Genomic DNA, 139,958 nt, shown 5'->3' on the forward strand with positions numbered 1-139,958 from the left:
AATTTAGCTAGAAAGAAATTACTATATGTTAAGAGAAAAAGGAAAACCCTATGTTGCATGGACAGATTTATTTAGTAATGTAATAGTAGTTGCCAGAGCCTTATCAAGGACTAACTATTGGCTAGAAATTTTATACAGAAACATTGCAGGTATAATCTCTCATCTATAACTCTACAAATAAGATACAGTCACCTATTTACAGACGAGGAAACCAAAACTCCTGCCACTAAAATAAACTTTCCCAGTTCTCAAAAGTGGTAAATGGCAGAGGACAGATCTTAGATGCAGGCCATGTTTTGTTTGTTTGTTTGTTTGTTTTTTCCTTTGACCACTGCTGAGGCAATATTATACCAGGAAAATCCTTCATTATATAGAAAGAGTGGCTGGGGACAAGCTATGGAAAAGCTATAATAATTCAGCTTCTTTTCAAGTTCTGAGACTCAGGAGGGTTTGGGGTATTTTTTTTCTTATTTCCTTTTTAAAGAAACTTTTCAAAAGCATCTCTTAAATGTTTGGGATTTGGGTGAGGAATCCAAAACATGCTTGTTCCCTTGAGAATGTTCTTCTCTATTAAAATCTGTGTATAATTTCAGGCGAAATTTAATCCATATGTTTCTGATTCTCTTCTCCAAATTTATCGGCATGCTTTGGAGGGCCCATGTAAAGTCCATGACTTTAGGGGTCACTCTGAGCTACTTGTCTTTAAAGCAGGAAGTTACATTTCCCATGAGGGCAGAAACATTGGCCCTCAGAGGGAAGAGAATGTGTTCCAAGCCCCAAGGTACACGTTTCTAATCCTGACTGGTGTCTGCCTCTCCACCCCTCTCTTGGAAGTCTTGGCCAGTGATACTTCGCTCGCTGCCCAGAATCAGACTCTGTTTCATCTCCTCTTTCCTCCAATACTCTGTTCAAAATTCAATATAGCATTTGAATCTAATATTTCTCTCCCTGAATTATTTTTAACCGCACCAGACTTTACTGCATGAACAACAGAAATCCTTTAAAAAAAAAAAAAAGAAAGATAAAGAATAGACTACATTAAAAAGTAAACCACTGTTATTTTTTCCAAGTTTCCTTCCAATTCTTTTTACGCACATTCACAAATTTTTACACAGCTGTAATCAAAGTGGAGATACGATTTTATATCATGCAAATTTTACTTCATTATGGCAAATTAAACTCCTAACCAACTTACCATCCTGCAAACAACAACTATAAACTCTAGAAAACATGTTTTAAAATAACTATGAGAAGGCTCCACAGAATGAATGAAAGCAGGCATATTTTGGAAGATAATTAAAACTTGGAAAAAGAGACGAATGCATAGAGAGTTTCCAGTTTTTATAGCTTTACCGTTAGGTGAGACGTAAGTAGTGGTGAAACAGGGAGTAGCTAAAACTCCAAAGAAAATTCACCATCTTTCTAGCCTAAAGAACCAGAGGAGTTTAATTTGACATAACAAAATGGAACTCTGGAACTTTGAATGCATTAACTTTATATATATATCAAATTATTTGAAAGAATAAAAAAATTCTGAACCTATGTCCCATTGGACATCAAATTAATGGCATAGTGTGTAGGCATTAAAAAACAAGACCAAGTAGCGACCTAGAAACATATTTATAATTATGTGATTCCATGGTCTCCTCTATAATATTAGGGCCAATAATAGTATCTACTTCATAGAGTTGCTGTGAAAACTTTAAAAAGATAGTAAAAATAAGGCACTTAGGACAATGACCTGGATAGAGTAAATGCACCATAAATGGTGCATACCTCTGTTCTTTTATGCTTCACAACATTACAAAGTAGGTATTATTATTGTTATTATTCTTATTTTCCAGAGAAGAAAGTAGAGGCACAGAGAGGTTAGGTCGCTTGCCCAGTGCCACATACCTAGGGAGTGACAAAGATAGGATTCCTAGAGAGGTGTCTAACTCAGGCATTTTTGTGGCTGCCTAAGCAAATGTTCTCACTGTCCATAATGACACACCAGATAATCTAAGTGAATTCTTGATCAAAAGAAAAAAGAATTACAATGCTAGAAAAGAAAGAGAGGTGACAAGTACCTGACTTCTCCTTACATGATAAATTGTTGCAAAAAGGAAACACAAACCTTCAAACACAAGTTCTGGGAACTGGAGAGACTCCCAGAAGCCATCTGCTCCTACCTCCTGCTCAAAGACAAGCATGGCACACAGCCTGACAGATTATGAACCAAACTCAGCTCCTCTCTCTTGGGTCATCACCCAAACCCTACAGAGAGATATGATGGAGTGCTAGCCAGTGGAGGGTGAGTGTAAGGGACATGTCCCCCTTCCAAGCATGGCCTATGCATCACCTCTTTCCTTCTAACTGCATGAGGTCATTGAGCATGATGACCTAAAAATCCACATGGGGAAGATGATCGAGCCACAAGATGAAAGGGGCCTGAGTCCCTGAGCTCACCCCCTAGGAAAGAGCTGCTTGCCCATCAGAAACAGCCAGCTGAGACTTTACATAAGCAAAAGTAACTCTCTTTTATAATTGAACCGTTATATAGTTTGGGTCTATTTGTCACAGCAGCTGGCATAACTGACCAATGCAAGGAAGAGGAGGAAGGTGGGGCACTCAACCTCTGCTTAAATCCCTCCAGTGGTGAGGAATTCATTTCCTCCTAAAGTATTCACTCACTCTTCAATCATTCAATCAACCACTGTTTATTGAGTTCCTACAATATGCCAGGCCCCATGCTAGGCACTGAAGAAGCAAGGATGAACAAGGCTTAAGCACATACTGCAGGTATTCAAAACAGCAAGTAGCTGGCAGCAAGGATCCAGGTAAATGAGGGGGTCCCAGAGACCCCCATGAGAGACCCTCCACCTTCATGAAGTTTATCTCTCAAACTGGTAGACAGAAACCACACTAGCGAGCAGGCAGTAGGCATGATGTTTATTGACTTTGATGAGTAAGTTGAAGGAAATAAACAGCTTGATGGCACAGAATAACTGGGGGGGGGGGATCAAATTTAGATGGGAGAAAAGGGGAGCAGTTCACGGAAGCCTTCCCTGATGAAGTCATGAGACCAGACACAACAATTGGCGGACATCTACGATTGTTAAAAAAAAGTTGGGTTTGTTGTTGATGTTGTTGTTGTGCTTATAATTAACAGAAAAATGTATCTGCTTTAGCTCCACCTTTGGTCCTAATTATACATTCTGGGGTCCCCGAGAAGTCTACTTTTCTCCTTCCCAATTGACAGCTTTTCCAACATCCTCCACTTGCAGACAGCTATGGTTTCTCCCCTACCCACCAGAGTCCCTCCTGCTGCCTGGCTCTCTCAAGCAACCCCACAGGCTTTGGAAGCCGAGGTATGTGCTGCAGGCATGTATTCAAAACAGCAGGTAGCTGGCAGCAGGCACCCAGGTAACTGAGCGGGTCCCAGAGACCCCCATGCAGATGCTATGTGGACCCTCTCAACATCTTGGGGATAATTGGTCCCCTCCTCATGATTGCTTATTCATTTCCCGAGGGCTACTTGCTAACTGCTGGCTCCCGTCAGGCATTGATTCTCTGACATTGTGAGGGAGTAAGCAGGGTCATAGTGCTCAAGGGCTCCCACTGGAAGCCTCCTCTCTCTCTCTCTCTCTCTCTCTCTCTCTCTCTCTCTCTCTCTCTCTCCCTCCCTCCCTCCCTCTCCCTCTCTTAAACAATTTATTTTTTCAATGTTAAAACCATGTCCCTTCCCCTAGTTTGAACACCAAAACAAACCCAGCTGTCCCCAAAGCTGGGCCCAAACCACAGGCATTTGGCCGGGAAGCCAATAGGCAGCAGGAAGAGCTTCACAGTCTTGCTCCTCCAGGTTCCTGCTAAGCCCCACTCAGGAGGCAGGGAGGCTGTTCCACAAAGGCCCAGCCTCCCCCTTATCATAATTCACCAGGAGGTGCCTCAAGGGCAACAAGCTTGTGCTACCCGGGAGGGGGCTCACAGGAGGCAGAGACCTGTGCAAGCTCCGGGGGCCTCTGGGTTAGCTGACACCACCTGCCCCACCCGCCAGCTCCAGGGCTACACGGAGGCTTTACACCCCCTTACAGTGTTGACAACTGTTTTCCTTGCTTGGTTTGGAGATAAAAACAATTGCTGCTCCTTGCTTTCTCATACTTCCCACTGAGTCAAGGCTTCCAGAAGGTGTGGCAATATTGAGAAAGCAAACAGTGGTGCTATAAGCACAGGACACACTGCCAACTCCTTGCATGTCAGAGGAATCAAAGTAAAATCATTCCGCCTGTAAAACTGGCCTTCTGTGGCCTTCACACACTTTGTCCGCTCCCTGGGGTCTTCTCCACTCAGCCTGACCTGTAGAAATGGTTCCCCTGACTCAGATCTGGCCCTCCTTCCTCCCCTGCACACCCCCACACTCAGGTGAGGGACTAAGCACTTAGGGTACAAAATTTGAGGAGGTTTTCACTCCTCAGGTCATGCAAGTTCAGGGTCAGCCGAGAGTGAACGCCTTGTTCAATTTTGCACCCTAGCCGCCCCACGGACCTCACCTTACTCTAGGTCCTGCACTTGCCACCCAAACTTGGCCATCCATGCGGTTCCCTGAGGAAGCATTTTATTTGTTTGATCTCTCTCATCCTCCATCCATTGGAAAGAATCGAGAGATGGATGGCTTCACGCTTCTATGTAAAAGATCAAATCCAGCTTGGAGAGGGAGAAGTGTCTTTGTTTTTTAATTTTTTGGGTCAGATAGTACTGTAATATTTTTGTTATTGTTGTTGCCAATGCTTAAAATTCAGAAGAGTTCAAATGAAAAAAAAAAAAAAAGGCATTTCTGGCTTCTCTCGAAAACACAAAAGATAGGAGTGGAGCCACAGCTGGAGGGGAGCCACAGCTGGAACGGAGCCACAGCTGGAGTGGAGCCACAGCTGCCCATTTAGGCCCTATGGATATGGCCTGTGCTTGCCGGATCCCCACAGCCCCACATGTACCTGCTCTCCATTTATATTACCTGCTCAGCCCCCAGAGGCATTTGAAGTTGCAACCTTTGGTCTAAAGACAGACTGTCCAGATATAAAGTAGCTTGTCTCTTATGGTACGCTCTGTGGCAGCAGTGACTGGCCAGGGAGAAAAAGGGGGAGATTTCCTGATGTCCTTGAAATCAGGCCATGGAGGCTGGTCCCCATTCCACCAGCCAGGGTGCATGAAGAATTGACACCCGCAGCTTGAGGGGAAAAAACACACGTATGTGACAGCATCAGAAGAGCTGCTGGGACAAAGGGATGAAAATAGCACTGACCAAGGGTCAGGAGGCCTTCCTGGGCAGCTGGCCCACATCTGCCCCGACTTCTGGGTGACAGTAAATACAACGCCTCCCAAAGTTTCAGATTCCTCATCAATTATTAAGGAGACTTGAGCTGGATTGTTTCTAAGGTCCCTTCTATTTCTAACTCTCTTGAATTTAATGCTTTCTATTCTTAGATGGAATCATTCTAGTAAAAGAGTCTCAGAACATTGTTTGGTCCAAGCTTAGGAGAGCAATTGAGAAAAGATCAGAAAGTACATTTCACTGATAGCATGGAATTTTGTAATTTTCACAGCTCTCTACTTATCCTGTCATGGCTTCTCTGATTCTGCTGAGACTATACACTTAGAGAAGCTCAAACAATAGCCTGACCCCATGGTCTCTTGTCTTAACAATCGCTTGTCTGCATGAGAATTCGCTAGGTGTGAAAAATAGTTTGCTAAAGACTGTGTCCCCACCTTAAAGATTCCCAAGGAGAAGAAAGCTTCCGGTCCACACCTGGGGCGATCATCAAAGTGGAATTGAATGCAACAGGCATGGACAAGTACGTAGGCAGCACTCTGCAGCAGTGTGGACTGTGGGAGGCGGCCAGCAAATGCAATCAGAGTAAATCCCAGTCGTGGTCCTCAAGGAGATTACAGCAGGACAGGGAGGTTAGCACCACGTCCCCAGAATCCAAATACACCGACAGATGAAGATGAAAGTCCATCAGAATTATAAAGTGTCAGAGGAGTCAAGAAAGGAAGGCGTTCCATAGGCCTAAGGAGGTAAAGTTTAGACCAGTAGTGAAAGACAATAGATGAGGATGAGCAGAAAGGAACGCAGGTTGCAATCATTCCTTCACCCACCAAGGATGAAAGTTTCCCACTGCCCGCCATTGCCCAGGGCACTGGGATGCAGGAGTTAACAAGACACGTGCAAGGGCTACTTCCATAGCACTTAACTTCCTAGTGGGGGACATACATGAGTACACAAACACATAAGATCCTTTCAGATATCGTTGAATGCTGTGAAGAATATTCAATGAAGTGCTTATCACAGATAGTGACTGTACAATCGACAGGGAAGGCCTCTCTGAGGGGGCCCCATTTAACCTTTCATGAGATGCTCTGGAGAAGAGCACCCCAAGTCATCTCCAGACATTGCACATTGCCAAATACCCCTGGAGGGCAAAATGCCCCCCATTGAGAACTGATATAGACCCTGCAATAGCTAGCACCATAAGGCTACTAGGGCTAATGGATCTTTCTTAACCCAAGAATCCTACATCCAAAATGGTTTTAGCCACCAAATCAGGGGCAGCAGGAATTGGTCTCCTACAGAGAAAAGACAAATGCCTTCTTGCAAAATGTTCTTTCACCTCCATATTCTCTGGCATGCCAGGCTTCTTCTGTAGCCCCCCGCCACTACCACCCCCACCTGAGTGAGTAATGCGGAGTGAGGGGCAAAGAGTGATGGAGTCGAGTAGTGGGTGGTACATTCCACCCCAGGGTTATTCGTCACCAGACAAACCTCAGGACAATGGTTCCAATTTGCTCTTTTTAATGCTAGGACCGGCCTCCTGCAATCCTGACTTGAGATGCACAGGGCTAAATCAGGAATTTATTCAAGCATCCCTGCTGTGTAAAGCACAGTCTCCATAGCTATTTTTGTCTGTGTCTTTATTGTAGTTTTTAAACATGACAAGGGGGAAAAATAAAACAGGATTTGATTCAACAGATACATATCGAGCACCCACCATGTCTCCGTTATACTGATCTTTCCCATGGGCACAAGCAAAGATACGGTATCTTTGAGGAAGTTCAAATCCTGGGTATGGCTGGAGTGTGGGTTCATGTGGGATCCAACAAGGGACAGGCTGCAGAGGAAGACAGAGGCCAGATCCAGTCTCAAATGTCAGGCTAAGGAACTTTACTTCGTCTCATAAGATATAGACATTAGGGAACCATTAGGAAGACTCTTGAGCAGGAGTGTCACTTATTCAACACCTGAGGTTAATATTCACCAGAGAGCAGACCCCTGGCCCCTCCATTGTATCCTGTTTCTTCACTGTTTGGTGCAGCTCAGTGTGAGGGGCACAGAGGTGGGAGCCAAGAGGAACCTCCCTGGGAAAACAAGTGTGGTCCATCAGTTGCTACATTGCTTAGGATGGATTCTGGCCCCAAAGGGTCACAGCGACTTGCTGCTGAAGAGAGAGGGCAATGGAGCTGCTTTGAAGAGGCTCAGAAAACAGATCCAGGCTCGACAGCACTTGAGAGCGTTTTTGGAAACTTCTTACCATGTTTTGTTTTGTTTTGTTTTGTTCTTAGGCCCTTAGAGTGAGCTGCAGAAACAGCCTCTGCAGGCTTAGATCCCCTCATCGCTCCCCAGCTCCCACAAGCTGCCCAGCGCCTTTCCTGACCTGTAGTTACCTTCAACCCCTCATCAGTGTGGTCGTCTTCTTTCCAAAATTGAGCCCACCTACCACAGAGGAAGCAGCGTTCACCAGGTCAGCTCCAGGCAAAGGTGCAGAGTGAATAACAACCACCACAGTCACACCTGTGACACGCTCAGCGATTCCCATGGAGCCGGCCACCAAGTGAATATGTGTATCCTGTCATCTAATGGTCAGAACAGCCAATGCAGTAGGTACAACTCTTTTCTTTGTTCAATAGATAAACTAAGGCACAGAGAGCAGCTAGCCCAGTCATGCAGCTAGTGTTTGGCAGAAGCTGGGTTCAAACCTAGTTCTGACTCCAAAGCTGGGGTCCTTGGCCCCCCCAATTTCCCATTTCTCACCGTTTCCCTTAGGCAGCTGCCCCTTCCTCTGCCTGCCAGGTACCTACTGTCTTGCACCTCTACTTTCTTAGGTCAACATCCAGTTCTTCCATAGGAAGCTCCTTTCTTAGGAGAGTGTAAGCCCTACCATAAATTAATTCTATGACCTTGGGGAAATTCCCTTCATCCATTTGGCCCTCAATTTTCTCATCAGTAAAACGAGGGGGCGAGGGCTGCCTATTTTATAGTCAATATGGGAATTAAATCAGTTTGTGCGCCCCTAACCACTCAGTAACCTGTGCTGGGCACGTAGTTGGAAGGTCTTACCATGGTAATGCAGGAGTGACACATATCAGAGGCTGGAGCCCTGCCTGGGGACAGTGATCATCCAGGAGGTAGGTATCCACAAATATATTTCGGCAAGAGGTATCTGCACCGGGGGCAGCTGGGTACCTGCCAACTCCGCTGGCAAAGCTCGCTCTTGGCTCTTTCCACAGAGAGAGGTCACATTCCATGGCCCAGCAGCCCAGCACAAGAGAAAAATGAACACTAAAGGTGCTCTGTTTGTTTATAAAAAGGTTTAGGAGCCTCCAAGTTCTCTTGTTTGTTGCCGAGGCACGAAGATGGGGGAGGAGGGAGATAGGGTCCAAGGGAAGCATGGAGACTCTCCTGCTCTCAGCTCTTAAACAGAAGCACTGCTTCCCCATGGCTGAGGCCAACGGCTTTCCCTACCTGCCGGCTGTGCAATGTTCAGAGCTCACACTTGGGTCTGACCAAACTCAATTCACCATGGAACCCTGGCATTTGGGTAAACCCTGGTAACCCTCTCTTCACCACTAATCCAACGAGACTAACCCCTCTAGTTCATTAGAAAACCAGGATTTAGACTTTGATCACCTCCTGCATAATCTCCGCTTTCAAATCCTTGTTCCCCAGAATGAAAACAGCTTTACTTCTATCTAAAGCGTTTTTTAAATTATTTTTAATACTATAGACTCAATTTTCAAACAACACAGAAAAGAGTAAGGAATATAAGTAAATCTCACCTTGAATCTTCCCACCCAAAAGTAACCTGCTACCATAAGGTGTTTATTACTTCTGCCAACCTTTGATGGCACGAGGAGGTGATGGGGCTTGGGAAAAGGCTGGGAGCTGGACCCAGAATCAGGGAGCTCAGAAGCGTGTCCTCGTGTTAGTTCTTGCTCAAATTTGATGCAAGTCCCCTGGTCTCCTTGTGCCTCGGCTTCCTCCTACCCCCTTAGGGAAAAATGTGTCTTTCGATCGCAGAGCCTAAAGATGGGTAATATGAATGGCTACCATTTATTGGGTGCCTGCTATGTACACACACTATTATATGTTACCATCATCCCAGAAATTAACTTACCCATCACGTCCACCCAAGGAGGCAGAATAGATCACTGAGGCTTTGGGAGTTTAAGTGACTTGCCTAAGGTCTTACAGCTGGTAGCAGCAACGGAGCTGAATTCCTATAAACTTTGATTCCCAAAAGAACAACTCAATGAAAGAGATTTTGCTGGCAAGAATGGTGGCAAGAGAAAATATTTTAACATTGCTATGAAAATAGTTTTGACCTTAGAAATCTCTTGAAAAGATCTCAGGAACCCTCAGAGGTCCCCAGACTGCAGTTTGAGAACCACTGCTCTAATCTCTAAATCTTTTCATACGTTATAGCCTAAGTTGCACATCCAAGGTACAGCTGATTCACATGACAAGTCACTTTTACATCCTGTCAGCCTAATAATGTGGTCCTATCCTTCAGAATTATTCTATTCACTGGTCCATAATCTCTCTGCCTTAAGGAATAAATAATTATTAAAAGCTCTGCTCAAAAAAGTCAGGAAGCCTGGTTCTGCCACTAACTACTGTGTTTCCCCGAAAATACGATCTAGCTGGACCATCAGCTCTAATGCATCTTTTGGAGCAAAAATTAATATAAGACCTGGTCTTATTTTTATATTAAAATAAGACCAGGTATAATATAATATAATATAATATAATATAATATAATACTGGATCTTATATTAATTTTTGCTCCAAAAGATGCATTAGAGCTGATGGTCTGGCTAGGTTTTATTTTTGGGGAAACACGGTAGCTGTGGATAGACCAGTTGTCCCTTCTGGGATTTAGTTTATTCACTTGCCAAATAGATACTCATTTGCTTCATAAGACTGCTTAAAGATTACATCAGATAATAGGCATGGAAATACTTTCAACAAATCCATGTGATAGAATATTATACCATTATTTTAAATGATTGTATTATTTAGGATGCTTTGGGTTGTCAGTAACAGATAACTTATTGACTCGTTCAACTGAGATGTCTAGAGGTGGCATGAGCCTCGGGCATGGTTTGATCCAGAGGTCCCTGGTGGAGTCCAGGCTCTGATTTCCTCTTCGTGCCGTACCCCCAACTCTGCTCTGTATAGCTTCAATCCCAGCGAGTCCCCCACCTCACCTGTTAGTAGCAATGACCACCGGACTTCTAATTTCACCTTCTTATGCCACACCACCTGAGGTAAGAGAGAGTATCAATTCCAGAAGCTTCCATGAAAGAGAGAAAAGCTTTCTGACCCAAAGAGCCTCAGCTGATGTCTCTTCTTGAGTCAAGCACCCATCCCTGAACCAATAACCGAGATCTGGGGAATAAGAGAAGCTGATGGGCTCCATCTAATCCAAGTCCACTCCGGAGCTGGGGATAGGATGACTCACCCAAACCATTTAGCCTAGAAATTCTGCATTCTGTCAAGAACTGAGAAGGAGTGTTTCAAAAACAATCAATGGATGTCCAATACAACATCACAGACCTATATCTATTGACCAAGGAAGATGGTCACAATGTATTATATAGTCAAAAATTAGATTAAAAATAATATGTCTACTAAAAGCCCCATCTTACAAAATACATATATATACATAAATGTATGTATAAATATTTATCCTTAGTAGTAGTGACTGAGGGATGGGATTATGAATGACTATGCACTTTTGTTTGTTCATTGGTTTGTTTTCTGGTAATCTAGCTTTTACATAATAGAATGTGTAGTACTTTATGTAAAAAATTCCATACAGGAACACGTCTAAGATCCTATAAAGACACGACGCGGCATCACCAACCATCCCATTCTCTACTCCTAGCACCTGCTAATCTTCTGACCTAGGACCTAAGGCTGACCTTAGCTACCATCCCTCATGTCACCATGTCACCCAGTGGAATGCTAAGCAAAGGGTTGGGCCAGCACAAGAAACGTCCATCTGTGTGCATTCGCTTCAACACCCCTAAAGAACGACAAAACTGGCATCTCTTGCTCAGAATAGAAAGAAGTCTTTTTTCATTCATACGCAATTCTAATTTTCACTGGTTTCCTTCCTCTCTCCTCACCCGCTCTCCAAGCTCTCTATCAGCTCCCATGACCTCATCATGATATTTAGAATGATAGTCTTTTCCCACAGATCATCAGCTTCTAAAATAAATACGTTTCCATCAATGGAAGCTGCAGAGTCACTGAAATTATTATACCTCGGTTCAGAGTCACAAGCTCGTTAAAGACTGATTATTGTGCTTTTCCAAACAAGAATGGCAGCGGAAGAAGCAGGATGATTCTTTTATATTTAAGTAGGGAAAGAGATGCATAGGCAGATTGACGTAAAAGGCAGCCTTTGGAGGAGGTAACTGAGATAACTACAGTAACAGGTAAGAAAGTGAGGGAACAACAGCAAAAAAAAAATATCACGAAAGTCTGATAAGCATTTCATTGGCCTCTGAATTCCCTGGATGACACCAGCCGCAGGGAGGCAGCTTGGTCAAAGGGAAGAAAACTCAAGAACAGAAGTCAGGATTTCTAGATTCCATACTGCACCTTATTCCACACAGGACATTGTCCACCTCTCTGGGCCTTGGAAGTTGGGTAAAATCAGAGACGGCAAATGACTCCCCTTCTTCTTCTTCCTGGCAGCCATCACTAATCCACCCCAGAATCCTTTCCCAGTGAGCCCAGATGCGGCCTGAGAACCGGCACCATCCTCCCAGCAGCCACTCTCCACTTATCAAGGAGGCTGCCTATGTCCTCTGAGCTAACGATTTCTGAAATGCCCGTACAATTCTGACACTCTGATTTCCTTCTGCTGACCCAGGCTTACCTCATTTGCCAAATGGTCACAGCTGGCATTTAAGAATCAGTCATCAAAAAAAAAAAAAAAAAAAAAAAAGAATCAGTCATCACGTTATTCATAAAAACAACTGAGAGATACTGAGTTATTGAGAGGAGATTGAAACAATGGCAACACATCTGACTATGCACGTCAGAACTGTCATGTGCAAGAGGCAGCGAGTATAATCTGTGTGACCCCAAAAGATAGGACTGACGCCACTGAGTGCATGATTAATGGTGGTATTTCAAGTCCATGGGCTGGCCCCTATGAGAGCATTTCTCTGTCATCTCTGGAAGTATTTCAGGCAAAGTGGGCTCAGCCGCATCCCAGGGAGGCTGTAGAACACGGGCCACAAGGCCAAACACCTACAAGGGCCAGGCAGGCAATGTAATTACGTGAGGCAAACCCAGTGTAACTGACACAGGGTATGGTGAGACCACTGGCGACCAGAGAGCAGATGTCTGGTCTGCAGAGGACAGCCACCAGGCTGCTACAAACAAATGCAGCCCTGCGTTTATCTCCTCCCTGCACACCCCCAGCCTTCAACTGTCTTTCCTCCATCTTGTCATCTCCCTACTGACAACTAGCAGTGTCTGCTAGATTCAGGTGTAAATAATGTGAAGGGGGTGGTGTAAGTGGCAGAAACGAGGTGCCCTAGGAACACAGAACAAAGAGAGATGGATTTGGTGTGATGCAGTTGATGGAGACCTCCTGCAGAAGATGCCATTGGCTCTGGACACTGAGGGGGATTGGAGTCCAACATGCAGAGATGCAAAGGAAGGCCCTCCAAGGAAAACAGCATGAGCAAAGGCACTGGGGTGAGGAAATGTTGGAGCAGAGGGAACATGAAGAAGGAAGAGACAAAGCTGGAAACAGGTCCCGGGCAGATCACAGAGCTACTCGGATGCTCCGCCAGGAACTTGGGCTTTATGATGCAGTCTAGGGGGGTTACATTGTTCCCCATGCCTCAGCTTTCCCAGAGCAATCCTTCTGGCCTCTTGCCTCACTCCTTGCTCACGCCTCCTCTGGAGGGAAATGGGAAAGAACCACAACTCATCTGATTCTGCCACCTGCTACTTAACTTAATTCTAACTGGTACAGAAGGGATATGAGCCAAAATGTATTTTAATCACATCATCCCCTGTCTTACGAATATTCAAATTATGCAATCAACAAATTGAGGATGTGTCATGTGCCAGGTACTGGGGAACAAATTATGGGCAAAGCAAACTAAGTCCTGCCCTCTTATTTCTTACAATCTCTTGGTGGATATAGATGATGATTAAGTAAATAAATAATAAAATCATTACCAACTGTAACAAAAAACAAGAAAGAAAACAATTATGGGGCTGAGAAAAGGAATGGGGGAAGTGGCAGTGACCAGAAGACCTACAATAGACATGATAGTCAGAGAAGCCTATCTGAGGAGGTGATATTTAAACAGAGGCGGGAAGAATGAAGAGGCACCAGCCATGTGAAATTGGGGTGGAGGGAGGCGATTTGCAGATAGAGAACATGGCATATGCAAAGGTCCTGGGGCAGGAAAGCCCCTGGCCTGAAAAAGAAACTCAAAGCAGCCCAGGGTAGCCAGGTCACCAATGGAGCAACAATGGTGTTTCTCCTCACAACTGGCATTGACCCACTGACAAGAGGAACAAATGTATTTGAACATGTACCCTGCTGGTCCTCATTTGATTCTACATCTTATGTGAAATAACTTTCTGAGTATAACAGATACCTCTGTGAAGCCAAATGGTATGCTTTTGTGGCTAAAAGGGAGGGGCAAACAAGCTTACATATATTGTGGAGCTGAGAGTGATGGTGGAAAAAACAGATGGTTTTCCTGTTGGGAAATAAACTTTGAAGGAGAGAAGAATATGTCCTTTGAGTTTATTCATGAGTCTACAAAGCTCTGCTTTCTTAGCCAAACACACCACACCCCAGGAACCGCCAGATACCAAATATTAGCATCTTTCAGGAATTTGCACTGGATGGGCATTGCTCAGTGGTAGCTTTTCAGGAGGAAAGGGAAATTTAAACGAAAAGAAAAAGAAAGAAGAGTTTCAGTGCCGATGAGAAGGAAGAATGGTGGAAGAATCAGAGTTTCCTGGCAGTTTCTCCAAACCAGGTAGCTAATAGGACCTAGGGCGGAGGATTAAGTGACGTTTCCTTGTAAAAGTAAATTGACACTCCAGAGGCACGGGTTCTCAACCCTCGCAAGGCTGGGAGCCCGGGGGCCCTTGCTTCATATGTAGCCACTGGGCCCACTCCCAAAGATTTGGGTGCGGTTAGTCTGCCATAGGGCCCATGAGAAAACCTGCCCTTTTAACCATCACCAGGTGTTTCTGACGTCCCTGAGGAACGCCGCCCCACGTGGGCTGGAAAAGTGGGCAGTTAGAGTAAGAAGGGAACAGGGCCAGAAAGTCAGAGGCGCAGAGACTCCGCGGGGAGGTCGGCACGACTCTGAGCTGCATTCATATGGGGTCACACCTCACGTCCTGCTTGCGCTCCTGTGATCACTGTTGTTGCCCCCTGCAGACACCCTCCACTCCTCGCGGGACTCCCATTCTGTTGGAGCCACCTGGCAAAACCCCAACCCTGAATATGTGTACATCCAACCATCTGCCATGCCCAGCTGTTCATTGTGGCTTGAAAAGAAGACACAGACAGGCTTTCCGGCCACAAATCCAAGTCCCCACTGACGCTCAGACCAAGGACAATGCCTCCATCTGTGCAGGGAGCCCCACTGCTTCTCTCCTGCTCAGGAAGTCTGTCCCTGTGCTCTCCTAGGTGACAGCCGGGCCTTCTTCACTGGATCGTCCTTAGGCCTACAGACTCGCTGGAGTATCTCCCATCACCTTGAACCCACAGCCCCTCCAGCAACTCCCCCCATTTCTCTGTCTCCCTGAGAGCAATCCCCGTTGAAAAAGTTCTCTCTCCTGGTCCTCGTCAGTCCCTCTCCATGCATCGTCTTTGTCATCGTCCTCAACCAGGCTTTCGACCCTCCACTCTACAGAAAGATCTCCATCAAAGATCCCAGGCCACCTCCTAATACCACTGCACTGGGGGTTAGGATTTTAACATATGAATTTGCGGGGGACACAAACATTGAGTCCATAATACATGGGAATTTAAGAATCCAGCGGGAGCTGCAGCCCCATCTTAAAACAGGCAGACTTTGTTTGGCAGTTTTCAGTTCGGTCATCATCATGTACCCACCGTGGACCTCTCAGTGTGGCAGGTACTGGGTGCTCAGGTGGAGGTCAGACCCAGGCCCCCGCCCCATGACCAGACTTAGAGCCTCATCGACTGTTCCCGTAGTGTGATTTGAGAAGACCTCTCTTGAACGTTGTCTTTTTTTAAAAGGTGGATGCCTTGGGTCCTATTTTCCTCCTCCTCAAGGATTACGAGGTTAGCTTCATAAACCTCTGCAAGTCCTAGGGTAGAAAAACCTGCTCTGCTTTGCTTAAGCCAGGGTTTCCCCAGTTTATGTGACCGTGGAATTCCCATTTTGAAGAAAACCTATTTGCATCCTGCAAATGTGTGTTCCATGGTACAGCCTAATATAAATAATACCCTACCCTGCTGCTTATACCTCACCCCAATCATGCCAGTCGTAAGGGGCAGGGGGCCACCTCCAAGACTCCCCCTTCCAAAATTGGCTAGGTCTGGAGTCCTCTGTGCGTCGGGTCTCCTTTCATTTTCTCTCGTGTCATTACTTCGTCTGGGCTCATGGGATCCAGGAGGAGAATAATTGATATAGAAGCAGCACCAGCCCTGGGTGAGTGGATTTCTCATTTACCAGGAGGGAGCCTCCCTGAGCAGGCCAGGCGATGGGGCTATTTTGGTGCAGGCAGGCGATAAATCTCAGCCCGAGACAGCGGCCCACTCCTCCCACTGCCAGGCGAGATGTTCTCACTCTCTGTCATCCTGCTGCTGCTCTTCTAGAATGTCACCCAACTCCGTAATGTTGAAATAGAGCTGGGGTTACACAACTTGCCTGCATAATGTATGCTGCCTCCCCTCTTCTTTGTACTTACTTTCTGGCCGGAGTCACAAGAATCCAGAAGGAGAAGGAATGCGTGTCTAGAGTTCATCTGGACCCTCATTGTATAGATGAGAAAACTGAGGCCCAGAAAAAGCCCACAGTCAGCCTTTAGGAGCAGTCGCCCAAGCTTGGGGGCCCCGAGTCCAGGACGTTTTCCTTTCTATAACGAAGCGTCAGTAATAGCAACGGGCAGGACACCAGCTGGGCCTGCACGACCTTCTATGGTGTGACTGTATAGACAGATCCATGTACATTCTTTGAAAAATTACAAATAGAATCATACTCATGTTTGTGCAACTTGCTTTTGTTTTTGTTTTTCACTCACTCGTGTGTTAAGCATCTTCCTTCCCCATGATTCCAGTTAGATCTACCTCCTTGCACAGCCCTGCTCTGCCTGCCTTGGCTCTCGCCTGCTCATCCTCTTTGCAGAACACAGCAGGCAGAATAAGCTTTTCAAAATGTAAATCGGATCCTGTTACTTTCAGGCTTAAAAACGTTCAATGGCCTCTCATTCTTCTGAAGACGAAAGACAACTACCTGCCCCGTCTGATCTCTGAGGCCTTAGGGGACTGATCTCCGCACACTCTTCCTGGACTCACCCTGGCAGGCACATCGGCTTCTTTCAGTTCCTTAAAGCCAGCCTCCTCCCCCTCCTCCCACTCAGGACCTTCTAGAATGTTCTTCCCTCTCATTGAAATACCTCCATACATGCACATACATGCACACGTGTGTGTATGCATGTTCACATTTGCACACACACACACACACACACACACACACACACACCCCTCATGTAATCTTGAAAGCTCAGCTCAAACGTGACTTCCTGTTTTTCCTGACACCCCTCCCCTCCCGACCCTACACCAGGCTACATCAGATCTGTGACTACTCACCCGTGTAGCAGCATCTGTTTTCCTTTAGGTCTTTATCCAGGTGTATGTATGCATATTAAGTATTTGTAGAATTACATGATGAATACATGTCTCCCCGTGAGACTGGAAGTTCCATGTGAGGCAGGAGCTGACTTTGTACATCATTGTAAGCTCCACCCTTAACCCAGTAGCTCACAAAGAGTAGGCCCTCAATTAATATTTATGGAATAAATTAGTAAATGGAAATGCCAAAGGAACAGAGAATAGATGCGAGTTGTAAAGAAAATATTGTCAAAGGAAAAGTTGAGTCTGCACACTCGAATCAAAAAGGCAAGCGCAAACTGCGGGCCTTAAATGCAAGTTTGATAGGAATATCACCTTCCTTACTTTTTAAAATCAGTTTATTTCCTACTCTGAGCCCTCAATCTGCCGGACTGGGCATGGAGGAGTAAAGTCTTTGTTGGAGGGCCCCTGTCCCCTCCCAGCCATGAATAAGAACACAGCACATTGATGTGATGCTGCAGAAACAGAAACAGATAGGCTGTAACCCCCAGCCTGTCATGCAAACCACTATAACTTCGAGCCCCACCCCTACAGTGATCCAAAGGTGACAGCCCTACTCGCTGTCCATGCCCTGCAGGGACACAGAACTCCACTGTGACACAGGTCCCCAGTCTCAGGGTCCTGCCTTCCTGGGGACACCAAGCAGCCATCCCCACCAGGTCTCCTTATCTCCTGAGGGAGCTGCCACGGGACCCACACAGAGCAGTAGTGTTGCATGTGCCCAGCGGACACGCCCCAACTCGCTACCCCAGTCTGCCCCTGCCCCAGACATCTCCTTTTGTTGCAGAAGACACTCACTGCCTTCCCTTTCCCCTCCCCCAGGGACACCGAAAGGCACCACGTCACAAGCTGCAGATGAGCTGTGGGCTGCAGGCCACTTCTGCTGACAGGAATCCCTGAGGTAAGAAGTCCAAAGGGGCCACGCTGCTTGCTTCCAATGAGGACGGAGAAGAGAACTGAGGAAGCTCAAAAACAAATTCATCATCTTGCCTCACAAATCTCTTTGATGCCTGACACACCCCCACTTCCTGCCTGAGCTGCAGCCAAGTGTCATTTGCAGGAAGGTTCTGATCACTGGGATTCAGGCCTTCTGTGGGGAGGGGTGTGTCCCAAGGGAGGAGGTAAGGAGCTGAGGAAAGAAAGGAATTTGAAGAGGCACTGGGGGAACTAAAAATATCGAGAGGCAGGCAGGAGGGGTATCCGGTGGGACAGCTCCCAGAAGACTACACTAGGATATCCTTCCCCCTCCCATGGTCCCACACCCTTCTGTGTACCCCTCTGCTGCGCTAAGGCGCTCTTCTGAGGCCTTCACAGTAGAACCACTTACGCCTCCATGGGAATTCAGCTGGGTTTAGTCTGAGGAAGACAAGAATAGCAGGACTCAGGAAGAGGAGTCTGGCAAAGGGTGGGTGGTAGGGGGTGGGCGGAACTAGCCCTGCCACCCACCCTGTTTCCCCGAAAATAAGACCTAGCCAGACAATCAGCTCTAATGCGTCTTTTGGAGCAAAAATTAGTATAAGACCCGGTCTTATTTTACTATAATATAAGACCGGATCTTATAATATAATGTAATGTAATGTAATGTAATGTAATGTAATGTAATATAATATAATATAATATAATATAATATAATATAATATAATATAATATATAATATATATTATAATACCGGGTATTATATTACTTTTTGCTCCAAAAGACGCATTAGAGCTGATTGTCTGGCTAGGTCTTATTTTGGGGGAAACACGGTAGTACTGGACTGCGAGACAGAACACAACACACGCCAGCTCCTTCACAACTAATCAACCAGAAGGATGTTCTCACCCCATGGAACAGAAAAGAGGGCCCCTGCTCACCCAAATTACATAAATGTACCCAATGGGGAGATTCTTTTGAGTGAGCTATGGCCTCTCAGCAGTTAGAAGACATACCAAGGGGTGGACTGTGAGAACATGTCCTGAAGATAAAAATGTCACATACCCTCAAGCCTGGCGTCCTACCCAGAAAGCTTTCACCTGAGCTCAGCTGTTATCTGCAGCAGCTCCCAACCCTCCTCGGAAGAGCTCCCCAGCTCCGACTCTGGCGCCAGCTCTTAAGGGAACCACTGGAGGCCAGGATGACTTTTGTCTCAGCTAATCTGCAGCAGCCACTCAGTTGGCTCATGCCTCAAAGGCAGAAATTCCTCCTGTAGTTGGTTCCTCAGCCCTGGCTTCTGCCACGGGGCTGGGAAGGAGAGAGGCTCTGGCCTCCTCCAGGTCCCTGCCTGGCGCGTGAGCCCAGACTCATGACCAATGGAGCCACTGATCACACGGGACCTCAGGCTCAGTCCAAGGTACCCTCTGAAGTAGAGTGTCTCCTGACCACAGGCCTTCCTTGGCCGGCAATCTCTACGTGGACCCTGGTGGTGATAAGCGAAGTGATTATAAAAGGGCTTTACCTTCCCTTGTCCTAGGCAGAGGTAAGAACCCCGGAGGACTAAATACCAGTGTCAGCCCTCAATGCATGCTCCCTGAGTGAATGAATAACTGAGAGGACACGTGGCTCTCTATCAATAAATATTAATGATCTACACGATTCCAGAACATTTGTGTGCTGTGGGGATACAAAAGTGGTTTTGGATACTCTTCGTATAGGATTACAGCCTAGGGGAAGAAACCAAACTCATGCAATGAGCGGTGTTCATTCAGTAAACATTTACTGAGCTCCTACCCTGTCCTGCTCACTGCTGGACAACATCTGTGATGAAGAAGACATGGCCCCGGCCTCCATGGAGCTCATACGCTCATGAGGATGACAAGACATTAAATAATTTACAATGGAGTATGGTGGATATTTCTGATGGCTGTGAAATGCATAACGAAGACAACGTCACTGGAACATGCTGTTCAAGAAAAGCCTTCCTGGGGAAGGCAGACGAAGGGGAGAGAAGACGGGCCCATGCTACAAAGGCTTGGAAAACACACCATGGTGGGCAGACTGGCTCAGAAGCTAGTGCAGAGATTGAGGCATGGCCAGGCGGTCACATTCAAATCCCAGCTCCACCACTTGCTCTCGCTCGATCTTAGACAACTTTTTCACTTGGAGCCTCAGTTTCATCCTCTGTGATAATAATGGTTCCTATCTCATCAGGTGGCTGGGAGGATTAGAAGAGTTAAGTAACACAAGGAAAGACCTTAGCAGAACAAGTGTCAATATGCAATCACTAATTTTGTTGTTATTATTATCACAATATCTTAGCTGCCGCTGGAACCAGGGAAATTACGACAATAGGCTGAATCCACATCATCCAGGTGGAATGAAGTCATGGGACTTGGTGACAGGCTGTGTCTAGGTAGCCAAGAAAGAAAAAGAATCAGCAATGATTCTCTCATCGTGGGTGAACAATGTGGAAACTGCAATGAACCTGGAATTCAGATGTCAGAAGACCTGGGCTCTGACATTTTGTAGCCGGGTAACTCTGGAAAATCAGTTAAGGCCGTGAGCCTCAGTTTTCACATCTCGAAAACATTGGCTGCTCTGTGTCTGTCACAAGGTTGTACTACAGAGCAAGCAAAAACTAGGTGTGAAGACCCGTTAGTCAAATTGTACAGTGCCACCTACCTGTGAATTATTATTATCTTGAAGGTTTGAGCTTGGGAAACCAAAGTACCTGTCTTGAACTGAATCTCCAACAAAGAGAGGAAGATTCTAGATTTTTTTAAATTTGCTTTTAACAGCTCTAGAGCTGTGCATCTCAAACTTAACTATCTCTGCAAATCACTTGGGAAGCTTGGTAATCCAGAGTCGGTTCAGCAGGTCTAGGGTAGGGCCTGAGATTCTGCATTTCAAACAAGCTCACAGGTGATACTTCTGCTGGTCTGTGGCCCACACATTGACTAGAGGACCATGCAAAGTGGTCACATTCCTCAGGGTGAGCTGACAGCATAGTCTAAGGGGGGAGATGGGACGCTGCAAGAATGTTTAGGATTCATAGCTGTGAGGGTCCAACCAGCTGCCCCTGCATGGTGACAGTCACTCTATAGTGCTCACTCAGTGTCCAGAACTACTCTAAACGCTTGGCAAAAATTTACCCATTTAATCCCCATAATATCCCTATTTTTGCCCCTATTTTACAGATAAGGAAACTAAGACTCAGAAAGATTAAATTATTTGCCCAAAGACACACAGCATGAAGTCCTTATACCTCTAACTCCAGAGCTGTGTCTAGAGCAGAGAGTAATAAAACAGCACATTCTGTGATCAGCTGTCCTCCAACCTCAGAGGAGAGAAGCAGCTGTTGATACATCATCCACTGCTGAAGGGTGGTTAAAGCTGAGTCATTCAATAACAGGGGTTGAAAGAAATAGGCCCAGATCTGCCCTGGGTCCCACCCCTCCCGGTGTTCCTCTCCCTTCCATCCTGTGAGCTGCATAGGAGAGGTCCAGTAAACCCTTTCCTTTTGCACATCACAGGGCTTAAAATCTTTGGCTCTCACGCCAGACTGTCTTCAAATCGTGACTTCGCCACTTTCTAGTTACTTCACTGCTCCAAGGCTCGGTTTTCTCCTCTGTAGCATGGAGATAATAATAGTATCGACGCTGTAGAGTTGTTGAGAGGACTAAAGGTGATCGTGCCTGCTGAGCATAGCCCAGGGTCAGGTCCACGGCATGGGCTCCACGACTGTTCTTGGTATGATTATTAAGGCAAAAGTAAGAACAGGCCAGCCTGCAGCCTCTGTACTGTGCATTCAGCCCGCAAACACCTGACCCCCTTCCTCAGGTGCTGGGAGAAGCCACCCAGGGTGCGAGGGCTCGGGCAGTGTGAACAACTTTTACTTCTGGCAGGAAGTCCCAGGCCATTGCACCTGCCTGCCAGCAGTATTCGACACTGCCTCTCAGAAAATGGGGACCGTGTCACACTTATGGGGGCCCTTTAATCACACATCACGTAAGCCCTTTGCACAAATGTTTGGGTCAACTCCTTCCTGACGCTGGCCCCAGGCCCCCTGTGAGTCAGCCTTGCAGTTCCACTCAGCGCCCCACTCCTCCAGAGATGGACCTGAGGTGACAGTCTCCATCCCTGCCTGCTTCCCACTCCCTTCCCTCCCCTCCTACCTGCTGTCACCAGCCACCACCCTGAACCCCCCAAGAACCCAGGATGAAAGACAAGGCTGTTGAGTCATGTGAATGACAATTGCCCAGGAACCACACTGGCCCTCCAGGGTTTGTTAACTGCCATTAAAAGATACTCCAAGTCATTATTGTGACATTATGGAGACTTAGCTGATTTGCAGCTAATCTCTGACTCCCTTTGTGTTCTTAATAGAAGGGAACACCCCCCTGCGAGAAAATCCCATTTTGTGTCTTTCTTCCAAAATTTAGTTTAAGAGAAATAACTAGAGGAAAATGTGATATTCATTCATTGAAAATGAGTAAGATAAGGGCTTAGATACAAAGCCAGGGAACCAGGGAATAGAACTGTTTTCAGTCAGGTGGACCTTAGAGACAACAGACACACAGGATGAGTTAAGGAGTAGATGACACCGAATCACTTGGTGAGCAAATCGTCCTCTTTTTATTCCCTTCTATGTCTTCTGATTACATCAGTGACAAACTCTCCTTCAGAGCGAGTGTGTCTTTAACACCCTCTGACACAAGCTAATCTCCCTTTTTAACAGAGACAGCTGGCCCACACCAACAGGCAAAAAAGCTCATATTTTACAGATAAGGAAATTAAGGCCCAGCGAGGTTAAATTATTTGCCCAAGAACACACAGCACAGAGTCCTTATACCTCCAACTCCAGAGCTGTGTCTAGAGCAGAGAGTGATAATACATCACATTCTGTGATCAGCTGCCCTCCCAACCACAGAACAGAAAAGCAGCTGTTAAAATCCTAGCTAAGGCACACACTGACGCCGGAACCTTGAGCAAATGAATCAACCTCTCTGTGACTCAGTTTCTTCATCTGTAAAATGGGGATAATAACAGTCCCTCTTTTACAGAGTTACCAGGGGGATTGAATGAATAACTTCATAGGAAGCAGCTTTGGCACAGAGCACTCTGCCAATATGAGCTACAATTATTTGGCAGCCAGCACAATCTGAATGGGCCGTGATAGCTTTATTCTCACTGTACTTACGTTTAAGGTTCTAGTCTACATGGGGGAACACGATATTTGCTTTCCATTTTTAATAGCAATATAAAATGTATTTGTAAAAGAGAGGTACTTAAAAACTCAGCCAAAAATAGTACATGAACAATAAAACAGGTAATATTAGGTTGTGAGGAAATCACTAAAAGTGACACTTGAACAACAGAGTTTTGGGAAGCCTGATCTGGCCGAGTGTATCATTTTACAAGTGAAGACCTGAAGCCCAGAGAGGGAAAGCGACTTCTGTGAGGTCACATAGCAAGCTAGCAGCAGAGTGCTTCTAGGATAGAACTGTAACTGCCAGCCCAGGGATTTGCCCAATGTAATATTTTCAGGTCACTGAGCTGATGGAATCTTAAGCAAGAACAAGTTAAAAGGCACCTTTGAAGTGAGTAGCCACTCCCTTCAAAGACCTAGAACCCGGGGTGTTATTACGGAAGGCTCCAGCTACAATGAGACATTTTGCTTATGAAAAAGAAAGAAAGAAAAGAAAAGAAAGCATATCATTTTCAGGGTTTTCAAAAAATTCAAGCAAGACATAAAAACAACTCAGAATCCAGGAGACTGTTTTCATTGGATCATGAGCAAGATACGGTTCCTAATTTTTTTTTTTTTTCTCATAAAAGCATATTCAGGCTGAAAGAGAAAATACTGTAGTGATTTTATATATATATATATGAAAGCAAAAAGGGCAAGCAAGAGGGTATCTATCTCGTTGGAGAACAAAGGCGGAATTTACGTGGTCCAGTGTAACCACAACATAACAAGATTACATCGCAGGGGGTGAGGGGTCAGTCCAGCGGCGGCTGGAGAGCAAAAAACAAATTGCTCCTCAGTGCTGGTCTGGGGGCTAACTGGCTCCAAAACTGAGCATTGAACTCTCAACCCTCTTTCTCCTTTCTCTTCTGTAGTCAGGTCAGGGAGGGGAGGATCTTCTCAATTCCAATTTTCCTGCACTGATTACTTGCAAATGCTTTCGAGCCCAGTGAACGGGCTTCATTCTCTTAGCCGCACTGAATAACCACCTCCACCCACACCCACTGCAGGAATCAGAGGGCTGGGTCTCTCCTTCCTTCCCTTTAGGAAGATTGATCTCACGTCTTATGAATAAAATCTGGAGCAATGAGGAAGAGTGTGATGTGAAACTAGAAGAAGCGATCTCCCTGGGAGTCCATTATCCGACGACCATGCGTGTCGCAAACTCAGAAGTTTGGAAATGAGAGGAGCAGGCCCTCGGGGACAACATGTGTGCCAGTCTAAAAGGGCGGCAGCAACTCAGGTCTATTTGCCTTGCAAGGTGAGCCCAGTATTGCCAGACCTTTCCGTCATTCAAGAGAAGCCAGGAATCTAGATTTTATATAAATTTTTTTTCTGATTTTTAAATGGTGATGACTAATTTGCTGCTTTTCAAAAATTCAGTGTAGGCTCAACACAAGCCTCTAAGCCGCAAATCTAGCCTTTGGGCGACTCTGCTTTGTACTCTCTCCCTGGGTAGTCTCTTTCCTCTCTGAGCTGCAGGCACAAAGCATGAGCGATGACTCCCCAGGCCTCACTCCAGCCTGGCCCTCTCCAGCGTTCTAGATCTGCTCTTCTCAGCTCCAGCCTTTCTCCTGGTTTTGTTGTTGTTGTTTAGTTTGGACCAACATTAAGGGCATGGATGGAGAAAGAGGCAATGAAGGCGAGATAGATGGAGAACCTAGTCAATGGCATCCCACATGCCAGAGAGGTTGCGATGGTCTCTTGTTCTTGCTGTAGCCTCAATCCTGAACACAGTGCCGGGTACACAGTGGGCGCTTCATAAATGTTTGTGACTGGATGACAAAATGAAGGGCTGAACCAGAAGACAAATGGAGTCACCGTGTTGTTCATAAAGAATTGTGACCTGAAGCAGACAGTACCAACCACTGTCATGGACTCAGGGATGAAAAGACTGGAGCTGATGATATCAGAGGTCAAACTCGGGGAGAACAAGAAAGGTAGAGAATTTTAAATCCCATAGCCTGAGTCAAAGTTGGGATATATCATCTGGAGAAAGCAAGCTTGGACTTGAGTCATTGCTCTGCTCATTAGGAGCCATGAAATATGGAGCAAGTCATGCAACCCCACGGGGCCTTGGTTTCACATCTGGAAACTGGAGGCAGGATTATCTAGCTCCAAGAGATGCCTTGGGGATCAAGTAAGACCACGGATTTTTTAAATGCTCTGTAAATGAAAAACACCTCCGAAGTGGGAGATGGGGGCAGGAGAGTCAAGTCACGTAGTTGATGATGAGTCAGAAGTGCAGAGATGTCGACATGTTTCCTGGGCTGTCTGCATCATTTAATGTGTCAAGACAGCTGCTGGCGTAGCCCTGGGCTTGAGTCATTCTGATTAACAGGTGCCTTGCCAGCCAGGAGTTTGACTTCAAGCCGATTGGATGACTGAATTGGGAGGAGCCCCGAACCTTGGCCAGTGACTGGAGAAAGCTAAGATGGCGGCCAAAGGAGAAAACAGCCTTTCGTGTCCAGCCCAAGGACGACTGGTCATCAGTGAAACTCATCCTACAGTCTTTCTCCAAGGGCACACGTGTAACAATTCTTCCAGGGTCTCCGTGGTGGTGAAGAGGGCACTCCAACAAACGAGCTCATCAGGCTGTGAATTATTTATGTTCATAACATGCAAGTTTACACAGATCCATTAACAATAATTACATCTGGCAACCACTTCTAAACAATTTCAGTGGCTGTGGTTTTAAGTAGTGGCTGAGATAATAGAACAGGCATCCTCGAGCCTACAAAGTATCTCTCCTTGACCTCAGCAGCTGGAAGCTAGATAAATGGTTAAGAACATGGGCTCTGGAGACAGACCTGCTTCCTCCTAGCTCTGTCACCTTGGGCCACTTACTTAACCGCTCAGTTTCTCCAACTGTAAAATGGGAATAATAACAGTAGCTGCTTGTGAAAGAGTTTGTTAGGATTAAAGAAGATGCCCTTTGCAAGACATTAAGCAAAATGCTTCCCTCAGGGAAAGCAGTCCAAAAACGGTAGATAGCATGGCTACTTCCACAGCCACTTCAGAATTCCATCTTAGATCAAGCCCCTTTCTCACTGGGATCTGCAGGATTCTAGACTGTTGAAGGTGGAAGCACCATTTAACTAAGACTGTTGAGGACAGGGTGTTGGTTTTTCCTTCGAGCCAGAGGGTATCTTGATGGTTCACAAGAAGCTCTTTTGGGAAACAAAGGGGACCACAGATTAGAAAAGCTCTAGGTCACCCATGAGCTCTTCACCCAAAATGGATCCCTTTTGATCTGATTGTTTATATGGGAGCTCGGGGTAGGGTTTTGCTTGATAAAAAGTTGTCACTAGTAAGTAATTCAACCTCTTCACTGTACAAAGAGAGAAGCAGAGACCCAGAGAGAAGTGGCTTATCCAAGCCTATCTTGAAAATACGTAACAGACACAGGACTAGCTTTTACATCTCCAAACGTCTGTTAAGCTTAATAGTCTGCATTATTAGTCTAAATTATTAATTATTAGACAACTAATATCCCCAAGGCAACTATTCTGTCCTTAATCAGATCAGTTACGCTCAGTCCAATATACTCCTTCTCCTTGGAGACATGGGCTAAAAAGGCATCATCTCAGGTCCAGAGAGATGGGGAATCTCACTTAGGCACCTCTACCATCTGCAGTACGACCTACCTGTTGCTTTCCTTTAGCTGTTATTGTCATGCTGGTGGAAGAGCAAACCAAGCCAAATTGAAAGAACGAGGAAATAAGGAGGGAGGGAGAAAAAAGAGTGCATGAAATCTCAAACTGGAAGAGTTCTGGACGTAGATCTACATCTAGAGTGTCTGGCCCCCAGGAATGCCATTAAGTTGTTACCGCCCTGTCCTCACGTGCTTCCTCAGAGCTGGCTGTTGTTCAGTGTGTATCTGAGCCAGGCCCTGTGCCAAGCACGTTGCACAGGTTTCCTCATTTAAATCCCTCCAAAACCCTACGAGGTCAGTATTAGCATTCCCATTTTACAGATGAGGAAAGAAATACAGAGATAGTAAATAAATGGCACAAGATCACAACAGAGGGCCATAGACAAAATCAGTCACGTCACTGTGACTCCAACACTCTTGCTTTTAACCATGGTATACGATGGACTCATATACCCTACAGCCGCGTATGTAGATTGCACTAGATGTGTTCAAACCAGCGAGGAAGCAAAACAACAAAGAAAGAGAGAAATAAATAACCCAATGTTGTAGGTGGTTCCAACTGTCCTTCTAACCATTGACCATGGACTCCAAGGCGAGTGTCAGATAGAATATGTCAGTTTGCAGCCACCTTCTGTTGTATTATTACTACTACAGCGGGAGAGTGACTCTAGACACATTTTTCCATTTCACCTAAATGTACCCCAGCTATGTTATCTCTGAGGCTCCAAGAGGCAGCAGTGGTCTGGTCCAACACTGGGAGAAAAATGGCTGTGTTTTGACTCCTGCCGTCTCCAACAAGGACACGTCCTTCTGAGGGATGTTTGAGGGAAATTCCGACCACACCCCATTTTTCCCCTGTGTGCTCATTTTAGAACCCAGTCTCCTCAGAAATTATGTCTCCTGTTTCTGGACCGACAGGGAGCCTGATGGAAGGCAGAAGAGCCAGCTGCTGGTCTCACGGTGCCATCAACCTCCCAGATGGGAGACGCCTCCTCACTGTCTGCCAAATGAGGAGTTGGCCTAAGCTGGTCACTGCGGAGCCAAATGATGAAGAATCCTGCCCTGGGTATTTGAATCTCATCTCTGAAGGCTGCGGGAACTGGGTTAAACCACATTGAGCTGTGTGCCCTCGCAGGAGATTCCAGGTGTCACACGGTGGGCACCATGTTGTTTAGTGGTCGGGGCTCTCCCTGGGTCTGTGGGGAAATGAAAGGGCACAGCTTCCTGGCCGGGAGGCACAGTTGCATCGGGGCTGGGCCTCGGACTTAGACATGCGGCTGCAGAGCCTCTCTCCATCCAAATCAGCCCCCTCCCTACCCCGGCAACTGACCACTTGATAATTCATAATCTCGATGACAGAAGAGAGGGGGGGAGCCAAGACAAGAAACGAGATCCTTTCCAGCCAACTAGGATCTGAGCTGTCGAATCCAGAGGTTTATTTTATTAAAAATTAAAAGGGAGAGAGGAAAAAAAACTGAGCCAGGGTGATTATAGTCTCAGACCGCCCATGGCTGCGCCGCCCGGTGAAAGACGAGGGCTTCCTCCTCCAGCCAGTGGTTTTGTCTTCATCCTGCCAAACAACCAGCCATGTTGGTTTTGTTTTCTCTAAACGAATTGACCCGTTTTATTCGAACAAATAGACCAATTGTTTGAGTGCCAGGCAACGTAGCCTTCGTATTCTCCAGCAACTTAGCAAAGTTTCTCACATAACAGTTTTGCATGCCCGCCCAGGCTGATGAAACAACAACTAAATCATCTAGGGCCCCGAGCCAAGGTGACTGCTGGAGGAGACAAACACAAAAGTCTATGTGCAATGAAGGTTCAAGCCCCTGTGGAACTCAGTAGAAAGCAGTGTTCCTTGGGGATGGACACTATTAAGGGGTTAGGGCCTCCCCCAGTGAAGGTTCAATTGTAAAGAGCCCAGAAACAGGCAGTTCTAGACTGAACCATTCTGCTGCTGATACTTCACTTTGTAACGCAGTACCCCCTGCCTCCTGTGGTCTCCCCCTTGAAGTGGGTCCCTCTGCCCCTGACCAGACGTGCTCTGCAGGCCAGCCTGCTTACGGAGCCAAGCTCCTCTCTGCCTCCAAAGGCTAAGGCAGGTACACATTTTCTCTCCAGTTTTAGGAAGGTGTGTGTGTGTGTGTGTGTGTATGTGTGTGTGTGTATACATACATACATATATATATAATATTAATATGAATGCTACATCTGTCTTGTACCTGCGAATTGTAATACAACCCAGGAAGCTTTATCTCCTGTTGCCTTGCTTTTATTCTCAAACTAGTTTTTGGAAGAAGTCTTTCCTTATCTTTCCAGGCTAGAAATATCTCTCATTTCCCTAAACCAAGAGAAGTCCAGTGGATCTTAGCGGAGGGCTCTTAAAGGTCCACTATCCCATCCCATGTTTGGCTCCCTCTCCCAGAGCCCAGTGCAGGACTGGCTCACAGTTGGCACTCGGTACACATTTGGCAACTTAATCAGGAGGTTGGTTAAAAGGCTGACTGGGGCTGTCCCCAGTCAAAGACAGCTTCAGGCCCTTGGCTCTGCTTCCTTGACTAGAGTACAGATACGGGAACCTTCCTCATCCTCTAATAAACACACACACACACACACACACACACACACACGTGTAAACTCCACAAGGACAAGTTGGGATACCCCGTTCCCAGGGCAGCCAAGGACGCAAGGGCAAGTGGTTCATTTGGGAGGTGATCCCAGGAAGCACCCTCAGGGGGCTGGGGAAGTCAGATGTAAGGGAAGGCAGCCAAGACTGGATGTGCCAATGAGCAACTGAGCCATATTCCCAATGGGGGCCTCTGGGAGAAGCTGGAGGGCATGCGCCAGAGTTGCCCCCATGAAGGGATATTTTCTACGAACTCTTCTCTGTGAATTGAAGTCTCCTCCTGCAGTTGCCAGCCCCCAGACTGCACTGCTCATGGGCTGAGCATGGTACTGCCACCCAAGAAGCCCTGAGGCAGAGTGGGAGAAGCTAGCGAGCAAGGAAAGGATGCGTCCTGCGGGAGAGGAGCAGGGCACTGACAGCGGCGGCTACAGCTGGAATCCCCGGGGCCTAGAGCAGTGCCTGGCATAGAGCTGGTGCTCAAAAACAAAGTTGCACAAATGCACGCATTTACTCTATTGCTTTTATAAAACTTTTTTTTGTATTTTTTTTTTTAAAGGAGGATGCTTTCTTCCAAGGAAACCTTATGAGAAAAGTTCAGAATGTGGAAGAAATTAAAGAGGAGTTGCCTGATTGAAGGACCAGAGTCCCATCTCCTCCCCCCACCTTACACACACCACTGTGAGGAACAGCCTGGGTACCTGGGAATGAAGGGCAGGAAGCCCTGATTTAAGTCACCCCGCTCATTTTATAGATGGAATAACGGAGGTGCTGTGTCTCTGCTGACACCATGAACTAGTGCTGGAAGCCAAAGGCAGCCCAGGAGAGTGGGGCGATGGCACCAGCACTGGCTCAATCTCCAGAGGAGCCTCTCCTGAAAGCACCTGGGAATCCCTTGCTGAGCCCTGGATGCACTTCCCCCAAGACTGACAGAGGTAAAGAAAACCATTGTGCAAAGTCATGACACCTCAATCATCTCCAAGGACACATGTGATTACGTGCGCTGTCATTCTCATCCCACGGCTCCAGAACCAAATGTGAGCAGCCAATGGGAATGTCAGCGCCTTCCATTGTCACCATCACTGAATCTGCTTTCCACAGTTGCCAGAAGGGCCATCATCTTGGACAGGCAGACTACATCTCATGCAGAATTGGGTCCCCTCTCCACTGGAAGGCATGCCAGACACATCTTGAGGGGGTGGCTGGAAGCAAAAATCCTGAAGAACTTAAAAACACAAGGTTGTGCTAGAAAGCCAAGTCTGGGGCCACTAAACTGGAGTGAACTCACAGTTTGGACAGAGAGAACAAGACAGATGTGGAAGGAAGGATTTCAACGTTGATTTCCAGGAGCTCTTGGATTTTCTGTGGCAAAGTTTGGATCCCTGCATGGCGGCCACCGCTCTGAGTCTAGGTCTCTTGCAACCAAGACCAAAACCTCCCAGCTCAGCCAGCTTCCTGCCAGCCTTCACATCAGTCTGAAAACCAGATGAGGCAGCCGAGGCTACCTGCCAGTTTTACCGATGCAAGCGGGACATCTGTCTTCCTTTGTCTCTCTGGAGCACCTCGGCCTTCCCTCCGCTGACCAAAAAGAGAAAAGAAATAATAAGGAATCATTCAGTGTGAACCCTGGTGGAAATTACTTCTCTGTCCCGGTCTATTCTCCAAAGAGGAACACGCAATGGATCATTCCAACCGTTGCCCAAACTTCTCATTTTCACAGATGAAAATCTGAAGCCCAGAGAGGGGTAAGTAATTTGCCTAAGATCTCATAGTCATTTAATAGAACATCTACAACTAAAGTATCACTGTATTTTTCTAATTCCTGGTCCAGTTCCTTTTCTTTTTATACTAATTTTAATGTAAGCGGGCATTTTCCCGCCAAATCGCGTCGTAACGCGGGGCTTTTTTGACATTTTCTCGCCAAAATTAGACTTTCCGTAAAATATTCATATCTTTCGATCTATTTGATATTTTTCTATGAAACTTTCAGTGTTTTAGTTTAAAAAGAGGTCTCTATTTATTTACTTTGCAAAATTTTTGCCGGTTCCAGCTAGAGGAGATATGACGAGTTTACTCGTTTCCCACAAACAATGTGTTAAGTAAAATTCAACTTTTTACCTTTAGTTCTGCTTTTTCTCTTCTGTTGTTATTCTTTTCTTTGTTTCTTTGTACTTATTTAATTTTTAACTCTGAGCCTGGCACATAAACTTTCATCAAATATTTGTTGAAAGATCATATATGTACGTTGAAGGGTTGTATATGAATGAATCTCCCCTCTGAGGGAAAGCTTGGGACTGTTCTTAAAAGCCTATTTTTTGACCTTCCGCGATCTTCCAAATGGTACGAGCATCCATGTGTTAGACCGACTGCATTCTCGCGAGGAGTTGAGGTTGCTACATGGAGGGTGACGCAGTTCAGAGTTCAAAATTAGAAGGAGTGATGGAGAGTAAGCAGCATTTGGCAGCAGTTGAGGAAACCACAGAGCAGCCCTTCCTCAGAGGGTTTGTAGAACCCTCCCCATGTCTCAAGGCAGGGAGTTCATCCAGAGCTTGTCTCGTGGCAAGGTCGAAATTATTTCCAGTTCCAAAATTCTATAATCCAGTACACCAGTTAACTCAAAACTGGGGTATCTCTGCCGCTGGCCATGATCACATCTACATGCTCAAAACACTTAGCCTGATATGATTTTGGAGCAGGGGACAGGGAGTTACTTTGATTCAAAACAGCCACAGTGATTTCCACCTAACAGAGAAGTCTCCAGGCATCAATCTGTCTCTGTTGCAGCCTGAGCTTATCTTTCTTTGGCTTTCCCTACTTATCATTAGCACTAGAGCACTGAAGCAAGCGGTACGCTTTATCTCTGTCTAAGTTCAGCTATTTACTAGCCATTCTTTTCTTTTCAATGAAACAGGCTCACTGCAAACACGGTTCTTTTCAAACAACACGAATACTGACAATGAAGAAAATAAAAATCACCATCAACATTTTTTATGAGCATCTTTCCTTTCACTGTTCTCAATCCCTCATTCAACACTTTAATCTCATCCTGGTGCTTCAGTCCCCTGGAACTTTTAAGTGTTTGGGGCTAAGCAGCCCTCATTTATTTCTCCCAACATTCCCATAAGGTGGCCATTATGATCCCCATTTTATAGATTGAAAACTGAGTCTCAGAGAAGTCGTGACCTGCCGAAGGGCACACAGCACATGACAGAGCAGGGTTTCAAATCCAGGTTTACCTTATGCCAAAGATCAAGTCTGAAAAAATATATAGTAATCATTTTTTGTACCTTTACTATCTAAATGCCTTATATGTATCATCTCAAACCTTTACAGCAAATTGATAAAGTAGCTTTTATTCTATTGTTCAGAAATCTAAAGCATAGAGCGGTTAAGTGACTTACCCAGAATCACACAGCTGGCAAAAGACAGAGCCAAAAAGCAAAGTTAGGGTCTCTAACTCCTAAGGCTATGCTCTTAACCAGGAAACAATATGATACCCTCTATTCCACCAGGTGAGACAGATTTATACATATATGGAGTCGTACAGCATACACTGTTCAGTAACGTGTTTGTTTTTCTCTCAGGGAAGGGTAATGGGTTTTTAATCCTCGCCTTTAAACTTCAAATGACATGACCCAGTGCTGGGGTCAACAGTTGACCCCGGCCCCATCTGGTGGCCCCACTGCTCGATCACAGCCCACACCCTAACCACCCCTCTCAACCGTCTTGCCCTCTGTCACTCCCGACTCCTCACTTTGCTTTCACCTACCCCTCAAACCAGGTGCTGCATACAGGCCCCCTGACCGAGACCTCAGGAGTCAAACAAGCCCCCATCCTTGTGATCGAGCCACATCTGACCACTCTGGTGAGTCACCTGACTCCTCCAGCCTGCTCCCCAGCATTTGAACCCTTAACACAAGCCCCTGCCTTGCAAGCACTCGCCTACCACCTTCCCGAGATAGGCTCTGGCTGAATAAACACGTCAGCAACAGAAATTCCAACTGATAACCACCAAATTCCCTGTAGTTGAAAAACAATATCCAACATGACCACCTCCACGTAAATAAAGAGATGAATACATGGGCCACACAACCCTGAGGTTGAATTGTACCCGGCACTGCGCTTGAGGTCATCTCACTGTGTGGCGTGGGGGACCTCGCTTCAGCTCTGCTGTCTTCAGTTTCTCTATCTGTCAAACAACAGGTATAAATTGATGGTCCCCGGCCCTGGCAAACTCTGACATTCTATTATCCTATGATTAAAGAAATGACAAGCCTTGTAGATGTTACTCCCCTCGGTGGTTTTGTCCAATCATTAACCAAACTAATGAGACTGTTTATGCAATCCAACTGCAAAGTTCACTTTGGGAGACAAGGGGAGGAATCAGAGCAGTTGGACATTCCAGAACATCGCTGGGGGCCAAACGTTAAGTTGATGGTAGTGTGCTGGCAACAGGGAAAAGAATCAGGGGGATCCTTGCAGAAACGGGGTGCACTTTGGAATGAGGGAGCACTCTCGGTAAGTGGAAAACTGTTACTTGACTACAACCAAGGTAAAATCTACTTTTGAAAATGTGTTGTGGGTTTTTTGTTTTGTTTTTTAAGTTTGGCTCAATCATTTGTTTTTCACTGTTCCTTATGTAATCTTGTGGGATGCGGCGTCAAAAAGTCATAAATCATTCATGGTGCTTTGGAAAAAAAAATCACTTGTGCAAGGCAGATACAACTTAAAATGAAATGGGAGAAGATTTTGCATGAAGCCCAAAGAAAAACGGAACTCACGTGGTTCCTAGCCCGTGCTCATCGCTAATTCCCACAATCGCTATGTGGCTTGGTCATTTGTTTCTGGCTTCCTGATGTGCTTCATTTTTAATGGAGACTGAGTTAAACATATAGCCTGTCACAGCTGTGCTGCATTTTTCCAAGAGTCACAGAAAAGAGGCTCTAGTCGTGGCATTTGCAGGGATGACTGAAGTTGGCAGATTTTATTTCTCACTTGAAGAAACCAAGAAAGCCCCCTCTTTGTCCAAAAATCCCTTTGTCGATATGCCTGTGACTGCTGTCCATAATTCCATGGGTTAATTACATTCCCTTTGTATATGTAAATCCTCTTGCCCAAAACCCTTTAAAAAAAGCAAGTAGCCCCCAGCCGAGGTAACCCATACAGCTAGCTCTCAAAGAGGAATGCCTTAAATAAATCAGTTTGGCTTTATAATTTCTAACGTGGCAGCTAGCTGATGAGGTTTCTAATACACAAGAAAGTTATGGGTTTTTTAAATTTTCTTTTATATTAATTAACTCATTCGAGTTTCACAGACGTAGCAAGGACAGGTGTGTGTTCATTCATTAATCCATTCCTACAACAAACTTTATTGGCTGTCAAGCACTATGCTAGGGTCCCAGTGGTACAGAAAGGTAGCGCTGCTTGCCCTTAGCCAGTCACAGTATATGGGGAAACTCATCAGAGTTGTATGGGAGGGACTGAAAACTACAAGTAGCCACAGCTGGGAGTACCACGGCCGTGGATTTCAGCTTCGTGTAAGGAAGAGCATCCCAGTGGTTCAAGTTCCCTGGTTAGAAAAGATAGTGAGTCTGCATTGCCGGAAGAGTTTCAGAAGGATCTGGAGAACTAACACTCAGCGTAGCTGCAGGAGGCATTGCTGCATGGTCAAGCGGTGAGCTCAGAAGATACACACGTGTCCCCCCAGTTCTGAGTCCCAAAGTCTCTCTGTATTTATCAGGATTCATTCATTTATCCAACAAATATTTTGTGACTGGGGCTGACTTTGGGACCATCTTGGCTGGGTTTCAATCTCAACTCTGCCCCTTTCTCGCTGTGAGACTTTGGGCAAGTTAATTTCTCTGTGTCTCCATTTCACTTCTTTCTGTATCTCTGTTTCCTCATCTGTGAGATGGAAATGATCATCGTTCCTGCTCACAGAGTTGCTATGAAGGCGAAAGGAAATGACTTATGTAAAGCACTTTTGAATAGTGTCTGACACTTAACACACAGTTGATTAATATTAGATATTGGTAGCAATGCTGTATGTATCAGGCACTGAGCTACATACTAGGTCACCGGGGTTAAGAAAACAGACCTGAACCCTCCTTGCCTTGAGTTTAAAGTCAGCCAGGAGGTGGGAGAATATAAAGGATATTAAACTAAAAGTCACAAAAATACAAATATAGCTTCAAGCTATGACAATTGCTATGAAGGGAAAAGAGGACAGCATGGTAACGTATGATGGAGGGGAGGGAGACCCATTTAGACGGGGAGGTGCAGGGAAGAGTTCTTGGAGGAAATGACAGTTAAGCTGAGTTGCAATACAGATGTATCCCAGCTCCCAGTGTTTAAAGAGGTGCCCGGATGCCTGGCCTTATTATAAGTCAACAGAGGAAAGAAGCCAGCTATCTGCGCAGAGTAGGACGTCATCTGTCAATCTGACCTCCAACCTGTGCATCAAGACTCACATTAGGCAACGTAAGTGTAAAGAGGCTCTCTTTGCTTTAGCTATTAGTTTCCACTTGATTTTTCTCTTAAATTGGTAAACTGATGAGTTCATCCATCCATCTATTCATCCACCCAAATAAGGTCACATGCGTAGGTACCTGGAATTAGAACTTGGACATATCTTTTGGGGGCCACCATTCAACCCACTGTCAGGTTCATGAAAGAGAGTAATAAAAATGGGTGGAAGCTCTATTTTGACGGGCTCTGAGTGCCAGTTTCAGTCATCTTTGAGAGTCTCATTCTTTGCAGAGTGGTGATGCTGGCGACCTTGATTTGCACTGTTATTTAGATACCTTATACTGGAGAGTCTCCTCCTCTGCGTCACTGTCTCCATCTGACTCCCTGAAGCCCCCCCGCCACTTGCATTACTCATCAGGGCCCCTGCAGCACAAATAGGACAACATAATTTAACATCTGCTTTTCCATGTTCTAATCAAAATTCCCATCTCATATCCCACCTTCTACACGAGTGATGGTTCATCAACTAAAATAATCTTTATTAAGGCACTGGCTTGTCAACTTTGTCAAAACCTGTACACATAGCCCTTAAAGTGTGATCTTGTTAGTACCGTCTCCCCACTGCTGCCGGAGACACCACCTGAAGCTGATGGGGAGAAGCAAAATGCCCCCAGCTAGCCCCTTCTTCTTGCCCCCAGATCTCCCACTATTGGCCAAACCCAGCTAGAAGCCAGCTGACGCAGGAGCCTGGGAACAGCAGCCGGAGCAATCCGCTCCCTGTGACACACAGCAGGGGAGGGAAGGAAAGGCGTGGATCCAAGGACAGGTAGACGCTGGACCAGCACATGCTGTGATCCCCATTTTACAGAGGAGGACATGAAGCTCAGAGAAGGTGATTAATGGCCCAGAGTCACACAGCTAATATGTATTAGTGTGGACTTTGAATCCAGGTCTGAATCTAAATCTAAAGCCTAAGTCATTGCTCTGCTCTGCTCCCACTGCCCGCACAGACATTTGAGTGGCGTTGTCTAACTACGTTGGCCAGGGAGATAGCTTTGGGTTCTGAGAGGCTGTCTCATGGCAATCACATCAGCAAGAGGACCTTCTCTGGGTTTGAGATTTGGGTTTTGTGAAGGATACAGAGATACTCCAGTGAGATCTCCCTTCAAAGAAGAACTCTCCATGCCTGCTGCTTTGTGTGCTGAGCTCCAGCAGGGCTATCTCAGCTGCAGAGGCCCACCCCGCCCAGGACTTTCCCTGGCAGCCCATGTCCAATAACTGATAAAGGCTCAGTATTTTTGGCTCACTGCTGGATAACGTGACTGAGCATTGCGGTTCTACTTCTCCCACTGCTCAGTCCTTTCCAGAGGTCTGATCCCTATCTCCAAACCCTTCTCCACACCTGCTTTTAGAGAACTCCACCGATGACAGGCTTTGTTCTTATTAATGTTCTCATCTTGGCCCATAACCTCTTAATCTACACATCCTTGTAGATGATGAGTTAACATCCACCATAGTGGGAAGCAGTAGGGCTGGTATCACCTCCATTGCTCTTAGTCTAAACCTGACTTCACTGAGATTTTTCTGGCTAATTTAGATAAGCAAGTGAAGATAATACTATCAGATGGTGAGGCATTTGGTCATGTTCTTGATGACCATCCCTGATGGTCCACCCCGGAATAAGTCACTGGCAAAGTATTTGATCAGGAGGTTTATGGAAACACCAGCTCTTTAACCTCACCTCTGTTTCTTGCACAGAGGCCAGGAAATGTCTTCGGAACCACTTACTATCGGTGGCAGGGACCGAAATGCATCCTAACATTCCTTGGCCCTTCTGGAATACTGGGTCTGCCTAGACGTGGCCAAGGGTGGACTCTGCCTTTCTGCAGAATGTTCCTTCTGAGGGGCCTAGAATGCTTGGAGAAGGGTTCAAATTCATTGATTTCTGACTCTCTGCCCCCTCAGCCGTGGTAAAACCTGGAGATTAAATGGCTTCTGGAAGCCATAAAGTCCACTGCTCTGCCCTTCACGAAGGACCCCTCTCTCTGAAACACCCACATTGTTTTCTTTTAAAAAAGGAAGAAAGAAAGAATTGCCCTATTTTCTTGGCTATCCGATCATCAGATGGCAATGAGCTACAGAATCTCCGTAGGACTGTAGCTGGCCTCCCCCACATACTGTTTTCTTCCCTGCCAACTAATCCTGCCCTTAACCTTCTTAGGTGGCAGTACAGCACCTATTATTCATGACTTCACTGACATTTCTTCTCAATCCCTGAAGCCGATGGTGACTCAGCCTCTCTTTTCATCAAGGGGCAGCAGTGGGCTGTTCCCATACCCTGCATGAGGTTCTCGTTAGCTCTTCTCTGATGCCTTTCACAAAGGCTCTCTGAAAACTTTCTAATTCGAAGACTTAGAGGCAAACATGATTTCCAATTTTACAGCCTGTGGACTGAAGTTAAGCAACCTACCTAGGCCATGCAGGCACCAGGACTCTGGACTGGCCCTTGGGGAGCAGAGCCCCCAGGTTCATGGAAAGTCAGTATAACAAAGGTCTTCCCTAGTTGGAACTTATGCACCCACCACAATGCTCTTAGCACAGAAGGGGATTGATACTGCCGTGCAGGCCTCTTTCTGCAGTGTCCTTGGATTTTCCGCGAGATATTTTTATTTGGCTGAAAAGAACTGGGCCCTTATTGGGCTAAAGGGGACGGAGAAGTCTTGCTCCCAGACAAAACATGTGTCTCCACAGACGAGTGAAGTCATACCAGATATCAGATGGCACTTTCCTAGGTCATGGCTGTTTGATGGAATAGATTCTCCTCATCCCCGTTCTTAGAGCCTGAACCATAGTGATGCTTAGAGAAGAGAAGGGGCCTCCAGTAATGGAACTTAGTGGAGGAAATCACCATGAGCCTTTTAGTAAATTCACACACAGGACCTATGTGAAGAGAAGGTTTATCCTGCAGGGTACAAGTTTGTTGTCCTACAGATGTTCCACCTTCATGGCAGGCGCAGTTATAGCCTCTGTCCTCCCTTTCCCCATTCTCCAGCTCCCATTTCTATTTTACCCGAAGCCACAGCCACAGCCCCACCCAACAGCAAAATCTGAAAGAAGTCACTGACAGCCCACACTTGAGATTGAACCCAGGAAGTGATGGAAGTCTGGGATGAAAGCCAGGTCACAAATGTGTGCCCTCTGGACTCTACTGGTTTGGTCCATACAGTATGTTTGTTTAAAATTTAAGTGCACATATAAAATTAAGAGATTCCACATAAAAACACAGTTGTTTTTTTTTTTATTTATCTTTAAAAATAAAAATATTTGGCCATGCCCTGCTAGCACTCCTGCATGGCGACCACCAGTCAGAGCTGAGTAGCCAACACCAACCCTCACTCTCCAATTTGCTTCTCTTCCACTGGGCCAGTTTCACCTTTCTGTATTACTGCCCTGGCCCCTGCAGCCATCCACATTTGAGTCCCTAGGGTTAAAGGAGGGAAGGGAGAAGAAAGAGAGAAGGTCAAATTAGGAGAAATTTCCCTTATGGATTGCTTTGAATGCTTTGGGATACAAGTGACAGAATATCTGACTAAAAGTTGCATAAACCATAAGGATTTTAATACTTGAACGGAAAGTCTGCAAGTTGGCTGTTAGATGCAGGGTTAGATCAGTGGCTCCGCAATTTCCAGTCTCTGGGTCAGCTTCTCTGCAGTGTTCTTGGCTTTCTCCTCATGGTGGCAAGATGGCTGCCACAGCTCCATGCACCACATCCTCACCCAATGACATACAAAAGAAAGAGAAAAGGGACCAGAGTTTCTCATGTCACCTCTTATCAAAGAGTAAAATATTCCCAGAAGACTTTGCCTCAGGTCCCATTGGCTAAAGCTAGACCACAGGACCATCCCTAGACTAATCACTGCTAAATGGGGATGGAATTACCATGTTTGAATAAGACCCAACATGGTTCATCCCTGGATGCAGCAAAGAGGTCCACCTTAGCACACGGCTACCCACACAGATCTGCTAAAAAAAAAAAAAGAAGATGGACAGAATAGTAGGGGCTTGTAACACCTAACACCTGTGAAAGGTGTAGCCACACAGGGCACCCCAAGATTCTCCTATAGTGGCCCCATATCAACTAGGATGCTGGGGGAAGAACTGAAATGTGGCTGAGCAGAATCAGCCACTGTGATGTCTGTAGGGGTTGATAGATAAGGCTAGAACACAAAGTAAAAGACTCTTTGTTCCTTCTTCTGAACTCTCTGTGTGCCCAGCTGACTGTCAGAACATTTTGTTATGAACTCTACCACCCCTCCCCACATTAGGGTCCTGGTATTTGTGTTTCGGGAATTCACGGGCCAGTAGGAAGGCAGTTCCTCATCCTCACCCAGTCTCAGAATTTGCTCTCAGGGTTTTCCTCCCCTTAAGGGGTTCATTAAAAGGGGTTGCCCCGAGACTCAGTCCCGCAGCTGGAGGGCAGTTCATCTGGTGGAAGCTCTTTCCCAAAGGGACTGACAGTGTGGCTTTTGGAATGGGAGTCTCGGGTCACAATCAGGGCTTGTTGCCTGGTCCCTTCTCACCTCACCTGTGGCTCCCTCAGTCCCAAGCAGCCTCAGAGCCACAGACTCTGGGAAACAGCAAATCAAGCGTTAGCTACTGGTCTGATGTGCCTTACTCAATTATAAACTACTCCTCTAAACCGGAAGGACTGGGCCACACTGATGGCCTCAGAAGGCCCTGGGGCAGAGGCAGACCCCGTTAAACCCCCTTATTCCCACTGTACCAGAAAGAAATGTCATCCAGGAACCAGGTCTGAGAGGGTCCATCACTCCCTCTGTCAGCCAGGCACTCAATCCATGGCCAACAGCACATCGGTTGGCAAGTTGTAAAAACGAAGAAATAACATAATTATTTTAATGTTCTATGTTGACGTCATGCTCTCCAGCCTTCTCTTAAACACGTTGAAATCCCTTATCTCATTGGATCCTCCTGATGACCCTGAACAGCCACTAGGATGGGGTCACAAGAACGACTCTGTCATCATTGCCACCCATTTATTGACTGCCTACTGCGCGCCAGGCACCGTCCGAAGCACTTTACATCCATCATCTCATTTAATGCTTTCAGCAGCCCCATGAGGCAGGGACTGTTACTGACCCCATTTTATAAGTGAAAACCCAAATCTCAGAAAGATGGTACAACTCTCCCAAAGCCACATGGCAGTAAGCAACAGAGCCAGGCTTCAAGTTCAAGTTCAGGTCTGTCTGGTTCAAAGGCCCAGGTTTTTAATAACCACTACAGCAGAGTGCTCTCTCAGTCTAAGGAGTGGTGTTTTAACGGTGGCTGGAATGACTACGACTGTCCTCCACTTCCTGTTTCTTCCTTCTCTCCGCAGCCTCACTTCCTGCTTTCCCTTGCCCTCTGACCTCCCCCAGAAATAACTTCAAACTCAAGTACTGGATTTAGTGCTCTGCATTCTAGAATAGCAGGTTCAAGTAGTTTCATCTTGGTCCCATCAAGACTCCAGGGCCCAAGAGTCAGAGGTGGAAATTGACAAGCAGGACCAAAGGGCAGGCCCGTCTCAGGCAACCCTGACATGTTGGGAAGGTCAGGCCCAGCAGGCCCAGAATGACCCACTTGAATCAACAGAGTTCAAAGACAAGCAGCAGCTGTTACCTAAGCCGTGTTCAGGGCCTGGAGCCAAGGTGAGGTTCAAGGGCCAAGAGGAAGAGTGTGTGAGGGCAGAGCATAGCGTCTGCACTGACAGATGGGATCCAGTCCAAGCGGTCTCCCTCAGCCTAGAACAAAGGTCCAGGTGCACATATGTGCCAACTGAGAGCAGTGGGCACTGAGAGAACCCATACTTAGAGAAATAAAGAGCCAGGTGAACAGTCCCAAGCAGTCTTGTGGGTCCCTGTTTCCTACCAGGTGCTATCTGATCAATTAACACAATTAACGTGTCATTGGCTGATAATAACTTCATATCCATGCTTCCCAGGTGACACATGTCGTAGTGAAGTAACACACTTGTGCCATCTCTAATCTTTGGCACAGCCCCCAAAACACAGTAGGTATCAGTGAGTCCCCATTGTATAGATGAGGAAACTGAGGCTTGGAGAGATTAGGTGACCTGCCCAAGAGCTTCTAGAGGAAGAGGCAGGATTGGAGCCGCAGTCTTCCTGGCTCCCTAGAAAATGTTCTTTCCTCTCTAACATGCATCATATCCAAGAACTGTAACTGTGTCCTCCTACACTGGGAAATTAAAGTTTGTGCGTGTACCCAGTTATCAACATCTGGGCACTTCCTCTATGCCAGGCAGTGTGCTGGGTGGTAGGGATGCACTAGTAGATGAGACACAGAGTCCGCCCTCAACTCCCCCCAATACCACACCCCCACACACACACCAGATTTTGCTGGTGTTCCTCAAAGGCCAGCACAGAGCCAGCTGCCTCTTCCCACCCTGGTCCTCAGGGAGGCAGGTTGGGGCCAGGGCCAGTTTCTTCATGCCATTTGCTCTGCTCATTACAGAAACCACACTGTTGACAGACTGTTGGGCCAGCGGATTCAACTGTATCATTTTGAATCTAAACTGCTTCCTCTGTGATCAGTGGCCGTTGTTGGCCCAAAGAGGTTTCTTTTTGTTGGGAGCTGGGAGGGATTTGCTGGGATTAGCATAGAGATTGCCTGTGCACCGGGGAAAGGGTCCAGCCGGCTGCTGAGGGACCAGCTGGAATGTGGTCAGTTCCTCTTCTCCCCATGGGCCGCCGTCCTGGAGAGCCACAGTGCATCGCAGGCTCCGGCTGCAACAGGAGCCTGCCTCTACAGCAGAATGACGGTGGGAGTGCCACGTCGTGGTTACCTTATCACTCTCCATCACTGAAGCTCCTTAGGAATGATTTCAACCCCTTCTCCAGCAGCTGGGGCTATAAATAAAGACTCCCTGGGGATGCTGAATCCTGCCTTTCAACCCGGCCACTTGTGACTCATCCCACAGGCAAATTCTTCTTCCATCTTCTTGATTACGAGGACAGGGCAGTGCAAGGCTTCCTGTGGGTGTCCGTGGGTGTGCGTAGCCATGCTTATCTGCATGCGATGTGCATTTAGTTGGGTGTTGTCGGTGTGCATGCATGTGTGTGTGTGTGTGTGTGTGTGTGTGTGTGTGTGTAATTCTGCATGTACATGTGTGTCTAGTGGTGGCTCTGTGTTTCATTTTAAAGGGTAGAGGAGAAATGTGTGCTCATACAAGCTTTGGCGTGGGCATGGTAAGCCAAAACTCCATATTAAATCTCACCTACGAGTATCTATGAAGGTCCTTCTTTGTGCACCACCCTGTGTTAAGCAAGGAGAACAAGACAGAAGCCATGGCATCTTCACCGGAGACAGCTGCATAAAGCCAATAGCATCCTCAAAGCGGCAGCAGCAGTTGAGATAGCAGCAGCCTTTCACGAAAAGAAAAGCCTGACTTGGAGCAGAGAAAAATCGAGAACACACTCACTTACTGAGCTCCTCCTCTGTGCCAGGCACTTCCTATGTACCGTACAACTTACTCCTTACAGCAACACAACACAAGGGATTCTCATCCCAGTTTTCACAGGTGAGAAAACAGCCCCCGAGAAGTTAGATCGTTCACATGGACCATGAAGGTCCAAGGTAAAATTAGAACCCCGGGCTTTGGGGCAGAATCTCAGAGTTCATCTCATCTACGAGGTCAGACAATTAAGTTCACGAACTTGTGGCAACGCTGTTGCTAACCTTTTCTGATATCGGAGGTTTATTCATTATGAATTTGTACCAACTGGACAGTTAACCAAGGTTACTATTTGGAAGTGCTGAACAGGCTGCATGAAAAAGTTAGACGACCTGAGCTTTTCGCCAACAATTCATGGCTCTTGCATCACAACAGTGCACCAGCTCCCAGGGTACTGTCTGTGAGGGAGTTTTTAGCCAATAAACAAATAACTGTATTGGAACATCTGATCTGGCCCCAATGACTTCTTTCTTTACCCAAAGATAAAGGAAATATTGAAAGGAAAACATTTTGATGACATTCAGGACATCAAGGGTAATACGACGACAGTTCAGATGGCAATTCCAGAAAAAGAGTTCCAAAAAAGCTTTGAAGATGGACTAGGTACTGGTGTCGGTGCATAGCTTTCCAAGGAGAGTACTTCCAAGGTGACTGTAGTGATATTCAGCAATGAGGTACATAGCACTTTTTCTAGGGTGAGTTTGCAAACTTAATTGTCCGACCTCATAAATCTTCTACTGTTTGCATCTACCCTACAAAATCTCTGATAACTGGTCATTCGGCCCCTTGGTGGGAGAAACTGACCTCTCAAGACAAACTGTTCCATCTTTAGACAGTACCAAATTGCTGGAAAGCTCTCTCCTACATTGAGTTCCTCTTCTCATTTCTGCCCATCAACTCCCTCATTCCCTCTGGGACTAACAATGAAAGTTGAATTCCTCTTCCTGTTACTTCCCTTCAAATAAAGAATGACAGCCATCGTCATGCTCTTTCCTCACCTACCCAGGCCCTCCAGCCATTCCACATTTGAAATAATCTTGAATTCTTAAATATTTTTACGTCACTGTATCCCTCCCGCTGGTATGCACAGTGCTGGTGCATTCAAGTTAAGTAAATATCAGTTGAGTGAATAAAGAGCTGAATGAGCCCTTGCAGGGTAAATGGAGCCATGACTTGTTTCATTAAGTATTTTGTCTTAATTAAGGACTGTCTGGTTGCCAGGAACCAAGCCTATTCTGGCTAGTCCAAGTGAAAATTCAGGTTTGATGGAAGGATCCAAGGGACCGTCTAAAGAAAGCTAACTAACTGTAGAAAAATTAAAAGGCCTGTAGAATGAGAACACTATCAGAAAGCTCTCTCTCTCTCTCTCTCTCTCTCTCTCTCTCTCTCTCTCTCTCTTCCTGTCTTTTCTACTCTCTACCTTTTTTTTCATGTGTCTTCCATGGTCTCTTGGCATACTGGCTTCCTCTATTGCTCATGGCCAACATGGCAGCTGTTCCAGAGCTACATTCCCATTTAGCTCCGTGTCCATCATCATCTAAATGACAGGAACTCTGTGGCTCCATGTTCCAGTAGAGAGGAATTTGTTGGTCACATTTGGTCAAATGGTCACTTCTAGACCAATCAGTGATAACTGGCAGGCAAAGGGAGAGATCACTTCCTAAAAATATGTGTCCTTCAGTACCTCTTTCGCAAGGATTCAAAGGGTTTGTTAGAGGGGAGACAAGATTCTTTGGGGAAATGGTATGGGTGAATAGAAATGCTGGCATCTCTTGTATACCTTTAAGTACCAGTATTATAAATTGATCTGAAAAGCCCAGGATGCTGTCAGAGAAGCATTTTATCCTTAGGGTGTCCTAGGGACTAGGGGCCATCAGAACTTCTTGTGCTTCTGTAATTCAGCTTCAGGCAGCCATGGAGCCCTGAAAAGCCTGGCCAGTGACCTATATGTGATCTGGAAAGTGCTCAAGCTTCCCTTCTGCGGGAGGGTGTTCTACCGAAATTATTAGTGACTCCTCAGCATGTTGTCAGTGGTCCTGGCCGTCTCCAGAAATACAGAAGAGTCAATCACAAGTACTAAACACATAAAAAGCCCATTTCCTTCTTCCCTGTATTCATAAAGAATGTATGTGTGTATGCAGTAATCAGGGAATGGTTAGAGAAAGGCTGGAAAAGGGGGGAATATTACCATTTGGCAAAAGAAATTAATTGGGTAGTAGACTGGAAAGCCCCGCAGAGATCATCTACCCCTGTGGCCATCAAACTGTGTTCCTCAGACATCTAGGGTTCCCCACAAGTACCTCAAGAACCAAAAGAGGGGGTAACAGGGAAGACTGTATAGGCAGATTTCCACCCACTACCACCACTACCTGGCCCACCAGTATCCCCCGTATCCTTCCAGCAACCAGAGCAATTCTGCTTTTCTTAACATTATATGTTGGGTTGCAGTGTGTTGCTCTTTTATGGGTGAGGAAACTTACCTATTTACTCCTTTATAGGTGAGGAAACGGGTAGAGGGACTTGCTCAGGGTCACACAGCTAGCTAGAACCTGAGCTTTGCTGGTTGCCAAGTCTGCTGATTCCCAGAGCCCTCCTTCTGCCGGCGCAGGTCATATTGGAACAAGAAAGAGCACAGTGATTTTTGACAAGGATAAGTATGATGACAGCTAACCATCTGTGTCTTCCACCTGCAGCAAAGCATCAAGCGTTCACGACTGACACATTTCCATTGCCCAAAAGCTCAAGCATACAGCTGTGCACGGCAGGGTACAAGCTGCAGGACAGTGATGAACTGGTAGCTTCAGGGTTCAAGCCCCCTAAATTGTCAAACTTACTGCTTAGATGTCGTCTATTTTGTAATTAGCTAAATCGTAAAGGGACCCTATAGCAGTTAGGGTAATTTCATTGCAATCAACAGAACCCAACTCTAACTAGCCTGAAAGAGAAACTGAAAGAATGTTGAGGAGGTCTCCAAGTTGACAAAGTCAAGGCTTCATGGTTGGAATGAACAAAGGTCAACCAATCTTCCCAAGATGTAAGGTCCTCAAAGAGGGGGACCAATGGATGAGTTCAGTTTACATGACCACCTGCTTAGTGGCCACTGAAGTTTTCTTGTCCAGCTGCTGTTCCAGGCCCTCCAGGTCACCATATTTACTGTTCCCCTTGAGCTAAGTCCTGAGTAGCATGGCTGTAGCAGTCACAGTAGGATAGGCTGCCATCCTACTATCTAGCTCACAAGTGATCTTGCTCCTTCTCCCCTCTTCTGGTTCTTGTCGTGCCTCCACCACGCCAAGAATCATGAGACCACACTCTTATCAGTCATCAGTCTCCCAGAGTTTCCTTCTGTTCTTAGTATCTTGCAGCCGGGTATTATGATCATTTCATTTGACTCACACATACAATTTATTACCATGCCCTTTATTCTAGGAACTTGGGAGAGGTTTATTTGGGAGTGGAATAGAGGACAAGATGCAAAAAGTCAGCATCCAAAATTATCCCCCTTTTTTCACAGGCCATCCAAGAACTGTACTCAAACTCAGAGTCAGTTCAATTCAAAAGTTAAGGGGCAAGTCTTGTTCCCATCTTGGTTCAAGAATGTTAGCCCAGAGTAAACAGTCAGCTTCAATACATTCCCTCACTGGTTCTCCTAGAAGGTCTATGGGGACTTTGTACAAACCAAACCTCTCTGTCAGAGTCTTTGGCAGACACGAATTAGCCCCACACCCGTGGACTTTGCTGCAAAAAAAAAATGTAAACACATAACCTCCAAAGTCACTTCCAGCTCTAAGGGTCCATGATCCTCTCTCATGAAGCAAAGGGAATTTATTTATAAGAAGGAGGTGATGACCATCTTATTCAATGAATCATAATTCACTCTGCCAGATTCTGGAAACTTCCTGGCTGATCACTGAGAGCACGCCTGTGGTGCTGAATTTCTGCCATTTGCTTGGGAGTTTATGACATCAGAGAGCAGGGTCTGACCTGACCCTTGGAGGAAAAATGTTATCTACACTATGAGGCAGTAGACCCAGGTCTGTCCTCAGAACCAAACACATCACTTTCTGGTTGACTCAGGCCAGTGGAGCAGTTGCGGAGGGTTGATTCAACGGACCATTTGCAACAGAAAGGAGACGCGGTCTGTGCCATCTGCTCAACAAACAGCCTTCACTGTGGCCAATTCAATTAAACATGAGAAACTAAGCTATGTTTTGAGGTGGGAGAGCTAAAAAAAATGTGGCAGTCCCATGTAACGAAGGAATATTTTCCCAGCTCCCAAATGGCACGCCATTATGTTTTTAGGTTGTTTCTTCAAAATGGGAATTTTTTTTCACCAAACCATCCATACTAGTCCTTCTTTTAAAAAGAAAAATTGTTAGCCACATACTCTGTGACCACAAAACACAGAGGATCTATCTCAGTAAGTCAAGTGTTCAAATCTACAACCCTTCAATCCAAAACACTATTTGAGATGGGTTTGCCTTCTTGGGTAGAGGATTCCCAGGTCAGTTCCTAAAGTAGAAGAAAGCAGATGCTTTAGTACATAATCAACTGTATCCTCAGCTCAGTTACACAGCTCACTGTTGTAAGTGACAGATGCTGGAATCTTGAAATCAGTTTCTTTTGGCTGGTTCTTAGCAGCTTGGCTGGAGGTATTTCTGAGAGGGGAATGAAAGTTGGAAGCGTACATTTTAGTTGCCCTCTCATCAGCAGAGGCAGGGACCAAACTTAGCCCAGTACACACTGAGAATGCTAAGTAAGATTGGAGTCATGACTCTCAGAACAGGAAAGGGACTGGGCAAGCAAGTGGTCCAAAGCACAAACTGATGACAGAAACTGTAATAATAAAAATGATAATAGTGAATTTTATTGATGGTAGAGATTTCAGTCGTATGCCTAGCCAGCATTCGTATCTCCTTTCTTCTTTCCTAACAGAATCAGTTTTGTGCAGGCACCCAATTTCCCTTCATGTAGCCTCAGGTGAAGCTGACTGTACCCCTCAAGTCCAGGGTGAGTCCCATTGGTCAAATGCTTCTGACAAGTAGTGGGTCCGAACAGGCTTATGACCCAATTCTGGCCAATGAGATATAAGCGGAAGTTTGTTTATAGGATGGAAAAAAGTAAGTTTCTTTGCTTCACACAGAGAGTCTCAGGCGATACAGCCTTCTTCCCCAGGACACTGGCACATGTAGATATGGTACCTGGGAATGTGGCAGCCATCCTGATAACCAGTCTAAGAGTGGAGCCAACACTCAGGATCGCAAAACAGAAAATTGGAAATAACCAAGTTCTTGATGACATCACTGAGGAACTAATTTAACCAACTTAGAATACATCCTCTCCTTGCACTTCTGGTTACCCGAGCGATTACACTTCCTTTTAAAAGCCGCTCTGAGCTGGAGGTTCAATCAGTTGCAGCCAAAAGCATCTTAAGTTAGAGAATGTTTACCATGTGCCAAGAATGCTTGGTACCCTACACGCATTATCTTCCTTAATCCTTGCGGCAACCCTATGAGATGAATATTATTTTTATCCCATTCTACATTGGAGGAAACTACGTCTTGAGGAGATTAAGTAATTTGCTCAGAATCAGTTAAAATGGGTAGAGACTAGATTCAAAATTTAAGCAGTTCCACTCCAGGGCCTGCGCTTTTAACCTCCATGCTGTATAATCCAGAAAAGGGAAAGACTTGCTCCCAAAAGCACCATAAGTCAGTATCATTCAGGGATTGAAACTGAGGCCCAGTGTTCTTTCAATGCTCATGTGGATGGTGTTGATTTTAGAGCTCAGCGGCCAAGGTGGCCTCTTCTCCACCCTTCCACCAAAGGAGCCCTTCTCATGGGACTCATAGTCTGGCTTCAACGACTGGTTGTTCTCTCTCATCATTGGCTATATTGCCTGGCTCTCTATGTTCATCTCTGGTCCACCTCCTTCATTTCTGTCTGTTTAGCTCATTAATTGACTGTTTGCAGCCATTGAAGAGAGACATGTCATTCTCCCAGAAAAATCCCCCAGAGCAGGGGCAAGATCATTGCCAGTGAGGAGTTCTCAGCAGCAAAGAAAATGGGCTACCTGCTGGGAGCGTGGAGGGTGAGTTGGCATGTTTCCCATGCTAATTGGTTCCAGTCTTGATTCAGTGGGTCTCCCAAGCCAGGTGACAGCTCAGTAGTCCCTGGCAGATCCAGAGATGGGAAGAAGGCAAACACTTGGAGCTGCTTCAGGCAGAGGCTGAGTCACCTAGAGCTCCACCATCAGAGCCTCACAGCCTTGGATTGTCTGTGCATGAGACGACTGGCCTTATCGTGCTAATAAGACGAACAGGACTGAGGAGCCCGCCCTTGCGTGGTGGGGTTCTGAAAATGGGAAGGCAGTAGGATGCTATGGTTAGGAGCATGGTTTTATAACTAAGCAAATGTGGATTTGCCTCCCAGTTCAGTTACTTGCTAGCTGATGAATGGAGAAGAATGAGTACGAACACTTCTCTGAACCCGAGTGTCCTCCTCTGTAAAACCAACAAGGGTCAGAGGGTTTGGGGGATTAGATGTGATGAGCGTTACGCCTAGCACATCGTAAATGTTCCATGCCTTGGAAGATAATGGTACTGGCTGCAAAGACGGTGACAATAGTGATGAAAAATTGAGTGACTAGAGAATGGGTGTTAATGGTCAAAGCTTCTCCTTCTGAATAACAACTTCAGACAGATCTCAGCCTTATTCGAAGAGACTCTCTGCTTCTGTTTTGCTCCTTGCTCCCATATTTCTCCCCTCCTTCAGGAAAGCACAATTCAGTGCACTTGAACTTTATCCAAACAATCAACCGGCTCTTCTTTGACTGGCTACAAAGATGATTTCCTATTGTATTGAGCTGTGTTCATGGTAGACACCTACCTCAGCTCAGGAGAGCCAATTAGTCAGGTTACATACAAAATTGGAAACGGTGACCCAACGCAGATATGGTTAGTTTCCAGAGGGAAACTAACTAAGCCTCCGTACTCAAAGCTGTTAGAATGATCTTATCAGGTTCATGGTGAAAAGACTTCTTCAAATATCTCGCCAAGATTCCATTTACATCTGCCGGTGAACAGAGTGTGGTTATCCAGTTGGCTAAATTATACATGCCTTATTTGACATGGTTTCCGAGAAGATTTACACCCCGGTTTCTAAATGTATTGGTTGTAATGAGGCTATATGCAAACTATCATTCGAGCAATGCATGGGCGTCATAGTTACTTGGCTCACCTACTTGTTGTTCCTGTATGTATAAAGCTGACATACAGAGAAGAGGTGATCTAGTGCAGGGTTTTATTTGCTCCATGGGGTCCTGCAGATGTGGGGGAGGTGACTGGGGGAGCACCAGAGTTCGTAGAACTCTGGAACTCCCACCCCAGCTTCAACCAGAGCGTCTATTACTGGTTTCCAGATGGGACGTCCACATAATTTTACACACAACTTCAAAAAAAGGTTTGGAAATCACCCTTCTGGTTGAACCCACTCATTTTCCAGGAGAGGAAACTGCAGCCCAGAGAGGTCAACTGACTTGCCCAAGGTTGCACAGCTAGCTACTAAGGGAGTCTGGACTGAAATTCCAGACATCGAGATCAGCACACTTGCCTAAGAATAACTACTAAAGCATCCTCCTGCAAATATACACTTCTAATCTTCATGGCTGTCACTATAAACATCAGCAAATGCTACTGTCACACACCAACCTGTGAGTGGGTGGGATTGTATTTAGCACCTTTGGGCTTAGCGGGGCATAGTGCGGGACAAGCGTCAAGAAGGCTTTGGGAGAACTAATGCCTGAAATAAGTTTTAAATAATGCATATGAGTCTACCAATGAAAAGAAATTGGGGCATTCCAAACATTAAGTCTCTTTGATTGAGAACCATGTTATAAATGTAAGGCATATTGTTTTTACCAAATTGCCATGTGTAGCAGAGTCCAGTCAGGAAACAGTAATCATATTAGTATTTCAATTAGCATTTCGGGCTTATATTATAGTAAAATAAGATTGGGTCGTATATTAATTTTTGCTCCAAAAGACACATTAGAGCTGATTGTATTGAGGTCTTATTGAGGCTAGGTCTTATTTTCAGGGAACACGGTAGTTATAAAGTATTGAAACTGCTAAAAGAACATAAAGCTAATGGTGAGGTAAGCCAGGGACTAGGCAAAGGCAGAAAGCAGCTAGTTCTCCGAGGGCTGGAACAGAGGTGAGAACGAGTTATCCAAGCACAGGATGCAGTTATGACTGTGCCGCTGGGGGAGCCAGAGAGTATGATGGAACCCCGAGAAGGGACCACCGGCTCAGTACTAGGACCAACAGAACACGGAGGGCCATCCAAGGCCGGTGCTAAGCTATTGTGGCTGAATTTGGAATTGTCAGAGATGCAGTCCCTCCTGTAGATCATACAAGAAACAGCAAACCTACCAGCGCTTCCCCTTGGCTGAACCTACCAAGGGGCCTGGCGTCTGTGGTTTGCTGGTGTCCAGGCCCTGTGATGCAGGGCAGGGCATGGAAGGGCAAGAATGGTGCTGAGAATAAGCAGGAAATACCTCGCGTCTCATATTTTCTAAATGTAGTGTTCTTCCCAGAAATTTCCCCAGGGTCTGTGCTACCTCTGCTCCACACACACACGTATTGACACACTGACACACCCCTAATAGTAGAAACTCAAGAACAACCCAGTAATGGACATTTGTAATTTTTTTTGTCTGCCCAGTACCTGAAGCCTCTTCCTATTTGGGGAGAATCCCCTGTTATACAAAGATGAACTCTAGAGCCTCGATTTCCCAGCTCCCCTTGTAGCGAGGAAATGGCACATGACCAAAACTTGACCAATCAGATGCATCTGTTCTAAACTTGGAATTAGGAGCTAATGACACAAAGAAGTAGAGACATGGAAGTTCCACCATGATGGAGAAGTAGCCACATCCAGGTTCCGAGGGCTGTGTCAACTATGCCTTTACTAAGCTGCTTATGTCATGTGATTTGGCCCTTAATCGCTAGCCTTCCTAGGATTTTGAGAACAATCCAACTCTTTCCAATAGTTTCATTGTCAGCTTAACTCATCTGGAATAATTGTCTGTTGCTTGCAACAAAAAACCTCTACTAGCATAAACTTCTTCCTTTTTTGTGACCAGAGGTCTTGTATCTTGAGTCTAGCACTTATGATTACCCATAGGTTTTAGGGAGCTTCATCGCCTAGAAAATCCAAGAGAAATAGATAATGGATAAGTAGGCCTTGGCATAGAACCCTCCAGAAGTCCCGAGGGCCTGGGGTATGCTGCCAGCCTCTAACATCCAGAGGTGTGAAAGCATGCTATCTCCAGCCATGACCATGGCAAAGAGTCATTTACCTCGAGGGCTACGTTCAAAACCCAGTGGCAGAGACTGAGTCATCTTCTTGCCTCTCCCACAAAGATTCACTCCATCTACTAAGCACTGGGCTTAGTTGCATCTTCTGGCTCCCCCAGGCCAAGCACTGTCAGAAAATTTTGACCTCTACTCCCTTACCATTTCAGGACCTCTAGCGTCCTTGCAATGCCAGCCAAGGATCTCCAAGAGGTAGGATACTTGCCCTGCTCTTCTTATTCCAAATTGTCATTTATTAAATTAGTCATCTACTACTGTATAACAAATCATCTCAAAACTTAGTGGCTTAAAACAATAATAGTCATTTATTACCTCTCATGGTTTCTGGGGGTCAGAAATTCAGTCAGGGCACAGTAAGAATGGCTTATCTCTGCTCCACAGTGTTTGGGGGGCCTCAGCTAGAAAACCCAAAGGCTGACAGTTCCGCTCATAGATGTGGCAGCTGATGCTGGCTGTCAGCTGGGGGCCCAGCTGGCGTGATCAACTGAAACACCTTCCACGCATGGCCTCTCCCTGACTTGTGCTTTCTTACAAATTGAAGGCTGAGTTCCAAGAGCCACCTGTATTCCAATACAGCAGAAACTGGATTGCCTTCTGTGATCTAACCTTGGAAGTCACATGGCATCCCTTCCACCACATTCTGTTGGTCAAGACAGTTACTAAGATTCACCCATTTCAAGGGGAAGAAACAGAAACACTCCCCACTCCCACATTTCATTGGAGGAGTGTCAGTGTCATGTTGTAAGACAAGCCTGTAGAATGCAAGATACATTGACGCAGCCATCTTGGGAACATACTTTCTGCCACAGTCACCTCCAGTAATTCCCAGGTTAATAAGGCCTCTTTGGACTCATTGTCCTAGTGACTCACTCTGCATCCACCCTTCTAAGTAAACCCACCCTCCGTGAGTCTAGGACACCCTACCCCACCCACCTTCTAAGAAGGGGACTGTGCTCAGTAAGTCCCAAACTGTCTTCTGGATCCTTCTTCTGGAAAAAAAGCAAATAAATGCAAATGTCATCTCCATAGCACTCCCTGCTGCCCACAGGAACCCAAATAAACTAATTTCAATAACCCCTCAGAGCTACACACTGCTTTATAGTTCACACTGTGCTTTTGCTTATATAGGCTCATTTAATCAGTAAAGTCCAAGATGACTTTTCTGACAAGAAAAAAAAAAAAGTAAATAAGTAAAACGACACAGTGTTAGGAACAAACGTGGCTCGAAAATCGCTCATGCTATACTTTCCCAGCTTATCTTCTGCCACCTTGAATTACAGTCATGAAGACCCGGCCCCTCACAGCTGACACGTCAGCATGAAATGTATCCCATCCACTTCAGCAAGCTGTTGAGGTGGGTGATGAAACCAGGTAAGGGTGGTTCATACAGCAGGAAGAGGAGGCCCTGGCCAACTTGAGTTAAGGTTCCCAAGCGAAAGATCAGGCAGGACCTGGATAATTTGGAAGCGGAAAGGCACCAAATAAATTGACTGTGCTTTTAGCCTCAGGCAAAGCGTCAGTGACTCATTGCGGAGAATTTTGCTAACACCCACCGGCAGCCCTGCTCCCTCAGTTCTTTGGCTGGAGGCCAGGCCTGACTGTGTGAAGCCAGGCCACAGGGGTGTCAGAGAAGCCAGAATTGGGTACAAGCTCTAGACCACTCAATAGTGTAGAGAGTCTAGGCCCCAGTTTTGATGGGGAAGAATCACTTTAGGTTTCTACCATGACTGGAATAGGAGTCACTTGTACTTGTCAAAAAGCGTGCGTTCCCAATGCTGACTTTTGAAATTCAGGTTTCTCCTGGTAAGTAAAAGTAATAATTATCCTTTGAAGATGCTTGGTTTGGGCCAATCTCTGAACTATGACCTTTACAGGCACTATTGAAATGCTTCCACAAGAACACGTGCCATAACCCTTACCCAAGTGTCAAGGTCAAGTGTCAACAAGTTGACCCATCTGGGTCTTCAAAAGAGCCCAGGTCTGTCCTCGTTGGTGAACATTTGGGTCAAGATTTTGCTTCCGGACTCCCAGGGCCTTCATCTGTAAAATGAAGTCTGGGTCACATGATCTTCAAAATCCCCTCCTGCTGGGACATTTTCTGTCACTCTGATTTAAGCCGACATCTAAGGAGTCTGGCCACCTCTTCCTTGTCCACTTATAAAAACCCAATAGCAGGGTAAGGACACGGGGCACTGGCGCCTGAAAGAAATGTTCCTGCCAGAGGCTGGCACCGCTCCCTAGTCTAATGCCATCAAGCTAATAACACTCACCACCGCTCCCTGCTCCCTCCTTCCTGCCCTCCCTCTCTCCTCACTCTGCCAGGCTGGCAAACCACAGGCAGAGAAGCCCTCGGCGTGGGTGCTCTGTGGTGTCTCCACTGGCTCTGCCTGATTCCACTAAAGAAACTAGCTGTGCTGATATCTGTGGTCCTGCCCAATGCATGTGGCTGCCTCTGCATTGCCAGTGAAAACCACCAAAGCATGCCCCCCCCCCAGCCCTGCCACCACTACAACCCCTCTGGCTCACTGGTTTTCTATGAACATGTGGGGGGGGGGGGCAGGGAGAGAGAGAGAGAGAAGAGAGACCAACTTATAAGATATAAGGAATAAGGACAGAAAGATTTATCCCCCCTGGATTACAATATCTGATTTCCAGATGGGTTGTGTGTGTGAACTGAAACTGTGATAAACATCTAATTCTCAGTAACACTCAGAAATTTACACCTTTGACTTATGTTCTAACCTAGGGGTTAGCTCGATAATACAGACTGACATTAAGGGCTGTTAGCACATCAAACATGTTTATAAATTCCAACGAGGTGATTTTTAAATATTTTATTATTATTTTAAATTACTAATTATTAACCATTGGCAAGATGCCAGTCACTAATCTAAGGACTTTACTTGTATTTTCTCATGTAATATTTATGCCATTCTATTACGTTACCATGGCAGTATTGGCTGTTATGTTTGGAAGTTTTTTCACTGTCTGATGCTAAGCTAAGGTAGAGGTCTGGGAAGGGGGTCGTTCTGAGAACAGACTTGAGCTGCTTACTTTAGGACAGGAAGGCAAATAGATTTTTAGCTCAAGTGCCAGCCACAGTTAAAAACTGGTAGGAACCTAGAGAGTTGGGTTGAGAAAAATTCTGAGATTAGTGGGAAACAGTGATGTGATTGACAGGCAATGCCTGTCATGAGTACAGGAGGGAAAAGTGTCACTACATGTGACAAGTATTTGCCATCGCTGCTGAAAAACAAATTCCAGATCCATCCTCCTATTTATGCTCATATAGGTTGTGTTCTGCACAACTCTAGAGGGTGCCATTCATGTGGATTTTGGTATAAATGGAGCCCCCTGGAATTGTGCAGTCCAAAACCTGCACGACTGTACCTGGTATCCTTCTTCCTATGATCCCTCATGGAAATAAAAATTGAGGTAGGAGATGATAACATGGGCTGTAGAGATGAGTCCTTAAAGGGTAGGTGCTTTAGGACAAAGCGCTCCAAATGTGAAGTCATGAGCTCTAGGGCCTGCTCTTAATTTTGTCGTGAGTCCTGGGACAAGCTCTTTATCTTTTGGTGCCTTCAGTTTTACTGGTTCAGAGTTGAACCCATAACTTAACCAGGGCCAATGAGACTCAAGGCGAAGGATTTCTCTAAAGCTAGCATAGAAGTGGGCTTCATCTCCCCCACTGGATGTGAACCTGGAAGGATGTAGCCCCAAGAAGAGTTGGCAGTAATTTCAGGGAGCATAAAGGGAAATCCTGATTATAAATAGAGCCCTTACCAAAGAAACAAAAACAAAAAATAGACAACTCATATTCTGGCCATACTGTACCAAACTTCACCCGAAGCCAGACATTCTCTGATATGAACCGATCAATGCCTTTTGGTTAAATAGTCTGGTGTGGACTTTCCACTCAGGGAATCCCAACGCCTGCATTATTTAGCACACTTGACTCCAATTGACTTTGCCCTTTCCAAATAATTTTATGGGGAGACGGGGACAGCTGATTACATGTCTATTGTTTTAAAAAGAAAAGAAATTCTTTAGAAACTATGGAAAAGTATGAAATCACCTACCCAGACCTAATCCCAGCTAATATATTTGTATATATGCTTATTACCTCTTTCTACATCATCTAAACACTTACATATTGTAAATGTGACTATTGGTACAGTGTGGCACCCTGGATTTTTTCACTTTCTATATTTTATGGACAGAATGTCATCAAATATATACTGTGATGAGTTGAATCATTGTCATTTAAATGGCTGCATAGCATTCTCTGTGGGGATGTACTATAAATATCTTAATCGGTTTCCTCTTGACAGACGTTTATGCTGCTTCCAATTAGGTGTGAGTGTGTGTGTGTGTGTGTGTGTGTGTGTGTGTGTGAATTTGATTTTATGTCAAAACTGTAATGAGCAGATCTTTCTGCATGTGTTTGCTTGTTTTCTTAAGGTAAATTCCAACAAGTGTGATTGCTATGTTAAGCGTATACATATTTTAGAGTGTTTTGACACATTTTGTCAAATGCCCTTTAGAAATGTGTCAGTTTACACGCCCACCGACACTGAGTGAGATGATCAGTTTTCTCCTCAGATCCTTTTCAGACTTTTCACACTCACTTCTATTCCTTTCTATCTGCCCAGTAAGTAAAACCTGGACATTGTGGTGATGTCATTTATTTTATTACTACACAAATTTTTGCCTGATGATTGATTACACACATATTTCAGTTAAGATTTATCTATTTGTGTCCTTTCACATTTTTATTTGAATGTTATTCATCTTTTCATGATTGATCTATAAGGATTTTTAGATATCTGGAATATTAATGATCTATTATTCATGTAACTTGAAAATATGTCTTTAATACAGACTTTGTGTTTAAATCGGTCCCTTCATCTTTAAATCAGGAGGTATTGCCACATAAGTTTTACACTTTTATTTATATTCCTACTCATTTCTTTTTTGGTTTCTAAGGTTGATGCCATTATTAAAAATAATTTCCCTAATCCTAAAAAGCTAAAATTATGCACCTATATTTTCTTCTAGTATTTTCTTATTTAGAAGTTTACATTAAATCTCTAATTTATCTGGAATTCATGTTTTATGGAAGGTGAAAAGTAAGGCTCTAACTTTACTTTTTTCCCCCAAATATCCAAAATGCATACCATTTGTGAAGGATGGAAATGTCACATAATAATTCTCAGGTGGAGTTGGATCTGGTTATAGATGATCTATTCTATTTCACTGATCTGCCAGCCTAACCCTTTGCCAGTCACCTTATCCAGCATTTTAATTGGGTAGTGCAATTCCCTGCACAAAACCCTCCTTTTTCTTAATTAGTTTGGCTGTTCTTAAGCATTTATTCTTCCAGAAGCACTTTGGAATCATGTTGTTAAATTCCCTCCAAACCCCATTGATATTTTGGATGGAATTTCATTAACTAGATTAAACTGTGGGGCATTGACACCTTTATCTTTGCAATATTTGAGAAGCATAGTATAGCTTTCCAGTTATTCAAGACCTTTCCTCCTCCCCACTAAAATTCTGTCATTTTCTCCGTAGAGATCCTGTGCATTTCTTGCTAGTTATTCCTAGGTATTCCATATTTGATTGCTATTGTGAGTGAAATCTCTTTTTTTAATATTTTATAGCAAGTTCATGCTGCTATATAGCAAGTCATTGAGATATCATATATATATATGATACATATGATATCATATATATATGATGTTTCTAGTGGAGCAGAAGCCACGGAAGTGATGAACCTTTACCAGAAACAGCCCCTGAGAAATAGGAGGGGAGAGAGAGAGAGAGAAATGTCCTCGCTTCTCCTGTTTCTCTCCTCCTGCCATGCCCCCCACTGACCAAACCCTGGAGGGTAAAGGGTGAGCCCTCAGCCATTTAGAACGGCACAAGGGAAGTCATGGAAGGGGTCTGGGGCAGACAGGCCATGGACCAGGGCTAGACGTCTTCGTAAGGACTGTTGATTACTTCTAAAAATCACCTCTGCTCTCAAATAATGAGTTCTTGGCTCCACCATGATGGTCGCAAGAATGTGCACTGGTTTGAGAATAATATTGAAAGAGGAACAAAAGTTTTCATTGGAACATTGAAACAAGCTTATTGCCTCCTGAGGTGACTACTCGAAAGGGGAAAACCTATGTATGGATGTGTTGGTATTATTTTCAAGTAGGCACATTAATGTAGATTTATTCACTATGTGAAATATATGTGTTGCTCCAGCAAGCTCCCAAGTTGTGGACACCAAAGACAAATCATTCACTCTCTGCAAGGACCCAGTGAAATCTTATTTTCTCCTTTCTGCCTTAGAGCAATGTGCTACTTGTTTCTTGTTCATCTCAGCTGTCCTCAGCACCGAGTATATACTAAAAGAATGAACTGAAGTGAAGTTGGACCCATTTAAATACAAATGATTGACATGCCACTCTTAGCGCCCTCCCACAATCTAACATTCCCCCCCCAACTATAGCTCCCTGTGCCGTGATCTATCCCCCTGCGTAGTCAATAGCACTGCTGATGACAGAGTCTGTGTTTTTCCCATGTTATCATTTCCCCAGCGATCTTACACAGCCTGGCACAAAGCTCAACCAGTGTTCACGAAATAAATGAAGGAGCAGGTGGAATAGGGCCTCGGTCTCCATCTATAAAATGGGAGTCTTGAATATCTCTGCCTTTTTAACAGTGCGTGATGCAGCAATTCCTCTCAGTCTCTCTGCTTGTGGGAGGTGAGAAGGTGGTGGAGGGTTTCCCTTCCTTCTGTGCCACCCACGGGTGTCTGTTCCCCTCCTGATGAGTCATCTGGGAGCCAGACACCATCAGTCTCGGATAGAACAAGTCAGGTACTTGCTTGAGAGCGGCAGGGTCATAAATCTGTGCTGTGACCCCTCTGGTTACCTAGGGAACACTGAGGCACAGCCAGGCAGGGGGGTACTGCAGACAGAGAGGGCTCTGGCCTGTGTCCCAGCCCTCTCGGTGACAACCAGCAGGTGCTTCCCACTGTCTCTCGTTTGGAACCAGTGCCCTGTCCCCTGCAGAGGGCAAGGTGTCCCCCCAGCCAAGAGGCCCTGAAAAGAATCAAGATCCAACCACCAAACATTCAAAGAAGCAAAAGGGATCAGTTAGTAAAATGACTGTGACCGGAATCAGTGTAGCTGGAATTGGGTCTTCACTTCAGTCCTTCACTGCTACACAAGCAATCCTAATGGATCCCCTTTCCACTCCCTATGGGTGTGAAGACTAAATGAAATAATATGTTAAACTGATTGGCGTAAGTTCTGACCACAACAAAACATTCACAGAGGCAGCTGTAAATGTAATTAGTAGTTGTAGTACTGTTGATAGCAGTAGTGGTGTATGACCCTCTCACTAATCTTCCAAGTGCTATCCCACTGTACAGATGAGGAAACTGGACTCAGAGAGATTAAGCGACTTGCTCAAAATCCTTCTACTAAGAATTGGATCCACTAGCTACTCAAAGGTATGGGGATTATCCCCATGGGAATAAGTCCTGTGGGCGTATGTGGGAAGGACGGACAATATCACTCAGCTCCATTCAGCTCCACACTCACAGAGGTGCCCTCCCTCTGGTAGCGTGATGGTTGGAACACCTCCAGACTTTGTTCCAAACCCTGCGTCCCTTCATCTTCAAATCCCACGGCAGAAGAGTCCCTGGGCTCTGATTGGCCCTGGTTGGCTCAGGGTCCACCCCTAGCGAGGATCAGCCTGGGTCTGAGAGGTGGGGAACTCAGGGGACAGCTGTGGGTTGGCACAGAGGCTAACACCCCAAACAAGATGCACTTGTGTGTGCATGTATGTGTGCACAGATGTGTGTGTGTATGTGTGCAGATGTGTGTATGCACATGTGTGTGTACACAGATATGTGTGCGCATGGGCAGATGTGTGTGTGTGTGTGTGTGTGTGCAAAAGCGTGTGTGCACATGTGTGAAGTCTAGAAAACGTTTGCCAAAACATTTACAATGATGCTGTCTCTGGATAGTAGAATAAAGGGTGATTCCCCTTTTATCTTCTATACCTTTCCATAGCTTTACCATAGCACAACTTACTCTGATAATTTTTAAAAAGCTATTGTGCCTCTCTCCTTCTGTGCACAGACAGCAAGTAAAAGGGTGTGCATCAGCTGGGGCCTAGGGGACCCCCTGAATGCAAAGAGAGTAATTGTTTTTAAATAGACATCAATTCTGAATGCAAACGGGTACATTTATAGAGTTGAAAAAGTTTCTTCCTAAGTTGAATATGTTCCCCAGAGCCATAAAGTGAGAGCACCCTTCCTCAGTGGAGACCAGCTCATCTACTCCAGCCCTGAAACATCTCTCCATCCCTCAGAGGGAAGAAGAATTAGCATGACTAAGTGGGCCTACTGTGTGTCAGGCCCAATACGAAGGGCATTATACACACATTCTAATTTAAACTCATAGCACTTGTGGTTACCATCATTTGTTTGGCAAGCAGCAAAGTCTCCAGAAGTGTTTTTTAATTACCACACTGTTAGTAAGTGGGAGTCCATGACTCGTCTCCCCATAAAGATCCTTGAGAGGAAGAAATACTCATTATTCATCTTTGTACGTCCCTCAGACCCTACCACAGGGCTCAGAAAGTGTTGCTGATCATTAGAATCCTCCTGCTATGGTCAGTGCTTCTTGGGCTCCACAGAAAATGATTCCTGATGCCAAAGGTTTCACCAACTCATTGAAGCACATACCTTTGGCTAACAAAGTGATGGGTTTAGTTCAAATGAAAGGGGAGGAGGAGAGGCAAAGGATGAGGTCATTATCCCTTGTTGGCAGGAAGCCGTCACTTTGAAGAGTTGTCCTAACACTCACGGGGCCTTCAGGAAATAGGACATTGGACTGGTGGACTTTGACCAGGAACAGGCGGTTAGAAAAGGTCAGATTTAGGGGTGGCTGGAGCCAACATGGGGGCATTGGGACCTTGGGAAGGGGCTGGAGTTGAAAGGAAGAGAGGGTTGCATAGAAGAGAATGGATCCCCAACATATAATTCACTGCAAAATAGACTAAAGAAATAAAGTCAAACAGACAAACAGAAAAATCAAAGAAGCAGACCTCCTCCTACACAGTTTTGCCTGCAGGAAGCTCTAGTTTCAGGGATGGAGGGGGCAGTTGGGGTCAGATGGTCCGGGCCAAAAACAATATAATATAATATAATATAATATCATATAATATCATATCATATCATATCATATCATATCATATCATATCATATATATATATAAAGAGAAATCTCAAATGTTGCACAGATTTTGCTTTATTTTGACTTTCAGTTAAGGCTGAAATCAACTGCCCTTTTCATTCATTCATTCATTCACTTACTATCTAATAAATATTTGTTGAGCACCTACTATCTATCCATCAGACACTGTGCTAGGCCCCTGGAAGCGCACAAAGAAACGCTGTCCCTGCTGTCATTGAGCCTGAAGTCTAGGGAGGGAAGCAGATACTGATCCAACAATCACCTGGGGGTCTGTACCTACAAACCAGGGTGAATGCCGTGAAGGAGAGGGGTGTGGTTTTCTGAGAGCAGAGTAAACAGGAACTTCACCTATACCGGGGTGGGGAGGGACAAGATGGTCTTCCCTGAGGAGGTGACCCCTGGTTTGCGGTGTGAAGAACAGATAGGCCCCGGGCAAAGAATAAGCCACAGCAAGTAAAGACCAAAGTCATTTTCAGTGGGTCCAGCTGAGGCAAGACTGCCAGGATTAGTCATCAGAAGACCCGGGTTTAAGACTTAGACCCTGCAAGGACCTTCTCTGTGAGACACTCAGCCAGGTGGTTTGCACTTTCTGGCCTCCTGTAAAATGGGGACGGATGATGGGCTAACACGAGGTTTCTCAGAATGTGGTCTGTCGGTTTTCTGCACAGAACCATTCGGGCGACTTGTGAAAACTATACATTCCTAGACCTCATTTCAGATACTGGATCAAAATATCTGGGGCTGGGACCCAGGAATCTTCATTTTAAGGTCCCCTGTAGGTGACTCAAGCTCAGAGAAGTTGGGACATCTCTGGCTGTGTCAGCAAACCTTTGCCTGCTCAATATTTCCTCCTTAGGAAATTCCTAGCCTCCCAAGGCAGCAACACCAAGAAGGGGTATAGTGGGCAGTTCCCCAGATTGAGCAAAGGAATATTCTAAAGTTTTCAGGGGACACCAACTCTCACACCTGGAGCTGGTTCAGCTATTTTCGGGACAAGTTCCCTAGCTGGACTTGAGAGAAAACACTTCCAGACTAAATATGTTTTTTCTTTTTACTTCTCCACCCAGTCCCTGGAATTTAATTGACAATATCTGTATATTCACTGGAGTCTGTTCCCGGCCCTCTTCCCTCCTTCTCTTCTTCCCCTTCTCATGGATCTGGACCTCTCTGCAGTATCGGATTATCGGGGGCAGGCGGAGGTTCTCCTGTGCCCCCCTTCCTTCCCTGCCTTTCTAGGGCATGAATGGGTGGCCTCTGATGTGAAGGTTTATAGCCTGTGAGCTTCTAATTGGCCTGCTTCACAAGGAAAATTCCTGGTGACACTAATTGTTCCCGTGGCCAAGAATTATAGGCTGAGAGCCTGCCGCCTGCCTGCTGGACCAAGCTGTTTCCCTTCGCCTCTGCACAGCGAGCTCATAGGGCCCACTGCCCACCACGCCCCACTCCCCAAGCCCACCAACACCCACTCTGGCTTAGTCTCCAAACTCACTAGGCATTCTCTGCGTGAAGAAATATTTCCAGCAAGCCCTGGACTCTCTGGGCGTAGTAGAGTCAGTTTCAGAAGTATCTCAAAGGCCAGATATAATATTCCTTCTGCCTGCCTGATAGGATGCTTGTGTTAAAATAAGATGGTGTGTACACTATCTCATTTGGAAAGCCCGTAGCACAAGCCTAGCACCCAGTACACTCTCCACAAATGTTAGCTATTGTTATTTGTATCGTTGTCATTTTTCCAGCCACCGTTCGTGTAGGGCTATTTATATCAGAAAAAAAGAAAAGACTCAGTTTCATCAATTGGCAAGTAAAGGGCTAGAAGATTCACTGAGATCCACTAGGAAAATCTGTACCTTAATACTCCAGATACTGAGAAATCTGTTATATGTTTCTGTGATTATACAAAATAGCAACAACATATTTATTGAGAGCTTTCTGGGTGCCAAACTCCCATATAATCCTGACAACAACTCAATGGGGTAAATATTGTTAAAATATCCGTTTTGTAGATAAACAGACAGGAGCTTAAATAAATGAAGTAACTTGCACAAGGTCACAAAGCTAGAAAGTGCCAAGAACTAGAATTTGATCTGATGTTTAATGAGCTACTTCCTGAGGCCTGACTGGCATCTCTCAGCTGTCTTTGGAGTCTTTATCTGCTCTGTCTCTCCCTCTGCTTTTCTCTCTGAGATAGACAACAGTCGGTTACCATCATGGGATCAATAACTTTTGCATCCTTTAGGACAATTATCAAATCAGGTTTCCCATTCTTCTTGGAAGAGTTGAGACTGAGGCTGAAGCCCTTGAGCTCACTTGAGATTCCCAGGGAGGGGTTAGGAGGAGAGATGAAATCCTCTGACCCCACCCCAGAGAAGGGTCCATGTTTGCACTGTGCTCTAGCCCATGGCCCAAAACAACTTCTGCCTCTCTCAGTCCACTTCCCTGGCCTGCTGAGGTTTGCCGAGACATTCCTATAGTTTTGTTTAGCAGCAAGGTCAGCCTGCAGCCAAATTTGGATTGTTTGGGAGGTGAAAAGTATCAGTTTTGACTCAAACTGCCTCTGCTCTAATCCCATCTCTGGGTAATCTTGGGCAAGTTAATTAATCTCTCTTATCCTCAGTTTCCTCATCTGCAAATTGGAGCCAACAATGTCTTCCACGAAAGTATTGTTTGGAGGATTAAGTGAGATTATGCCTGTAAATTAGTTTAGCACAGTACTGGTGCCTAGCTGCACTTGGGAAGAGGGCAGTACCTATCTCTCAATGGATAGCACTTCAAAGGAGAGGGGAGATATTTGGAGGCCCCTCCGGGAACTTGCATTTCACACCATACAGCTAACTGCATTATACCAGGTTGCTCCTGTCTGGAAGTTTGCACAAAACTTTCCTCACCCCACCCCCAAGCACTTACCAGGACAGTCCCACAAGAGGCAGAAAAACCAAGGCTCCTCCTCCTTCTCCTTTCATCTCTTCAGGACTCCCAAAGCAACCTTCCAAATCCTCCAGTTTGGTGTCCAGTAAACAGCTGAGAGACGCTGGGCATTTCCTGTTCCAGCATTCCTCAGTCCACGATGGAGATGGGCAAAGAAAACCACCTCCTTCTCTCCCTCCTCCCTCCTTTGCCATGCCCGTGGGCCCCAAAGTGATGCCACACACCATTTCCCAAGCATGCCCACCCCCATCCCAGGGTCCTACCCTGTCACCTCTGCCAGAGAATGAGATGAGAAGGCAGAAATCACCCTCTGACATCACTTCCTTGCCTGACTCCCCAGAGGCCTGGTCTGTCCTCTCCAAAGCTGGGCTCTAACACTTTATCCAGATATAATTTTTAGATGCCCCCAAGGAAAAGGGTTCCCACCACTTCCTTTAGACCTTTCTGAACTTGGTGGCCACCACCAGTGAAAATCCCCCGAAAGGTCAACTGGTTTGGTTCAAAGAGCACAAGGGAGGAAGAAGAAGGATGGAGAAATTTGAGACCTATGTCATGGACTTATTTGTTTCCCTATTTAACTCCTATCCCTGTTCATTGTCAGACACAATTCTCTGAGCATCCTCAGATGCTCACTGCCGTTATTCATCTGAGACCACAAACTCCGGGGGGACAAGAAAGACCAATGTTCGTTCACTTTATTCTGTTCAAGTTCTGCTCTGTGATGAATGGGGAAACACTGGAATTGTTGTTTATTTTTGTTTGAATGTTGCCCGAGACTGAAAGAAGTTGCACCGAGATAGAGTTAGCAAGAGACAGGCCCAGCAAACAAAAATAAGAAGTAATAGAGTAAAGATCAATTCATCAAGGGGCCCTGCCAGGAACCTGGCACTGAGGAAGCCCCTGTGAGGAATTCAGGAAAAGGGTGGAAGAAAGCAACGCATCCACAGCTTTCAGTAGGTTCTCAAACAACAAGTTCTCGGACTCAAAAAGTTAAAGAACCACTGGTGAGGGGTGGCCCTTTACCTTATGAAATTTGGAGTGGGTGAGATAAGATTAATGCATACAAAATTGCAGAGGACATCAATATAATACTAGTAGCTGTTTGGGGTTGTGTTTTTTATGAGCCAGGGTCCAGCCCAAGCAGTACAGATTATATAGCTCCTTTAATTCTCACAACCACCTAGTATGTGCATTATCTCGAGAAACTAAAAGCATTATCCCCAGGTCTCAGAAGAAAAAAATGAAGTCTGAAAGAGTTTATGTAGCTTGCCCAAGGTCACACATCTGGTCAACTAAAGCTGGGATTCAAACTGAGAGCCTGCACCAGGCTGCAAAAACATGACAGCAGTGGCAAAAAAAAAAAAAAAAAAAAGTTATAGGGATGGAATCACATCTCCAGGCTGGACTCTGGCTCTGCCTTAGGCAAATCCCCTCCCCTTTCTGGGCCTTTGTGTCCCCATATGTAAAATAAAAGGGATGGACTAGATCAAAAGTCAACAAAGGGTTTCTAGAAAGGATCAGAGATCAAATGTTTTAGACTTTGCTGGGCACATGTCTCTGTTGCAGCTACTCCCCTCTGCCATTAAAGCATGAAAGCATCCATAGACAATGAGTAAGCAAATGGCTATGGCTGCGTTCCAATAAAACTTTATTTACAAAAATGAGCACAAGGCTGGATTTATTCCACAGGCTATAGTTTGCTGACCCCTGGGCTAGATGCTCTCTAGGGTCTTTCTGATTCTAACATGTCACAAGGGCAAGAGCCCAACTATAGCAGAATAGCCTTGAAATGTCAGCTGTAAGGAGCCTATGGCCATACGTTTTGTTTCATTATGTTTTGCTTTAACCTGTAATGGTTTCAAAAAATGTGATTAGAAAGTAAATTCTGGCAGTGGCAATACAAAGGCAGCTTGGGAGAGGTTTAGCGCCAGTAAAATCTCCATCAGCTCCCTGCCCCCAGTCTTTGATGTGGGTAATGACATCTGTCGTGCGGAGAGCACAGTGCAAACACAGCTGCACACCCACCTTCAAACCAGATCGCAGCCTAGAGACCCTTTCTAGATAAATTTTGGGGTCACCACAGTTTTCTGGGCAAAGCTCACAGACAGAAAGGGACAGCCAGAGTCATTCAAGAAAATGACATGTGCCCCACCCACCAACTCCACAGCTCCAGTTGGTGTTGGCAACCTGCCTTCCTTGTCCCCCCAGAGGAGCTGCCGGGGCCTAATGGAGAATGGACCCATTCTCCAGCTCCAGAGTCAGTAGGTTTCTCCCCTTCCACACACCCATGCTTGTGCTCTCACAGCCCAGCCCCAATTCAGGACTCTTCCCAAACATGTAATATTGAATTCAGCCCCTGGATGACTTGGCAATTAATCTTCACCAGCCTCCTGCAAAGGGCTGCTCCTGAGTTCTCTACCTCACTGGGAAATGCTGTGCTCCAGGAATATCTGGGTTGGGGGAATCTGTGCTCAGCAAAGATTGATAAACTGTAATTACCAGAGAGAAAAGCAAGTTTGCCCAGAGGGAGCTGAAATCCCTCACTCCATGGAGCCTCTGACCTGCTACCTTTGGAGGCAGAGGAAATGCCTCTGCTGAAGCTAGCCTCCGCTGCCCATAAGAAAGGGTACCTCTCATGGCCCCCAACCGGGCTACCACGGGGGCAAAACTCCTTTAAGTCCCTGGAAGCCCCAGAGTAGGGCATGATGTAGATGCCGCCCACCTCCAGTTCTTTTTTTCATTTTTAGCCTCTCATCGCGTGCTTTGTATTCCAGCTGTGCCAGCGGCTAGCTCTGTGGCCTTGGGCAACCACTCTGAGACTCTGTTTCCTCGTCTAAAAAATGTCAGTAATAATAGCATCCACCTCATAATATTATTACCAGGATTAAATCAGATACTGTCCATCAGCCATTTGGGGCACAAGGCCCAACACCTAGTCAGCACTTCATCGCTAACTCTTAGCTGACTGTATTCCGATTACTCTGTGCTAGGCACTTTATACACACGATTGCATTTAATCCTCGCCTCAGCCCTGTGAGGCAGGGACTATTATTATGATCTTCATTTGACAGATGAGAAAACTGGCGCTCAGAGTGTTTAGGTGACTTGCCCAAGGACACACAGCTAATAAATTAGTGGAACTGGGACATAAATCCAGGTCTGTTTGATGCCAGAGTTCAGGCTCTTAGTCGCTTTACTATTCTGTGCAAGGTCACATTAGTAGCAGCTATTAAATGAGGTAAGCGGGATTAGAATGCAAGTCGGCTCTCAAATCCTCAGCAGACCAGGTGCCGGCCTGGGAGGCCAGGGAGCCTGACCTGAGATCCTCTGCAGGACCTCCTCGCCCAGAAAGCTCTGCCTTGCCGTCCCCTCCCTGACCTCTGCCTCGCTCAGGAACCTGATCACATTCTGTCTTCTGCTGTAATTTTGTAATTTCCTTTAGGGCGAACATTGAATCTTCTGCCACCTTTTTTTTTTTTTTTTTTTTTTTTTTGTTAAATCTCAGTCTGGTGTAGAGAGAAGGATGCAAGCTTTTGGAGCCAAACAACAATGCTTTGAATACCAATGTTACTTACTCACTGAATGGGCTTGGCCATGTCACAGAACCTCTCTGAGCCTCAGTTTCCTCATATGTAAAATGGGGATAATTCCTACCTTGCATTGTTGTGAAGACTTGCGTGAATGCACACGGAGTACCGAGCACACTGCCTGGCACATACTAAGTACTCTCTGAACGGTGCTCTCCCATCCTCATCCTTGCCTGCAGTGCCTAGCTCAGTGCTAGGTTATTGTTTGCTTGATTTAATTCATCTTTGATTCTCCCACTGCACCTAGCATGGTGCCTTACACAGAGTACTGTGTTTCCCCAAAAAGAAGACCTAGCCGGACCATCAGCTCTAATGCGTCTTTTGGAGCAAACATTAATATAAGACCTGGTCTTATTTTACTATAATATAAGACCAGGTCTTTATAACATAACATTAATATAATATAATATAATAATATAATATAATACTGGATCTTATATTAATTTTTGCTCCAAAAGACGCATTAGAGCTGATTGTCCGGCTGAGTCTTATTTTGCGGGAAACAGGGTAGATGCTCCTATATATGGCTGCTTGAGTTGAAAACTGGAGCGGGCTAGAGAGGGAAAGCCACAGAAAGCTGTATGATCACAAGGGACCACTCTCCTTCCATCGGCCCTCCAAGCACATCTCTGCATCTCCCATTGCCTCGGTCTCCCCAGAAGTCAAACTCAGTGGCAGCTCCAGCTAGATAACACAAAGAAATGGGAGTTTGCAACATCAGAGGGTTTCTAATGTAATCAGGTGGATAATGAAAAGGTTCTTTTTCCCCCAGCCTTGAATGAGTCAGAGTTCTGTGCTTGGCTTTGCCCCAGGGAGCACCGAGAAAGTAAAATATCATCTGTATCCTCACAACACCTAAACAAATGGTCAATTCCATGGGTCAAATATCAGCCAGCGGTGTTAAGAAGCATCTCCAGTGAAGGGCAGGGAGGAACAGTAAGGAAAGGACCATTAGCAAAGGTTGCTTAGTGGGGTCCTGGAACATGGCTGCCATTAAGGCTAATACCTGTTGGCCTTATAGTGGGGTGTTTGTTTTGTCTTCGTGAAAGACACCTGTAAATGACAACATGTCTAAAATCTACAAGAATTTTGAAACTTGTGGCTCAATAATCCCTTCCTCCTGAATCAAGACATAAGTTTTCATCAAGGTAACAAACTATTCTCTCATAACGAGTATAAACCAACTCTGCATCTCAGACTTGCTCTTTTTATGTTCCTGGCCTTTTGCCACCATAGAAAAAATGTGTAATAGGCTGAGTTTTCACACTGCAGCTGGTTACTGTGATTATGTAGAAACCGACTCCATAAATTCAATGATGTGTTGCTGGCTGTTCCATAGCTGGTGAGACTAGTGCCCAGGGAAGTGGGAAATGGGTCGCCACAATCAAAATGTGGGCTCGGAACTTACTCTCCATTCTGTCCCACTTTTTCTCTCCCACATCCCTGCCTTTGTGTTAATCACCAGCTTTCTGACAACTTCCTGGCATTCTCTTCCTCTTCCCACTCCCCCTTGGGAATAAACCAGTTCAAGAGAAGCATCATCACCCTAGACTTGAAGATACATGAGAATGGTGGGAACTGAATGTGTGACACTTCACTCCCCCCACCATGTGGACAGTGTGTGGGAGGAGGGACAGCAAGTTGGACTTCAGGGGCCACTTTCTCCAGCCAGGGAAGCTGACCACCTGGAGCTAGAAGTCTTCAAAAGACCATCTGCCCAGCCCCTATCTCCAGACAGATTAGTGCATAAGCCACCCAGGACCAAGGAAAATCTCCCCTTTTCGTAAGGATCCTTGGCAGAGGGCTGTCTGAGTTGTCTCCGTCTCACACCCCACTGTGTAAGTCATGAGTAGCTGACAGATGGGGCAGAGGCAGGAGCACTGCTCTGTAGTCCAGGGAAACTGTTTGACAATCATCTCTGCACCTGACTAGCTATGGGACCTTACGGATTCCCTCTGCCTCCTGGACCACCTCCAAAATGGGGAGATGAGCGCGCAAGGGTTCTAATAGCTCTGGGAGAGCTAAATCACTATAAACCTGTGAATCTCTTATTTAAAATCTTCAAAAACAACTTCAGCCCATTTAATTGAAATAGAAAAAAAATTATTTTCAGAGATGTCTCTACCACAGATATCTCAATCCCAGGGGACCTCTTGAAATTGTGTATTTTGTGCATTTTGGGGAGTCTGTGTATTTTGATGGAAGATTAAAGTCTTAGGTAGGTATGTGATAACCAACTGCCCCCGTAAAAAAATAAAAATAAAAAGGTTCAGAACCTTCCTCTAGGCCAGGGGTGTCCAAACTTTTTTCAACGTTTTTTACCAAGGGCCATACGTGGTAAAATACACAAACAGCCGGGCCACTCACTCGAGGTGAAGTACGTATTGCCTCACCTGGTTTATTTAAGTAAACTAAATATATTTTTGGAATTTGCTGCGGGCCAATTAAAAATGGATTGTGGGCTGCAGTAGGCCTGCGGGCCGCAGTTTGGACACCTCTGCTCTCAGCTGAGGAGCTTAAGTGTAAATCACCCTGAGTGACTTCCTGGTTCCCCAGCCCTGACTCATAGTGATTATCAAGGGAAGGGTAGGAAGCCCTAGATGCAGGCCTCTGGACCAGAGTAAAAGAAGGCACTAGGCTTTACTTTTCCATCTCCAGCTGTCACTACCCATTGCTCTGCCACACGTCTACTAGCCATATGACTTCAAGAATATACATACGCTTTCTGAATCATGGTTTTCTCATCTGCCAATGGAGAATGGTTATGCCTCTCTCAAAGGGTTGTTGTGAAGAATAAAACAAAATGAGTAAATGCTTAGCTATCGGTAAGGAGCTCAAGTTAGTAGCTCAGGGTTCCAAAATTTACTACTTGGAAGACAGCTCCCCATCTATAATAATCCATCTGCCCCTTCCTCAAATTTAAATTGGTACAGTCACTATGGAAAACAATATGGAGTTTCCTCAGAAAGTTAAAAGTAGAACTACTATATCATCCAGAAATCCCACTTCTGGATATGTATCCAAAGCAAATGAAAATAGGATCTCAAAGGGGTAATTGCATTCCGTGTTCATTGCAGCATTATTCACAATAACCAAGATATGAAAACAACCTAAGTGTCTATCAACCAATGGATGGATAAAGAAGATATTATATATATATATATATATATATATATATATATATATATATATATATATATAAAATTATATATAATAGAATGTATATATTCTATCATATATAATAGAACATAATAAAAAATAGAATATTACTCAGCCATGAGAAAAAAAGGAAATCCTGCCATTTGCAACAACATGGATGAAACTTGAGGGCATTATAAGTGAGATAAGTCAGACAGAGAAAGACGAAGACTGTGTGATCTCACTTATATGTGGAATCTGAAAAAGTTAAACTCATAGAAACAGAGAGTTGAGTGGTGGTCACCAGGGGTTGGGGGAGTGGAATGAGGGGATGTTTGTCAAAGGGTACAAAACTTCCAGTTATCAGATGAGTAAGTTCTGGGGATCTAGCATATAGCATGGTGATTATGGTTAATAATACGGTATTATGTACTTGACGGTTGCTAAGACAGTAGCTCTTAAAAGTTCTCACCACAAAAAAGAAATGGTAATCATGTGATGTGATGGAGGTTATTTGCTAATATTATCATGGTAATCATTTTACAATATAGAAGTGTATCAAATCAATATTTTATGTACCTTAAACTTATACAATGTTATATGTCAAGTATATCTCAATAAATTTGGGGGGAAGAAGTTCATCCCCTATCTTGCTTCCGGGGCACAGGTGTGACACAGCAGCTAAGCGCTCAACTTTGGATAGACCCACAGTTGGGTTCAATTCCCAGCTCCTCTCCTTGATGGCGGTGTGGACTTGGGCAAAGAGTTAAACTTCGCTGTACTTTGATGTTTCATCCACAAAATGGAAAGGATGATGCAGATAGTCCTTTCATAGGGTCATGAGAAAGTGCAAAGAGTACTTAGCACACTGTCTGGGACATACCAAGTGTTGGATAAACGTTAACAACATAAGGCTCTCCCTCAGCATCTCTTGGCCTGTATCGTCTCTCCTAGGTACCATTCACCCACCTTTGGGAGTGTGTCCCTATAGATGAACGTCCAACGTGGATATCAGTCATAAGGCGGGGAGGAGTCAACAAATAATCTAGATTCCCCAAGTCCCTTCCCCCGATGTCTGGAGATGTCTTACCCCACACCCCCACCACTGCCACCCTCACCTCCAGTTAGCCCACTGGCTTGCTCCTCATTTCTTTCAAGGTCTTGATTCAAACATCACTTCAGTGACATCTCAAGCACCCATTTAAAAATTTCAAATGTCCCCCCCCATACACCCCCCCCATTTCCCTCTCCTCTTTGCTTTATTTTTCGGTTACACCCATAGGCATAGGATACACCTCAGAATTTGCTTACTTATTTTATTGTCTGTCTCCTCCCACTAGAATGTAAGCTCCTGGAAGGCAAGGATCTTTGTCCACTTGGTTCAGTTGCCATCCCCACAGTGCCTAGAACAGAACCCAGGGCAGGTAGTGAGAACTCCGTTAACTATCTGTTGAATAAATAAGAAGGAGTGTCCAAGTAAGTGCGTGAGAGAGTGAGTGAGTGAAGAGAAGCCTTATTTTTATTTTCACAGGGCAGTAAAGGATGAGGGTTGGTTTCAGATCTGACTCAAATCCCTCTCACCTGCCTCACCTTGGAATTCTTTTTCTTTTAGGTGCCACACAAGTTGCATCTGCCCCTAAATCTGGGTGCTGATTCCGAACGACACCCCCCCACCCATTAGAGGTAAGCACCCCCACCCACTTTTGAAAATGAAGAGTGAATATAGGAGGGGAAAGAATCCCAGCCACCTCGGGGTGGGGGACAGGGGAATCCCCATGCTCGGGTTGCTTTTCCTCCTGTCCCCCGACAGCGCTTGCCCTGGGGGGCGGGGGCGCGGCCGGCCTGTGGCTGACCAGGGTGGCGGCGTCGGGGCTGGTGGCGCCTTCGCTGGACCCGCAATGCCCCCTAGTGCCGCGCGGAGTCAGGGCGCCGGGCTCCCCCGCCTGATGTCACCACCGTGCAGTCAGCCCAGAGGAGGCTCATTGAAAGCAGACCCTCCTCGGCGCTGGCTGGGCAGAGGCGCCGCCGTCCGCAGAGCTGCTGCGGGACGGGCTGAGCCCGGCGCCCCCCGCCCGCCGCCCTCGCTCCCGCCGCTCCCGCGCGAGCCGGCCCCGAGCGCCTGACGTGGACCATTAACTTGGAGCTGCCGCCTCGTCCCCTCTCCCCTCCTCCCTCTGACAGGCGAGCGAGCGGCGCGGTGCAGGAGGAGACGTGCTGCCGGGCTGGGTGCGGGAAGAGATGACTCCTCTCCAGGCGGGCGCCTCAGGGAAGACCACCGCGGGGGAGGCAAAGTTTCAGGGCAGCTAAGGAGCCTTCGCTGCAGCCCTTTTCGCCCTGTCAACCCCCTGGCTATGGAGGGCAGACTCTAAAATGAATCCCGATCTGGACACCGGCCACAACACATCAACACCTGGCTACTGGGGAGAGTTGAAAAATGCCAACTTCACTGGCCCCAACCAGACCTCCAGCAACTTCACGCTGCCCCAGCTGGACATCACCAGGGCCATCTCTGTGGGCCTGGTACTGGGTGCCTTCATCCTCTTTGCCATCGTGGGCAACATCTTAGTCATCTTGTCTGTGGCCTGCAACCGTCACCTGCGGACGCCCACCAACTACTTCATCGTCAACCTGGCCATCGCTGACCTGCTGCTAAGCTTCACTGTGCTGCCCTTTTCAGCTACCCTGGAGGTACTGGGCTACTGGGTGCTGGGCCGGATCTTCTGCGATATCTGGGCCGCCGTGGACGTCCTGTGCTGCACCGCCTCCATCCTGAGCCTGTGCGCCATCTCCATCGATCGCTACATTGGGGTGCGCTACTCTCTGCAGTACCCCACGCTCGTCACGCGGAGGAAGGCCATCTTGGCGCTCCTCAGCGTCTGGGTCTTGTCCACGGTCATCTCCATCGGGCCTCTGCTTGGGTGGAAGGAGCCGGCGCCCAACGACGACAAGGAATGCGGCGTCACCGAAGAACCCTTCTACGCCCTCTTCTCGTCGCTGGGCTCCTTCTATATCCCTCTGGCGGTCATTCTGGTCATGTACTGCCGCGTCTACATCGTGGCCAAGAGGACCACCAAGAACCTGGAGGCTGGGGTCATGCGGGAGATGTCCAACTCCAAGGAGCTGACGCTAAGGATCCACTCCAAGAACTTTCACGAGGACACCCTCAGCAGCACCAGGGCCAAGGGCCACAACCCCAGGAGTTCCATAGCTGTCAAACTTTTTAAGTTCTCCAGGGAAAAGAAAGCAGCCAAGACCTTGGGCATAGTGGTTGGCATGTTCATCTTGTGCTGGCTCCCCTTCTTCATCGCCCTGCCGCTGGGTAAGTCGGGGATGGGGGGGGGGGGGGGGACCAGGGAGGCTGGGCGTTTTCCCATCTTGGATTTACCGGTGAGCTTACTGTAAAGTTTTTTTTTTGGTGGGTTTGGTTCTTTTTTTATGTGCTCTGGGTGTGTTTAGAGATTGGAGACGATTGTTCTGCAAAGGTTTTGCAGATTGGGTAGCTGGCTAAGAACCAACTCAGGTGTTAGTGGAACACGGCTGAGGTACTAGTCACTCAAAATAGAAGCACGGGAGGAAAATGTGGTATGCAGAAATGACTCATGCAACAGCCTCGGTTTAATCATTTAAAAGGCCACTGGACTTGAACATCACACCAGCGTTATTTCGGTAGTAATGATGTGCCGGCGAAGGCAGTGTCACGAATGCAGCATACAAAGTAGTTTGTAGTTACCGCAGACGCAGCACTGGGGAAGCAGGGAGGCAGCTCGTACGCAGAAAGGCAGTTTTCATTCAGCATTTCCAGGGCGCTTGCAGAGGCTGCGTGCTTCCCCTCCTCCCTTCACCGCTTGCTGTCATCTCAGTGCAATCCCTTCATTTTAAGTTAATAAGTGCATTTTACAGCCACACTGCCCCAGGTAGCCCTTAAGTTATCCAGAGCCTGAGATGGGAAAGAGAGGGAAGATGGGCAGAGGGTTACACATTCTCAGTTTTCACCCCAAAATGTCCCTGCCTCTGGTGATTTATGAAATGCTTAGAATTAAATTACAGTTATCCCTCACCTTGAGCTGCCAGACACCAGATCCTGCTAGGATGAAACTGAGTCCTTCCCTCCTGTAAAAACCGTTTCATCTTCTTGTATAAGGTGGTCCTACCGAGTTGTTCAAAAGTCGACCTGACTGATTTCTTCCAAGGAAGCAGGGGTCTGGGTAGGAGGCAAACCTAGCGGAGGGTACTGTGATGGTGATATGCTGTCCACATGGCCTGGAAACACTTGTCCCTCTCCTCTGAGGCACTGCTCTGCTTTGATGTCGTCTCCTCTCCCTGGGGGACACTCCAGAAAATGAATGGAGGGAGATGGTTCAGCACCGTCATGGGCCGTGACATCGCGAGGGGTAACGGCTGCTCTGTGCACGGCCGCACACGCCTGCCTTCCCCCCTGGGGCTTAGTTAGAACGCAACCCCACCAAATTCCTCAAGTAACTACAATTCGGAAGACACACTGCTTTCAAGAGAAAGGGGCAAATGGAAAAAAAAAAGCAAACTGATGTCAGGAGTTTCCGTTTCAACAAGACGAAGACAAAAAAGGCTGTTTAAGCTACTCACCGTGTTGTCGTTTTTAAGGCAGGCTAATGCCTGTCAGAAATATTTTTAATGTGTTAAGTGGAAAGGGTTCGAAGCTCTGCCCCCAGGAGTGATCACATCCCATGGCAGAGAAGTTTCTTTTCTTTCCCAAGGTCTCGGGGGCCTTTTGCAGGCTTGTTGGGTTAAAGTAGATGACAGTTCACACTGCATTAGGCCATACAAAGATCATGGTTGTACGTGGAACTGATTTGGCCACTTATTAGCTAAATGACCTTGGGACATGACCGCTCCTGTGAGCCTCAGTTTCTTCGTCTGTAAAATAGGGCTAATTACTATTTGCTCCATGGGGTTTGCACTAATGCATAGAAAGGACTTAATACAATGTCTGGTGTACAGCAAATGCACAAGGAAAATTAGCTGTTAGTACTACAAACCAAAGCCCTCAGCTCTAACTGTGTGTTTTCTCCTTCTTTACTCATTTGCCAAACCCACACCTGGTACTAAAGGCTCAGAAGAGAACTGAGCCTTTCTGCCTCCTGCTGCTGCCCACTGGCCTGCAGAGGCTATATGACTAAAGTATCCTCAGGAAGGAGAAGGCCCCAGCAAGAGGCAGGGATGGATCAGAGGTGCAGGCTTTCACTTTAGGGGGCACGAGAAACCACTCCAAATAGGTGAAGAGGCTGCCAGCATGTTGAAATGGAAACAGCACTGCTCTGGGACTCAGGAGCAACCCTGGGTGAGCTCTGCCATCAGTTAGCCCTATACCCTCAGGCTTGTTGCTTTACCTCTCTGGGCTTCCGCTCTCACTTCCAAGGAACCAGAGGATTGGGCCAGATCAAGGGCTCTCGAACTTTAATAAGGATCGGAATCATCTGTGGAACCTGAGAAACATTCAGCTCTTCTTGGGCCCACAGAGAACCTGACTCAGTAGACCGGATGGATCCCAGGTGATTCTGAAGAGATGGTGTACAGACCAGGCTTTCAGAGTCAATGGTCAGAGGACCTGCCAGCTCCCTTCAGGCTCCAGCCTCCTGGATGCCAAGGTTTTAAATGCTGCAAAGCTTAGCCCTTCCCCAGTCACGCAGAGATGCAGGATGAGGTGGCTTCTCGCTGGGTCCTCCTCGTCAGGCCCACCCTCAGTTTCTTCTCACTCACACTCTCTCCACTTTTCCCCCTTTCTGTTTACACCTCCCTGAGACCTCATCTCCCTAACAGCTCAGGGCCTTGGCCTCCATGCCATAGAAAGGAAGACTTTCTTGCCACCATGATGCTATCAGAGCTTGTTTCTCCTCTCCTTGCCGTGAAAACTTTCTGATCATCCATGCCGTTATCTCCTGGAGATCTCCCACTGTGCTCTCCCTGAGCCAACTCCACCCCTACCTTCTCCCCTGGAAACCCCTGCCTTGGCCTCCAGGCCTTGGGTTGGGGATGGACTCCGAGAGGTACAGAAGCGCTTCCAACCGAGAAGGTGCTTCATTAATGTGTTCTTAATAGTTTAGCAAGAGCATCCAAGCAAAACCAAGGTGTGGGTTTCTACTTCCTCTGAGTTCAAATAACACCCAAATACAAATAGCATGATGTAGAACAATAACTCCTTTGGAATCTGAAGAACGTTCCAAATTCTAAATTTTCCATGAAAGACTTTTTGCTCACAAGGGGAGAAAGCAGATGTGGGGGAGACAGTGGTTGGCGAACAGAAGTGCAGGTAAGAGCAACTTCCAATTGGCGATGTCCAGGGGCCTGGATGACTGGAGATTTCCATTGCCCTGTTTGTCTTCCCTGTGGGAGAGAAGGGTTGGGATTCCTCCTAGGAAGGAGGGAAAATAGCCATGCCCCCTACAGGGTCCTGCCAGGGGCTCCATTTGTTTACCTTCCTCCCTTATTTTTATTTTTGGGAGCAAGGTTGGGCAGCGCGCAGTGGGGGCCTCCGGTCTCCTGTGGAGCCCTCCCCACCTGTTACACCCTCCCTACATCCTCCCCACCCTTTCCCTGTGGCCTCAGACCTAGTTGGGCCAGGGACCAGCTCTCACTTACTCGGGAGCAAGGATGGACGCCACCAAACAAGGACCTCTTTATTCGGCCCCTGGAAGGAGGCCATAGAGGGACAGGAAATAATTGGAATATAATATAGTGGTACTCCTACTCGATGGGCCATGTGCAAGATGTCCAAGGGCTCTTCAGCTGCCTGGCATTGTAATGAAGGCCCGCTCCCACCCGCCTGGGGAAGGCCTGGTCAGGGTCTCAAGAAGTGGCTGCTGGGCTATTGAAAGGGGTGCATTGCATTGCAGGGAAAGATGAGGGGGGCAGGATAGCAGGAAGTCCCGGGAAGCCAACTGGTAGCTGGGCTTAGTACGCTGTTTAGAAAACACTGGAACCTTGCCCCGTTCCAAATCTTTCCTCCGTCTTTTAAAATGCTGAAAGGCACCAGGAAGCCATTATTGAACTAACTGCTTTCCCCTCCAAATAAATGAAGGTCAATTTCAAAGAAACAGTTGTACTCACCATAGTACTGGAACCCAATAGGAATTCCTCTCACCCCTGATTTGGCTCTCCAGGCCTCTCATTCAGAGTGGCGCTAATGAATCCCCACCTTGCACAAGAGCACCAGGGAGGGGAAGGGTCTCAGAGATGACTCAGGACAGAGCCGCCCCCACAAACACACACTAATTAGAGGTGTCAAAGCACAGGGATTTGAGTTGCTTACAAGGAAAGCAGTTGGTCTGAGTGAGGGGAAATTATTTACACACAGGGAATCCTTCCTGGAAGAGGGAAATCCTACACAAGGAAAATATATTTGACCACTGATGAAATCATTAATAAAGACTACTAGGTGCTAAAGCACCTACTATGTACTAAGCACTATTAATGACTGGGTTGTTGGGCCAAAACCCAATATAGCTCCTGCCTGCAGGAAGCTTACAGCCTAGTGAGACTGTATTAACATGGAGCACGTCCTATGTGCCAGACATTCTGCTAGGCCCTGTACGGACATTATCTCATTAATCTTCACAGCTACCCATGACAGGGAACAGTAATTGCTCCCTCTCGTACAGATGAATATACTGGAGCTCAGAGAGGTTAGCCTTCTTGCTCAGGTCACACAGCAAGTAAATGATAGAGCCAAGAGTTGAATCCAGATCTGTCAGAACAGGCACGTACCTCTTCCACTGCGCACCCAGGAGAGTCTGGCCTTTTTGCTCTCTAGTCCCAACCTACTCTTACAGCAAATGTCCTCCAGGAACCCAGAGCCATCTCGTCAAAAGCTGGTTATTGTATTTCCATGACAGAGCCTAGCCCTCTTTCCACTCCCCATTCACCCCCGAAAAGAGTCACCCAAAAACCATCAGGGAAGTTTATCCACATTTTAGCTCAGGGCTAGATTTTCTCCACACCTTCAGCACTGTGTAAGATTGGGTCTCTCAAGGTTGGACCTTTCATCACCCCAGCCAGAAGGAAAAAGTAGGCCCTCACCCTTCATCTAAGGTGCTAGCTCTGCGTCTTTAAGCATTCATTCATTCACTCATTCACTGAGTAATATGTATTTATTGCAGGTCTATTATGTCCAGGCATTGTGCTGGAGATATAGTGGTGAGCAGAATAGCTATGCACCATGTTCTCATAGGATTGAGTTCTAGTGGGGAGCACAGATAATCTGAAAAACATATGCATGCAAATAACCATGAGCACAAATTATGACAAGCGCCTTGAAGGAAGGGGATGAGATGCTATTAGAAGTCTGTAACCCGAATCAGTATATCACTGAGGATCCTGAGTGACGTTTAGACAGAACCCTGAACAGTTTGGAGAAGCTAATTCAGTAAAGGTGGCAGGTCGCAGAAGAGGGGTCTGGGCAGACCCTGAGGCAGGAACTGGTGAGAAACTAAAAGAGCCTGGAAAATAGAAAGGAGACAGGTGCAAGTCACAGCTGGAAGTGTGGGCAGAGGCCAGGCTGTGCAGGAACTTTCACGCCACAGGAAGGACTCCAGATTTTATCTTAAGTTGCACTGGTCACTACTGGAGGGTTTGAAGCCGAAGAGAGATAGAAGAGAGATAGAATCTGGCTGCCGTGTGAAACACACACTAGAGACAGGGCGGTTAAAAGGCCATAATCCTGCTGAGAGCTGGTGGTTACCTAGACTAAGCTGGTAGCTGTGGAGATGGAGAGAGGTAGACAGGTTCAAGGACTTGCAGATGGGTTGGTGATGATGTAGGATGGTTAGTGAGAGCAGGAAATGTGTTTTCAAGAACCCTGAGGTTTCTGGGTGATGCAGGCACCGTTTGTTGAGATGAGGAAGATGGGGGAAGGGGCTGGTGCTATGAAACACATGGCCAAGAGAATCCATCCCAGGATCTTCCTTGGACCCCATTCTTCAGGGCCCATAAGACACCATACTAGGAATGATCTGCCAGACACTCTTATGCGTTGAATAGTCAGAATGTCCCAACCCAAAAGCCAGGAGCCACAACCAACTGCTGACCTAGCTGCAACTCAGAAACTTCAGGCAGGGCGCTGTCTTAAAAAGGATAGATTCCTGGGGCCCACCGCAGACCTATTGTATCGGAATCTCTTATGATGAGGCTGAGCATCTCGACTTTTAACAGGTTCCCCCAGGTGATGCGTATACAGCAAGCATAGATAGCGTCAGTCCTCCCCCAGCCTGGGAACCCCTTTTATCAACACCCCATGGAGGGCCCAGAAAGCTTGATTAAGCTTCCCCCAGAGCACCCCAATCCTGCATGGTCCACATGGAGGAAGGCAGGAAGGCTGGCAGGAGGGAAGGTGAATTCTTTAAACTAGAGCCTCCTTGGAGAAGAGGAAGGAAACGAGCCCTGTGGAAGCAGCATCTTCAGTGGAGTGTGTGCACTGCTCAATACTGAATGCTCTGTATCGCTCGTAATTCTCACAGTCCCTCTGCAGAGCAAGCTTCGTCATCCCTGTGTTTATAGGTGAGGGGACAAGAGTTCAGAGAGGTTTGGTAACTTGCCCAAGGTCACACAGCTAGTAAACGGTGAAATCGATCAGACTCCACATTTGGCATTCAATAAACCTTCATTATGTCGTTCCTGCTGTTATTACAGTGCTTCCCGAACATTTGTCTGAGGTCTGGTGCCCATGGCTGATAAAAATTTTACTGGCTCATAACAAAATGAGAAGGAAAAAAAAAAAAGGAAAATTCTGTGTTTTTCCAAATGTATTCACTATAAATGACTGTCCTTTTATTCTAAAGACTATGTCCTTTCTATTTTTGGACACTGAAATAGCATTTTTTTTTTTTTTTATGGAATGATGGTAATAAGTGGCAGTGATAGTCAGTGTCTGTGTGTGTGTGTGTGTGTGTGTGTGTGTGTGTGTGTGTGTCTGTGTGTGTGTGTGTGTGTTTAACGTCTTATTTGGCAAAATAAAAAGTTGGTAGCTCTAAGTCCCTCCAAAAAAATTTGGTTTGGAAATTTCACTGTGCACTGTGAACCTCCTAACATTTTGGAATCATGGGAGACCCAACAGTAGTTGGACACAATAAATATTTGTGGGAGAAAGCAAGGAGAGAGGGAGGGATGGGATGGAAAGCAGAAAAGAAAGGAGGGAGGAAATGGATAAATGTTAGCCTCAGCTCTGCAGTGAGATTCAGAGGACGTGGGCAGGCTGGGGAGACGGGGAAAGGGGAAGTGCGGGGGCTCATGCTTGCAGGTACGACAGGGCCATTGGTGGAGGCCCCCAGTCCTGCTGGGGCGAAACAGGTCCCAGCAATGCCAGCGGGTGGGTGTGTAGCTGCAGTTAAGACGGGTAATGCAGGAGATACCCTTACCTGAGTATATGCGTGGCTCAGAAAAATAACTGATGGCCGCCAGGCCACACTGGAAAATTGCTTTTTCCCATGTCTCCCTCACCACGTCTGATGATGGTAATACTAATAGCTGCCATTTATTAGGTCTGGCTGTGGGCTGAGCTCACTGTGCTACAGTGGCCTGCTGGTGCTTTCTATGCATTTTCTCATTCACGCCTCTCCAGAGGCTTATGAAGGGGGCACCCTTCTTGTCCCCATTTTATAGATGAGGAAACCGATGCTCAGAGAGACTGAGTGGTTTGCCTCAGGCCACACCGCTGAGTAGTGAGAGAGCCTGGATTCAAATCCAGGCAACCAGGTAATGCTACACAGTTCATAGGTACAGGGACTGAGCCCGGGGCGATGGAAGCCCAAGAAGAAAGTGGAGACACCAGCTCCTATTCTTAGGAGGAGGAAAGGAAGAACAAGGGGCTGCCGAACACTCAACAACCAAGGAGCATCGTATCCTAGTGAGCACTCCTGCAGACGTGGGAGAAAGCAATTTTCCAGTGTGGCCTGGCGGCCATCAGTTATTTTTCTGAGCCACGCATATACTCAGGTAAGGGTGTCTCCTGCATTACACGTCTTAACTGCAGCTACACACCCACCCGCTGGCATTGCTGGGACCTGTTTCGCCCCAGCAGGACTGGGGGCCTCCACCAATGGCCCTGTCGTACCTGCAAGCATGAGCCCCCGCACTTCCCCTTTCCCCGTCTCCCCAGCCTGTTCACATCCTCTGAATCTCACTGCAAAGCTGAGGCTAACATTTATCCATTCCCTCCCTCCTTTCTTTTCTGCTTTCCATTCCATCCCTCCCTCTCTCCTTGCTTCTTAGTGAGAATATAGAGAATATGAAAATAATTGGGTCTTCCCCTAGCAAGATCACTCAAAATATCTCTTCTATTATGGGCACTCTGGACTTTATTCACCTTTACAACTTATTATTGGTAATGTCACGCACATTTTTTAGATTTTTATCAAATTTGGGAAAACAACAAATTTGGAAGACTTTTTCTCTAAAAGTGTAATTTCAGGCTGCGTACATTTCAGAACTTGATTCGCCTTCACCACCTACATCCGCGTGGTCCCAGCACCACAGGTTGCTCTCCTGTCAGGGACCGGTCTCTGCTCTTACCTCTCAGTGTTGCAAGGTGGGGGGAGTGCGTATCATGGACAAGAGAGTATTTCTAGAAGCTGTTTCTCCACCTTGCACTAACTCTGGCTGGTGGTAACCTAGTTATACAGGAAGAATAGACTGCAAACCACATACACATATCTAACAGGACCCAGATAAAATATATATTAACTCTTAGCTAGTTCCCCAAAATGCCTATGGCCCTTACACTAACACCCCTGTGAGGGGAAATATGACAGAAGGGAGTCAGAACCGAAATAGACAATGATCCCAACCAATTGCGGTTAATAGAGCTTACGTTTGGAAACTGTACAAACTGTACAAAATCATACAACCATGAGGAAACAGTGCTGGGGTCCCTCCCAGGGCCTTGGGGGCATCCCATGAAGAGAGGGCCCTGAGGCTAACAGCGCAGGGATGGATCTCTCCAGCAACCTTGAGATTGCTGGCCTTCCCTCTCTCCTTTCCAACCAGTGGATTTCTCCTGAGTAGTGATTACATCTTTCTTCTCTGCCTAACACCGGTGCTCACAAAAGCTAAACAAATAATGAATGCACAGCACTGTGCATTCAGCAGAAGAATCAGGAGTGTACTGTAACTCAAGTAGAATTATTTGCCATTTTCCAAATACACCTTGCGTTTTCCTTCCCCGACGCCTGTTCATACTGTTCCCTCTGCCAGGAGTGCCCTTCCTGTACCCTCTGACTATCCAAATCCTGCCCACCTATAAAGCTTCATTCTGTGGACACCTCTCTCATGGTCTTTTCTGGTTCCTACCCCCTTTCCTGGCAGAGTTCACTCCCTTTGTACCTGATGGCGCTTGTCACATTTGTCCGTGGAGATCAGGACTGATGTGCACATTTGTCACAGCGACCTGGCTGCAAACCTGGAGGGCAGGGTCCAGGTTTGACCCCCAAAGACATGTCCTCCCTGCCCAGACACTATGTACCTAAGAGACTCAGTAAATATAGCAACTGCAGCTATGATTCAGTGTGTGCCTGAGTTCATCTACCCTTTGAACCTCGCAACAGCCCATCAGATAGGTATTACTGTTTCGCTCATTTTATAAATGAGGAAAGGGCTTAGAGGGCTTACGTGACCTGTCACGTTCCTTGAAACCACCACAAGCATGTTGAAAGGAGACTGAGATGGAGAGGACAGAGAGTCTGGCACCCACAGCCTCAATAGCCCAGGGAAAGCGTAGAGACAGAATGAAGTGACTATCAATTTAAAGAGGAAAGATGCAACTTCAGATGTGTGGTTTTTTTGTGGGAAACAGGAATTGTTGTAAGTGTTGGTTTGAAATTTTTTCATGTTCCGTGAATTTACCCTGGCTACACAAGCGAGTGAGCTGGGGTCTCAATCCTTGGCTGGCTGACCCTATCTACTTAGCAAATGAGTGAGTAAGTGAAGGGATGGATCCATTTCAGCACAAGACAAATGGTGTGATCGGAACGATGAGTGTTGAGGACTATAGAGGAGACAGAAAGAGGAGTGGACTGAAACAAGATTTTAGGGGAGGAGAAAGAAGCGAGCTGTGCCTTAAGGACTTGTAAGGCTGGAATAACTGTAGGGGGAGGGGCATCTTCGGCCCTTCCATCACCCCTCCTGGCATGACGGAGTGTGAGTCAGCCCGGGGTACAGTCCTCACTGGCAAGCTTGTGTTCTTAGGACTCTGTCAACAGCACACTTGTGACCACACCTACCGGCTGGCAGCACATCTGAACCCCTTTTGAACACTCTAGTGTCCCTCTCTGGTGTGAGCCCATGAATTGTGCTATAAAAGTTGTACCAATGAACAGTTCGGGCCAAAATGTTCAGAAACAGAATGTTCTAGCACACGCAAGTGTACCATTTCTCACAGAGCCCCATTTCACGTTTCCCGTGGTATCAGCCCACAGTGTCTTGTTCCCCCGAAGCCGGGATGCATTTGGGGCTTGGCTTTGCACGCTTTTCGAAATTCTTCTTTAAGATAGAGTTTCCTAACAGGCTAACGTGCATCGCTTAGAGGCTGAGCTCAGCAGCCCGACGGGGCCCCAAAAGGAGGTTAAAATGGTCCAGAGGGCAAGCCGGGCTCACTGTCATTCACAGGCATGGGCCCCGGGCATCTTAGCACCAACACGGGCCGGGCAGAGATCCAGGGAGGCAGCTGGTGGGACCGGAGGAGATGCTACCAACTGGAACAACAGCAACAAATGACACCTCCCAATTATGTATTCAGGTCATAAATCACCCCCTGGCATCAAAAGAAGGTGGTAGGGCCCCTCTCCCTGCTTCCGGGACACCCTCACTGCGTCCATTTGTGACTTCTTGTCCCCAGCCCTTCAGAATTCATCTTAACGCAAGGGTTCCATGGGCCCCTTTGTCAATCTGGCGAAGCCCCTTCGCACAGCAGACACATAAAATACAAGACATAGGATTTCAAAGAAAACCAATTACGTTGAAATGGTTATTATAACGTTGAAAAAGTACCTTTATGGTAGAGTAAAAAAATGTATTTTATTACTAACATATTAAATAAACAAGATGTAGCAGCAAGTCAAATGACTCCTATCATTTTGAAGTAGTGACAAGTGGAAATATTTCTTCAAGATATCTGCAACAAATGTATTGTAATATCATAAATCTGAGTTCCGTTGGTGAAAATTTCTGCTAATTCGATTATGGCGTGTTGCCTACATTCCTATTAAACGAAACTTTTAGCCAAAGCTTAGTATATTTTTTCAAAAAAGTCATTTTTCCCACCCAAGTTTACAGACTCCCAAACCCCAAAATACAAACCTTGTCTCCCAACATTATATAGATGTACTTCAGGATGTAAGGTTTTTCTCTATTTTTTTCTTTGCAACAATACAGTCTTGGGACCACAGGGAGCTTGGCTTTGTGAGCATTTTGCATGACTATTTGTAGCAATTTTTTAATCAGCTAGTTTCTTTATTAAAAAATAATGCATAGGCTTTTATTTAAATCAGAAAGGAAAAAATTCTTCTGTCCTCGTTAGACCCCAGGTCCACTGCCATCGCGCACCCTCAGTGTTTGTTTTTTTCCTCCAGAAGAAAACAGTTACCAGATTATTTGTGTACGCTTCCAGAAATATTCTATTCATTTGTAAAAATACATATGCATATATTTGAGTGTCTCTGTGTGTGGAATATGTATATTTCCTATTTATTTTTATAAATGGTATTTTACAAACACTACAGGGAAAGTTACATTTTACACTGAACAGCATATCATGAACATAGTTCTATGTCACAAGGTATAGAGTTACTGCTTTCCTTTTCCTAGCTGTATAGTAATCCATTTTATGGAGTATGCTGTTTTACTTACCAGTTTCCCAATTGATTGGCATTTAGGCTATTTTCAATTTTTTACTACTATACACAATGTTGCAATCAATACTTTTGCATATATGTCTGTGCCCACATCTTCAGAATAACTTCCTAAAAATGGAAGCACTGGGGCAAGGAATAGTTGGTATTCTAGGTTTAACCTGATTATGTTCAATTTGACTAAATATGGAATTTAAAATATAGTAAAATGTAAAGTAGTGTTAAAACAAACAGGCTAGATCTAAGTCTACTAAGTTATCATTTAGAAGGGTTATTCATGATATTTAAGTTTTAAAAAGTAAGATATAGAATAATATGTAATCCATTCTTAAAAGCTATTAACTTAGTCACCTCAGGGGGTAAAATGCAGTGAGCAGGAGTCGATTACCTTTTTGTATACACCTCTGCGTTATTTCCCATGTCACAATGAGCGAATGTCTTATTTATTATTAAGAAAATGTGATAGAACATAAATTGCATTTCAATAGAATTATAATGGCGACTATTACATTTTTATGATTTTAGGGGAAAAACAAAATCAATGGCCAAAAAAGAAAAGACTGCTGTCCTTAGTCATTTTTAATCTTGACATACATTTACTATAATTTTACTTAATTTAAACAACCCACATATCCTGCTATGTGAACACCAGCTCTAGAACACCGAAAAATTACTTTGACCTCTTCCTCTGCTAGGTACACCCCTGTGCACTCCCCCAGTTCAAAAACATGTTGTCAAGTTGTTTGTTGGTTTTTGTTTCTGTATTTTTTTAAGTGAGAAGAATGTTCTCTCGGTAGCAAAAAATACTTCACACACAACAGCAAGATATAAAAAAGAAAGGAAAAGTCACCCATAATCATAATCCTGCCCTCTCTATATCTATGTTTAATACATTCCTATGGAACTTTCCAGAATTGTGTGTGTGTGTGTGTGTGTGTGTGTGTATAGAAATCAAATCACCTTGTGCTTTTATCACTAGGCATCAAGCATGGGCTTCATGACATTTCAATAAATCTGAATCTTTTCCTTTTTTTTATTTTTCACATTTGTTTAATGCTGCAGTGCATTCTGTAATAGAAGGTACCATACTGTTCTTAACCAATCCACTTATGACAACCCATTTATGTAAACAGGTGAGACATACACAAGGTATCACATCCACAGGCCCAAGTGTGGAGTGAAAAAAATGTCCCTCTCACTTTGCTGGCCCCAGCCATCCAATTCCCCTCACACAGAGACAACTACTACTGTGTTTCCCTGAAAATAAGACCTAACCAGACAATCAGCACTAATGTGTCTTTTGGAGCAAAAATTAATATAAGACTCGGTATTATGTTATATTATAGTAAATTATATTATAGTAAAATAAGTATAAAATAAGTATAAGTATAAAATTATAGTATATTATATTGTAGTAAAATAAGACGGGGTCTTATATTATTTTTTTCTCCAAAAGATGCATTAGAGCTGATTGTCCAGCTAGGTCTTATTTTTGGGGAAACACGGTATTACCAGTTTATTGCATATCCTTTCAGAGATATTCTGTGCATATAAAAACTATGTATATGTTCTTTTTTAATAGAAATAACATATTATAAACAGTATTCTGCACCTTGCTTTTTTCACTGAATAACGTATCTTGGAGATCTTTCCACTTCAATATACATAGAGTGACTTCATTCTTTTTGACAGCTGCATAGTATTCCATTGTGGGTTGTTTTGTTCTTTTTTCCAAATAGACGTTTCTTGAAGGATATTTATGTTGTTTCAAATCTTTTGTTATTACAAACAATACTGTAGCAAATATATTTGTACAGACATTATTTTCCACGTTATCTGTAAGAAAAAATCCTAGAAGTGGACTATTCTAATTTTTTTTATCTTTATAAATATTGCCCCATCATCCTCCGTAGAGAATGTACCAGTTAACATTTCCATGACTAACATCTGAGAATACCCACACATTAGGATTGTGTGATCACACTTTTGGATCTTTGCCAATTTGATAGGTGAAATTTTTATGAATGAGGCTAAGTATCTTTTCGTATGTAAGATAATCGTAAGATAATCCATCTCCTCTTTTTTTCAATGTCAATACTTCTATTTATTGAGGTCTTTAAAAAGATTCTTATTAAAATATACAACATTATATTAGTTTCAGGGGTACACCATAGTTATTCAAGATTTATATAACTACAGAAGTGATCACCACGATAAGTCCTGCAACAATCTGACACTGTACCACGCTATCACAGTATTATTGACTATATTCCCCATGCTGTACATTACATCCCCATGACTTGTTGGTTTTACACCTGGAAATTTGAACCACTTATTCCCCTTCACCTTTCCTGTCCTTTTGTTAATTTTCCCATTACAGTTGACATTCAATATTATTTTATATTAGTTTCAGGTGTATAGCATAGTGGTTAGATATTTGTATAATTTATGCAGTGATCCCGACTACTCTACTACCCACCCGGCACCATTCCATTCCCTCTTGAGGTACATTTCTTTTGAATTTGGTGACAAATATTCTTACCCACACATTTTCAGTATCTTTTGTGTATCTGCCCTTTAGGATTTCCTTAGGAGAAAGTCCACTTTGAACAGTTAGATCAAAAGGTAGACTCATGTGAAAGGCCTCAGACATGTAATGTCAAATTCCCCTCTGGGAAGCGAGTAGCAATGCACCCTCCCAACAAGTGTGTTTCAGCATAGCTGAAGAAACCCCGTTTTATACTGATCGCTCCTCCTTCCACGGGGCCCCGGGAAATTTCAGGCCTCTGGGTCACAAGTCAGCTTGTCCTCAGAGGTGATAAGATAGCTCGAAAGCTTCAAATCCTTCCAATTAATTTGGTGTCAGCTTCCCGAGTTCAGGGCCAGCAAACTGCCCTCTTGGAATGCAACACCCCGTCCATCAGAGGAGCCAGAGCCAGCAGCGGCCTTGGAATGTATTTTACCCAGGCTCTGAGAACAAAAAGCAGTCACCCATGGTGTGTAAACGGATTTGATCTTTCACGTGGCTGCCAGGACCACCACAGTCCACATCAGTGGTTCAAGGCAAGGGGGCTGACTTCTCGATTGAAAACCGTAACAAAATAAAATGCTTCCCCCCACTTCCCTCCAGGAAAACAATAGCGTTTGCATCCTTCAGATGATGAGTTCATAAGGAAGAATTCCTGCGGGCATCCGAGTTTGCCCCACCCCCCCGCGGGGGCCTCTGTGGATCCAGGGAACGCAGTGGACAGCCTATATTTAGACAAGGGCATGGCAAACGCACCGCATTTTAGTTGCAAAATTCAAATCGTCTCTGGAAGATGCCAGCCTCCTAAATTAAAAACTGAACCGAGCGCCACTCAAGAAGCAAAGAGATGGCCCATTGAGTGGATTTTAAAAGGGAAGGAGGCTTTTCGAGTGGCAGTCCATGGGCCCTGGTCAGTCGAGGGCATAATTTAATCCTGACCTTGAATGGCTGATCTGGAAAGAAAGGCAGAGTTATTTTCAGGCTCTACTAAATCTAGAGGTGTTGGCATCAGCATCTAAGACAGGGCAGGGATAGGGTGAACCCTGACCCACTGCCATAGCGTCTGGAGATCAAGGTGATGCTAAGCCACGGCCCTGGGATCAACCAGGGATTATCAGAACCTGACCAGGAAAGCCTTTCCTGCCACCTGTCTCTGTCAGTGCCGTCTCACCTCCTCATGCAGTAAAGAGGGCTGCCATGTCCCCTTCTCTGGGACATCCTTGTTAGCCCTTCATGACTCCTGTTTGAGTGGTCCCTTAGAGTCCTGGAAAGAACAGGGACATAGATATCAGATGAATCCCGGTCTGAAGTCCTGGCTCTGCAGCTCATCTCTCTAAGCCTCAGTTAATTCATCTGTAAAATGGGACCAAAACTATCTGCCCATAGGATTGTAGTGAGAAATAAATAAGAAACTGGATGAAAAGGAGTCAGCCAGGTGCCAAATACTAGTAAATATTTCATAAACATCAGCTGTTAATGTCTGTGAAACCTCTAATATACTATAACTTTGGAGGTGATATTTATTAAGTGTCTGTTAATATTGTCGTGATGATGACTAACTATGAATAAGCTGTCTTTTGGGGAAACAAAATGGGACTAATTTCTTCTCATTGAAAGGCTGGGGGATCCCTCTGTTAAGGAAGATGAAAATAATAAAAAACTAAGTAAATAGAGTGCTGGGTGTGATGGTCATGTGCTTGGAAAATATCAGAAGACTTTATATTTGTACTCATGTTTCTCTTTCTTAAAATTGTTTTGATGTTTAATTATGAGATATCGCAGTCATTCCAAAACATAATAATAATTTAAGGGAGACACCCAAAATCCCTCCACCCAGATTTAACAAATGTTAACATGTTGCTGAATTTGCTCCACCTCTTCTTTCTTCAAAGAAATAAAATGTTACAAATACATCAAAAAGCCCCCCACCCCTCTTCCCATTCATCTCTCTCCTTCTCAGAGGTAACTACAAGGATGCATGAGATCAAATGCACTCTCTTCTCTACACCTTCTTAAACATGTGCTCTCAGGAGCAGGGAGAAGAGTGGTCAAAACTTAGGCTCTGGGTTCTGTCAGTCTGAGTTTAACTTCTACCCCACCCTCTTTTGTTAGCGGTGTGGTCTTTGGCAAATTGCTCAAATCCTCTCTGTTCTTCCTTTCCCCTCTCTCTAAAATGGGACAAATAACACTTACTTCAATGAGTGATTGTGAGGATGAAATAAGATTACTCACGTAAAGCAATGCTTCTCAACCAAGTGTGATTTCTCTCCCGCTCCCCAGGGGACACTTGGCAATGTCAGGAGACATTTTTGATTGAAACAACTGGGGAGCGCTACTGGCATCTAGTGGGAGAGTCCAGGGATGTAGCTGAACATCCTACAAGGCCCAGGATGGCCCCCACAACAAAGAATTAATCAGTCCCAAAATGCCAATAGTGCCAAAGGAGGGAAACCCTAAAATAAAGCATGCTGTCAGTATAAGGACTAAAAAAAATGTCTGATAAAAAAAATAACAAATGGTACATTTTTTTAAATTAATACCACATTATGCTAGCTGATTGACCTAGCCAGACAATCAGCTATAATGTGTCTTTTGGAGTAAAAATTAGTATAAGACCTGGTCTTATATTATATAAGACCAGGGTTTATATTATAGTAAAATAAGACCGGGTCTTATATTAATTTTTGCTCCAAAAGACGCATTAGAGCTGATTGTCTGGCTAGCTCTTATTTTCGAGGAAACATAGTACACACTTTCACATATATTATCTCACTGGTATCCAGTGAATTGCCCCTTTCTGGTTAAAAAAAAAAAAGATAGAAAGTAAGCACCGTTGCTTCTATATGTCTGAGAATATCTATCCTATTCATTAAATCAGTGATAAACTTATTAAAAATATAATATCAGGCTAATTGATTAATTGGAAGTTGTTCCTCAGAGCCTAACCCCTCCTTGCTCTCAGTGAAAACCAAATTGTGTCAGCATTTTCAGCCACAAAATTGGTTCCTTTAAACCACAAATATCCCTTCACCCTAAGCAGGCCCAGGAACTGGCATGTCAAAAAATAAATGAAGCCTCAAAAATAAATGAACATTTTTGGCCCCTGTTTGCAAGGACTAGCTCCCGTGGCTCAAGAAACCACAGAAGCAGGGTAGCAACTAGGGAAGAGGGGCGAGGTCAGGGTTCTGCTTCTCTGATACACTCCAGGCTCGGGTGGACTCAGAATATTCTGCCCATGGCCGCCCAAGTGCTCGGAGCCACCATCAGTGTTGGCCAGAGAGCACCCACTGTAAGTGGCCTTGTCAGGGGGTCTCCATGTATACTCCCCAGCCCAGCAGCATCAATATTGCCCAGAAGCTTGGTAGAGGTGACACTTTGGGCACCACCCAGACCTACGGAATCAGAAACTGGGGGTGCAGCCCAGGTGACCAGCAGTCTCCCAAGCCCTACAGGTGATTCTGATATAAACTCAAGTTTAAGAACCACTGACCTACTAAGATCGGATCCCACTTTCTCCTGTTGCCCTTGGCCCTCCTGCTGTAGCCACACAGCTCACCAACGCCAGTTCAGCAGGCAGGGCCCACTACTTACCAGCACTCTTCTTAGGCTGGGTGCTTGGCACATATCCTTTAACTCTGACAACAAGAATATGAGAGGGAGACCAGTATCCCTTTTCCCAGAGGAGAGCATCGCAGCTGAGAGAGCTTCAACAGCTTGCGTAGGGTCACACCTACAGAAAAGGGCTAGAACCAGGGTCTGAATCTGGGCCAGCCTGATGCCAATTCTGTCCTTGGAAGGATGACATCACACTGCCCACTGATGACAGAGACAGAACACAAAGAGATCAGCCCTGCTAGGGCCAGAATATAAGCCCTACTCAGTTTGTCTTTCATGCCCCTCAGTCTCCTGGGGTTCACCTGCCCACAGGTAAACCCCCGGGTGCGTAGCCCCCAGTGTCCTGATACTGCGCCCCTAGAGGCCAAGGCTCCCTGTGTTGGAACCCTCTCCTAGCCTTTGCCCGATGTCCTAGAACTTCAAACCACCACTCTCCCTCTTACTGTCTCTGTGACTTTGAAGCTGACTCCACCTCTGTGTGCTCCCGTTTCTCATCTGTAAATCAGTTCTAATAATGCATTTATATCACGGTTGTTAAGAGGATGCACTGGGATACTAAACATGGAAATATCTAGCCCGGTGCCTGGTGCAGCGTAGAAAACAGTTAACTCTTGGGGGTTTTTTCCCATCCTCTTCTCCACACTGACTGTTAAAACTACTCAGTCTGGGATTGATTATCTTAAAGTCTCATTTACTGGCCATAATATTAGCTAATATGATCAGCTAATCCTCACCTAGGTGTTAATTCATGGTAATGGTTGTCTGTGTTTGCCTCTAAGAGGCATTTCAGCCAGGGGCCCTTAGTCCTCCAAATTGTGTAGATCGGGAGTGACTAATGGTGGGGATATTAGGGAATATGGAAGGCCAATGGGAGCGTTTCTCCATCCTTCATATCACTCCAAAATAACTCCAGCGGGCAGGAGTCCCAGAGAAATGGGAAATGAGATAAAAAAGAAAATATGCCTTCAAGGTTGCACCTGGCTTTGAAGAGAAAAAAAAAAAAATGAATTGCAGGCATTTGAATATCAGGATAGTTGGGAACTACCGCAAAAAAGAAGTGAAATCAAAGACTAATGGTCGTTTGCCAACATTTAATACAATCGTTTGGGATCTGCGTACTTGAATGGAATAAAGCTTCATTAAAAAGTAGTTATATCAACTAATAAGACCCTAATTAAATTAGCTTTCACTGGGCCAGCTGCTTGTGAGGTCCTAATTAGGTTATTTGCTGCCATTGGACTCTCCTGAAAATGAAACAAGATTCTGTCACGTCTTTAGTGATGCCTAGAAAGCCAGCTCTCTGGCTTCCTGTGGGAAATGCTCCAAGGCTCTACATTTGGGGGCAGCCAGTCCGCAGCCATCTTAGCTCCCCAAAATCATGGTGTGCAACCAGAGTGAAATACCTGAAGTCCCACTGCAGTTAGGAGCCAGAAAAATTTTAAAGATGAAAACATGTAAAGATGAAATTTCCAAGAATTTCATTTTATTGAAGAAGAAACAGGCCAGGAGGAAGTGATTTATCCAAGACCCCCCAGCAAGGAGCAATGTTCCCTTCCCCAGTCTTCTCCACATGGTCTGGAGTAAACGGAAGTCAAGCTGCTAGTACAGATTTTCATTTGGGAAGGGAGAAGGAAACAAAAAATGCTGGATTCCCAGAGGCTCTTATCTTTGAAGCCGTGCGTGTGTGTGCATGTGTATGTGTGTGTGCATGCGTGTAAGTGTGTGTGTGTTGACAGTGGTTCTGTCCCAGGTAAACTGCTGCCCTGTTTACAATGTGGGTTGAGTTCTCCCTGAAACTCTGCGTTGCTGCCATGATGATCTCCCTAAGACACCGATGGGATCATGCAGGAGCCCGCTGAACTTCCCATGGGGTAACTTTGGAATTCCCGTACGTGGCAGAAAAGTCTGTGCACAATTGAGCTTCAACCCACCTTATCCCTCAAGACTGAGCTTCGTGCTCAACAAACGGAATCCCAGCTCTGCCCCTCACTCGCTTTGCAGCCTCTGGCAAATGGTTTACTCTTTCTCAGCTTCTACTTTCTGCCTATAAAATGGGGGGGGGGGGGTGACATTGTGCTTCTCTGGCCAGTAGGAGAGGAGAATGAAATGGCAATAAAGCAGAGAAGCCACACGTGACCAACACAGGAGCGGTCGCCCTTCCCTGAGCACACCTGGCTCGCTCCTGTCTGAAGCCTTGCACTTGCTGTTCACTCTGCCTGCAAAATCCCTCGCCCTCTTCTCTGCACCCTGAATTCTCCCAATTCAATGTCCAGCCAACTCAAGTGCCATCTCCCCTTTGCAGGCGTCCACAACGCCCCTGGCAATGACTGCTCTGCTCCTGTGCTTTCTCTACCCTCCCTCCATCCCCACCAGAAGCTTGTCATGCTGGGCTGGAATGGGTTTTTGATGGCCACCTCCCCCAGGAGACTGGGTCTCACCTAGCACAGGCCTGGCTAGGTGAGAACTCAGTAAGTGAATAAAATCTTATCACAGGAACTATGAGGAGGAACTGAGATTGGTTCCTGTGTCACTTCTGCTCCTGTCCTCAAAGCTGAAATATAAATAATATACTTTTTAATGAAGCTTTATTCCCTTCAAATACACAGATCCCAAATGATTGTATTAAATTTAAATGTTGACAAACGAAAGTCTTCACTTCTGTTTTGCATCGTTCCCAACTATCCCGATATCCAAATGCCTGTAATTCACTTTGTATACACATACACACACACACACACACACACACCACAAAGATACTAGAGCAATTAGCTGTGGTCCCGTTTATTTTTCTCTTACACGTCTCTATAGTGAATAGGTCTTATTCTTGTATAATAATAAGAAAGAAAACAATAAAGACGGTTCTTTAAACTGAGTGAGGTGACAGCATAGAGGAGATACACGAAATGTGAATTTTCCAAACACATCCCTGAAAATGTTGGGAGTTACCTGAATTTCTACGTGGTGGACTTCTGATCGAAGGCATCGCAGTCTGAGTTTCTTTCTTGTGCAGTCTGTCATGAGCGCTAGTTGGGAGCTGCGAGGTCCAGACCAGAAGGAAGGTCACTTGCCCAGGATCTTGAAGGTGACCTTTTGGGAACTGTGAGTTTTTATAGACAGGAGAGAACAAATCCTATGCTAGCCAATACAGCAGCCACTGGCCACATGAGGTAAATCAAATTTAAATTCATTAAAATTACGTCAGATTTAAAAGTCAGTTCCTCCATCGTAGGAGGCCCATCTCAAGTGTTCAGTGGCCACCCGGGGCTACCTAGCGACTATTTGTATATTGGACAATAGCTTTGGAGCATTGTCATCCTCACAGAAAGTTCTGCTGGGCAGTGCTGAGGTCGTGCTTCTCAGATCGCTCCAAACATGGTTGATGATGTCTCGAGAGGACAAACACCCATTTGCCCTATGAATATGTTCTTTCTTGTTTAAAAAAATATACTTGTGTCAATATATTTTTTGGATGCAGCCGCGTTGGAAAGCAGTGTGGCAGTTCCTCAAAAAGTTACACTAAGAGTTCGTGGCCTTATGACCCAGCAATCCCAGTCCTAGAAAATATATGCTCACTCAAAGGCATAATTAACAATTCATTTTTAAAGCTCTTTGTTAAAATAAAAGTCTACATGGAGAGAGTCTCTGTGGGAGATAAAGAGAACTATAATGAAGAGCAAGTTTTACAAAAAGAAACTACCTGGGTATAATCAGATACTTTGTTCCTTGATCTCTTACAGTCTCCCAAGGAAAACAAACTTGCTCTGAAACTTTGCCTAACCCTAAACTCCCCGAGGGCTGAAAAATGCCCCCACAGGGCTATTTCCTTTGGCTTTCGGGCTAAAGAGCCCCAGACCTGAAGGTCCCTAATTCCCTAGCTCCTGCCTGATGAAAAGTTGTTAGTTGCATGACTTCCTCTCAGTGTCACCTGTCATCACCTCTCACTAACCAGATCTGTCTAGGTAATGCCTGGAAATTCGTTTGTGCTTCCTGGAGCCCGTGCCTCTGCGGAGAGGACACACTGAGTGACCTACTTAGGGAAATTTTGTTCCCAGGCGTTGTGGAAAAGAAGAGATTTGCTTTTCATTGGCTCTTTCCCCACTTTTTTTCAACCTTTTCTTCCCCAGATCACAAGGGAAAAAAAGATAAAATGAAAAGTAACACCATGGAACACTTTTTCATTTTGTAGCTAAAATTCTGTGATGATTTTCTTCCAATCAGTATATTATTACCTAGGTGACTGGCTGACTACTGAAATTGGCTCTCATTTTTTCTCTCTCTCTCTTTCTCTCTTTCTCTCTCTCTCTAACTCTCACTCCCCAATTTTACTTTTCTGGGTTCTCTCTTCCTTTCAAATCAGTAGTTCTTTATCATTCAATGAGGTTCTTTCCCCAAGATTTGCCCATTTCTGTACATTGGCATCTTACAGAGACCACTTTTCCCTTTGTGAACCTCTGAAAGCAGACAGGTCCTGTTCCCTCTGAACCTTTTGAGCAGGGTTTTTTGGGGTTTTTAACAAGACACTTCTAAAGACAGCAGTTCACTCAGGATGCCCCAGGAACAAATGGCCCCATTTGTTACAGCAGAGACCCTTGGCAATCTGCTTTCTCACTGGCCACCACCTCCTGGCCTGAGGATCCTGCTCCTGCGTTTTCAGTTCTTACATGCCTGACGGGTGCAGTGTCCTGCAGGCTGCCCATCCTTCTAGATACAAATTCCATCTGCCCTGTCTTTTGAAGAAAGATCGAAATAGTGCAAGGTCTCTGCTAAATCAGTCAATAATTATACAGCACACAGAGAATGGCTCATGCTTTGCCAAAGACACGTCAGAAGAATGTTGGGAAACCTGATCTCTTGACGTGCCAGATTACAATTTTGTCAAAGTGCCCCTAATAAAAGATGATTGTTTGCTCACGGTAAATGAATCAGATGCCTCTAGTAGGTATAAGATTAGCAAAGCCTTGCAATTAGCCCCCAGGCAGCACAGCCACCATTTGTACAATGTGCTAGGTGCTGTGCAAATGCCTCACATCTATTGTCTCCTGTAATCTTTGCAACAACCCTGGGGGTGGGGGTGGGGGAGAGGCTCAGTATTAGTCTAATTTTACAGATCTTGAAATTAAAGTTCAGAGATTGAAAGACTTATAAAGATTAGACTGTCCAATACCTATTAAGTACCTACTATGTGGTGGGCACTCTTTTAAGCAGTGCAGATGCAAGAGTAAACGACAGGCAAAGCCTCCACTTTCATGAAGCTTCCAGTCTAGGGGCGGGAGGCAGGGAAGGAGTGGGCAAGGAACAAATAGTCGCTGTATAAATGGCCAATAGGATATCAGGTCATTCTAAGGAGGAGAGAAGAAATAAAATGTTGTGGTGTGCTAGACAGGGATGGGTGGTGAAGATCACGGAAAAGCATGAGCACGTCGGGAGGGAAGGGCTCCTTAAGGCCACGAGCTAAAATGTGGGTGGCTAGAAGGAACCAGCCTTCCAGGGATCTGGGGGGAAGCACTGCAGGCAGCAGAATAGTATGTGTAAAGGGCCCTGATGCAGGGATGTGCTTGGCATAGTTGAGCAGGGAAAATGGCAGCCAGCGTGCCGGAGAGGAGAGGAGAAAGGTGACGGACGATGTCAGATAGAAACAGAGCGTGAACATTCTCTACGGCCTCGTAGGTCAGGATAAAGAGCTGAGATTTCACTAAGTGCAATAGAAAGACCCTGGAGGGCTTTGGAAAGGGAAATGATATCGTCTGATGTATGTGTTTTAAAGACCTCTGTGGAGAGATACAGCATGGAATATAGAGGCTCAAGAATGGAGGCAGGGAGGCCACTCAGGAGGCTGTAGCAGGGGTCCAGAAGGGCGGTGATGGTGGCTTGAGATTGCGTTCTGTTCTTCCATGTAAAAGTCTAGACCACCAAGGAAAAAGCTTGATCTAGGATTTATGGAGAATTCTTCACCTTCCTTAATATGTTAACATGAGACATCTTCAGGCCTTGTCCCATCTTATGCTGAACATGTGCAAAGTGTGTGCCACTTATGTTTTCTTTGCACTTTTTATTACAATGTGACATCCATACAGAAAAGTGCACCAATCGTAAGGCCAGGGCCCTGCCAGTTTTCCCAAAATGAACGCATCCCTGTAAGCAGCGCCCAGAACAAGAAAGGAAAGGTTATCCACACCACCCCCAAAACTCCCTTCATGCCCCTTTCCAGTCAGTCGCTAGCTTCCAAGTGTGCTTTGCCAGAATGACATTTTGTAAAACGTTTTGCTCGGTCTTGCTTAACCCATGACCCCTTCTTCTAAACTGAAAGTCGCATGCCCTCTGCAATCCGAGATTATCTTACACCACCAGCCAAGAAGATCTGAGCTTTGTATTCCATGACGTGTATTATGAAAATGAAAACCATAGGTTCTTCACATTAAAAATTATAGTATAATAGTCAATATGCTTTTTTCAAACTTGAGATAAATGTCCCCACCTCAGATTCTGTTATGACCCCTCTTAAGAATCATACAGTGCAAATTCTGGAAAGACTGCAAATTACCTTTTCCTGGGAGAACAGTCTGGAAATCCAATGGCACAGACAGGAGGACTAAAATACATGAGTTTATAACACAACACGAAGCCATGATTTCAATGCTTTATTCAGGAGACAAGACACTGGCAGAGAACTAATATTTACTGAGCACTTACTATGTCCCCGGCACTGAGCTAGGTATTTTAGTATGTTATCTTATTTAATCTTCACAACCCTTTGATGATGATAGCATTCTCTCCATTGTGCAAATAAGAAAACCAAAGCTCAGAAAGGTGAAGTAATTGGCTCAAGTTCTCAGGGTTCCTAAATGACAAGAGCTGAGTTTGGAATCAGCTCTGTCTGCCCCCACATCCCCTGCTCCTTTCCCTCAGGGAAAGCAGCCTCTGTCGTGCTTTTTTCCTTTGATCTGTACTAAATAAACTGAAAATGATGGTCTCAACATTTGGCTGCTGCAATAACCCCCATTTCTTCTAATGGTTTTCTCTTTTACACTCTTTTTCAATACACTGACTTTCCACTAACAGTAAAGCTATTCCTAAACAGAAAAGGGCACCTGGTTATAATTTTCCTTCTTTCCAGAAAGCAAGAGCTCTATAAGCCTGATGACATTTAATGCTTGCTGTAAATCCAGGGAAGAAATGAATGAGCACAATTGAAACCACCCAAGCCAGAGTCTGGCCATGTGAGGGACGCAACAGCCTCACTGTGTTACCATGTTATCTGTTACTGAGAAAGGAGCCAACAATTAGCAAAACAATCTAGATTAACCATGCTAACATCTCTGAGTGGGGCGAGTCATGTTCTCCGGCTTTCTGGAAGCTCTTCCTAGCTCAAGCTGGATTCTTTGGCTTTGCGTCATGAAGGGAATTGATTTGATCAATTACACTGCTGCTGCCTAATTAGTAAACACGGCCACACTTGCCCATAGGTTTCACAGAGATTAAACTTGGGATCCTGATTGCAGACCGATTTCCGTAGCTGAATGTTGCTGTTCCTTTCATCCTCAATCCAAGTTCCCCAGAGTTAATCAGAACAGGACTTTAGCCCAGGGCTAGAGACAGGTTTTCATAGTCCAGAGAGCTGGGTCTCTGGGGTCCACCTGCATTACAACGCAGACCATTTCATGAAAGCTCCTCAGGTTAAGAAGCCCCACTTTTCTGCACCTGCCAGGTACCACCCTTCACAAAGCACTTTTACCATCACCCTTTCATTTGAGTTTCCCTGTATCTGAAGTAGGAAAGAAGGTACAACTTTCATTTTAGACATGAAAAAGGGAACCTTCACAGAAATGGTTACTCAAGGCTACAAAGTGTTTCTCAACGCAGATCAGTCATCCTTTTTTTAAAAAGTATCTTTTGTTGGATTAGTTTTGTCTTATTGCAACAAGTTATACATGCTCATTGTAGAAAATTTAGAAAAACAAAAGGAAGATAAAAAGGCATCCCCCAAACATAACCACTGAAATAATGCAAGTTTATTCAGATATTTTTCTATTGGATGATATTATACATAATATTTTGCAACCTGCTCATTGTCTTTTGATATATTATGAACGTTTTCCCAATCATATTAACTAATTTACTCTTTAATGGTTCAGTTGCATGGTTCATTAAACCATTCACTTTTGTTGGATATTTAGGGTTGTTTCCAATTTTCAGTTATGGTAAGTCGTGCGGCAACAAAACCCTTATATCTAAATCATAACCAGTATTTATTGAGTGGGTATTGTGTCCCACGCACTATACTAATTGTTTTACATGTATTATCTAGTTTAACCCTCCTATGGATAAATAATATTACCTCCATTTTACAGATAAGTTAACTGAGGCCTAGATTGGTTAAGTAACTTATCCATGGTGACAAAACGACTCCAGAGCCAGTACCCTTAACCACTAAGATAAACTCTTAGAGTTCTAATTTCAGGGTAACTAAATGCATGGTATTGTAAAGTCTCTATGTCATATTATTCCAGAAAGCATGTCCCAATTTATACTCCCACCATCAAGGTATGAGCGCCCATTCACTCAACATCATCACCAATACCAGGTACTGTTAATTATTATTGTTCGTTAGAGAAATGAAGCCCAGACTTCCGATAGCTTATTCGTATTCTTTAGAGCATGCATGCAACCCAATTCCTGATAGAAACACTGATTTTCTTTCAATCATTGGTTCTTTATCTTTTTTTTTGGTACGTGGGCCTCTTTGGGAATCTGATGGAAGCAATGAAGCAGCTACACAGAAAGTGCACATATGCACATCAAATGACCCTTTATTTTTCAGGGGTTTGCACACACCATTCAGCACTCCTGTGCTTGCTAGAGGATTGCTACATCAACAACATTGAAATTAAAAACAGGACTAATAAACCCAGTAAAGTGCTGGTTTGACCGGATTGTTCTTTTAAACAATCTTGTAGCATAAGGAACCAGTTCAGAAGAGGCTGGAAGAAAATGCCCAGGCCCTGTAATGATGCATTTGCCATATGGGAAGGAGGTACCCAGGTCAAGACTCTCTCCTGAGGTCGCACTGTCCTCCGCCAGATCTGCAAGACCTCAGAGCAGATGGACCGGACAGCACCAGCCTGCCTCCACTTGTACACTTCAGCAGCCTCTAAAGAAGCAGTCTGGGATCCACCTGCCAGAGGCATTTCTTCACACGCTGGTGTTTTTCATTATCTCTTCTTGCATCCTGCATCTTTATGATTTGGAAAGCCTTATCCTGGATCAGTCAAGCCTCCACCAGCTCTACCCACCCCTCCTGTCACAAGCACAGGATTAGGACAGCGGGGGAAGGGAACATGAGACCCAGGGCCTTACCTGTCCATCTGCTGTGAATGCTGCTATGCCAGGCAGACTTTTCTAGGAACCTTCCTTGGCATGAGCCCTTGGTACTGGGAGTAATGGGGCTGTTTTTCATAACGATCCATCGAGGCTCAGTGACATTTTCAGAATTGGGGGTGGAACATCTGGTCCCAGCCTGCAAGGAAGTAGGTGGACAGAGGAATTAGCACACTTGAGTGAACTGCCCTTTTGGGTGACCCAGTGGAGAATGTCACTCCATCTGGACAGACAGGCCGGAGGCCAGACCACCAGGAGACACACGCACAAATGCAGGCAGCTCCTCTGGCTGGAACCTGAGTTGCCCTGGCCTTGCCGTCTGTCCACGACCACCTTTAGGGTCTCATTTTGCATAAGGCTACCACATCCTTTCAGAAATAAGGGGAGGAGTGGTGAGGGGGAAGGGGGCTGTCCTGTCCTTTTACTGCCTGGCTTAAACCTATGTTTTGATCTCTGTTTTTCTCCATCCTATGAAAATTTACCCTTTGCCCTATCGTCTTGCTTTTGTTCTTGACATTGCCCATCCACAGATGGTGGAAGAATTTCTGGGTTAAACATCCCTTCTCCTCTCTCCTTCTTGCATGCCCCAGACTCATTTTCATGAGGCCAGGAGATGGCAGAAGGATGACTTTTCAATTCTAAATAATTACAGTTCCTCCTGGAGTTGGCTGCGAAGATGAGTCCTTTGAAAACTATCTTCACACCCAAGCCTGGCTCTACCTTTCCCCCTGCACCCTGCAGTCCCCTGTGGAATCTGCACCACTTTTTCAAATGTCCTTTTAGTCCTTGGTTTCTTGGTGGTCCACCACTCAGGTCAAAACAGCAGAAGATGGGAGAACAGGAACTCGGGAGTTGTAATGAGTGAATAGCTCTGTGACTCTAAGCAAATTGCTTCTCTCCTAAGCCTCCATTTCAGCGTCTGTAAAATGGGACAGTAACTGTACCATCCACATAGAATTGTTTTGGGTATTGAGTGAGATCGTGCGTGGTATGGGTTAGGTACAGCACTTGCCACCTATAAGCTCTCAATAGATGGCAACTGCTACCGGTGTTATTGCTGCTGTTGTTAAAGTACTACCATCTTCCATAGGATTTTCTTTGAAAACACCATAAAGATTGAGTCCATTTCTAACTATTGTGAGCATCAGCACACATTTCCTACCTTCCGTGTGATCAGGACGCAGTACAGGAAGTCAGGCCCCCTCTCTCAAGAACTAAACGACCTTAAGTTACCAGCTTTCTGCACCACACCTGCCCCATTGCCACGGCACCTTCACCCACCAAGGGGATGGAGTGCTATGCTCTGTCCTTCCAGCACCTGTCTCCTCAAAATGCGTGAAGATGGAATCATTTTTACAGGAAAGTTCTCTGAGAGTAGCAAAGTCAAATAACACTTCTTTCCTAAACTATCTCCCACGCACATCTCTCCATCCCTATGTGTAACCAGTACCTCCTAGTTTTCTTCTAGGCAGCTGCACACCGACTATTCCAGGAAAATAACAAGTCTTCAGTCTACAGGAATCGGCGTTGGGGCAGCAGAAACATCCATTGCTCTGGGGTCAGGCCTGGAACTGAATCCTGTTTCCTTAATGGCTCTACGCCATAGTTTTTTCACCCATAAAATGGGCATAACAATTGTATTCACCCCATGGGTCTGTGGGGACTGTATAAAATAATCCTTACTCTCCTCAACCAACATTAATCTCCTGGGTTAAATGCTCAGACAATTCCACGTACCCCCTGTGAGCAAGAATCTAAAGAACCTACATCAAACGGAGAATGGAGCATTTATTTACATAGAAGCAGGTGGAGAAAATTGTAGTTTCTGAAAAATCTAGATTTTCTTTGGAAAAATATCTTTTTTTTTTTAATTAAATTTATTGGGGTGACAATTGTTAGTAAAATTACATAGATTTCAGGTGTACAATTCTGTATTACATCATCTATAAATCCCATTGTATGTTCATCACCCAGAGTCAGTTCTTCCATCACCATATATTCGATCCCCGGAAAAATATCTTAATTCGAGCTGAAGGTGGAAAGGGAAAACCCATCTCTCCCCGTCACCAACCCCATCTCTCTCCTCCCCGCTGCCCTCACCAAGGCTGATGCCAAAGTTACCAGAGAGAGAACAGAAATGCTCGCCTTAAAAACAAAAACACCAATAAGAATTTGGAGCAATCTGGGAGGAGAGAAGCTGAGATGGGAGAGGGCAAGTTGGGGGGGGGGGGGAGCTGGTATTAAGTATTGCTCCAAATGCTTGGGGTGGGTGAGTTTCCTCTTGTGAAATCATTACCTCAAGGTGCTACAGGCAGAGCGGGCTGTCATGGGAGTGGAGCCCAAGAAGCAGGAATGACATTAACTGTTCCACTCTAGTGACTGCTCAGGGGGGCTTCCAGGATTACGGAAAAGGGACACTCAAGATAATCTAGCTTTTAAGGGGTGAGAGGGCCCCTAGCTGATGTGTGGGCTACAGCACAGGCAGTAACATGAGACACATTCTCCAAGGTCGCAGCAAGCCCAGTCAGCTCTCTGTCCCACAGGACATTTCCAAGTTGAGCAGTGAATTATCCTCCTGGCACTTCCACCTGGAAAGTTTCCTAGTGGGTGAGGAGCTATGAGAAAGGGCAGTCGTTTCAGGGTCTTTTTATGGCACGCCTTTGGCCCTGGACTGAGAAGCAGGAGAAAGCCCTGCTTTGCTAAAACCTGGAGAGTGGCTCATATGCAGCAGCAAGGACTAATCATTTCATTATACAATATTCATGACACCAGCCAGCTACCTGGCTCTCGGGGTGCAGAAGGCAGGAGAGTGCTCTGATGAGAAACCATGACACCTAGAGTCAGCAAGCTGGCATCCCTCCCTCTGTGGTCGAGAAACTCTGAGGCCTGCAGATGCCAAGGAGGGCATGACCCCAGCTGTGTCCCCTCAGGGAGGAGTGCGTCCCCAACCAGGCCCGACTAGCAGATATAAGACACAGAGCTGTCCAGGGTTCCCAGGCCAACCTGAACCCAGCCAATCAGTTTGGATGTCGGGAAACGTTTTGATTACCACCAGCCAAAGGACAGAACAGAGGGATGAGTCAGAAAGAGGAAGGCAGGGAAGTCAGGGGGCAGCTTCTGAGAGAAGGGATGACAGGCATCGCACGGAGCCTAATGGCCTAAGTGGCCCAATCTTGGCGTTTTACCATCTGATTGCCCAAGACCAGTAATTGTTCCTGTTCTCTGGAACCTTTGTTCTTGTTCCTGGAGCCTTTCATCCAAAGACACCAGGCCTCTCCGCCAACCAGCAGGTTCATGTGCCGCCTCAGAAGGAAAGATGAAGAGATGCATGGATGTTTGTTCTAGGTCTAGGCCCAAAGACACTGGCTGCAGGTACATTTGTACCTTCTCCATAATTTCTGTTCCACCTCTAAAATGGGATGAATATAAAGCTTGGAATCTGAGTAGAAGAAGGCCCTGGTAGCTAATGCCCCCTTGTTTCAGACATGAGCAAACTGGGGCCCAGAAATGTGACGACCTGGCCTAAAGGGCAGGCAGCTCCTAGCATATACTTGTTCTTTCCCCTGTATTTTCAACTTTCTCTCTCTCTCTCTCTCTCTCTCTCTCTCTCTCTCTCTCTCTCTCTCTCTCTCCCTCTCTCCCTCCGCCCCCAATAGTTTGGTGTATATTTACCCAGATTATTTTTCTATGAATACACACATGCAGGCATACAATGTTTCGTATAAAAATCAGATCATACTATGCATTCTCTCCTGAAATTTGCTTTTTTCTACTTAATTCTACCATGAACATCATTACATGTAGAATAACCATTTTAACAGATGTATGATTTTTTTCATTGCATGAATGCTACATGGTTTATTTCACAATCCCCTATGTTGGAATTTAGGTTATTTCCCATTGGGGGGGGGAACAATACTGCAGTTCCTTGTATTTTTTATCTTTGCTCCCTTTTCAGAGTACTTCTGTGGGATAAATTCCTGGATGTACGTACTTAGATCAAAAGCTGGGCACATTTTAATTTTATTATACAACACCAATTTTCTACCCAAAATTTGCACCCCTACCCAGAATGTATAAAAATGTCTGTTTTCCCCACACCTTTGCCAAATGGAGCATAAACAAAAAAATTTTATTTTTTTTTTTGCTATTCTCTCCATGGCTCCCTTGCACGCTGGCCCCCTGACTTCCCTCATTCCCAGAAACACATCAAGCTCCTTCATGCATAGAGAGCTTTGCACATTCTGATGCCTCTGGGGGATCAGGATGTATCGCCCTCCCTTGCAGCCTCTCTGCCTGGTCAGGTACTTCTCCACTGTTCAGTCTCAGGCCTTCCCTAGCAAAACCAGGAGGGCCCAAACTCTGCCCCACTTCACTTTGGTCATGATTTCTTTTTTTTTTTTTTCACCATACCATTAAATTAATAAACATTTATGCTACCTTCTAATTCCAATATCTGGATATTCTCAAGTTCTGTTTTTTAGTATCTCAAGCAATTTTTTAAATACCTTCGAAACTAATAGATCTGTAATATTTTGCTGCTTTTTAATTTGCATTATTTATTTTCTAAAGGAATTTTATTGTTTTCATTAATTCATCAGCTGTCCCTTGTACTTATTTGCATGGCCATATGATTTGCTTTGTTTTCTATTGAGTTGTTTTCCTCTTCTTGATTTGAAACAGAGCTTTGTGTATTAGAAATATTATTCCTTTTACTGACATTTGAATTATCTGATTCTTTTAACTTTGTTTTTGAAGTTTGCAACCTGATAGAAATGTCTAGGCAAATTCATCAATACTTTTCTTTACAGGTCCTGAACTTCTGTCATGCTTTAAAAGGTCTTTTCATTTCAAAATTATAAAAATATTCACTTATATCTTCTAATATTTTAATAATTTTTATATTTAAAATCTTGGGTCCATCTGGGTTTATTTGGATGTAAAAAATAAAATAGGGCTCCAGCTTTATTTGTTTCTAAATGGCTAACCTGTTGTCCCAACACTGCTTATACAATAATATCTTTTTTCCCCATAAACATTGAAATGGCATATAAAATTCTCATAGATATATGATTCTCTTTATAAACTATATAATTTCATTGATCTGTCTGCTTTTGCTTGCATTTTCTGCTCTAGTATTTTTTTAATTACTGTGATTTTATGATAGGTTCTAATATCTGTAGGGGTGGGTGCCCCCATCTTCCCAATACCACCCACCATTCGTCTTACGTATTTTAATTGACCTGGCTATCTTTTCATGGTTATTCTTTTATATTCTATATATTTAATTTTCGATCACTTGAGTACCTCCCTCAAAGAAAAAAGAATATCTTCTGTTGGAACTTTTCATGAGGTTGTTTTGAATTTACAGATTAACTGGGGAGAAGTGAAATTATCTTGGACAGAGACTTCCTGTTCTAAAGCAAGCTGTGTCTCTCCATTTATACATGTCTTCTTTTTATTCCCCTTTATAAAGTTTTATAGCCTCCTTCTTGTAGGTCCCACCAATGCTCAGTTTCTAAAAAGTGTTCTACAGGGAAATTGCTATTTCCAGTAAGGTCAAAACATGGAACACACTGTTTGGCATCAAACGTGGACCCTTAAGTGCTGTGAACACCACTCCATCCCATCTGCTCTTAACGCTGGGCCTAAGCCAGGAGGTAGCTTCCCTTCCAGAAGATGGAATGGCTCAGTCAATTGATCAGTAGGTAATTGATGGCCTTGACCATATGCTCAGCCCTGTGCTCGGAATATAGGACACAGATCCCCATCTTTAAGGAGCTTTGATGCTGCCTGCCTAAACAGTCAAGAGTCACAGCCCTTAATAAGCTTCCATGTTATCCCGTGTGCTATGGACTTTGCATTGATGGGAAATAAAGGAAAAGAGACCTGGAGCAGTCAGGAAAGTGTTCAGGAAGGCGGTGGGAACCGAACTGGGCATTGTCCTGTGGTTGCCATTGAAATAATAAAGAAGAGGAAGGAAGCGAAGTACAGGCAAGGGATTATGCCACAACCATTTAGTCCGCCCCTGCTATGAACCTGATACTGGGCTAGGCACATGAAGAGGAAGTTATGTGCTCAACAAATATTTTTACACATTCACTATAAACCAAGGTCTGCCTTAAATGCTAGAAAAAACAAAATGAGTAATGTCTACCCTGGCCTCAAGGAGCTTATATACAAGGGAAACAGACTCTTAAGTAACTAAGTCCAACAGCTGTTATGACAGAAATCTGTGGAGAGAATAGCAGAAACCCTTAGTTTGGTAAGCGTGCACCTCATGGGTACCATGGATGGGATTCAGTGAGCCTCTGAGTTCTAAAATTATATGATGCTGAATTATTTGCATAACCAGCATTGTTAGGTTAAGAACCACTGGGGTAGAGTGACACAAAAGACTTCTAGATATTTGTATTTTAAAGGCCAGATAAAAAATATGTAAAGACACCATTACAAATAGCAAGTAAACAATTCTAGCCTTCCCCCAGCCTAGAAGTATTCTAAGAGTTCAGAGGCAATATTGTCTGTTATGGAAACTGCCCAGCTTGGGACCAGGCAGATTTGGGTTTGAATCCCAGCTCTACCACTGAATAGCTGTGTGACACTGGGTGAGTTCCCCACATTCAGAGACTCAATGCCCACATCTGGAAATTGAGAATACAGAACCCACGCATCCCTCTTGCCTGTTATGAGGGTGAAATTAGGTAAGCTGTGTGGGTCATCTGGATCTTGGCAGGTCTTCACAGCTTGGTCATTCCTGCCTCCTGCTTTCACACTTCGAGGAAGCATACTCGTGGGCGGTGGTTATGAGAAGGAATTTAAGCCAGGTTTGGAAAGGGTGGAGAGGAAGAGAGGAAAGGAAAGGGCTTGTCACACGAGTGGACAATGTGAGTAAAGGGAAAGGAGCCAGAAAAGTCAGCTCATGTTGTGAAGGATCCGTCCATCACAGCCAAGTTGAGCAGGTCCATCCATCACAGCCAGCCTAAGCACTTTGAACTCGATCCTATAAACTATGGGAGCTGCTGGAGGGTTTGGGGCAAGGAGGTCGATCCCATGGTGAGGGGGCTCTCAGCTCAGCCTTTGCTCATCCGTGAATCCCAAGACACCCATAAAAACAACTTTTAAAATTAAAGCATGGGCTAAGGCGACACTTCTCACCTTGGGATCTCGTTAAACAGCAGATTCACTGGGTCACTGAGATTCTGCGTGTCTAATAAGCACTCAGGTGGTATCCAAGCTATTTCTCCAGAAACCTCACTTTGAGTAGCCAGGGGCTAATGTATTTCAGTTTTATTATTTTTATCACTATTATTACTCATACAGCGTATGTTGATTGAGGGCCTGTCACATGTCAGGCACCGTGGTGGGCCTTGGGGAAAGAGAGACAAATCAGACGCGAACTCTCTTTTCTAGACGCTCACCGTCTAATCAAGGGGCATGAGGTATAGCCCTAAGCAACTGTAATTCAAGGTAGAAAGTGATAAATGCCATATATTAGGTTCAGATAAAGTGCTTTGACAATTCAGCAGAGAGAGATTGTTCCCAGTTGAGGGAGAAATTGCCTGGGTGCTTAAGGAAATAAATAGAAGCTTCTTTTTCTTAATATTAAACAGTAAGAGCCCAGACTGCTGAGCTGGATTTTTAATCCTAGCTTTACCACTTACTAGACATGTGACTTTGTTAATCTCTTAAACCTCGATTTCCTCATCTGTGAAATGAGACACCATAGAGCAGGGCTGCTGGGAGGATTGTGTGAGCGAAGATCTGTAAACATAGTACCTAATAACTGGTTCCTAGTTCATTGTAAATGGTGGCTGTGGTGATGATTATTTTTTTCAGCATTTGCTTTAAAGCATAACATGGGACTTTTGGCCTCAAAGATATTGTATTTGTTGGACAATTTTATGATCTCATTCCAGGGTTAAGTGGCAAATGAAAATGAAAAAAACCTTGAAGGGAATTTCCAAATCCAAGGAAACCTCCCATACAAAGCTGGTGTTGAAAGAATCGGCAACCGTTTTAATTTTTTTGAGTTTTTATTAGGCCAAACTGCTTCAGCTGAGGAGACGGGGCTTGGCTGTAAGTGTAGCCAAATGCTCCTAAGAAGAGCCACATTCAAAAGGAGTTCTACTATATTTATAAGCTGATCAAAAGTTTTACCACCTACTGGCTCCCCTGAAGTCACCAGCTTGTTGGATGCAGACTGTGAAATAAGTTAAATCCGATTTATAATCCTAGAGTCCCAGAATGTCAGAGTCCAGAGGGATGTTATAAACCACCCAGCTCCGGGTGGTCCAGATAAATGATGCATTGGGTCCTCAGGCCTCGTTACAGTCTCCAAGGCCTCCCGTTGGAGTGTTTACTGAGTGTTTACATCCAGTGTTTACTGAGATCTATGGATGTAGGAATACATAAAGAATTAGAAGGGCCCCCTTTCTGCCCCACAGTGAGGGGATAAGGTCAGGGGCCCCACACGGACATCAGGAACTAACACAGGAGGCTGCTGGGCTTAACAACAGAAGATCTCGTTTCAGACCGTCTCTGTTTTAACTGTGCAGGATCTGGGCGTCTATTTCTTCTGCAGCCTTTACGGTGGGGATAATCCACTATGTTCATAAAGCTGTTACGGGGATTACATGAAATAGAACATAAGAAAGTTGGCTGACACACAACAGGACCCAATAAACACAGTATCTTGTGGTTAATTTTTTATTTCTCAAATAGTATTCAGTGGATTTTTCCCCATTTTAAAAGTAATTCATGTTTATAGAGAACATTTTGGAAAACACCAAAAAGCACAGAGAAGGAAAATTACCCATAATTTCAGCACCCAAGGATAAACAGGGTTTTTCTTTCCGTGTATATCCTTCTGGTCCTTTGTACACATCAACATACATATGGTGTGTCCCCATGAGCTGTGTGGGCAGTGATTCAGACCCTTGGTTAGAGGCTGCCTGGATGAACCCACTAGCTCTCGGACCTAGAGCAGCTTACCTTCTCTTCCCGGGAGTGTAATAGTCATGGCCTCCAGCAGGCACACGCTCCTGATCCGCAGTCACCAGGAGTGCTGTAGACGACACTGTACAATGGCGCCCCCTAGAGCTGTGCACGTTGAAGGAGTAACTGACATAAGGATGGTTAAGCATTTAGCCCGGTGACTAGCGCAGAGTAAGCTTGTTACATGGTGGCTGCTATTCCACAAACGTGCTCGTTGTTTTTAAAGGGTGGAGGTTCACTGACGGTTGCAGCCTTGTGTTCACTGTTCAGATTTGTTGAATGGCCCCTTAAGGATGACCCGCTGGGACCAAGTCCAGCTGAGAAATTCTTCTCCCTTGGAGGATCCTACTCTGCCTTAGCTTTGATCCTTGCACTTCACAATCCCTCTAAATCGCCTTAGGGCAGGCAAGGCCCAAGTGAGGGCGCAGGCTCACTGTACCATCTGCTGGCCCCTTTATCCCTCCCCCACCCAAGCTCCACCTCCTATGCACCCCACCCAGGTATCCAGCTTTCAACCCCTCCAAGCCCTCTCATTTGAGCTGCTTAAAAAGCCTCAGTAAGAGGCTGTGAGTGGCATCAGAATGGAGCCATGGTGCCTCCCTCCCACCAGTGGTTTCCCAGGTCTGTGCTGCTCACACTCGCTGCAGAGTTGATGGTATGTGAGATAGCTTGGAAGGACGCCTGGAGATGGCACAGGAATCTTTGAATCACATGTTTGGTCAACCCGTTGGTCACTGAACAAATGTTTATTTAGTTTCTATTATGCCAGGGAGACAGTTGTTCCCTGATCACTTGTCTTTCAATCCTTTAGGTTCCTCAGAGAGGAATTCCTCTCACTTGAGAGCCAGTAAGTCTTCAACACCCTTCCAGCCTGGCTAATGTCCCTTTTGAAAACGACAGCATTCCGCAGGCCCACCCCTGTCTGGAGTGATCCAGAGAACTAACACCATTTCGTTCCCATCATATTTTTCTCTGCCATGACACTCTATTTATATAGCAAATGATACAGGTTTTAAAATAATATAAAAAGCTTCCTTGAAATGTTGTGGTTTTTTTAGTTTAGATATGAAAAATGAGTTGATTTCACAAAAGGCATTCAAAACATGCCCAGATGGGACAGTGACTGATGCTGAGAAAGCCCTGGATTTGAGATGGGTGAGGCTTGACCGTTTGAGGGTTGCTGACCCCTTCAAGCCTGTGATGACAGCTATGGATTCTCCCCCAGAAAAACGCGTGAATGTCACATAAAATTTTAACTGGTTCGAGAACCCCCTGAAGCCTACCCGTGGGCCTGTATTGGAAAGGGCAGTGGGGTGAGAGTCCCGACAGCTGGCCAGCACAGAGCTCACCCTTCTCCCCACCACCCCCATCTTTGTAGGTGGTACTGCCAGGAACCACCGCACTGGCAGTAGTAATAGTAGTTGTATTTGAAGCTGTAAGAAGAGCTGCACTTGAGTGCTTTTAACGTGCCAGGCATTTACCAAGCCCAAGGTCATCGCATGAATGCAGTAAAGAACTAGCAGCATCCCCATTTTCCAGGAAACTGAGCCTCACCCAGCTCAGGGGGCTTCTCCAAGGCCACACAGCTGGGAAGCCAGGGCCAGCTTTTGAACACAGTCTACCTACCTGTGATGTCTGAACAGGTCCGTCACCACTAACCCCCACTGCCTCAACACATGTTTGTAGAATCAAATGAATGACAACTTGAACCGGTTCTGGTGGTCATTTTGCCATTCACCTGCTGAGTGACCTTGAAAAGTCACCCACCCTCACTGACCTGCCATAATTCTAAACGGCAGGGCAGGGAGCATCAGGCCATTTCATATGCAAGAGAAGTGGCGCCGGGCTCACACATGCACAGTGAGTCAGTGGCTGTGTCACAGAGCCCAGCACAGCCCTGACTTCCAGCAAAGAACAGGCTTCCAGAAACCTTCATTTCCTGTTGATATTTGCTCCCCTCTCCTGGCAGCTTGCTCGGTCCCCAAAGGTCGGTCTGGGTGCGCAGAGTAAAAGATCCCTGTCACTGATCCTCCTTCATCCCTAATTAATTATGGCTTCTTGGATCCCACCAGGGCAGGCTGGTGGCCTGGCGAACAGGGTCCTTAATCCCAGTAGCTACTGTGCTGCTGGGGGGAGAGACAGGAGGAAAAGGGCCGAAATATGTGTGGAATTCCAGGTGGCCTTCCTTCCAGCCCCTCACCCACACTGCCCCTCTGTGGTGGGTCTAGAGAAGCTGGCACACCCCATCTGGGAAGGGCAGGACTTCCATCACAGACTTCCACAGACTGGAGAGGATCCAGATAAAACCGCTCCCCTAAAGGAGGGAAACTGAGGCCAGAGAGGGAAAGCAACTTACCCGAAATGATACAATGAGTTACCAAACATAGGTCCCACTCATAGTAGGTTTCCTGGAATTATATTTCCAGCCCAATGAGTGATTTAGAGAAATAATAATTATTTGGTTAGTTAGTGTTAATACAGAGCTGATATGGGTGGCAGGCACCTGGTACTCATATACAGTCGATGGGAGGGTGAACGGCTGCCCCACTTCGGAAGGCAATTTGGCTCACTGTCAGCACTTTGTGGAACTCACCCCGCGATTCCTGAATTTATTCTACAGAAACACTCAAACATGCAAATGCATGAGGCTTTTCATTATTGCAGTTTGTAACAACCCCAGATTGGAAATCACCTATGAGTACTTGACTATCACTAGGAAAGGGTTCAGTAAACTACTACCATGTTTCCCCGAAAATAAGCCCCAGTTAAGACTGTCAGCCAGATGGACGCCTTTAGTACGTTATGACGATGTTCCAGAAGATGATGACATAACTATATTTGAATAAATGTAGATTGTTGTACATGAAAAATAAGACATCCCCTGAAAATACGCCCTAATGCATCTTTTGGAGTAAACATAAATATAAGACCCAGTCTTATTTTCAGGGAAACACAGTATATATCCAGAAAGTAGGATGTAATGCAGCTGGGCAGGTTGAGTAGAGTGTATAGCACCATATTGCCTGAAATCCCTTATCTGCCTAAAAGCAAAGCCTCCCAAAAGAACTCAAAAGAACCCAATTGTCATAAATTCTCTCCCTGGAAACAACTAGAAGAAATTGACTCTCAGAGGTGAGAAGTCTCCACACCACCCCTGAACAGACATTGTCATAAAAAGTCTATCTTCCATCTATGTTCCATTTGGCTTTCCAAAAAGTCACTTGTTTTCTCATAAGTGCCTTTCTCTCCCTCTCCTGTCCCTATTAAGATGGTATATAAGCCCCAAATTCTAACAGCCCCTTTTAGTCACATTTTTCTGTGAACCCCCCATATATATATATATATATATACCCGAATAAAAATCTGTCTTTTCTCTTGCTAAAAAAAAAATCACATTTCGGGGCAAGTCACCTAACCTCTCCAAGTTTCAGTTGCCTTGTATTTAAAATGGAAATTGTTTTTAATTTACCATTACCATAAAATGTTTTGAGATGAGTTACAAATGCTAAGGGATGAGTTAATCATGTTCCTCGATTCATAACACCTCGTCATCGAGGTCTGTGCCAGGCCTCTCTCTTATTTTATTGATTTACTTCCTTTTACCTCCAATCCCCATTCTCATTTCCCTCTGCCTCCACTTTTAGGCAACCATTTGTGTTCAATACGTATTTTTTAATTTGAAAGTGTTTTTGCAGAATGTGTGTGGTTGTTTGGTGTGTTGCTTGAACAGTTTATGTTATAAATCTCATTGTTTCCTACTTTTTTTTTTTTCACAACGAAAGACGTGTTGAAGACCTTCCCATGTAGCTGCATGGTTTTGTCATCTAGAGCCTCTCAGCGCAGCATAATCTCCACGCTATGCACCTACCCATCTCTGTGGTTCCATAATTCCCAGGGAGGACACGCAGGTTTTCTCCAGTTCCCTGTCACCTCAAACAGCACTGTCCTGAGCATGTTCAGACATGTCCCCTTATGGACCTATGTGACAATTCTTTGAGATCTATGCCCAGGAGCAGAATTGCTCGGTTAGGAGGTGTGTGTATATTTAATGGGACCAAATGGTACCAGAGTCTTCTCCAGATCTTCACAACCTGTGTCCCACTGTAGCCCTGCCTACACTTGGCACTGTCATCCAACCTCCTAATTTTTGCCAGTCCAACAGGTATAAATTATACCTCTTTGTGGTTTTCATTTTAATCTATTTGACTGCCTAGTATGTTGAACCTCTTGTCGTGTGCTCTTTAGCCTTCCGGTTTCCTGTTTTGTAAATTGCCTCTTCCTTTTCTTCGCCCACCTTTCCGCTGGGAATGCTGACTTTTTCTTGTTGATTTGCAGGAGTCCTCATATAGCCTAACTAGCAATCCCTCGACTATCATGGGCATTGTAAATATCTTCTCCCACCCTTGTCTTGTAGTTTATCTTTTTGAAGTGTTAAGTCATTTTTCTTCGCCTCAGATCAAAAAGACCGTCCTTTACCTTGTCTTCTTTTGCCTTTAAAGTTTTACCTTTCGCACTCAGATTTGTAATACATCTCATATCTGCCCTGGAGATAAATCAGCAGCGTCTACTTCACGGCATTTTGTGAAGTTTAAAATAATACACACAAAGTGCTGGCGCAGTGCCTCCCACCCAGAACAGGTGTGCAATTGTGGTGATTATTCTCATTTGAGTAGAAAGTGGTAAGCGCTGCCCTAGGAAATCTAGAGATAGAGGAGCTTAGATGCTGTTTAGCTAGAGCAGGAAAGCTTTCGTGGGCGAAGGGAAGTAATCGAAGTTGGCCCTAAGAGTGAATGTAAGATTCGTTCATTCTGAGACAAAAAGGCGAGCATTCCAGGCAGAGGAAGGGGGCTGGCAGCATCCTGCCGGCGGGCGGTGTTTGGGCGGAGCACAGAGGAGAGGGGCTGAGTACTCACCAACTGCTGTCTGTTTTTCTGCCCGTGCCCACCCTCCCCTTCCCGCTGCAGGCTCCCTGTTCTCCACCTTGAAGCCCCCCGACACCGTGTTCAAGGTGGTGTTCTGGCTGGGCTACTTCAACAGCTGCCTCAACCCCATCATCTACCCGTGCTCCAGCAAGGAGTTCAAGCGCGCCTTCGTGCGCATCCTCGGGTGCCAGTGCCGCGCCCGCCGCCGTCGCCGCCGTCGCCGCCGGCGCCTGGGCGGCTGCGCCTACACCTACCGGCCGTGGACGCGCGGCGGCTCGCTGGAGCGCTCGCAGTCGCGCAAGGACTCGCTGGACGACAGCGGCAGCTGCCTGAGTGGCAGCCAGCGGACCCTGCCCTCGGCCTCGCCGAGCCCCGGCTACCTGGGCCGCGGCGCGCAGCCGTCCGTCGAGCTGTGCTCCCTCCCGGAGTGGAAGGCGCCCGGTGCCCTCCTGAGCCTACCCGAGGCCCCCGGCCGCCGCAGCCGCCAGGACTCGGGCCCGCTCTTCACCTTCAAGCTCCTGGCGGAGCCCGAGAGCCCCGGGACCGACGGGGGCTCCAGCAATGGGGGCTGCGAGGCCGCGGCCGATATGGCCAACGGGCAGCCAGGCTTCAAAACCAACATGCCCCTGGCGCCGGGGCCGTTGTAGGGCCCCCGCGCACAGCTTCCTTTCCTTGGGGAGGACATCACCGAGGGGGGAGGGGGCTGAGGGGGGTGTCGGCGCCCTGGAGCCCGGGGCCCAAGGGGAAACGGGGCGGGGGGGCGGGGAGGGAGAGGGGCAGCTGCTTTTCTGGCAGGGGCATGGGTGCCAGGTACAGCACCGAGAGCTGGGCCGAGCATGCTGAGAGCCTGGGGGACCCGACGCCAGCCGGGATTATGTCTCTCTCTCTCTCTCTGTATATATATAAAAGAGTCCCTCTGTATATGTATTTAACCGTGGGTACACGTGCGTGTGTTTGTGCGGTGTATGTGTGGTCTGCATGTGTGCGTGTGTGGGGCAGAGCGAGTGTGCGCCCAGGAGGCCGCGGGGTGGGGGGGGCCTTGTTTGTCTCGTGACTTCGTACCTCTCAAGCCCCTCCTTGTACGACACTGAACGATGGCACTTTGGCGGGGTTGGAAACAAAGTCCGACATTAAAGGTCATTTCTCCTGTGAGGCTTTGAGTAGTTTGTGATCTGGGTGGCAGGCAGGGTCTGGAGTTTCCCTTTCTGTACACTTCAGCTTTGTCCCTGCCCCTTCCGCAGGTCTTATAGATGATAGTTGTGCTGACAACCCCATCCCACCCACCCCCCGCCCCATTTTTGCCTTTGCCATTACTGTCCCCAAGGACTAAACAAATTTGATCCTGTGGCTGAAAGTGACCCCCTGGACTTGTCCCGTAAATCCTGCTTGCCTGCTTTTGACTCTTAGCAGTTTCTAAATCCTCCTGCTGTGGGTAGCACTGGGCAATGTCTGGCCTGGCCCTGACCCCTAGGTCCCCAATTCTAGCTGGGAGTCTGTGGCCAGGACCCTAGGTGACCCTGTCACCAGAAAGGAGGTGGGACCCAGGCAGAGAGATGGGCTGATTCCCTTCACCTCCTCCCCACATCGCTAGACAAAACACTGCATTGTTTGTGCCCACAGAACCTGAAAGAGAAATCTAGACTGCAGAATTTTCTGGCTCAGATATGGATCCGTATGGCCACGCAGCACACATGGGCTCAAGAGCCCTTCTAAGCTCTCCTAACTGACTAGCCTGCCTGGGAAAGAAGCACTGAGGAAAGTCATGCAGGGAGGTGGAGCCTACCTTGGAGAAGGTGACCAGGTAACCTTGGTTCCAGTCTCAGGCCTGCTCCGGATTGCTGTATGACCTTGAGAAAGTCACATCCCCTCTCTCAATCTTGGTTTCACATCTGTGTGATTGATGGATTGATTCTAAGGTCTTTTCTGCCTCGAAAAGCCTCCAGTTTTCTTAAAAAAATATAAAGGATGGGGAACAAAACAGGGAGCGTTTTTCTTCCCTGAAATTCCGAAAAAGCCTGAAAGGCACCCCACCACCACCTCAACCCCTTACTTTGCTTTTTCTAAGTTGAGCTTAATAATTTTTCAAAGGGCAAGAACCTCTTATACTAATATTAGGACATCAATCTTTTATTCTATATGTGATTGAAATAATAGAAAATGCTTTAAGTGGGGAGGGGCAGTCATTCACGTAGCTGAAAAATGTAAGGGGTATCAGGCGTGGCTGGAACTAGGGACTTAAGCAAAACTGTTAGCTTGCTCACGGGTTTACTGTTTTATCTAGCTCCCATCTTTTAGCTCTGCTTATCTTTATATGATGCCCTGGTTTCCTTTCTGCAAATAGCTTTCTCATACCATTCTTAGAACTTGAACCCTCATCCCTCCAGAAAAAAAAAAAATTTCCCAGCAGTTCTGCCAAAAAAGGAAAAAGAAAGAGTCCTGGGAAGCTCGAGTTTCTGTATCGTAGATCCCTTTAAGACTCTGATGAAAGCTATAGATACTCCTACCAGAAAAACGCACATAGAAAAACATTTTACATTTTCATACAATTTCAGGTGACTCATCCTGTTTAAGATTAACTAAGCATGACAGCCCAGATCCATAGATTATTTGAGCTGAACTGGATTTTCAGAATTATCTAGGCCACTCCCCCCATCTTTACAGATGGGGAGACTAAGGTGAATAACTTGACCACGTCAAAATGAAGTAGACACAGGTCTGCTGCCACCCTGTCCAGTACCCTTTGCATTCCCTTGTGCTGCCATCCTGGGGATGAGTATATCCTCTAACAGAGAGCAGGTCTCTTTTGTACTCGGCAGGGAAAAATACCTAGGGAAAGAGGAAAGCGAACCCAATTCCCAGGAGAGAAGGAACAGTTGGGGGACAATCCTCTGAAAACATTGTGTTAGCAACACAAATCTTTTTCAAACCAGCCTGATAGAGGTGCAGCCCAGAGTGAAGTGGGGAAAGGAGGACAGAGCCCCGCCCCCTCGGCCTCCTCATCCTGCTCCCCAGCCCCCGCCTCTGGCCTGCCCCAAGCACCCGAGGACTCCACACAGTGAGGTTTGAAAACCACCGGTCTTGTGCAAGCGAATAGGACTGGGGTCAGTGGAACCGAGGTTCAAATCTGGACTCTATGTGACCTTGAGCAATTCTCCTTGCCTCTTCTGGTCTGTTTCCCCGTCTATCAAATGGACATGATCTTCACAACCCACCTAGAAGTGCAAAGGTTTCAATGAGATCATTGTGGTCTAAACACTGAACTGTGACTCACTGGGCCAATGCAAGTTATAATTTGGACCTTGAATATCTGAAGCCACAAGCACTAAGGCATTTTCTGAGCCGCTCAGTTCAGATGATCTCACACATTACTGGTGTTTGGAGGCCACCCAGGCAGCACAGGGATGCAGTGGCAGCCTCCTGACTCTCCAGAAGGAAGGTAGGCCAGACAGTGAGTGGCTTACATCCCCAGAAAGTGCTGGGTTCCCGATCTACCTCCAGCCAGAGCCTGTGTTATGCTGACCTCTGCAGGTTACCTCCTTGTGGTCAGGCCCAGGGAGGGCCTGGAGTTCATCAAGAGACCTTGGGGCAAACAGGTCCTGTCTACTCTCTGACCTCCAACTGGCAGCAACGCAGACCTACTTTATTCTCTCCAGCCACCCAAACGCTGCTGGGTCATTGGCCATCACGGAGGCGTGCACAGAGAGACACCTGCCAACCAAAGAGGTAAGTAGCTGGACAGAATGGGATAATAGTTAATCCTGCAGATCTGGGCTCAAATCCTACCTCTGCCACTTAGGAGCTGTGTGACCTTGGGCAACTCATGACTTGGGTGTAAACTCAGTTTCCTTAACTATAAAATAAGGATAACAATAGTACCTACTGCATAGGGACCTTAGGAGGATCAAATGAGATCTTGAGGGTAAAACAACACCATGCCAGTCAGCTGGACAACATCCAAGAAACCGTAGCTATTAGCAGAGGTATTCATTATTCAATTCGTCACTATGATATAAATTCATTGTTATTCATCCCATTCCAGTGTTTTAGGACTCAGGGTCCATCTTGAAGGAGAAAGACACAAATTTATGACAGAGTAAAAGATTTTGTGTCCTACAGTGTGAAGAAACACGTTACGGGACAAGGTGATCAGCCCAAACTAAAAGTAAAAATGAAATTTAATAAACGTTACGAGTTTGTTACACAGCAACAGGTAACTAGAAACGAAGGAAAGACTTTAGACTTCTTCTTACACAGTCTGACCTTGAATTAATGTTCATAACTGTTACCCTTCTCACCTACCTAGTGCCCAACAAGTGTTCGTTCTTTCTTGACAGCGCTAATAAAATGCTGGGCAAGATCTGAGGTCTGGCACCGTCTGGCCTTGACTGGCAAAGTAGACAGAGGGCATGATAGGAAAGAATAGGAAATCAGGCCAGGAAAGGATGAGCTTTGTGGTTTGATTGTTTTTCCCCAGGTTTATTGAGGTATAATTGACATATAAAAATTGTATATATTTAAGGTTACAACATGGTATTTTGGTATACATAGACATTGTGAAATGGGATTACCACACTCTAGCTAACTAACATATCCATCAACTCACACAGTTACCTTTTTTGTAGTGAGAACACTTAAGATCTACTCAGAGAATTTCAAATATAAAATACAGTGCTATTAACTTAGTCCCCATACTGTGCGCTAGGTCTCCAGAACGTATGCATCCTGCATAACTGAAACGTTGTATTCTGACATCTCGCGTTTCCCCTACCCCAGCCCTGGGCAACCACCATTGGATTTCCTTCCTTTTTAAGGCTGAATACTATTTTAAATGAGGGTGGGTAGCTTTGTGCTCCCCAACCTCAAGGACCTCCAAAGTTTATTTAGTATTATATTAGTTTGCTAGGGCTTCCATTGCAAAGTACCACAGACTGGTTGGCTTAAACAACAGACATTTATTTTTCACACTTCTGGAGGCTAGAAGTCTGAGATTAAGGTGTCCATAGTGATTTCTTCTGACACCTCTCTCCTTGGCTTATAGATGGCTATCTTCTCCCTGTGGCCTCCCACATTCTTTCCTCTGGATGTGTCTCTGTCCAGATGTCCTCTTCTTATGAGGACACAGCCATTGGATTAGGCCCCATCCTAACGACCTCATGTTACATTACTTACCTCTTTGAAGACCCTGTCTCCAAATACAGGCACAATCTGAGGTATTGGGGAAGGGCAGGACTTCAGCATATGAATTGTGGGGTGGGGGTGAGACAACTCAGCCCATAACAAGTATCAATATTGCAGAACCTCGGGACTAAAGTCATCATATTAGGAGGACACCAGTGAGGTAGGCATTAGTACTGTCTCGAGTTTAGGCTTGCGGAAGTTTAAGTCCCTAGTCCAGGACAATGTGACTCGCAGGTGGAAGAGGCAGGACTTGAATCAAACAGCCCACGGACCTTGCTCTGCACACTCCCAGCCTGGAGAGCCTGCCTTTGTATGTGGGAGCAAGGGCCTCTCGCCTTCCTGCTTCTCCAAACTCCTTTCTCTCCCCTCCACCCCCCAACTCGGCCCTCTCTCTGGTCTTGGGCTTTTAGAAAACAAAAGCCCAGAAACCTTGCCAGCTTCTGCTTCCCTTCTATCCAGGCCTCTCCTGAAGCCTTGAAGCACACAGCCTGCTGCCTATTTGAATGCAGGGAAAGGATTGGGTGAGAGCAGAAACATGAATGGATATCACAAACTATCATCCATCTCACTGCCTCAGTGTCCCATCAAGCCCCATCTGAAGGTGCATCAGTACAGAGAGGCCCCATGTGGGTGCATGCGCACGCAGAGGATGAAGCACGCTGACTCAACCAGCTGTGCAGGGGCCAGTGCACACAGCGAATGCAGCACCAGGCCACCCCTCACAAGCTCATGCACAGGGAGGGTTGGTGAGGAAGCATCTGTGCAGCACTCAGGGTTGAGGCAGCCTCCTTCCTTGCCTCCCCACCTGATTCCAGGATGAACTCAGCAGGTTTCTCAGGAAGGAGCTCCCAGGGCAGAGGCTTTCCCAGCACAGCAGAGTCAGCAGTGTTTCCCCATCCCAACTAAACCACCCTGCTGCCCAGCCCCGGGCTGTGACCTGTCCATGCTGAGCAGGGCTTCCCTCTCTCCCCACCCCTCGGAAACACCTGCAGGGAGATGTCAGGGGGGTTCAGATGCCCTGGGAACAAAATCTGATTCTGCATTAGAAACAGGGGCATTCTGCTTGGAACAAAGCATGGTTTGTGTGCAGTGAGCCCTGAAGGGAAGATACTCCATCTGGCCCCTGAGGGTTTGCAGCTGTCAGAGGCCTGGGACATGTCCTGAAGGGAGGCGGTGAGTTCACAGGAAGCACCAGGTTGAGCTGCAGGGGTTACACGTGTGGCTACTCTTTCATGCAACTTGAAAGAAGCAGTTATTAAAGCGGTGGTGGAAGTAAAGGAACTCACAGGGGCTCCCAGAAATATGTGGAGAGACTTTCTAAGAGGGCCTGAAGTTTGCTAGGTGGGGGCTATTAGCCAGAAATACTAATTACTCACACGCACATAACCTAATTTGCACCCTCTGACTGGTGGGACCAGGGCTAGTCACACTGGGAGATGGGTGCTCAGCGGCTGGCTCTTGCATCTGGACCAAGAGCTTTTGGTACCAAGAGTTGGGTCTGTGGTTCTCATACTCAGAGAGTAGAAGCACCACTCCTTGGCGTATTAAAAATATGGACCCACTCCACCACCTCTGGCCTCCTCCAGCTGATTTAGTAGGTGGAGAGAAAACCCAGTAATCCACATTTTAGCAAATGATCCAGGTGGTCCACAGACCATATTTTAAGAAGCACTGGACGTCATCAAGAAAAGGACCAGGTTTTCCTCTCCCTCAGATCCCCTGCAGGGCCCACTTCTGGGATCCACTTTGCTAAACACCGAATTGCAGGAGCTGCTTCCTCTCTCCAGCTCCGCGGGCCTGATAGCACCTGGCGTGCCTTATGCCTACCCTCCCCTTAAGCCCAGGATGGCTTCTGAGAATGCAGCCTTCTCATCGGACCCTTATGTCCCAGATTGTTGACATCCCCACTCCAGCCTCCATCGAGGAAGGAGCCAGGTCCAAGGACACAAGGACGGTGTTGTAAGAAGCTCAGGGAGGCCCGTTTCCAGAAATCAAACAGCAGTTGTCTTCATGCCTCTTCAATCACGCCGGAAGGTTTCTGTTTCCTTCCTTAGCCGACTCAAACGTATTTGGCGTTCGGTTTGTTTTGTTCCATTGCCAGCAGTTCTGATCTCCGGTCCCCCCCGGGCGGGGGCGCAGTGCGCGCCCAGGTGCGCGGGTCTCCCCTGCGGTCGCAGCGTGCGGGCTCCGCCGCGTCTCCAGCTGCGCGCCCCAAAGAAGGCGAAGCCTGCCGGAGCTGCTCCTCGCCACTCGGAGCCTTGCGTCCGTCCTCCTGGTACGTGCAGAGACTAAGAAACAGTTCTTTAGACACTGCAGTGTCCGAGACCGCTCCACGCCCCCTTCCCCCGAGTAGGTGCTCCGAGTCGAGCAAGCTCGGCCTTGAGGCGGACCCGGGCGCCACCTGCTGTCCCACGCTCCTAGGCGACGGAAGTATAAAGGAACAAAGTTGCTTTGCAATGCACCTTGCGCTGCTTTGCTCACTTCCTTTGAGCTCCCCATTGGTGTTTCAGCTGCAGCCAGACATTCTGGAAATCTGGGTTAGGGATACTTAACTTGGGGTCATGTGTTGGCTTCAGGGGATCTGGGAGCCCCCTAAAATGTTATGCAGAATGTAGTGCCTCTGTACATTTTTCTGGAAGAGTTATGTATAAATTTCATGAGTCTAACTACTATTAATATTTTATGGTCTGAAGACCATGTATCCCACAACGTGCAAACTATTAGTGGTAAGGGATGACCAAACAGACATGTCACTTCTCCTCATGGACCCTACATGAACTTGACTACAGTCTGTATAGTAGGCTGAATAATGGCCTCCAAATATGTCCACCTCTTGATCCCGGACCTGTACATGTTACCTTACATGGCAAAAGGGACTTTGCAGATGTGATCTAGATAAATCTCTTGAAATGAGGAGATTATTCTGGATTATCCCGGTTGACCCCATGTAATCACAAGGGTCATTATAACAAGAGGGACACAGAGACAGGAGGCAGTGTGACAACAGACGCAGAAGGACAGGGAAGGAAAGACATGCGAAGCTGCTGCATTGCTGACTTTGAAGATGGGGAGGGGGCTATGAGCCAAAGGATTTAGGCAGCTTCTGGAGACTGGAAAGGACAAGTAAAGAGATTCTCCCCTGGAGCTGCCAGAAGGAACAGCTGTTGCCTTGACTTTAACCCAGTGAAAGTGCTTTCAGGCTTCCACCCTCCAGAACTGTAATAGGATACATTTGTGTTGTTTGATGCCACTGAGTTTGTAGTGATTTGTTTCAGCCATAACAGGAAACTAATATACCACTTAGCAGACCCTAAAAGTGGTGAGAAACCACATACTCACAGTCCTTTCCAATGCTGAAGTTCTCCGTATCACTGGCCCTCCCCCTCTCCAGGAAGAGACAAGTCCAAGAGACAGAAAGTGCACCTAACACTGAAGTAGTGGATTTCCTGAAATCCCCTGCTCCAAAGAGGTAAGTCTATATTTGAGTCTCTTTCCTGGAAAGCTTGGAGTCTAGTGGGGAAGATAAAATTCAGATTGCATTTTTCTACCTAGTCTATACAGACATGTGCCGGGGACTCCACAAAGCTATAGGATAAATGTGGGCATCTCCCGAGCACCAATTTTACTGGGTGAGACAAGATTGAAACCATTTTTAATACAGGCATACCTCAGCGATATTACAGGTTCAGTTCCAGACCACAATAAAGCAAGTATCACAATCAAACAAGTTCTAATCTTTTTGCTGGTGGAGGGCCTTGTCTTCAATTTGTTAAAAATAAAAAATGCAACATCTGGGACGCACAATAAAGCCAAGTACAATAAAGCGAGGTATGCTTGTATAAAACTAGAATTTTAAGATAAAACAAAAGACTTCGATGAAACTTTCCTGTCCCTATAGCCACTTGCCATTGTGCCTCCCAGTGATTCTGAGTTTTGCATTCACTCTCCCTTGCCATTGCTGATATTTTGGTGGGCAAATCTGCAAAGCTCCAGATTAAGAAAAAGACGATGATGTTGAACAAGCAGTGGAATGTGCAGTGAGGTGAGGCAGGAATGTGCCCAGGGTGAGGGAGGAGCATCCGGGAAGACTGCTAAGGAAGGAGAACTGCAGCCCCCCTAGAAGGATCTGGAAAGGCAAAGCGGAGGGGAAGGAGGGACAGACCACAAGAACACGACCTAGCTCGTTGGCCACCGTGTCAGTAGAAAAAGGTGCTCTAGAGGCCTCTGAAAGTGCAGTAGGAAATATTTTTTAAGTTGATAACCAATTCAGAGTATGGAGACGAAGGCAACCTCGTAGAAAGCTGGGAGATGGTGTAAGTTAGTGCAGACATTTAGGAGGGCAACATCTGAAACATTTTAAATGAACATCCCTTCCCGCAGAGCACTTGTAGGACTCTGGCCCACAGAGATACTCCTGTAAACGCACGAAGATGTAGAAGGACGTTTCCTGCAGCATTGTCTGTAGAAGGGGAAAATGGTGCTGCCGTAACTATCTACCCAGAAAAACATGCTTAAACAAACTACGCACGTCCATGTTGTGAAATACTGTGCCATGGTTGGAAAGAATGAGGTCACTCCACATGTAGGGACGTGGAAAAATCTCTGAGCTGTGGTGGACACTATGGCAAAGGCAGATTACCTAGCCACACATAGTTTCATTCCATTTATACGCACTTTCAAGATGTATGTTTGTATGTGTGATTCCCAGCAGGAAATGGGAATGAGAGTACCAGGAAGGAGGAGAGGAGAAGGGAAGGGTTTTTTTTATTTCATATGTTCCCTATCTCTTGGTTTTTGTTTTTGTTTTTACACAGGTAATTTACACAGGTAATTCCTAAAGCCCTCAAGTAACAGTTTTCTTTTAATTGTGGTAAAGTACACATAACATAAAATCTACCATTTTAACCATTTTTAAGCATACAGTTCGGTAGTATTGAATATACTCATATTCATATTTCACATTGTTGTACAACCAATCTCCAGAACCTTTTCATCTTGCAAAATTGAAACTCGATATCCATTAAAAAACAACTGCTCATCCAACCCTCCACTTCCCCCCCTTCCCCTGGCAACCACCACTCTGCTTTCTGTTTCTATGAGTTTGACTGCTCTTGATGCCTCGTATATGTTATTTGTCTTTTTGTGACTGGCGTATTTCACCTAACATTGTGTCCTCAAGGTTAATCCATGTTGTAGCATGTGTCAGAATGTCCTTCCTTTCTAAGACTGAGTAATGTTCTATTGTATGTATATACCGCATTTTGTTTATCCATTCTTTCATTGATGGACATTTGGGTTGCTTCCATCTTTTGGCTTTTGTGAATAATGCCTCTATAAACATGAGTGTAGAAATAGCCTTTTGAGCCCCTGCTTTCAAGTTCTTTTAGATAGATGCCCAGAAATGGAATTGCTAAATCCTATGGTAATTGTATGTTTAATTTTTTTTTTATGTTTAATTTTTAAGGAACTGCCATACTGTTTTCCATAGTGACTGCACCATTTTACATTCCCACCAACAGTGCAAAGGGCTCCAGTTTCTCCACATCTTCACCAATACTTGTTATTTTCTGGGTTTTTTCTTTTTCTTTCTTTTTTTTGTAGTAACCATCTGAATGGATGTGAGATGATGTTTTATTGTGGTTTTGATTTGAATTTCCCTAATGATGAGTGATGTTGAGCAACTTTTCATATTGCTTGTCGTCCACTTGTACATCTTTTTTGGAGAAATGTCTATTCAAGTCCTTTGCCCATTTTTTAATGGAATTATGTATTTCTTTGTTGAGTTTCAAGTAAGTTTTTATGTCAGTTTTATTGGAGTACAATTTATGTAAAATAAATTCACTCTTTAAAAAGTGTATGATTTGATAAGTTTTGACAGTTGTTTGCAGTCATGTAACCAATACCATAATCAAGATATAGAACATTTTCATCAACCCCAAAATTTGTCATGCCCTGCAACAAAAGGCTACATGTTGTATGTTTCCATTTATGTGAAATATATAGTCAGCTGATACATAGAGGCAAAAAGCAGATTGGTGGTTGCCAGGGCTGAGAGGAAGGGTCAATGAGGAGTGAGTGATGGGTTCAGGGTTTTTTTTTGGGGTGACGACAATGTTCTGGAACTAGATAGTGGTCATTATGGCACAATATTTTGAATGTACTAAATGTCACTAATAGTAACTTTTATGTTATGCGTGTTTTACTACAATAAACAATTTTTAAGTTAGTTTGTCCTCTCCCCCTGGGGGCCCTAGTTCCTTCCTTTCTGCAAGGATGAAGTTGCCCTCATCATGCCCGTCTGATCTAATTTTCTAAGATGCCATAACTGCTCAGGTGGTGTACTTTCACTCTGCTTCCCTATAGGATGATTTAAGTGAAACACTGACTAGACAATAATATGAAACATAAAATGAGAAAGTACTCTCTTTTTAGTCTCTTTCACTCCTTCTGACTACGTATAGCATGTTGAAAGTCTCAGTTTGGTGCCAGTAAATCTCTAACACCCCCTAACACTTGCCAATCTCTCTCTCTCTCTCTCTCTCCCATCTGTAGCTATTTCTTAGGTAAGAAATAGCAGACCTGAGGCCCAGAGCCTTCCGCAGGCGATCTCAAAGCTCAGATTTAATCATTTTGTTTTCATTGTATTTACTTTTACTGAAAACTTCTCTTTAGAGTAAGTGCCACTGGTATTTTAACTATGCTGATGACACAAACATTTCCTTTCAATATACATTTTATTAAGTGAAAAGGGATGAAATTATTTTAAAATGTATGTCAATAATAGAAGACCACGGAAATAGCCAAAATCATGATGTGAATATGCTAATAACTGAAGTCTGGGAAACAGTGCCCTGTTCAATTACTGCTGTTACTTCTCAGGAGCTCTAGCCCATAAAACCTTGAGAAATTATAGGCTATGGACAAAGTTCTGGCTAAGAGCTCAGATTGTACCAGCCCCCATGCACCCCATCCTGTCACCGTGTAATGGAGCAAAGGGAGTGGGCCAGGGAGATCTACAGTTTGGAAATTAAAGCTGAGGACACAGGAGCAGACTTCTGGCCCAAGGTCTTTCGAGATGAGCCTGAGGGTAATTGGGGGTCTGCTGTGACTCCATCACAGAATTTCCCCAGCAGGGCAAGGGTTAGACAGACAACAAAAAGAACGGCCTCCCAAATCCCACCTCATCCTCCAGAGGGGGGCACGTTAGCCACCCCTGAGCTAAGGAATTGCAAAAGCCGACTGCCTGCCTTGGTAAAAGGAGGAAGGGGGGACATAGAGAGGTTAAGCACAATTTAATATTTTGTTAAACGGTCCAGCTCATGTATTTATATAATGAAGTTGAGCGGCCATAACACAACGCCACAGACTGGGTGGCTTAAAGACCAGAAAGTTACTGTCTCACAGGCTTGAAGGCTGGAAATCTAGATCAAGATGTCAGTGGGGTTGGTTCCTCCACGGCCTCTCTCCTTGGCTTCCAGGTGGTCTCCCCGTCACTGTGTCCTCACGTGGCCTTTCCTCTGTGTGGTTCCCTGGTGTCTGCTCCTCCTATAAGGACATCAGTCCTATTAGATTAAGACCCCGCCTTAATCTAATAGGTTTTTTAACCTTTATTACCTCCTTCTAGGCTCTATCTCCGAACACAGTCACATTGGAAGTTAGGGCTTTGACATGTGATTCAACGGGAGACACAATTCATTCCATGACAGAGTGTGGAAATCTTCTGGAAGGATACACAGCACACTGTTAATATTTCTAGGGAGTGGTGCTGAGTTCCAACTTAGTCCTAGTCTTCTACCTGAATTTTTTAAGCGGTGTTTCTTTACAAGATGATGATGATGATAAAAGGATATTAATTGGAAGGGGTGCCACACGTTAACCTGCCCCGTGCGTCGACAGAAGCCAACCAGCCGTGAACGTTGAGAGTCATGGGCCTCATTTCTAGGCCCCCAGGAAGCCTACTTTGCAGGTATTAGCATGCCAAGTGGTCCCCAGTCCATCCGTGCCAAGGCCTGGTGGGGAAATAGCATCCTGTGACAAGACTGTAGGCCAGACGAGTTCGGAACCTCCACCGCGTCTTTACATTTTGGCCCCTTCTAAGGCCCGTGGGGCTTACATAGGCCCTGCATCCCCCATGGGTCCCCAGCTCTGATGGCAGAAAGTCCAGCAGAGTGGCCACTGGAGCAGGTAATGGGGTGGGGGGTCTTTGGAGTCCAAAGGTCCTTTCCAGCTCCCCCACAACCTCACCAATCACTTCTCATCCCACATTCTTCTGTGAAGTCAGCTCTGCTGGCAGAAATAACATCTCAGGGGCTTATGCAGGAAATCTGAGGAACAAAAGAGAAGTTGCTTCAGTCCTCTGGATTTATATAAACCTCCTAATTGCCTCCATGTCTGTGGTTGTGAGCCACTAATTATTAGGTATTTTGTCTCCGTCAGCATTTTCGTAAACTGTTCCTTTCTGTGAGACATGATAAGCATTTAATCAAGACGGAATTGGAGTGGAGGCATGTGTATCAGAACTGTGGCCAGAGAGGGCTGGGAAAGTGGGGGTGCCAGAGATTTTGAGGCTGTGTGGGGGGTTTTGAAGCTGTGAGCCAACATAATAGAAAGCACACTGAATTGCAATGCACTGAAACAGTAATAGAATAACAGCTGCCTTTTAATGTGCCAGGCACTGTGTTAAGTCCTTTTATCCTCCAATCCTTGCCAAAAAAAACCCTTAAATGGTGATTTTATAGATGAGAGGCTCAGAGAGTGTCATCGCCCACTCAGGAAGACGTATGTGTCAATCAAGGAATACGTTTGACTACACATAACAAAACACAAGTAACCTTGGTTTGAACAAGGCAGATTTTTTGTTTCTGTCATGTGAGAAGTCTAGAGGTGGGCAGTCCAGGGATAATGTCACAGTTCCATGGTTTTAGGAGAAGCCCGTGTCCCTTCTAATGTTTTCCTGCACCATCTTTCTGATGTAGCCGTAATGACCCTCTTCCTGTCAGGAAGAGGAAAGGGACAAGGTCAAAAGGCACACACGGCTGATTCCCTCCCCCTTTTAAAGAGGTTTCCAGAAAGTCCCATCTACAGTATGTGCTTCTACTGTGTCATGTGGCCACTGTTTTCTGCAGAATGGCTATTATGTGCCTGATATTGTGCTAAGCATTTATATATATTATTGATTTATTTTTCATAACAACCCTTTAAGGAAGGTCTTTCCAACCTCTGGATTTTCATTTAATCCCTGCTATTATCTAGCTAAGTAATCCTAGATAAATCTATTTCCCTCTTTGCCCTTCAGTTTTCTCATTTGTTTTATGAGGGATTGGACTAAATAAAGAGTTCTTAACTTGGGGTCTACATACCCCTATGAGGCCATGGATAAAATTCAAGGGAGGGAGTCATGAATTTGGTTAGGGAAAAATATTGTATTTTTATTTTCACTAACCTCTACTTAAAATTTAACATTTTCTTCTATTGTGGCTGTAGGCAACAGACTACCACAGTAATATTAGCAGAACCCATGACTTTTCACCAAAAGAGATCAGATTTTTTGTAGCATATTATAGTTGTTCAGATACGTTAAAATATTGTTTTAACTTATCACTACCTCAAAATTATGGTAGTTATTACACCTACCATATTTGATGTGATTATATGTACATATATCTCACAAATATGATTTATGTCACAAACATGTTTAGTATTTCAGTAACTTATTTCAATACAATTTATTTTCTTTATAATCCTGTATGTTTTGTTTTATGTACTAAAAACATTTCTCTAAGAAGTGTTCCATTAGTTCCAGTGGGCTGCCAAAGGAACCTATGGAACAAATGAGACAAACTCTTGTGCTATGAGATCTCTTTGCCTCTCTGGCTGCAAATGAAACTCTGCCACTAGCTATCATGGTCATCCTGAACAAGTCCCTTCAGCTCTCAATTTCCTCCGGCTCTCAGTTTTCTTTTCTGTAAAATGGGGAAAATGCATGCTTTGTCTAACTCAGAGCTGCTAGAAGAACCAAAGTAATCTACATTAAGTACACTCATGCATACTCAATTACAAAGCGTCAGTTTCTGAAGTGCTAAGTAAATGCTGAGTATTTTTAAATTATTCAGCTTTAGCCCTATTTCCCAGAGATGCTGGTATTTTTTCTATTTCTTCCATGTTAGTGTCCTGCTACAGCCATATATTTTCTAATGCCAGATAGGGATTGAACTAGTATAAAATTCAATGATAAAGAAGAAAATGTACCTTACGTGCACTTGCATGAACATACTTAAGAACACAAGGAGATAAAATGAGATTATACCAGTGGGTCATATAGCTTTTTTGTCTTATGTTCTTTGAAAAGCTTGAGTTGAAATACCATCGTTAAAAAAAGTCCTATATCAACAAGTCATTTCTTCTGCAATCTCTAAACAGTGATAATTGGACAAATGACAGAAAAGTTGGGAAAGTTGGTTTCTTTCCTTCATAATCTGTGCCTTTAAAATATTTGTGAATACTTATTAAATACTTATTCATCCAAGATGTCTGCTGAGGGGGCCATAATTAATGTTTTAAATAGCAAAGATCTACAAATACCTTATTTGCCAAATTATACTTTAGACAGGACTCGTATGTTCCAGGTGTTACTGAATTCTTTCAGTCTTGACCTCAAAGACACAGGGTGCTGTGAGGTTGTCAGCTTGGCCAAGAGAAATGCTCCCTAAACAAACTGGTATTTTGATCAGTTTCCCCAAGGACTTATGGAAATACTCTGGGATGTTTTTGTTGGAGAGGATGTTTGGTTTGTGCAATGGAAGCTGCCCTTTTTTCTGGCTTTGAGAGAATTTCAGTCTGATGCTGAGATCCAGACTGTATAGAGAACCCAGCTAAAAGTTAGGCTTGGGGGAAATTTTTATGCTACTAAAAAAGAAGAAGAAAACCATACTTTTATGTTTCAAAAAAACAACAACAACAACAGAGCATAAACCCTGGTTTTCTAAGGCCTAGTCAGAGATCATTCATTTATTTGTTCACTTGTTGACAAGAGTTTCTTGACTGCCTGCTCTTTGCAAGGCACTGAGCCGAGCAGTCAGGTTACAACTAATGTGGCCCTGCCGTCGTGGCACTTAAAGGCCACTGTTGGTAACATTACAATCTTTACACAAGACAGGCTCTGTTCTAAGTATTTTACATGTTAATTCATTGAAGCTTCCCAGTCACCCCAGAAGAAGACTAGTTAATATTCTCATGTTACAGAGAGGGAATCAGAAGTTTATTGAGGTTAAGGAGCTTGTCCAAGTTTAGAGGACTTGTAAGGGCTGAGCTAGGATTCCGTCTTGGCCAGCCCGATGCCACAATCCATGCTCTAAAACAGGGGTCAGCAAACTACAGCCCACCGATCAAGTCCAGCCTGATGTCTGCTTTTGTCAATAAAGTTTTATTGGAACATAGACACTTTCATTCATTAACATGGTGCCTAGGGCTGCTTTTATGTGACAACGGCAGTCCAGCCGTTGCAGCAGAGCACCATATAGTCCACAGAGCCTGAAATATGTACGACTTGGAGCTTTACAGGAAAAGTCTGCCAACTTTTACTCTAAAACTCCATTATGCTTGATCTCTAGAAGAAAAGACAAATAAGAGGTGAACATAATAATTGAAAATATTTGCTAAAGTGCCATGAAATGAAATGAAATGCTATGAAAGAGTAATTGGAGCAGTGGGGTATGGTTAGAGATATCTTCTGTAAAATGTGAGTCCCCAGAGAGGGGACCTCCAGGCTGAGATCTGAATCCTGAGACTAAGCTTCTTGCTGAGGAATTTGTAGATTACTTAGCTCCCCAAATATTCACTGCCTCTGCTTTGACCTGAACAGAGAATGACAAAGAAACCAGTCTCCTTTCTGAAGTGAAAATATTTCCTCCTCCTTCAAAGGGAGCCTGGGAGGGTTACATGAGGGGAATGACAGATGAAAAGGTTCAGCGTGGTGCTTGACACCAACTGGCTTCTTTTTCCTTCTGACTCCTGCCCTGGCCACCTGCTGGACAAAAATTGGCCCACCGCCTGAACTTGCAAAGGTTTGTATATCATGAACACGATGCTTTATGCTTTCAAATGGCCACTGACATTTAATACAGAAAAGTGAGGGTTGGAAGTATGTTTCCTAACTCAGAATAAATTATTTGGTCCAGCTGATGAGTCCCAGGGGAAAAAATGTGCTAGCTCAGTCATTCCGTTTGTGGTTGGGGCACAGATTCCATTTCTTGGTCCAAATACCAAGGTTGAGGGCAAAGGGGGGTTGGGCAGTCTGGCTAGTGGGTGCAGGATGCTTGCCTTGGCAGTCCTCAGGATGACTGCCTCCGAGACTGTCAGTCTCCATTTTATATGGTACCTTCATCCATCCATTACCAGCATTAAAGGTCTTATTTTCAACCAGGCTCTCGGCCATTTGCTTGACATTGAAAAACTGCTGAGTTTTCCTGCCAAGTATATATCTGTCTATATTTTCATAGATATAGATCACCCTCAAAGGCCAATTCTCCTTTTTGCAGTTAAGGTTGCCATATCTGCCCACCCCTTCTGTTCTCTAGAAAAACATAGACTTTGTGGTTAGACCTGGCATTATGTCCTCGTTCTGTTCTAATAGCTGTATGACCTTGGAGAAAACTTTTGACGTCTCTGAGCCACAGTCTTATCATTCCCAATAACGATACCTACCAGTGTCATCCATTTATATAAGAGTTGCGTGCCTGTTGTGCAAGGCCCTCGGGAATCTCACAGCAAAGGAGATAGGCAAAGTCTCCGTTCTTGTAGCTCTTACAGTCTAGTAGTGGGGAGTTATAATGATTGAATTAATAAATATCAAGATTGTAACGGATGTGATCAACGATATGTAGGAGATGTACAGGGTGAAATAGTAGAGTGAGCTACTTAAGTGGAACTGAGGCAAGACCTGAGGAACGAGAAGGAGCAAACCATGGGAAGAGCTGTGAACAGCATCAGGCAGAGGGAACACTGAGCACAGAGGTGTGGAGATGGGGAAAATACTGTGTTTTCAGAACAGAGGGTAGCACAGTGTCCAAGAGGGCAGGCGGTACAAGATGAGGTCAGAGAGGTAGGCAGAGACCAGGTCACATGCACCTATGGGTCATAATAAAGAATTTTAGATTTTATTCTAATCAGAGTGGGAAGCGAATGAAAATGGTTAAGACTTGTACAGGATTCATGTTTTCAAAAGATCAGGCTGGTTACTGAATGCTGAAGGAATTATAGGAAACAAGGGTGAAATCAGGGCGGCCAGGTAAGGATTACCTACAATTACAAATGTGAAATAATGAGCACAACCCTTGACCCATGTATGTTTATTAGCTGAACAGTCCTCAGAAAGGACTGAGTCAGTCTAGCATAGATTTATTGTTTTTTTCTGTTAGTTTCATGTGTACAAAACACTGCAATAATTAGACATTTATCATTTATACCCCTCACAAAGTGATAAACCTCCTCCCCCAATCTACTAGCCCTCTGACATCGCACACAGCCGTTACATTTCCACTGTCTCTGTTCCTAATGCTGTACTCCGCTTCTTGTAACCATATATATATAATTATAGTTGACATTCATTATTGTTCGGCTTCAGCTTCAGGTGTACAGTGCAGTGATCAGGCATCTACACCATCCCTGAAGTGGTCTCCCTAAGAAGACAAGTGTCCATCAGATACCCTACACAATCTTTACAACATTGTTGATTATATTCCTCAAATTGACTTTCGTATCCCTGTGGCAATCTTGTGGTTACCAATAGTGCTTTCTAATCCCCTCACCTTCCCCCTTATCCCCACCCCCCTGCCCATCTAGCAACCCTCAGTTTTTCCTCTATGTCTCTGAGACTATTTCTGATTAGTTCGTTCATTTATTCTTTTCTTTAGAGTCCACATATAAGTGAGATCATATGGTATTTGTCTTTCTCTGTCTGACTTATTTCACTTAACATACTGTTCTCTAGGTTCATCCATATCGTTGTAAATGGTAAGATTTCATTCTTCTTTATGGCTGCGTAATACTCCATTGTACAAATGTACCACCGTTTCTTAATCTAGTCGTCTACTGATGGGCATTTCAGTTGTTTCCGTAGCATAGATTTATTAAACCTCTAGCTCCAAGGAGTGTAGACACCCAGAGCCTCCCAAAAGTGAAAGTTGAGCACAGTGTATGCATAATAAGTCACTGGGGAGGCAGAAGTGATTTCCATCTCTGCCTGCAGATTCTCCACAAAGCAATTTATTTTAAGTTAAATTTTGTGCCAGGGTCTGTACAAAGCGGTTTCAGTTTGTTTTCTCATCGAAGCCTCATGAAACCTTATGAAGTAGGTATCAACATTCAGTGACTTTTCCAAGATCAGATCACACAGCTGCTACGAGGCAGAGCAGGCATTCAAATCCAGGCAGTCTGACTCCAGAACCCACACTCTTAATCACCATACGAGACAGCAATCCTGTTGTCGTGCCAGTGACCCCAAGGACCACCCTCGAGTAGAAGGCTCCTTCTCTTCCATCCTTCATCACTTCCCACGACACTGAGAGCTGCTTACCTCTCCCTAGTCCCTGCCCTGCTCCCAGCACAGAGCTGGCCACAGACCAAGTGGGCAGCTCCTTTACTGATTGAGGGACTAGCAGGTGCCACTAAGAAATCTCCCAGCTGCTCCTGAAAGAAAAGCAAAGAGAAAATGGTTCCTTTGCTACTCCCCTGATTAACTTCTGTACCCTCCACAGGGGCTAGCCTCATGCTGGGCATTCATTCATTATTTATTCATTCATGTTCAGCAACCATTCTTTCAACAAACTTTGGGGCTCAGTCCCCTGTCTTGGGTGTGAATGAAAGCGTCATAAATATTATCACTATTAATAATATTACTGATTATCATTAATAACACTGGGAATAATCAAATTACTCTTACTATTAATAATTGATCATAATAGTGGCAATACTGTGGGGTCTTCATTAATAATAATAATTACAATAACAGCAAACATTTATTGAGCACTTACTGTGCTAAGTATTGTTAATATTAAAGTATTTTTGTTCTTTCCAAGCACTTCACTTTCTGTGTTTTAGATAAGCCATGACACCATTTAATTTTTACAACAATCCTATAAGGTAATTCCAGAAGCCTCAAAATCTCTGCAACTCATTAGAGCACCGAATGACCCATTGTTTTGGCCATAAATTCCTAAAAGAGCGTCCTTCATCCATGTGAAAACGGGGTGTTCACGGATCCTTACAACTGTAAAGGAGACAGAGGAGGTCTCTGCCCCGGGAAAATAACAGCAGAACTGCCCTCTAGATGAAAAACGTTTCTTTTCCTTTTACAGAGTGGCCTCAAGCACTAAGAGGCAACAGCTCCATGGTTCCAGGAACTGACTGGTGTGCTTGCATCTGTAAAAATGTGTTTCTTGCTCTGTGCTCTGCACTTCAACAACATCCAGCTACTGACTGCTAAAATCAAAAGCAAATGGAGAGCAGCCTTGACGGTTCCCTGAGCAAACAAAACCATTCTGTCATTCATTTAGTTTATTGCCAATCACTGGGAAGGATACAGTCACTGTTCCCTCCTTATAGAAGCTGCTTTGTAACACCGTCTTCCTAAGCCTCATTCTGTGTTTTGGCTTGAGTGCTCCCGGGGTTGCAAACTGTCTTTTTGGTGTGTGCACAATAAATTTTTCCTAATTCTTGTTTCAGTGATTCATAGGTTTTACTTTGGCTGTTTGTGAACTTTTGACGTTTCATAGCACCTGAACAGGGACCCCAAGAAGAGAAAACCCTGCAACTCCAAGGCCGGAGAGCAAACCAGATGCTGGTACCCACAGAGCCCTTTGCGCTCACTTATTTTCTAGCCAATGTGGGGTTCCTAGATAAGTCTCTCTTGGATCCAAGCTCTGCTCTCTTTGCCTTCTGTGCGCCCCAACTTTACTGTGTAGGCTTGTCTATTTCTGTTTTGTTTTCTGGTATCTGTTTCTGTTTGTTGAAGCTTCTAGTTAAGTCATCCATCCTGTTTAAAAGAGGGGAAAACACACAATTCCCGGTGTTTTGGAATACCTGTTGGAAAACAGGGCCCCTCATAGGTAAGATGTTTTAGGGAACCCAAAGGCAAGATAGATTCCACTGTGGGGACAGAGCCCCAGAGAGCAGTTTCCAGGCTCTCGGCCTCACGTGGAAAGGTGCTGGCTTGGGTAGTAGTTGGCCGTCAGTTGTAGCTGGTCAGCCAGTTGGCCACTGATTTAACTGCTGCAGCTGTGGTGGAAAGGGGGAGTCGGTTGGTTGGTAGAAAAGCAGACAGCAGGTCGCACGTCGTGTGAATCCAGCCTCCAAAGAGACTACAGTGGTATGACTCCCCTACCTATGGCGCCGTGGGTGTTCCTTTTTGACCTCACCATATCCTGTGTTCTTGTGTGGGGAGCGGGAGCTGAGACTCCTCATGACACCCTGCACGACACGCACCCTTGAAAAGAGAGGATCTCAAACCTGTGGGAGAATGCATTATGTGGTATGCAGAAGCTTCTTAAAGGAAAAAATGATTCCAAAAATAGCTCTAAAAGGATACTCACAGAGCGAAAATAAATATCTTCAGTAAAAGACTGGCCATCTGAGCAGGTAACCTACTTAGTCCATCTGCCAGAAACACAATTTATATCTAACTATTCTTTTGAGTTTGGTACATGAAACTGGCTAAAAAATTTTAAAGATCTGTGTCTGTATGTTTATGTATGTCTATGTATAATGTTATATGTGATATTTTCCTACCTCTGGATATTACCAAAATTAATTTGTAAAAAACTCTATTCCATTAGTTTAAAGACAAACAAGCACTATATAAATTAAGTATACTCTCAGAAACTTAGGAACTAACCCAAATGTTTTTCAAGTTCATATGATCTTGGATAATCTTTGATAAATAAAAGCTGGTTTAAGTTTGTTGGTTTAATAAAAACAGGTGTGTCTTCAGAGTTGTCAATATTGAGTGTAATGCAAACGTACAACTTTCTCTACCTGGGTTTATTAATCAAATAAGCTCAGGCTATCTGTATATTACAAAATCTGTCAATAAGAAAAATAACTTGAGATGGTTAGCTGTTTAATGTCTAATCCAAGCATAATTGTTAAAAGCAAATAATTTAAATAAATGTAAATAAGATAAAGTTATACTAAGGTAAACTAAATTGTGGATATTCATTGTCTAAATCATTTCCAAATAAGATAAACATTCCCCAAAATGCTCCTGATATTTTCATGATGTCCTTCAGCCTTTGTGTTTTTCCTCTTAATGAACTATTATTCCCCTTTTAACAGTCTAACTCAAATACAGGTGTACCTCATTTAGCTGAGCTTCACAGATGTGTATTTTTACAAATTGAAGGCAAGACCCTCCACCAGCAAAAAAGATAATGACTCACTTTATTACAGTGGTCTGAAACCGAACCCACATTATCTCTGAGGTGTGCCTGTATCTTAATAGTGAAGACCTACCAAACTGGACGAATTGCATGTTGGTTCCTCTTGGTATAAAAAGAAGAGTTCTTCATCTAGGCTTGATGTTGCCTCTAAGCGTAGCAGTGCTTCTATCTCTCTTCCCCACACCCCACTAGCCTGTGAGTTCCTGGGAATGGGGGAGGCCAGGGCCTGTGTCTTGTTTGGTTTCCTGTAGCCAGCTACTGTTATAAAGCCTGTCACATATTACTGTCTCTAACGTTCATTAAACACTATGTGCCACGCCCTGTGCTCTTTGTCTTCTAGATGACATCCTTTCTTTCTCCCAGTAAATGTAAGAAGGAAGCACCATTGTTACCCACCCTAATTTTTAGGTATGAGGTAAATTTATATATTAAAGCTTAGAAGCATTAAGTAACTTTTCCCAAAGTCATAGAGCTAGTCAAGTGGCAGAGCCAGAGTTGGAATTCAAATAATCAAAAAGTCCACCAAAAGCAATTTTACAGCATGTGGCACCTAATAAGCACACAATCAATAGATGCTAGGTACCAGAATTATTGTCCAAAGTTGAACTAGTAAAGTAAAAAGGCTGACGTTGTAACTCAATTTTATTTTTTTTAATTTATGTATTTGTTTTGCTTCAAAATTCACAGCCTTTCTATTACACTAGAATTTAATCAACAGGGCTTCTTACAGGTACCATGTTTCCCCAAAAATAAGACCTAACCGGAAAATAAGCCCTAGCATGATTTTGCAGGATGACATCCCCTGACCATAAGCCCTAATGCGTCTTTTGGAGCAAAAATTTATATAAGACCCGGTCTTATTTTCAGGGAAACACGGTAGGTCATTTTTTGAAGTTCTTGCTGTACTTAAAAATTAAGAAACATTAAAAGGTTTCCAATTTTTTGATATATTTTCAATGTTTATTTTTAGTATATTAAAGCTTTTGTGTTACACAAAATACAACTGTATGTATAACCTCATTTAGACATAAATTCAAAACACAAGTTTGATTCCCCCCTGAAAAAGTCCCTGCAGCTACTGGGGTAAGAGGTTCTGTGAATTACAGAAAACTAACACT

The 139,958-nt window shown here is 45.2% G+C and overlaps 1 protein-coding gene across 1 annotated transcript; it reads left to right on the forward strand.

Moving 5' to 3' along the window:
* Positions 1 to 34,021: 34,021 nt before the first annotated feature.
* ADRA1B (adrenoceptor alpha 1B) lies at positions 34,022 to 117,382 on the forward strand. The gene is made up of 4 exons (XM_019740580.2): positions 34,022 to 34,157; positions 73,537 to 73,607; positions 74,106 to 75,243; positions 116,273 to 117,382. Exons 3-4 carry the CDS (start codon positions 74,295 to 74,297, stop codon positions 116,875 to 116,877), a joined length of 1,554 nt encoding a protein of 517 aa, XP_019596139.2. The 5' UTR covers positions 34,022 to 34,157; positions 73,537 to 73,607; positions 74,106 to 74,294; the 3' UTR covers positions 116,878 to 117,382.
* Positions 117,383 to 139,958: the final 22,576 nt, after the last annotated feature.

This window comes from Rhinolophus sinicus, linkage group LG10, assembly GCF_036562045.2.
Source record: "Rhinolophus sinicus isolate RSC01 linkage group LG10, ASM3656204v1, whole genome shotgun sequence".
NCBI lineage: Eukaryota > Metazoa > Chordata > Mammalia > Chiroptera > Rhinolophidae > Rhinolophus > Rhinolophus sinicus.

Coding starts and splice junctions, on each gene's coding strand:
- ADRA1B (XM_019740580.2), top strand. CDS start 74,295: ATGAATCCCGATCTGGACACCGGCCACAACACATCAACACCTGGCTAC. Junction 75,244..116,272: donor CTTCATCGCCCTGCCGCTGG/GTAAGTCGGGGA, acceptor TTCCCGCTGCAG/GCTCCCTGTTCTCCACCTTG.